Below are 144,179 nucleotides of genomic sequence, written 5' to 3'. Positions count from 1 at the left end.
AAAAAATACCAAGATTCAAGGTGCGGTAGTGGGAGCAACGAGGGGTCGCCAGGAGCACCCCTGAACCCACATTCTCAACTATGCCAAGAGACATGTTATCATGCACCCAGCGCCAAGGGTCAGAAAACCAGTGTTCACTTTGGAGACAACCTGCGCATTCTACCCTGTAACATCCCATGCTGTTTTTCCCCCCCACACTCTTTGCGTCTGGGTTGCCTCTCCACAAAAAGCAAAAGAATTTTACCTCTTTGGAATATCAGAGACCAAGGCAGCTGCGACAACCAGTCCAGTAGTCAGATCAGAGCAGTCGTCGTGGTCTCCCCCAGTGGCTTCAAGGAAAATGCTGCAACAATTGGATTCAGCCTGAGCAAAAAAAGACTAGAGGGTGCTCAGGCAGGGAGGCTCCATTTGCTCGCAGCGCATGGGGGGAACCCGGCTGCGAGGGGCTGGTCGAGTCTGCCAGTTGTCCCCCACGCCTGAGTGGCTGTTCCCAAGCTCAGGGATGAGGATGATGTGGCAGGGTGCCTTGGGCACCAGTCAGTTTTAGTGGACTTCCTAGTATTGACAGTTCCCAACATGGGATTGGGTCTGGGATAATTATACTTTAAACTTGAGGTGGTCCAAATTTCTTTTCGCTTAGTCCATTTTATAGAATGCTAATGAAAAAAATACAGCTAGCGTTTGGGGACCTGGTCTCATCCTGTTGGGCTACATACTGGTTGTAAGGACTTAAGCAAATAAACTTACTTTCCTTTTTAAAACATTCAGTTTCTTGGACTGGAGGAGGGGCTCAAGTGGTAAGAGTACCTGCCTAGCAATTGTGAGACCCTAAGTTCAAACCCCACTGTTGCCAAAAAAAAAAAAAAAAGGTTTATCTGCAAAATGGCGATAAAAGCATCTGTGCTTGAAGACTGAGTTATGCGTGTAAAAGGCATTTCAGAAATGTCAGGGCACAAAATTTCAACAGGTGTTGTTTGTGGAATAGGAATGGTCTACCATTTCCTTCAATGCTTGTCATCAGCCAATTATTTCTCTTGTAATTTTACATGTGTTAACTATAGGAAGCCTGCCTTATGTGGAATTAGTATACACAGTTTTAGCCAAGTGTGGTCAAATAAGGAAATAAAAAACAAATTTCAACAACAAAAATTTTATATTTCCACTGGTGCGTCCCAACGCACGGGAGCTCTCGGTGAGTCCCGCCTTATCATCAGTGGTGTTTACAGATCGGTGTTGCCTGCCCTTCATTTTGTGAATATCTGCCTCCCAAAAGCAGAGTAAAAGCTGTGGCAATCATCCAGAGCCTAAAAAGGCACATAATGTGCTAAATTGGAGTAATAAAGTGAAAATTTGAGATTTGTTGAAAAGCCACACGTCTTTAGCGGAAGTTGGGCAGCACAATGGTAAAACTGAGTCAACTGTTTCGGCAGCTCAGCCCTGCGCCCTTTGCGTACTGAGCATGCGCAGTTTTTACTCCAGGGCAGTCTTCTTGGAAGAGCAAACCTGTAGGTACCAAAGATCTACTGTACTTAGTTCTTACTGTGATTCCATGAGGTGAAACTGTGACAGTGTCCTTTACAAGTAAGAAGACTGGGCACTGAGAGGTAAGTAAATGGCAGAGGCCGGGGGTCTAGCTTGCTGCAGGACTTAGGTCTTCCACATCCCCATGCCTTCCTAGTTGAGATCTCTGGTGATGGTAGGCCTGCATAACTATAATTTTAGGAGGAGTCTCTTTTCTTTCCATTTCTTATTAGTTCTTCCTAACACCCCTCAGCCCTTTAAGCTCTGTAGAAAACTAATAGCAGTTGCTTTCCCCATCCTTCACAGGAGATAAGTATCTTCTCTACAGTTTTTGACTTCCAGGATTAGGGTTGTTTCTCTTGTCAGGTTCATGTTTCTTTCCCATTTCTACCACCTCTGTTCCCAACCTGTCTGCTTTTTCTTAGCACCCCCTGCTGCTAAAATAGCTCTCTGATCATAGAGATATCACCTCCCACTTCATAGAGAAATGATGTCACCAGATAAACTCACCAGCTCCTGGTCCCCCACCAGCACTTTCTCTTTCCTCCATCCACCGTTAATACGTCATTTGAGTCCCGGTTGTTTCTCAGCCTATGTCCTTAGATCACCTGTGTTGGAATCACCTGGGATGCTTGTTAAAAATACCCACCTTGCATCTACAAAATCAAAATCTGTGGGTAGGACTGAGGACTCTACAGTTTAACAAGGCCCTTCAGGTGAGCCTCATGCAAAGGAAAGCTTGAAACTGTCCCTTATAGCTTTGTTATTAGTCCTCCCCTCTCTAACCTATCACTTTGACCTCTCTCAGATTCTTTCTCAGTCCACAGATACACTTACTTGCCTCTTCTAATCTAATAAAAGATAGTACATGATGGAATCGTGGGTATGAATGTTGCTATTAAATGTAAAATACAACAGTATCAATATGTATAAAACGTGTTGGCTATGTTTTTTCTTATTTTTTTTAATTAACTGAAGTCCATCGTTTATTCAGATTTTCTAACCCCATCCTTATTACATTTAGCTGTTGTGTCTTCTTAGGCTCCTCTTGACTATGACAGTTTCTCAGACTTTCCTTGTTTTTAATGATTTTGAGAGTTTCTGAGAGTTGTAGTTAGATACATTGTATCTTCTATTGGAATGTTTCGGATTTTGTTTTTAAAAAATCACTGTGGGGGCAAGCAGTAGAGTGCTTGCCTAGCATTATGTTCCATCCCCAGCACTGAAAAAAAATGTATAGATATAATAAAAAATTAAGAATTACTATTAAATTGGGGTCATGAGTCTTTGAGGAAAAGATTGACTTTCTTAGTTCCATCATATCCAAGACATAGATTGTCAACACAATTTGTCACTATTAATGTTGGTCTTAACCACCTGGCTAAGGCATTTGTCAGGTTTCTCCACTTTAAAGTGAGTCTTTTTCCTGCTTCCTGTACTCTGTGGAAGGAGGTAGCTATGTTCAGCCAACTTAAAGAGTAGGGATTTATGCTCCACCTTTGAGGGCAGAATTTCATCATTTGTTTATACCAGAGTAGATGTATGGCTACTTACTTTATACTTTGGGTCACTACTTTTTATACTTTTATATTTTATTATTTTATAATACTTTTATACTTTAGGTCATACTTTACTGGATGGTAGCTACTTCTTCAGGGGGTTCCATCTTTCACCAATGGGAGCTGTTTCAGCTGGCTCCTGTGCTCCACTGCCATGCTGTCATTTATGGAATTGGTTTTTTGGTTTCTTTACTTCCTGGCACTACAAGATTCTCTAGGTTCATCTTGTATATTTCCTGCCTTTTTCTGAGTGCAATGATATTTTTTTAAGAAAAAGATTGACTATGACTCAGTGCTGCTGGGAAACCATTGCTGACAGGACACTTGGATACACAAACATCTATAAAAATGTCTGTTTCTAAACTGAGGTAAACCTGAATTCTTATTGATGTCTCCAGCTCTAACCCAATACTACATGGACCATTCTAGCCTCCTTCTTGCTGACTGGAAAATTTCCACCCCAACAGTGAGAAATCTGACTTCCACCTTCTGCCATACTCAATTTTCCAATCCCAGTACACATGTATAATTCATACAAAATTGATAACTGTGTACTCATGGCAAACATTCTTCTTTTTTTGTGTGTGTGGTACTGAGGTTTGAACTCAGGGCCTTGTGTTTTCTAGGCAGGCACTCAACTACTTGAACCATGCCCTTATCCCTTTTTGTTTTGGTTATTTTTGAGGTAAGATCTTGCTTTCTGCCTGAACAGGCTTAGATGGCAATTCTTCCAAGAACTGGATGGTGGGCACACACCACCATGCTCAGCTATTAATTGAGATGAGGTCTTTTAACTTTTTGTCTGTGTTGGCCTCAAGTGGAGATTCTCCCATTCTCTGCCTTCTGAGTGCTAGGATTACAGGCTTGAGCTACTGCACCTGGCTCTACAAAAGGGATTTTGACTTGTGACATTATTGACCAGATGACCTTGCTTTTCTCAAATTCATTCTTGAAAAGCCAGTTCTAAACCAAAAGAAGCATTAGTGAAAGAACTGGAGGTTTCACGGATGACAATTTAAGAACTTTATTACTTAAGGAATTTATGTGCACACGTGTCTGATTTCATTGTTATAACCTACATTCTTTCCTAGAATTCTCTACCCTCCTAAAACTTACATAAAGATTCCTTCATTTCGTTGTAAAATTCTGTCAGTTTTGAAAAAAACATAATGTCACATGTTCATTACAGTATCACACAATAATATCCCTGCCCTAAAAATCTTCTGGGCTTTGTAACACGACGAAACTCGACATATCTAGTTTTGCATATCTTCATTGGTTTTATTTGCAATTCGAGAGTTAGGCTGTACCAAAAAAGGTTCAGAATGCCCTGTGTCACCACTTTGGCCTTATAGTTATAGCCAGAGAAAGGAAAGTGACATACAGAAAACTGGATGTAGACAGACATACAGAGTTGTACAGAGACAGTACAACTGGTTACAGCTTGCATCTGTCTTATCTGAATGTAGTTTGAACGGTTGGCCATTTATGATTGTCTGAAACTAAGTTACTCCTGTTTACAAGAGCAGGTCACAGTGGTTTTTTAATCTGAGGACAGTTTCATAAAGGCGTGGTTTTCAAGAGTTTGGACAAAGGTTTAGGAAACTCCCAAAGGGAAATGGCAGTGTACGTAGGCTTAATAGCACATTCCTATCCCAGCCTGAAAGCAAGGAAAGAAAGAAAGAGTACAATTGCTAGAGAAGGTGGCCGCAGGGAGAGGGTTGCCTGACAGCAGCTTCCAGAAGGGGCTGCAGTCAAACCAGGGAATGAGGACTGGAAGATGAGGGCATCAATGTCTGGACTCACTCTTTTGCCTTCCTCTTCACTCCTTCCCACAAAGCCTCTCAGGGGCAGGAGCTCAGGTGCTGCCTCCGCAGGGATCTGCCTCCCGGGCCTCACAGAGGTGTGGGACACAGCTGCCTACCTTCAGGTCACAGTGTATTTATACTTAACTTAAAACATGTGTGGAGACAGCTTTAGGGCAAACAATTCAGTTCAACGTATTCAACCTGTTTATTCCTCCACTCTGCCCCCAAATCCCCTGACATATGCAGCCTTTTCATATGTGATTTTTTTTCTTTGGTGGTACTGGGGTTTGAACTCAGGGCCTCATGGTTGCTAGGCAGGTGCTGTACCACTTGAGCCACTCCACTAGCCCTATACAGCCTTTTTAGACAGGCTTTTTCACTTAGCAATAGACATTTAAGTTTTCTCATAGCATTCTGTGGATCAAGTCTTACTTCTTTTCATTGTGGAATATCATTCATTCTTAAAATGATTTTGTTTTAAAGAGTTTACCACCATTTGTTTATCTGTTCAGCTATTCATGGACTTCTTGGTTGCTTCGAGTTTGGGACAGTGATTAATAAGGCCACTATAAACACTCATATGCAGGTTTTATGTGGACATGTTTTCAACTCAGTTAGATAAATACCTAGGACTGTGATTGTGGCACTGTATGATAAGAATATGTTTAGTTTTTATAAGAACTGGCCTGTTCAGATTATTTATCATTGGATGAATTTTTTGTCTCTCAAGGAACTTACATATGAAATATAAGATTTATGGGCATAGAGTTGTTCAATGAAATCCTTTATTAATCCTTTGATATCTATCAGATCAGTAGTGGTAGCACCTGTTTCACTTTTGATATTGGTAATTTGTGTCTTCTCTTTTTTCTTGGTTTGCTGGCCTGAAGGCTTATCAATAATATTGATCTTTTCTAAGAGCCAGTTTGGAGTTTGCTAGTTTTCTCTATCAATTTCATTGATTTTTGTTGTTTCCTCTCTTCTCCTCACATTATGCTGAAATTACTCTCCTTCCTCTAGTTTCTTAAGGCAAAACCTTAGACGACTGATTTGATTTTTCCTCTCTTCCAATATGGGCATTCAATGCTATAAAATTCCCTCCAGCCATGGCCTTTGCTGCATCCAATTTTTTTTATAAGTTCTATTTCTGTTATCATTTAGTTCTATGTATTTTTAATTTTTCTTGAGACTTCTTTGTTTCATATGTTATTCAGAAGTACATTGATAAATGTCTAAATATTTGGAAATTTTCTATTATGTTATTGATTTCAAGTTTAATTCAGTTATCAGCAGTGAACATACTTTATATTACTTGTAGACTTTCAAATTTGTTTAGATATGGTTTAAAGCACAGAATGTGATTTGGTCTGCTACATGTTCCATGGGCGTTTGAGAAGAATGTGTGATCTGCTGTTGTTGATGAAGTATTTTATGTCAGTTAGAGTCAGTTGATTAATGATTGCTGTTCAGTTAAATTGGTTGGTGGGGGGCAGGGGTTAGGGATTGATCCCAGGGACTCACACATGCTAGGCAAGCACTCTGCCACTGAGTTCTACCCAACCCTGAACTATAATATTCTTACTGAGAGGGATATTTAAGTCTCCACTGTAATAAGGGATTTGCCTATTTCTCCTTGTGGTCCTATTAGTTTTTGCTTCATGTCTTTTGATGCTCTGTGCGTGCTTGCTAATGGTTGCTGTGTATCTTGGAGGATGGAACCCTTTATCACTCTGTAATGTCCCTGATAATTTATCTCTGATGATTTTTCTTGTTTTGAAGTGTTATTTGTCTAAAATTAATAAAGTTATTCCAACTTTCTCTTGCTTAGTGTTATTATGGTATACCTTTCTTCATTGCTTTACTTTTAATCTTTAAAAGATTTTATATATAAAATGGATTTCTTGTAAGCAATAAGCATTTGGGTCTTTTTTAACTTACTCTGATAGTCTCAGTCTTTTAATTGATGTAATAACATCATTCACATTTAATATGGCTATTGATATAGTTGATTAAATATCTACTATTACTATTTTCTTATTTATTGTGTCTTTTGTTTTTTATATTTTTTCCATCTTTTTCTGCCTTCTTTAGTTTTAAAACATTTTTTATCATTCTGTTTTTCTTTCTTCCCTCTTAGCATATCAATTGCACAATTAAAATTTGTAGTAGTTGCCCTAGAATTTGCAATATGCTTTTATTGCAAAAGTATAATTTAAGTCCACTTTCAAATGTCACTATAGCACTTCACATGCATTGCAATTACCTTATAATATCGGGCTTCCAATTCATGCCTTTTCTCTACCTTTGTTCAAGATTTTCTCTTAGTCTTTGTCTTTCTGCAGTTTTATTATGATATTCCTAGGTATATATTATTTGATATTTGTTTTCTCTGAGCTTCCTGGATCTGTGTCCAAAGCTAATTTAGGAAAAATCTCAACCATTTTTATTTCAAGTATTTCTTCTGCTATATTCTTTTTTTCTTCTGCTTCAGGTATACTATATATATTCTATCTATCTATCTATGTATATGTCACAATTTTCTATAATTGTCTCATGGCTCATGAATATTCTGTTATTTTATTTTTATTTACTCTTTTTCATTTTGGGATATTTTCTGTTGATGTAGCTTCAAGCTCACTGATTCTTTCCTCACCTATGTCCAGTCTCTTGGTGAGCCCATCTAAGCATTCCTCAATTCTGTTGTAGTATTTCTGATGTTTTTTTTTTCCTTAATGTCCTAATCTCCCTACTTAGCACACCCTTCTGTTCTTGGATGCTGTCTATTTTTCCATCAGTGCCCTTGACCTGCTAATCATATATATTTTAAATTCTGTATTTGATAATTCCCAAATCTGTGTCATATTTTAATCTGGTTCTGATGTTTGCTTTATTTCTTTAGACTGTTTTCGCTTGTTTTTCAGTATGCCTCGTATATTTCTGTTGACAGCTTGATATAATGTAGAACTAAGGTATTTAGTTTCGTATGAAATTGTGTGTCGATTGGGCTATGGGTTGGGCCATATTTAATGTTTGCTATAGCTAGAGGAGCCAGAAGGTTTCGTTTACTCTTGTGCCCTTGATTTCCTTTTTTCTTGTTTTCTTTGTGTTTCCTTGAGAAGTACTTTTAAAGTAATTCTTCAGATCTTTCATCTATAATACACTGTTATCAAATTGGTGACAAGGTGGAGGAGTTCTATAATCTTATATTTAAATCTCAGTTTTTATGTGGGCCTGAGTTCATGAGTTTTAGAATTTTCTTCTTAGCTTTTGTTTAATTTTTTTATCCAACTAGGTCAAGCAGGAATGTTACATACAGAGGGCTTTCCTTAGCTCATTGCCCTTCCCCAAGGTAGCTTCAACTCTGGTGATGTGGTTTCCTCACCTGAGCCACAAACATATTCTTTTTTTAATTAGCTTTTTTTTTTTTTTTTTTTGTGGTACTGGGGATCAAACCAGGGCTTTGTGCATGCTAGGCAAACACTTAACCATTGAGCTACATCCCCAGCCCTAGCTTTTGTTTTAACTTTCACAATTAAGTCCTTAACTTCATATGTAGTGTGCATTGATCCAGCTCTATTTTTCTTGTATAATAAAGAAGGCTTCCCATTGCTATCTACCAATCAGACATATATATATATGTAGTGGAAAATAAGTGTTGAGAAATTTCTTCCAGTTTGGGGGCGGGTGTTTGGAGGAACAAGGAAAAGGTTCATAGAGAACAAGCTACACCATCTGGAGATAACCTTGAAGGAAATAGAAGACATCAGGGAAAGATAGAAGAATGTTGCCAAATGGCACAGATCCAAGAAAACATGTATGAAACATCAGTTGAATTGGAATCTATCCTAGAAATCTCATCTGTGGTCTAATTACCTTATTTCCTAGGTGAATAATTTACCCAAGCTTACACAGCTAGAAATTGCAGAGCTGGGATTCAAACCCAGGAAGAACAACTCCAGCCAACCACAGATGGAGGTCAGGATCTGTGTGAGGTGGCTCCATCAAAGAGAGAACTGGGGCAAGGCTCCAGTCTCTGCCTCCCAGCTCCTCTGCCTTCCATTCTTCCACAGGTATACATCCTAAAATGTAAATCAGTGCTTAGAAATCCTGTGTGGGGGGGGTCTTAATGATGGACTTGGCAGACTCCTCTGTGGTGAAGGGTAAAATGGTTCTATGGGAATAAAAAGTAATGTATCCTCAGGAATAGAGTAGCTCTAATTACAGTTTTGAATAAATTGCCAGCATAGTCTTAATTAAATGAGCTGGAATCCTTCTTTTGAAACTTTTCTAAATGATCAGGTCTGTATAAGTGAATACGTATAGCCTACACTCAAGAGAAAACTCCAACCATGAAAGCCAGCTCTTCCCTTGTGAAGGGGTGTGGAGGGAGGAAAGGGTAAGGAGTACACTGGTAGAGGAGGGTCTTTCCAAGATGTTCACCTTGGAGCATTATCATTTAGCAATTAGAAGTAAAAGATTGGATGTTCACTTAACAATATGATGGGCATTAAAAACATAGTGCTTCCTGAAAGATAGTAAGGAAATGGGACCGGATACTATTTAAACAAATTAAAGATATAGGCCCACAAGATAGTATCACACGTTTTGTAGGAATTCATACATAGAACCTATACATGGGAGGAAGGGAAAGACCATAAGCTAAGAAGGATATACACATATCCTTATATAATTCATGCCTGTCTACATGGGTACACATGTTACAGTTGTGAACAAAAGTAATGACAGCATCTGTGAATGACATATTTTAGAAGCCCTCATCCTTCTTGGTGTATAGTAGACAAGTAATATTTGCTGAATGGATAGCTTCAACTTCATCCTTGCTAGCTGTGTACATGACCTGTCTGGTAGAGCAAAGACCTTTCTTCTCCACACTTCCCTTGCCCCTACTTCCACTTCTGTGTTAACCATGATGAATTATTAAAATGACAGGAGACAGCTGCTTAGAATATTGTTAAAGAATGAAAATAATTATTCCCATTAAAAACAAGAGGCAAGCGGGGGGAACGGGAGAGAAATGACCCAAACATTGTATGCACATATAAATAAAAGAAAAAAAACCAAAAACAAAATAAAAATAAATAAAAACAAGAGGCAAATTCCAGTTTCCTCTTAAGTAAGAGTGTAGTTTCCAAGCTTGCTCTCTTTTGACTCCATGAGCACAGTGTTTCCACTGTGAGCACTTGTTGGCGTTGGCATCGTGTCATTTTAGTAAGTCTCTGAGTGCTATTGTGGAATACAATGTTATGAGATCTTTGAGTCACTGTTTTAAAGCAAAATTCTATGTATACTAGTAAAACTAAACTCTGTAGGACTCCTTTTTAAATTTTTTGGTGGTACTGGGGTTTGAACTCAGAGCTTTGGGTTGCTAGGCAGGCACTGTACCACTTGAACCACACCTCCACCCCTTTTTGCTCTGGTTTCTTTGGAGGTAGGCTCTTGCTTTTTGCCCAGATCAGCCTGGACCATGATCCTCCTATTTTATGCTTCTGGCTGTCACTGGGATGACAGGCACATACCATGTTGTGCAACATTTTTTTCCATGGAGATGAGGTACACTCATAAGGTAGAAACAGGGGGATCACAAATTTGAGACCAGCCTGAGCTACATAGTGAGACTGTCTCAAAAGAAAAACAAAAAACAAAAACAACAAAACTATGAAAGTATAAGTAGAACTTGGACCTAATACTGTAGTAGAAATTGCCAGGATGCTCACCAAACCTGTATCCTCTTCTAGGCACAGAGCTGGACTACATTTCCCAGCTTCCTTTGTGTTAGGCAGGGCGGTGGGGCTGAGTTCCTGCAAGAGAGTTATGTATGCCAGTTCTCTTCTTGGCCTGTCTTCTGGTCTCTCTTTCTTGTCCTCCATCAGATTGGAATGAGAGAACTTCCAAGAGCAGCCTGAGAAGCGTGCACTGAAGACAGCATAACCACTGCTAGGAAGAGCTGGGGTTTCTGCATCACTGCTTGGAGAGTTGCCAGCCTGCACCAGACCTTGACACAGTGACAAGTCAAATGCTTTGCTGTTGAGTCATGACAGGCCTGGGTCTACCTGCAATCGCAACATGGCTTCAGCAGTCCTAGCCAGCCTAGATGTAGGGGCTCCCATAGCATAAACCAAAGTGTGTGACTGTTGCTTTGTGAGGAAACAAATAACGAAGACCAGAAAGGTTAGACATCTCTGTTCATTGAGTAAAACAATTGTCCAGACTATTTCCTTTGTAAAGCTCTAGAAGAAATTATTGTGAAGTTAGAGAGATAGTGTGTGATAGCTGTCATGGCTGCTTTTAGCAAGTACTACAAGAAGGAGATGTGCTTGGTAAGAACTGTCTGTGGTGAGAAGAAATGAAGTAGAAAAAAAAACTGGAAATGTCAAGCTTTGTGTAGGTGGAAGAGAAATGGCCTCTGGATCCCGAGTAGTCAGAAATGAGTGGGGAAAGCCAGGAAAGTCCTTTAGACACAGCTGTGGTAAAAAGATTATAGGTGTTGCCGTATCACAAGCCTGATAGCTGAACATCGGTGGGAAAGGTGCGGGGGGTATTATTAAAAAAGAACATATTTGCTGACTATGTCCAGGAAAGAACTTTGGGCACATCTAGTAACAAAGGAAACTGAATGGAAACAAATAGATCAAGGCCTAATATTTGTATATGTGTGTGTGTGTGCATGTGTGTGGTACTGGGGCTTGAACTCAGGGCCTTCACCTTGAGCCACTCCAGCCCTATTTTTATGAAGGGTTTTTCAAGATAGGATCTTGTGGAGCTATTTGCCCAGGTTGGCTTTGAACTGCAATCATCCTGATCTCTGCCTCCTCAGTAGCTGGAATTACAGACATGAGCCATGGGTGTCAACATCAGCACTGGCAAAAGCCTAATAATTTTTGAAGGAATTTTATTGTGGCAGAAACCCTAAGCCTGGTTTAGAAAAGTCTGTATTGTCAAGAGATTATTTGTAGTTCTGTGGTTTTGAACTCAGTGTCTCAAACTTGCAGGGCAGGCGCTGTACCACTGAAGCCATGCCTGCAGCCCTTTTGCTTTAGATGTATTTTTCAGATAGGGTGTTAAGTTTTTGTTCTGGCAGTCTGGACTATGATCTTTTTATTTACTCCTCCCACATAGTTGGTATTATAGATGTGCTCTACCTCTACCACATCCAGCTTGTTGGTTGAGATGAGGTTTCACAAACTTTCTGCCCTGCCTGGCCTCGAACTGTGATCCTCCTGATATCTACCTCCCAAGTAGCTGGGATTATAGGCATGAGCCACCATGTCTGGCTAGTTTAAAAACTTCTAAGCATGTGAGTATTTCAAAGTTGGCTTTATAAAAAAAAAATTGGCTGGGAGTGTGGTATAGTGGTAGAGCTCCTGCCTAGCAAGCACAAATCCTTCAGTTCAAACCCCAGTACTGCAAAAAAAATTAACTTTTAGCATATTTCTGTTGTGGTAAAAAATTGGTTGCTAGTCTCTTTGTAGAAGAGCATAAACCCAATGTATGTTCTCTAATTGTTGTAACAAACATCTCGTGTGCAGAAGAGAAAAAAAATATGTATATTGCAGTATGCTGCATTTGTAAATTGTAGTGTTCTATCATTAGCTTGAGTTTTTAAACTTTTGTTTCTAAAATTGTCTGTATACTAAATAACTATTTCTCAGGTACTGAGAGAAGCAAATTAAAATTTCCTCCTGTTATTATGAATTTCCCTATATGTTTTTTCAGTTCCTGCTTCATATTACTGAAGCCATGTTTGTAGGTGCATACTGACTTGGAATTGTGATCTTGGTTTGTGTCCTTGTTTGTTTGTTTATTTTAGTGGGACTGGGGTTTGAACTCAGGGCTTTGCACTTGCAAAGCATTTGAGCTATCCCTCCAGTCCATTTTGCTGTAGTTATTTTGGAGGTGGGGGTCTCACAAACTTTTTGCCCATCTGGGCTTGAGCCACAATCCTCCTGATCTCAGCCTCCCAAGCAGCTTGGATTACAAGTGTGAGCCAACAGTACCCAGCTGGAACTACTGTATCTTATTGGTGAGCTGACATCATTGTTATTCTGATATGTTCCCTTTTTATCTCTGCTAATGGCTTCTGTTTTAAAGTCGACTTTGATATTTATATAGCTTCCCAAACTATTTTTACTTAGTGTTTTTATGGTATATCTTTTTTAGCATTTTACTTTCAAATTTTCTATATCCTATATTTAAGGTGTGTTTCTTATACACTGCATACAGTTGGACTTTTAAATCTATTCTTTCATCTGCTGTGTTCTAATTAGACCCTTGGTCCACTTACAGTGGATTAAATAGCATATTATTAATAGCTGTAGCTATCTAACACATGATTTTTTTAAATGTCAATTTTTTGCTGTTTCTTTGAGGTAACCTTTCTTGGGCTGGTGGAATGACTCAGGTGGTGGAGCAACTGCCTAGCAAGCCTAAGCCTAGCAAGCATGAGGCCTGGAGTTCAAGCCCTAGTGCTGCCAAAAAAAAAAAAGAAACTTTTCTTTTGTACTCTGGCTGTTCTAAAGTTTGTCTTTGTAGCTGTTTTCAGCAGTTGTACAAGGTCTATATAAGTGTAGTTATTTGTATTTTGTAGTATTTCCTAAGCTTGTAAATTTATGTCAGTTGTGGAATTTTTGAGTTATCTTCCAGAAAGGATGTTTTGGTGAACTACAAAGAGATACTCAGACAGCAAAACAAATGCACAGGGGAAACAGGCAGGCAAAAGGAAACTGGGTGAACTGAGGACCTTTAACACAAACTCCCAGGGTTTAGACACTTGCTACCGGGGATTGTAACATGCTTGTCAAGTCCACCGTTTATGAAATAGAAATGGTTACTATCCAGGTCAGAGCATGGGCTCTGACTTCCTTCTCCTGAGTCTCGAAACCTCCAGTAAATAAATCACTGGGCAAGTCAGCTCCTTGCCTGTAACCAGGATAATAACAGTATCTATAACATTTACCACACAGGTTGATTGGGAGGATTAGATAAGTTGGTGTACATAAGTGCTTAGGACAGTACATAGTAGCTACTTGTAAGCATTACAGAAGTACTTGCCAATCCAACAAGCAAAAACTAAACAGAGAAGACAGCTTTTCCCAGCAGTTTCTCTCACTGAGTGTGGTGGGATTGAATTGTCCAGGTTAGGAGCACAGAGAAAACTTGACGTTCATCAGTTCTACCCTGCTCATGCTAGAGTGCAGGTCCAGTGGCCAGGCACACGTGGTTGTGAGTTGAGGTCCCCTGGCTCCTGTCTACTGTGCTTCTCTGTCCATCATGGGCAGAGCATGCCTGGTGGGGGAAAGAGGGGCAGTAGCCTCTTACCTCTGCAACCCAGAGTGTCCCCAGGCTCCAAATCTTCCTCCCCCCAGCTGTCCTGTCACACCCCAAACTCCTGTTTCTTCCTAAGTACAGAGAACAAAGAATAAAATAAACCAAGTGTAAGTGACCCATAAACTCAAATCCTTAAGGAATATGCAAACTGGAAGTAGATTTCCTTTAAATAAGCCTCTGATGTTGGCTAGAAAGAGTGATGGGTAGGGGAGGAGTAAAGGTTTTGGCAAGAATGTTAAGTTAAATTGTCTGAACCAGACAATTGTCCGGTTGTGAGACTGTTCACAAAGTCCCCAGCCTCAATCTACAACATGGTGATGATAATGATCACTGCCCAGTGGGTGGCCAGGAAGATGAAATGAAACAGTAGAAAGCATCTAGCACAGTTCCTGGCTCAGAGTCAGGGCCCAGAAGCACAGAACAGGGCCCCTTACTGTGTAGGTGAAAAGCCAAGGACTGTGTTCCCTTCTGGCTCACCCTCCAAGGTGCCACCCAGGTCCAGGCAGTACAGTAAACTGAGATGCCCACAGCCACTGGATTGTGTGGCTTGGCTTTGCTGTTTTAAGTACTGCCCATATCCTGCCCAGCCAAAGAAGCTGGGCCTGCATCCAGCTTCACTGTGCCTCAGCTTTGTCCAAGTAGACAGATGCCTTGCCTCTCTTGTTCTGTGCCTGTTGTTTTCACTCACTTAGAAATAGCTGCACCTATGTTTGAAGGAGTGTTAATCAACATACAAGAGAGATCCTTGCACACCCACATTAATTTATTGTAGCACTGTTAACAATAGCCAAGTTGTAGAACCAGTCTAGGTGCCCAACAACTGATGACTGGCTAAGGAAAATAATATGTAACGGAGTGTTGTTTAGCCATAAGGAAGAATGAAATTATGTCAGTTGCAGGAAAATGAATGGAACTGGAAATTAAATGAAGTAAGTCAAGCTAAAAGAGACAAATATCAAATGTTTTATGATAGAAATGCAGAATATAGATCTAAAAAATTATAATATGGCAAGATTGAAAAAGGGAGACTGTTTAGGGGTGGAACCAGATGGCAGGAGGAGAGGGAAAGGAGAGGATAATGGAGAGGTGAATATTATAAAAGGATACTATATGTGCATGAAAATGGCAAATTGAAACCCACCGAAAACTTTTAAAAACGGGGGGGAGGGTGATTAATAAAGATGGTGTGAATTTGATCAAAGTATGTCATATGCATATTGTAAATATCACAGTGAAACCCTTTGTAATATTAATCTATGATAATGTTTTTAAAGATGAAATAAATAGTGACTAAAAAAAGAAAAGAAAAAAGAAGTAGTTACATTTTCCTTTCCCTGGTGCTGCTCCAGTCCTTTCCTTACTGGGCACGGTCACTAGCCTCTTGGGCTGCATTCCTGCTCTGGATTGGACCTCAGGGGACAACCAGCACGTAGATCTGCTGCCTCCCTGCCCAGAGTTCTTTCTGCCCATACCGGGGCAGATACTCACTTGAGTTTCATGGTTGGACCTGTATAATGTCAGAGTCTGTTGAACAGAACAATACTTGTATCTCGTGTGGTGCAGAGATGGTTGCTAGGGAAGCCATTGGGGTTATGCTTAATTTGTAAATCCTGTGATTGTCTAAAATTAGCCACAAACTCATGATCTTGCTTCAAAAGTATTTGGACTGAGCCAACTGGGAAGCAGGTGAAGAGGGAAGGACAGTCACAGGTTGACTCCCACTGGGATACCTCACACTAGGCAGAAAGTGTTTCTACCACAAAGATACAGGATTAAAGAGAGAGCTGGAGGAAACACTGTGGAGCCATTCTCATGGAGTAGGAAAGCTGGAGCAACAAAGCAAGGCCGACCCCCTCTTCTTATGGATTCTGTGGCCACAGCTGAGTAATTAAGGGAGGGTCTGGTAGTGAAGAAGACAGAGAAATAAACATTTCATTTCAAAATGGGTTCAGAATCCTAAAATTGTAGTTGGTGGGGGGTGGGGAGGGTGCTATCTCCTGATTAGAAGAATCAAACTCATCATCCGAAAAACAAAAAACCAGGGTGGTCTGCAGGTAGGAGCAGAGTGCTGGGTTTGGAAGAAACCCAGCCTCGTGCCTGCCATGCCTTTCCCAATCCATGTGGCTTTCAGAGGGTCACTAGCCTTCACTCTGCCTGGATGTAGTCAGGATAAAGGGCCCACACCTTCCCAAGGCAGCCCATCTTGTTTTAAAACAGCTCTGATTATTAGGAAATCTGCCTTATATTGAGTAGAAAAATAGGATGCTGGGTATATGGGAGCACTCCCTTGATGTAGTTGACTGGCCATAAACACCCTCCCTCTGTCACAGTGCCATCACCGAGCAAGTCACATGGGTTTCAGGATCCAGTATTATGCAGACAGTTGAGGAGTCCCAGCTTCAGGCAGAGGAAAGAAGTAGGGAAAACTTGCACATTCCTTGATGTCATGTTCAATTAAGAATAGAGAGGACAGCCCCTGTCATGTTTCACTCATTGTGCTAAAAAATAAAGTCGGTGTGTGGGCTCTGTGCCTAGGGTAAATATCACATGAAATTCTCATTACACTATGGTTTGAAGGGTCATCATTATTGTCTATGGAGGATGACTCAGTTTTCGTAGCCAGGTGTGCAGGTCCCAGGGGAGGGTAGTCACGATGTTCTCTTTTGGAAACACCTGTTCTATTAATGCAGCCAAACATAACAGCAGCTCCTGGCAGGTGCATCCCACTGGTACCTGGTGTTGGACTCTGCACGCAGTAAAACGCCCTAGGCTCTTCATCCTTTGCTGATGTAATATCACGTGACCCTCCAGTCCAACTCATTTGGGACTGTGGTGTCCAGGGCACCTTGTAGCTCCTTGCTTCCTTTTGCTGTCAAGTTCATGAGTTCACCTTCAGCATTCTAAATTCAGGATTGCAGCTTTTCCTGTCTCCCGCTCTTTGGCACCTCCCCTGGTCTTTGAATTCCTGGAGGTCATTCCCTGAGGAAGGTGACCACACCTGCATGGCTTGGTTTTCTTCAGTTCTAGTTTATTCAGACTAGCATGTTTGAGGAAGTGAAATGTCTCCATTACCCTTTTCTCTCTTTTCCAATTCCTTGACAGAAAAGTTGGAGCAGAGGCTGCTCTCTCTGCTCTGTGGAAGCATCATAATTAGTTTACCTGATGGTGTAATACCCTCGTGAGAAGTCCCAGTTTACAATTTTGGAAAAAAGACTTTTAACCCATGTGTTTATATTTTTTATAGCACTTTTATGTTGTTTAGTAATTCTGGGCTTTTTGTTACTTGTTTTAACACTTAGTACCATGGGCACAATTTGCTAAATCCACATTCAGTTTAGTCACTCATGGGTAAAATCTAGTTTTATGTGTCACAAGTCCATGATCAAGTTCACCTCATGGCAGAAAATGAATCCTGGGAGAAATAAATGGTCCTGAGTGTCAGCTTTGCAGATTCCAAACTATGAAACAATGGAAGAGACCACTGGTAGGGTCCTACTCTCTGGAAGTCCAAATCCAGATGGAGAAGGGATCCAAGAAGGCAGGAATCTCTGAACCCTGCTCAAGATGTACTAGGAAGGTAGCTACCATGTAAAACTGGGAATGCACACCAGGTGTTTTCTTGTCAACGTCTTCAGTATTGGATTAAGGAAGTTGGAACAGGTCTGAAGTGGGAAGTAGGGGTGGAAAGACGGAGCTGGGTGCTGAGGGTGCGCTATGGAAAACACATCAGTGCTATTCACGCAATGTCAGATTGGGGATAAGGTATCTCAGTAGGAAAGAGGGAAAAGGAAGGAATGTTTCAAGTAGGAGAGGGCATGGACTTCGTATGAGGGTATGAGGGGAGAGAGAAAGGATGGTAATATATAATCATGTTTCTGTTTTATTTTTTTCAGAACAATGACCTTAAACTTAACACTGGTTACTACAGTCAAAGTTTTCATATGGAAAACCAAGAACATGGCTCTGAAATTCCACAATTCTGTGGTACAAATTTGTGGCTGGGAAGAATCACAGTTAAAAACTACTAATAAGTAACTCCCATGGGAATTTAAAATGTGGATACATCAATAACACACACCCTCTTGAGTGGTTTATTAAAAGGCACTTAGAGCCATTCTGAAAGAGATAAATGCTAGTTCAAGGCAGCCTGTCTTAATGGCCACAAGGGAATCAGCCATGAGTGTTCCTGGCACTAGGCTGAGTCTGGATGGGCAGGGGTGGCTGCAAGGGAAGCCAAAAGGAGCTCTGCAAGAGGACGTGGGAGACAGTGTCCTCTGGTTCTTGACTGTACCAAAAAGCAATCTGGAGGATAAAGCGCATCTCTGGACAGAAAATAAAACACCTGGTATAGTGACCTCTAAGTCTGGGATACCCAAAGGCAAGTGCTCAGAAAGCATACAGTGGCTGGATTTTGTCCAGGAAGCAAGCCAATCAAAACTGCATTCCATGGCTGTCTCTCTGTGACTTAGGAACTTGCCACTAGCTACTCAACAGTGTCAGAGGGTCAGGGCAGGAGGCTCAGCGTTCCTCATGCATGTGCAGGCTGCTTGTGTTGCCCACCTCCCCACCCAGGGCCTCCTGGAAACATGCGTGTGTCATGTGTGTGCTCAGAGGTGACCAGCAAGGTGTGCCAGGACCAGAGATGCTCATTGTCCTGCACTTCCAGGTCACTTCCTCACAACAAACAGTGAAATACGATAAAATACTGGATTAGGCCCTATCAAAAGGCAGATGCCTTTAAAAGAGGCTGACACATTTTAAGTTGGCTTTAGTAATTTATACTTTGAAATTATTGCATCCCATTGTTTTCTGCTTCTAAATTTAAAAAAAGACTTAAATTTAGGAAATTCAAGCTAGTTTAAACAAAATGATAAAATAATCCTGAATCACACTATTTAGATACAAATAATTATCAGTATTTTGTGCCTACCTTCCCATTCATTCATAAGGACACAGACAGTCCACTCAGCTGTGGAGCCAGAGCTGTCCTCCACACCTGGCTTCCTGGGGGATGAACAGAGTCAGAGGCTAGAGACAAACCTGAGACCAAATGACCAACGGTCTCCCCCTCACCTAGGTTCAAAAGGGCTTTTATCAGTCTTTGAAAATGGGTGCCATAACCCTTACAGCACACCTAACATGTGTGCATCTCAGAGCTCTGTCCTGCCCCTGCTCTCTTTTGTCCTGATGGTAGCTTTATGGTTTGGGTGAGTGAAGTAGGTCTCTCTTGGGAAGGAGTGGCTTGTCAAACATCACACTATATGTTGGACAGAGAAAACTGGAACTCTGGGTACCTGACCCTAAATCCTTTAAAAAAAGCTTTTCCTCAGCTTATTGGGAAAGGATCTGCTCCTAGAAGTGAAGACATGGCTTGAATCCTGGCTTTTCAACTTGATACCTGTATGGCTTTGGCTAACTTACTTCCCTTCTTGGATTCTCAGTTTCTTCATCTTTTCAAAGGGATCATAATCTGAGATTTCATAAGTCCCAGCATTGTCTGAGGCCATGGATAATATTGGTAATTCCCACCACTGTCTCCCTTCTCCATCACTACACTTCCCTATAGAGCTATATGCCCGCTGTGACCACCCAGCCCTGGGTCTACACAAGACTCCTGCTGTCACGTGGTTATAACAGTGGGTCTGTCTGAGGGGGCTACAGGGAGGTGGGAGAGGAAAAGAGAAAGACAGAAAATGAATCATATACATTGCATCTGTGTATGAAAATAGCATAAGGAAATGCCCTGAAAGCTGTGAATATCAAGGGAGCAGGGTGACAGAGAAAGAGTAAGCAACAGAGGGGGTTAATCTGAGTAACATACTATCTATACATGTGTGAAACACCAAGATGAAATCCCTTCAACTATCAGCGTGCACTGAAAAATGAAGGACAGGAAGGTAAAACATGTCTTGTCTGGGAGTGGGAGGGAGGGGATAAATGGACAGGGTGAAGGAGTGCGAATATGGAATATGGTCAATGTACTTTGTATATGTGTATGAAAATAGAACAACAGAAGGGAGGAGAGGGGCTAGGGAGAATGCTGGAGGGATGAATCTAATTAAGATATATTGTAAGCACATATGTAAGTGTCACAATGAAACTCCTCTACATAAATAATATATACTAATAAAAATGTCTTTTTAGGAAGATCCCTTCTTTCTTCTCACTACGGTTGACTGAAGTGGGCAATTTAACTCAAAGCTGACCTCATAAGAATCCATGAGATGCTGAGCTGAATCAGATCACTTGGATTCTTTTCTTTTTGAGATACTGGGGTTTGGACCCAGGATCTCATGCAGTGCTCTACCACTTGAGTCACTCCCTAGTCCTTTTGTATGAATTTTGAGATGGAGTCTTGCTGTATACCCAGCTAGCCTAGACCATGATCCATCCTCGCAGGGGATGACAGGCGTGCACCACTGTACCCAGCCGTTGGTTGAGATGGCATTTCAGGAAATTTTTCTCTGTCTGAAACCAGGATGTGATCTTTGCCTCATGAGCAGCTAGGATTACAGGCTTAAGCCACTGCATCTGGCCTAGATTTCTTGAGATTTTTTTTTTAATCACTGAGCCTGAGCTTTAAATTTTATTTAATTTATTTTTGTTTTGGTTTTATTTAAGGTAAGATCTCACTTTGTAGCCAGGCTGGCCTTGAATTTATAATTCTACTGCCTCAATCTCCCATGTGCTGGGATTACAGGTATATACCACCATGCCCACCTAGTTTTAATTAACTTACATTTAACTAGTCACATGGAGCCTGCTGCTGGTACACTGTACAGCTCAGGATATCGTTTATTCTCTGGAGAAGATAATAGAAATCAAAGAGCTAGGAAAATAATGGGGACTTTTTTATTGTGGGGAAAAAAATAGCACACCAAAGATGCTATGTATTCAGATGAAAGCCAAAGATGCAGTAAAACGTGATAAAATAGAGGCGAAAGGCAGTGTTATGGCTTGGGTGTGGTTTGTCCTAAGGCTTCAGGCGTGAGGCTTGGTGCTCAGTGGTGGTGCTGCGGTAGGGCCCAGGGGAGATCATTAGGGGACACTGCCCTCAGAGGGAGTAAGCAGCTCTCAAGTAGTTCCTGGGGGACCTTGATTAGTTCTCATGAGAGTGACCTGTTATAAAAGAGCAAGACTGGCCCTCCCTTCCCTTTCTTCCTGTCTTGCCCCACAACCTCTCCCACATGCGTGCTCCTGCCATGCTGAGATGTGGCCAGGAGGTCTTCACCAAAACTAAGCCTCTGTCGGTGCCGTGTCCTTGAATTTTCAGAACTGTGTGCTAACTCATCCTCTTTCTTTACGATGTACCCCACTTCAAGTATATTGGTATAGTAACAGACAATGAACTAATGTGGCAGGGTTGCTCTTCTGACAAATGCTGATATGAAACTTAGAATCAAAAGCTAAATAATAAGAGGGAGAGATGAAGCTTGGGACCCAAGAGGGGCTAAGATCTTACAAGTGGAAGCACCCTCTAGCTCTAAGCAAAAGCAAACGCAATTCCTCTTTAAGAACATTTTTCAGTTTGGAGTCCTAAGATTTCTCTATTAACAAAACAAGCGCTCTCAAGACGGAATAATGAAACATGCAGAAGGCACACCACCCTGAGAAGACACAGGGATGATAAAATATGCCAGATTTAGGCACTTGAGAACTTTACATGTTGCAACCATCATTTTTAAAGCGTGAGAGCATCCGTGTGAAACTCACATAGAAACAACGCTAAGTCACAGAAATGCACATCAAAAATGAAATGGTAGGTTAAGAGGATGGTGCAGAGATTCCTTAGCTATCTAGACAGAAAAAAAAAGATTTTTTTTCTCGTGTACGTAAAAGTTCTCAGGGATTAAAATATTAAATATGGAAGGCAAAGCTTTAAAACTTCTAGAAGAAATTTAAGATATCTTTAGCACCTTTGAATTTGAAAAGAACTTCTTTTAAAGACATGAAAATACTAACACAACAGAAAACATTAATAAATTATCTGCATTTGTATCACCAAAAGACACCATAAAAATAGAAATGAAAGCCCTCAAATTTGTAGAAGGGATTTCTGACAAACTTAACTGACCAGGAATTAATATCCAGGTTCTATTTTTGAAGTTCAGAATCAATTAGAGTAACCGAATGAGAAATAGGAGTAGGACACAGCAGATATTTAACAAAAGGGAAGCAAAATCGGCAAATAAGCATGTGAAAATATGCTTAATTTCATTAGCAATCCAGGAAATTTAAGATCAATGAGATACTACTTTAGAAACACTAGATTAGAAAAATTAAAATAATAGCAAGCGTTTATGAGATTGTGTACCAACAGGAAAATTTGTACACTAATCTTAGAGAAATCTGTATAATCACTTTGAAAAATGTGGTATACGGTGAAACTAAGTTTGCCCTATAACCCATCAACTGCTCTCTTAAACATGTACCTAAGAAACTCTTGTGCACAGACAGTGGGAACGTGCAAGAATGTGAAAATGGATCAGCACAGCTGTGAGCATCAGCCAAATGCACTTCACAAAATCACGTGAATTTTAAAATTGTAGATATAAAGTCTGATCTTTTCTAACCATCAAAATAAGCAAAGAGAAACTATATTATTTAAACATTCATAAGTAATGAACAAATGTAAAAATAAGGCAAAAGGACAGTAAAGAACCAAATGGAGAAAGGTATGACCTGGATCAGGTCAATAGTGTGGTATAGTGGAAGAGTATACAAACAGAAAAAAGCTACTTGGTAATATTTTAATTCTTAAGTTGGTCGACTTTTGTTATTTCATTCAATTACTTTATAAATATATGTATGTAGCATTTTTATATTAGCAAGTGTTTTTCTTTACTTTTAAGTTATTGGTTAGCATGTATTAATGGGGTTCTGTGTGATATTTCAACACATACATACAATGTACACTAATCAAATCCACCCTCCAGCCCTTTCCAACCTCTAGCAGTTGTTTTCCTGTATGTAGATTGACTATTTTTAACTTCCACATATGAGAAAGAATATGTGGTTCTTGTCTTTCTATGTCTTATTTTATGTCTGTGGCTTACCATAACGTCTTCTGTTCCATCTGTTTTGCTGCATACCACAGGATTTCATTATTCTGTGGTTGAATGATATCCCATCATGCATGTGTGACATTTTCTTTGTCATTCATTCACTGATGGGCTCTCAGACTGGTTCTTCATCCCAGCTGTTGTGAACAGTCCCGTGATAAACAAGGGTATGCAGGTATCTCTTTGGCATGCTTCTTCATTTTCTTTGTATATATCCCTAGAAGCAAAGCAGCTGATTTGAATAGCATAATTTTTTTTAGGTTTTTTTAAAGGAGCTTCACGGTATTCTCCAGAGGCTCTGTATTAACTTATATTCTCACAAACAGTACATATGAGTTCCTTTTCCTCCATATCCTTGCCATCAGTTTAAAATAATAGCCATTCTAACCGGAGTGAAGTGATACCTCATTTGAGTTTTGATTTCTACTTCCCTGATGATTAATGGTATTGGGATTTTTTTTTCACATACATGTCGGCCATTTGTATTTCTTCTCCTGCAAAGTGTCTGTGGAGATCATATGACCAGTTTTTAAATTGGATAACTTGTTTGGTTGTTAGGTTTTTTGAGTTCCTTCTATATTCTGAGTATTAATCTTTTATCAGATGACTGGTTTGCAAACATTGTCTCCCATTCCCTGGCTTATCTTTTCACTCTGTTAATTGTTTCTTTTGCTATACAGAGGCTTTTTAGTTTGATGTAATCCCATTTGTCTCTTTTTGGTTTTGTTTCCTGTACTTTGGAGGTCATGTGGAAAATATCATTGCCTATTCCACTGTCTTCAAGTGTCCCCCATGTTTTTTCTTCTAGAACTTTCAGTATCATGTGCTACATTTAGGTAGTTGGTGAGCCTGGAATTGGTTTGTGCAGGTTGAGAGACAGGAGTCAGGTTTCAATATTTTGCATATGCATATCTGGTTTTCCCAGCACCATTTATTGACAAGGCTGTCCTTTCTTCAGGGTGTATTCCTGGCACTTTTATCGAGGATCAGTTGGCTAGAGAGGCCTGGGCTCATTTCTGGAATCTGTATTCTGTTCTGTTGGCCTCCTTGTCTCTTTACACCACTCCCCTGCTGTTTGCTATGGCTCTGTAGTGTGACTTGAGACCCAGAGAATGTCATTAATATTCTATGCAGATCGCAGTGGATCTTTAAGTCACTTTGGGTACAGACATTTCAACAATGTTAATTCTTCCAATCCCTGAGCATGGCAAGTCTTTCCTATGTGTGTGTGTCTTCTTCATTTCTTTCATCTGTATTTTGCAATCTTTAATGGAGAGGCCTTTTACTTCTTTGGTTAAATTAATTTATAGGAACTTTATTTTATTTTGGAGCTGTTTTGAAAGGGATTATATTTATGTTTTTTTCTCAGCAATCTTGTTATTGGTGAATAAAATTGCTACTGATTTTTATATATTGATTTTGTGTCCTGCAACATTACTGAATTTGTTCATTAGTTCTAATAATATTTTGGTGGAGTCTTAGGCTTTCCTAGATATAGAATCATGTAGTCTATAAACGGCAATAATTTTACCTACCCCATTCCTATTTTATGCTTTTAAATTTTATTGCTTTTATCTAACTGCTTTGGCTAAAACTTCCAGTATTACCCTGCATAAGAGCAGTGAGAGCAGACAACCCGTGTCTTGTGCCAGACCTTGGAGAAAATGCTTTCGGCATTTCCCCATTCAGTGTAATGTTGTCTGTGGGCTTGTCAATATACAGCCTTTTTATTTTGAGGTACAGTCTTTCTATATCTACTGTTCAAATTTTTATCATAAAGGGATGTTGAATTTTGTCACTGCTTCTTCTGCGTCTATGAAATGATCACATGATTTTTATTCTTTCTGTTGATGGGATTTATTGATTTGTGTGTGTTTAACCACCCTTGCATCCCTGGGACAAATCCGGCTTTGACTGTGGTGCATGACTTTTTGATGTGCTGTTGGATTTCAGTTGCTGCTATTTTGTTGAGAAATTTTGCACCTATGTTTATCAGGGATGTTGGTCTCTAGTATTCTTTTTTTGTTAGGTTCTTGTTTGGTTTTGGTAGCAGAGCAATGCTGGGCTCATAGAATGAGTTTAGAAGAGTTTTTCTGCCCCCCATCCTGCTTCAATTCTTTGGAATAGTTTGAGAAGAAATAGTATTAGTTCTTAAAAAGCTTGTTATAATTCAACAGTGAAGACATCTGGTCCTGGTATTTTCTTTGTTGGGAGACTTTATTACTGACTCAATCTCAGCAGACATTATTAATCTGTTTAAGTTTTCTGACTTCATGGTTCAGTATTCATGTGCAGAAAATGCTTCTTCTAGATTTTCCAATTTGTTGCCAATTTGTTGGCATATGGTTGCTCATAATAGTCTCTAACAGATACTTCACATTTCTGGGGTATCAGTTGTAATATCTTTTCTTTCATATCTCATTTTGCTTAGCTGGGTCCCCTCTCTTTTTTTCTTAAATTCTCTAAAGATTTGGTGGCTTTGTCTTTTTAAAAATCCCCAATTCTTTGTTTCATTGATCTGGTATATTGTTTTTTAATCTATATTTCCTTTGTTTCTGCTCTGATCTTTGCTTTTTTCTTTCTTTCTACTAATGCTAGGGTTTGCTTGATCTTGCTTTTCTAGGTCCTTGAGGTACATTCTTAGGTTGTTTGCGTGAAATCTTTTTTTTTTTGTATAGTTATTATTACTATAAATTTCTCTCTTTGTACTGCTTTTGCTGTATCCCAGAAGTGTTGGCATGTAGTTTTTCCATTCTCATTTGTTTGAAGAAATTTTTTAAATTTCCCTTTTGATTTCTTCAGTGATTTGTTCATTCAATAGCATGTTGTTAAGTTTTCATGAATTTGTAGTTTCTGCACCCAGATATGGTGTGTGGGCAAATTGCCAATGGGAAGTACCTGGGTGCCTGCTTTTAGTCCTAGCATTAACCTGAATTCACATGTGGCTAACTGGCTGCACCCTTAGTCCCAAAGGACAAGGCCCTGTTCTCTCAATTCTTGAGGGCAATGCTCTCCATTTCCCTCTGTGCTGAAACACTTGTCTCTTCTAATGCAGAGTACCAAACAGGCTTAGATGCTGGGGTCACAGCTACTGTGCTGGGGTAAGTTGGGTTATAAGGCTGTAAGCCCCTGTGCTGTGTGAAGGAATGTCTGCGGGTCTCAGAGATGGGGATATGCAGGGGTTTCTAACCCCTAGAATGGTGTGAATTCAGACAAAGCTCCCTTCTCAAGTTGGCATCTAGTTGAGCAGCTTGAGATCTGGGTTGATGGGGAGATAATGAGAGATCCTTTTCCAAAGCAAAGCTATAGCACAAACTCCAGTTGCTTACCTAACTGGGCTTCAAGTCTGGATGACTGTGAAAGGTTCCAGTAGCTAGGATTGCTGGCATCTGTTCTGATGGAGCTAGCTGGGATTTTCCCATTTATCCTTCCCCCTTGCAAATGGGAGTCTCCCTCCACCCCCCGCTGGGGAGCTAGGGTGCCACTTTCCAGGGCTCTTTGTCCTGCTTTCTATGCTCTTGTCTCAGGTCTCCAAGTCTTACAAGGTCCTAGTCTCTTCCTTGTCAAATTCCAGCATTCTGCCACAATCATCCCACCTCAGAGTGCAACTAACCACCTGCTGCTCTAGATGAATATGGGGTATCTCTATTCAGTCATCTTGGAATCCTCAATTCATCTCAAATATTCAATAATAAAAAATGTAATACTAGGAAAATAATAATTATAATAAATGTCTTTTATTGAATATTATGTATTATTAGATATTACTGCAAGGGGGCCAGAACTTTATCAAAGGGGTTCTTCTGAGTTATATTTCTAGAGATCACAGTGCTATTGGAGCTCCATGACTGGCTGTGAGTCACATGACCTTCTGAGCATGGCTCCTGAATGTGGCAAGAGGAGGAACCACAGCATCCAGCCACTCACAGGTTCTCCCAAGGAGCACTGCCACTGGCACACTACTCTGCTACTTATTCACTGTACAGAGGAGACTTAACCAGGTAGGTGTCAGAAAGGTGAGCAAAGCAGTGAGTCACTATATATCTGAGAAGTTGTGTGGGAAGGGGTCTAGCCCAGTGGTGAGTGAGGGTACACAGGACCATGTGGACCTTGGAAGTCAGGTCAACCTCATTAGTCCATGCTCGTTTACCCTAAGCCCCACAAGGCAAGGCAGAGGGGTCACCAAAAGGAGTCTGTGACCTCACCATCTTTCTCTTTAACTTTTATTGCTTATCTTTTGCTGTGAACTGAATGTTCACATCTCTTCAGAATTCATATGTTGAAACTCTAATTCCCAATGTGACCAAATTAGGAGATGGGGCCTTTGCTCTTGAGGGTAGAACCCTGTTGATAGAATTAGATAGGATTAGTGCCCTTCAAAGAAGAAACACAAGAGCTTTCTCTCTCACTTTTACGCCCCCCTTCTTCACCCCCACCTTCTGCCTTGTGAGGAATCAGGAGTCAGGTCTCACAGGCACAGGCCTTTTGAGGCCCCTTGGTCTCCTAGAACTCTGAGGAATAAATGTCTGTTGCTGTGAACAGACCAGTCTGTGGTGTTCTTGTTACAGCAGGACAACCTGATGAATACAGCTTTTATGAGCATTTGGGGACCATGGATGAACTTGGCTCTGGAATGTTCTGTGTCTCATTTCAGAAATCCACAGAATGATTAAGGCTGAGACAGACTCCTCTGTGATGAGTGGGAGACGCTGGTAGAAGAGGTAATACTTGGGGTGACCTGGGTGCTGATTCTTGCTTTTCCCTTCCTAGCTGTGTGGCCCTGGACAAGATACTAGCACTGCCTTTTTTTTTATAAAGAGGGGCTCATTTGTTCTACTTTGGGGTGACTCAACCCTCTCAAGAAAGCATTTGAGAAGGCATGAAGAGGAAAGGTCTGGTTGTCACATGACTGGGACCCTGCTGGCCTTCAGTGGCAGAACAAAGGTACTAACAATGTAGGAGATAGTTGTGCCCAAAACACCAGAGGAGACTTTCACAGTCCTCGGGAAGATGCTGTTTTCCTTTCCCTAAATCTTCTGCATGCTCCCCACTGGCATCCCCCAAGCCTCTTGGTCCCCATGACTGCTAATCTGAACATTAGGATCTTTGGGGCTGCAGAGGCTCTGTTCTCACTGTGTCGCACTTGAGAGCTAAATTATCCTTGCAGGAAGAAGATTTGATTGAATTCAGTTGAAGTGGACAATTACAGACCATGTGTCCCTTCTTCTGTCAGCCAGGAGGGGAAAAACACCGGCTTGTTCCAGTTCAAACTGCTTTCTCAGGACAAGTGACACAGAGACTTCTCAGGACAAGTGAGATTTGTCATCCTGTGCGAAGCTGAACAGCGCCCTCCCTGGGACACTTGGGGATGCTGCTTTAGCAAATGCCTTGGCCACAGGAAGAAAATGCACTGGCTGTGGTCTGAAACTGCTGGGCCAGCGCCAGACCACCAGGTGCCCCTGTGAAGACCGGACAGTATAGCCCTCTGGGAGAAGGCAGCCCGCCAGGGCGCAGGGCTGGATGGGAGCAGCGAGGCATATTTCAGTCCTCACTCACGCTCTTGGCTAGACTCCCCTGCTCAGTGCACAAGCTGTACAACCTGGCAGAACACCCTCACTTTCTACCAATGGTAATGTACTCTTGGATCCACTAAGAACCTGTCTTCCCTGACCCCACCAGTACAATGTAAGGGTCCCACCTACTTCCTGGGCATCTCTCTCTCTCTCTCTCTCTCTTTTTGGCAGTACTGGGGATGAACTCATGGTCTTGTCCTTGCTAAGCAAGCACTCTATAACTTGAGTCACACCTCCCAGTCCTTTTGTTTATAGTTTGTTTTTCAGATAGGGGCTTGCACTTTTGCTGGGCCTGGCCTGTGACCACAATCCTCCTACCTCTACCTCCCAAATAGTTGGGATTACAGGCATGTAAGAACATGCTCGGTCCCTAGACTCTCTTCTAAGCAGGTACTACAGTCATGTCTCCTAAATACTTGTGAAATTTCATTTCCTTATCCTCATAGTTTATCTAACTACTTCATGGCTTGACTCATTTTCTTTCCTCTGGAAAGTCCCTCCGGATTGTCCCTGCTCAGAAATCACTGAAAAGTACCATTGTATTTTCCACTGGCCACTGGCTGTGTTAATGGCGCTGGTGCTGTCTGTGATCAGAAAACTTCCAAATTCTTTGTGCCTGGGAAGAATCCATGGCAGGACATGTGGGTGTAATGGGAGTTTATTAAAAGTTAGGGAAGGGAAATACAAAGGGGGCATGGTGGGCACAGATGGAATCTGGAGGTAGAGAGAGCATGCTTTACTTCCTCAGGTGTTTTTAAAACTTACACTAACCCATGCGAAGGGAGGAATCAGGAGATTCCCATCCAGTAATCAATGAGTGGGGCGGGGCATGGGCTGTTTCCAGGCCAGGTGAGGGTGGTCCTTGAGTGACAGCGTGGTCAATGTGTAATGCAATATCAAGTTTCTATGAGTCCCTAACTTTCCCTAATTTTAGGCTGCCTCAGCTGCACAGTTACTATTTGGGGAACCTTAATTTCTAAGGTTATAAATTCCTTGAAGGTAGGTAAAAATCTACTTTGGGAAGAACTGGCCCCCATGCTTCCCTAAAGACTCCTGCTAAGCAGTCACCATGGTAACAAATAGTTTCTCTTCCTATTCTCCTGGAGAAAAACAAACAAACACAGCATTAAATAACAAGGAATTGGGCTTCCTGCAGGGATTGGCAAAGAGAGATCCCCAAGGCTGAGGCAAATCTGTGAGCTTGGTTTACTTAGTTGGCCACTAACTAACTTGGCCTGGAATGCTTTGGCCCTATCTTAAAGAAAATGCTTCATTCTATGAACAGAGGCAGCCTGTGGCTCACACCCCTGAGTCCCACAGAGGGAAGCCCACTCTTTCCTGTCATGCAGAGATCACAGCCCTGAAGCTCTGTGCCCACTCCCATCCTCGAGTCACACAGCATCCCGGAGCTGAGCCACCTCCACGGTCTATAGGCTGTGTTCTATCGTCAGCTGAGTCAGGGTTATGAATTTAAGAAAGGGGTGTTTTTGATGTTTTTTTTTTTAATCTTTGGTGGGTTTGCAGACATCCTGGGCTGCTTGAGAACACAACTCCACCACAGAGAATGTTGCAGAAAGTACCTAGGACGGGCATCATGCTGAATTTCCCAGAAATGCACTTGTTCCAGGGAGGAGCCTCATGAACCAAGCGCAGCCTCTAGGAACCTCCACTGCAGGTCACAGCCCAGTCCACCTTTCCTATGTCCTTGCTGTGGGAGGATGTCATGGGAACTCCCAGAGCAAGGAAAATGGCAGGTGCTCCTTTCAGAAGTATGTCACTGTTCAAAGTGTGGTTTGTGGCCTGGCAGCACCAGTATCACTGGGAGGATGCAAGGAATATGTACCTTGAGCTGCTCCCAAGACCTTCTGACTTAAACACTGCCTCTCAGAAACTGTGTTGCACAGGTGAACCATGTGCAGATGAAGGTTTGCAAGTCCTCCAGGACACCAAGTGTCACAGCCTGTCCTGCAAGGAAAAGGGAGCAGAATGAGCAAGCACATTGCAGAAGAGCACACCCTGGACCTTCCTTGAAGGCTCTCAAAACTGGCAGGTTAAAGACTGAGATGTCCCGAGAAGAAGCCGAATTATATAATGCTTGCAAACACAATGTTCCTCAAACTTACTTCATGACCTGACAGTGACCTCCAAGGGCAGGTGACTCAGTGGAACCAGTGCCTTGTGACATGCCTTATGGAAGACTGGCATTCCAGTTATTTCAGATGATGCGAGTCCCTGGGATGGTAGCTGATGGCTTTGCAGAGACACAGATTCAAATCCTGCCCATGGCCAGGCTGGGCTCTGGACAAAGCCCCAGGCTGAGGTGGAGGGGAGGGCTGAAAAGAGGGAAGGAGGCGACTCAGGACCTGCTCCTTCATCTGGCTGGGTTAGTCTCTGCCTAGGACTGTCTGGGGCAATACTCATGAGGTCATAAAATCACTAACTGGTAATGAAAATCAGCTACCGATGTGACATAAATCTTCATTACCAGGTAAACTGCAGATTGCCTCATGGTGTGAGGATCTGCACAGGAAAGACTGAGTTCTGATGTAAAGTGTCATTGGGAGAAGTTTAGGAGTCAGTGTACACTGGGTTTTTTTTGTTATTGCTATTTTGGGAAATCAAGTAGGTCCTGGGCTGCATATACGCCACAGGTGTCAAGGATCAGTGGTGATGATGGCATCGAGATGATAATAGCTGACATTTTTGAGAGTTTATCATAGGTGACACACTGTCCTGAGGTGAGTAGCGTAGTCCTCACTGTTATGGGTGGGAAAACGGAGGCACTCAGTGGATTCCTCATTTCAACCCCTTTTATTCTGGAGTGAGTTCTGAGGTCTAGGTGCCTGGTGGAGCCCAAATCAGCCAGATGATGGTGGTCCCTGGGAACTCTCCATTCCCCAGCTGGCCCCCCGCCACGACCACAGAGTTGAGAGCCTTGCCAAGAGGCCCAGCCCAGCAGTGGATATGCGTTAAATTTGAGCCTCAGCAAAACGGTTGATCACCATGCTGTTTGTCCATTCCTTCTGGAATTGTGAGAGGCAAGAGAGTTGAATCTTCTTTGGAAGGATCTGCATCCTGTCCCCATTTTGGGCCATTTCATGAATACAGCAGCTCTAAATGTGTGGGTGCAGGCTGGACTGTCCTCAGTGGTGGGAGGACAGGGAGAGGACCCCTGGATTACTCTGGGGCAGTCGTGCAAGGCAGGGCTCCGTGTTGGGCTGCAGGATGAACTTAACTCTTGTGAGGCCTTGACTCTGGTCCCAGCTCTGGTCTAGAGCAGCTGTGTGGACTCAGTCCCTTCTCTTGTGTTGGAATGGTGATGCTTCCTCTGCTATTCCTACAGTTGTGTGCTGAGAGCTTCTTAGCTGCTGTGTAGCAGACTGCTGCCTCAGGTCCCAGCTTGCTGACTGCTGCTCAAGAGACTCCTCCAGAGTCCCTTGGGTCATGGCTGCTCCAGCCTGGCAAATCCAGATGATGTGAGAGCTGGCTTAATCTCCCTGCTCAGGGACACACAGACGATCTGCTTCTTCCAGGTCACATCACCTTCCCCACAGCCCCAAGGATGAGGGCTGGAACTCTTGTTTATGGTCAGACAGGACCCAGAGGAAAATGCCACTGCTTCTTGGGATGATGCTTATAACTCTGCTATTCCTAATCAAGCAATCTCTGGGGCCTGGAGGCGACTCACTCAGTTTACGCTTCCTTTCCTTTGAGATATGGGATAGGGTGGTAGTGATGGAGATAAGCACAGCCCTGAGTGTTGTGCCACCCAGGCCAAATGACTTAACCTCTCTGAGCTTAGCTAGCTCATCTGCAAGTGGTGTGAATAAAAGCACCTACATCACAGGACTACTGTGAGGTGCTGGGACATGGAGAGCAGTTACAGAGGGATTCTGGGTTATATTGTAATAAAATATGTTTAATACTTGCCTTTTTAAAGCATTAACACATAAAGGCATTCTTTTAAAAATGAAGGTAAAAATATGTCCTCTCCTTACAAAGTTAATATTTGTATGAGGTTGGGCACACACAATTTTTAAAATAATTAACAAACAGGAATTAAAAGACTAAAGGGCTCCCTCACTCTCTGTGGTTCCGCCCTCCTCCACTTCTGCACCCTCCCTCCTGGCAGTGGCCAACCCAGGTTGGTGTGGTCTGCAGGGGACCTCCCCTTCCCTGGACAGTAGTGGCCAGTCTCCCCTGGAGCTGGCTGAGGTCCTCTTGCTGAGTTGTGCCCCTTCACCTCAGAACTGTCACCAAACAGGGAAGTCAGGGCTTTCGGTTTTATCTCTGACTTCCAGGTCTCCCTGCCCTTTAGCTGAGCTGAAGCAGCTCAGCTAAACTTTCAGTCCATGATGGGGAGGTGGGTGGACAAAGGGGCCAGGGACAGCAACTAGCAGGCACAACAGACTTGTCACAGGGGTAAGGAATGGGCTGGGGGCCACAGGGCGGCTAACCCTAGAGAGCCCCGTTTTTGCCCTCCTGTCTGACTCTGCAGAAGAGAGATGTGTCTACAAGAACACGCAGGGAACTCAGTGGGTGAGAGCAGCCCTGGGGCCACCATCTGACCTAAGTCAGGCTCGGGTCCTTCCCAGCTGTGTGACCTTAGGGAAATCTTTCTGTCTCTCTGTGCCCAGTTGTACTCGAGGAATGAATGAGTTGACACACGTCAAGTGAAATCCATCTGGCATGGGATAGCAAGGATCTGTGTTGGACACACAATTGTTACAGAGTTAAGTTACACAAAGGCAAGAATCTTGTCTGTTTTGGTTACCAGTATGTTTTTGAATGGTGCTGGATATTTAATGGGCACTCTATAAATGTTCTTTGGATGAATGAGTAGTATTTCAACTGGGTAAAACTGGCTTTTGCAATGAAGCCATTATTAATTTTGGCCAGCAGAGAGCAGCAAATAGCTGTGACTGACACTACTTTTAGGCAAGAGTAACTTAAATATTAATTTGGTTTTTTTTTTTTTCTTATAAATAAGCCAAAAGGCAATTATAATTATTAAAAGTAATAGAAAAATTTTCTCAAAGGAATGTTCTCTTATAATATTGTGTGGTTTTAAAAAAATGTTTTATTAGTATTTATAGTAGTTATACAGGGGGTTTCGTTGTGACATTCAATGTTAATTTTAAAGACAAGACTGTTCCTCCCGAACAAGCTGGTGGGATGAAAGATTGCCATGCACCTGTCTGAGCAGCCCCACCTTTCTGCTCACCTTTATGCAGATTAGGATGGTTGGCAGAGATTTTACCTTGCAATCAAACCTTAGTTTGCTTTCTTCTCACAGGTCCAAGTTAATTTCAATTTCTTCCCTCCCTCCTTCCCCTCCCTCCCTCCTCCCTCCCTTCCTTTCCCAAACACCTGTATCTCTCCTCCCACCTCCCACATAGACTCATTCTTCAGAACCAAGCAACTATATGCACCCCCAAACACTGCAACTTCCAAGCTATGCAGTCAGTCTTCCCAATTGATTTAGTGGTGTGAAATATGGTATAATAAAATGAACATCTGATTTAATAAAACTAGAAGCACTGGGGCCTTTTAACTTGGCCAAGGAAAAGAAGCAATCAGTTGTCAGAGCACTAGTGGGGCTTTCAGCTCTGTCCATCATACCATGTCATCTCACTTCCTCTTTTGCCTACAGGGGAGGCCCACAAGGTCCCCTTCATCATCCAAACAATGCAAAATATAGTCATTTGCTTCTGCCCTCCCCCACCCTTTCCCCTGGGCTGTGGCACCAAGGAGCAGACTGCTTTGTAGGCAGGCCAGGGGTAGGTGGCCATTGCTGCCTTCTTGTTTCTTGGAGGCTCACTCAGCCCCTGCATGCAGCTGTCACATCTTGTGATGCAATGCAGGTCCACCTTCCTTGATGGTGCATTTTCTTGGCACTGACAGGCCACACTGTCACTGTTTAAGGTGAACTCCTTCCCAGAAGCCCTGAATGGCAGAGCCCAGTACTTTTCTTCTTCTTGGCAGCTTCTGGCACTTTCAGCACCTTTGTTATCATTTGTGGCTGGAAGCCTTTCCAGCCAATGCTTCAGCCTCGCTCACAGCTGCTCCAGAGGACACCTCCTGCCATGACCCCCCCTCAATTTGCTTAAAGTCTTGTCCCTTCTAATTATCCAAAAAGTCCTACTAAGATAATTATATGGAAAAAATATTCCCACTGAAAACCAAATTACATATTAATTGATGAGTTAAAAGAAGAGGAAAATGTAAAAACTAGAAAAAATATCTAACTATTCTTAGGAGGGATTTCCTTAATCATTGAAGCAGACAGAAACTATGAAAACACACATTTATAAATTTACTACATAAATTTTAAAAGTTCTGTCCCCAGGAATCATCAAAAACATTAAAAGCAAGCGACAAATTGGGAAAAGTTGTGGTTCCACTTATGTGAAAAGGTTACACATGTAACCAAAGGATGAATATCCTAAATCAAAATATAAGAGGAGAGCCAGGTGCTGGTGATTTATGCCTGTAATACTAGCTACTTAAGTGGCTGACATTGGGAGGATCACAGTTTGAGGACAGCCCAGGCAAAAAGTTCTTGAGACCCCCATCTCAACCAATAGCTGGGCACAGTGGCACATGCCTGTCATCCTAAGCTACATGGGAGGCTGAGATTGGAAGGATCACAGTTCCAGGCCAGCCCCAGCAAAAAAGGAAAAAAATTGCAAGACCCCATCTAAATGGGAAAAATTGGGCATGGTAGTGTCCACCTGTCATCCCAGTGACTGCAGGAAGCATAAACTAGAAGGATCATGGTATTCCACGCTGGCCTGTGCAAAAAGTGAGACCCTATCTTCAAAACAGCCAGAGCAAAAAGGGCTGCAGGAGTGGCTCAAGTGGTAGAGCACCTGCCTAGCAAGCATGAGACCCTGAGTTCAAACTCCAGTGCTGCCTATATATACATATACATAAATATGTAAATGTAATATATAATGTATAGGAAAATAAGTATATGTAACTCATATCTCAAAGAAAAACTGATAACACATCTGACTTGACAACCTAAAATTATAAACTCATAGGAATATGGAGCGTATTAGACAGTGGTAACGCAGCAATTGCAAAATTCAACACTTTTTGCCTCTTGAAGTTGCAAATTTCAAAACAGCATAGTGTCAGTGAGGATGCATAGCCACAGGCTAGAAGGTGACAATAATACACACTTTTCCCCACAGCCTTTATCTCTGTCACTGTATTTGTTTATCAACTATCACTCCCCCAAACCAGGTCAATATATTCCATAATGATGCTGACAATGCTTACGGGTCTACAATTGATCTTGAGTCCCAGGAACTCTGCTGCTAGGAACTGGACTTACAGCAACCATCAGAGATGTCCTAGAGAGTCTTGACTCCTAGGGTGTTCATTGCAACATATGCTGTAAGAGTGAAATGTTGCAAAGCATTTAAATGTCCAAGGATGGGGTACTAGTAATAAATGAATTATGGTCTATCTCTATGAGAGACTACAGTTAGTCATTAAAACCATGTTGTAGAAGACAGCCTGATAGCATGTGGCAATTTCCTAGACAGAGTATACCGTGCAAAGGGCAGGTGACAGGACACTGTCTGGAAATTAATTTTCTGTATATAATGCCATCTTAATTTATATATACCATATACACATATGAACATGGAAAAACATGTGTATTACACATGCAGGCCTGGAAAAACTTGTGTAAGAAAACAATCTAACATTTTATAGTGTCTATATCTCTGGGAGGTGTGGTTATGAAAAGTTAACTTTTTTTTTTCTTTACTCTTACATATTTTTGCAAAGCTTTTACAATGGCACTGCCTTTCTTTTGAGTGCAGATGAAAACAAAAGAGTTGAGGCCAATGGTGCCACACCCATGTTTCTTGAGCTAGCCATAGTTCTCCCAGTGGCTAAAGCCCTCTCCCTGCTTCCTCTGCACCGGAGGTGGAAGTCTACAACAGGTTCTGGAAACTTCTCAGAAGCTCCCCAGGAGCACAGGGTGGTGGACTTTCTTTGCCTTCCCCTCTTCTCAGCCTATATTCCCCATTGCTTGATGTTTCCTGGATGACCTTCCAAAGAAACTACCTTAGCTGCACACAAATCCTTGTCTCAGAGTCTACTTTCAGTTAGAATCCGGCTAGTAAAACTCCCACCCCTGCTCAGGAAAGACCAGCTTTGTCCAGGAGGCCTTCCACCTAGGAAGGCCCTTCAAACATGGCTTCTCACAGGGAGCTTTGGGAATTCTGTGCGTTTCCTACACAGCATCTCCATTTAGGCATGCGGAAGAACTGATCCTCCACTTCTGTCTGTAGTTCACATTCAGTCCCTTGGCATCTCTAAACTGGAGAGCTGGCCTGCTTCTCTGGGAAAGTAGCCCATCCCAAGCCTGGCTCAGCTGGATAGAAGGAATTTCTAGGAGCTACTGTGCCTCAGAAGAGGCAAGGACAGAAGCCACAAGGAGAGATCTGCAAAGCTGCAGAATAAACAAATGCGTGTGACCCATCACACCACCACCCTCTAGATGGAGACGCCAGCTGACCTGGAGCAAGTGCCCAATGCTGGCATAGGGTGTCACTAACACACAGTCTCCTTTATGGGGCTCAGAATCACACACAGTTTAGAAATCACCTAGTTCAAGTAAGGGCAGGGGAGAGGCAGAGGTCCTGAGGGCCCAGAGCAGGAGCTGGAGGCAGAGCCAGCACCAGAACTTGCTTTAAAAAAGCAGTAATTATGGAGCAACTACAAATTCCCCAGATTCCAAGGTCTGACTTTTGTCTTCAGAATTTGCTCAATGATAGCTGTCGTTCTCCCTTTGGCCAGAGGAGGGCAGACACTTGCCATGTCGGTAGTGAAGAGTGGGCAGATCGTTTTCTAGGTTGGAATAACATTTCCCAATAAGGTCATTTGGCTCTAATGGGAGTTGCAGCTGGAAAGAAAATCCCTAGTCGTGTGCTGCTGATATGCTACTGAAGTGACAGTGAGGTTTAGACACTGAAGAGCTCCTTGTAGTTTCATATATATATATATATATATATATATATATATATATATATATATATCTCCCTGGGTAATGTGCTCTGCTCACCCCTCTGACCTCCACACTTTAGGGGGAAATATGTAAATTATAAAATATTAACACATACCAGTGCTGCTAGCTGTATATTTTGTGTGTGTGTGTGTGTGTGTGTGTGTGTGTGTGTGTGTAGTGAGAGAGAGATGGACATGGGAAAAGTCCAGGGTAAGGGAGGTTTTTCTGGTCTTGAATGAATATATATACATATGCAAATTCTCCAGCAATCAAAACCATCTTGTATGTTCTTCACCTTGTTGAATCTGTGTGACAAGGACATAGGTGAAGCACTACCAATTAAGCCAAAAAATATTGCTGAATACACAGGAAAGGACTGATAATATTTATCTTACAATCTGTGTAAGATTGTATTCAGCGGTTAAAAGGTCATAAAAAGCAAAAAAATAAAAAGCACTTTAAGAATCCTATGCCATTAGTACTTTCACGCTAACCTTATGCCACCTGGAGCAATGTTGCATTCTGAGTATCACATTTTGGAACAATGAGAAGCAAGAATGCAGTTAAACAGGCAGGCAGTCATGGGGGCACTTTCTGGAAACCTTGTGTGGTGGTGGGGGCGGGGAAGAGAAAATGAGACATTAGCCTGGAGAAAAGAAGACCTGAGAGGACCTATAGGAAGGGATTTAGTCAACACAAAAGGGTCTGATATCAGTACTGAGGACTTTCTTAACCCTAAGAGCTAAGTGACTGTCACGGGAGACAGGAAGCACCTTACGAGACAAGCCTGGAAGACTCTGCAGAAAAGGTCTCAGAAACCAAGTAATCCCTACACGTTGAATCTAATCAGTCATGTCCCACAGTGATGGTGACAGCAAACTTGAGAGTCACAGTGAATCTCATAGCACAACAGGATAAAAAGGACTTTGGCATCAGGAAACAAAGTACACAGGCAGCTACACCCTGTCAACTGCACTAACTCTTGCATTCTGAGCAAAGTTGACCTGAACCAAGACTAGGGTCCCAATGAACATGGGCCCTGCAGCACTCAGGATCCTGGATTAGTACACCATGCTCTCTCGCTTCTAGCGTTGCTGGACTGAAGTCCCACACTATGCTAAGCACTTTGGAGCTGTGCATGTGATTTCTTTTCTCTCTCTTTCTCTCTTCCTTCATTTACTATTTTTTATCTGCATACATTAATAGTACAAGGGGGTTTCATTGTGATAATTCCATAAATGTATAGTGTACTTTGAACAAGTTCACCCCTCTAATATATTCCCTTACATCCCCATTCTCTTCCCCCATTTCTAAGTGTTTGATGTGTTTCATTATGCTATCTTCATATGTGTGGGGGGGGTGATGTAATGTACTTAAACCTTTTTCACCTTTCCCTTCCCCTCCTCCCCCTGCTGATTCTCCCACACAGTCCCCCTTTAATGCACATGTCCCATTGTTGTCATCATCATTTTTAGTCTAGATTCCACAAATGAGTGAAGCATGTGATATTTGGCTTTCTGAGCTCAACATGATGGTCTCCAGTTCCATCCCTTTATCTGCAAATGACATGTCATTCTTTGCTGCGTCTGAGTATTAGTCCACTGTGTATATGTATTGCATTTTCTTTATCCACTCATCAATTTTTGTGCACCTACACTGATTCCACAACTTGGCTATGGTTCCTTATTGAATGTTGATTTTCACTCTCTTGGATAGGTGCCCAGGAGAAGTATGGCAAGGGTCATGCTGTAGTTCTATTTTTTTGTGAAACTCCATACTGATTTCCATAGTGGTTGCACTAGCTTATATTCCCATCCACACTGTATGGGGGTATCCATTTCTCTGCAATTATTCCTTGTCTACCAAACACCTTCTACTTCCTCTCTTAGCCTTGATGGTTACCTGACAATAGGAAGGAAGATAGTGGCTGGGATGATGGAACCTCAAAACACATGCATGCCTCATCAGATAGTCTGCACAGAAATTGAGTTTACAGATCCCCCATTTTACTAGTCATCCTCTGAGAGTTCTATCCAATTTGAGTCAATAAAACCTATTTCCAGAACTGACAAGATAAAGCTGATACCAGAGACCATGGTAAGGCTACCATGTTAGCACAAGTGGGGTCATCCAACCTGAGGTCATCCAACCGCCCCGTCTCCCCTCTGACTTTTCTCTTTAACTCTCAATAGTACTTGCTGGGAAGCCAGGGGTGTGACTTCCAAGGGACTCCTCTGAGATCACAATTTGGCCACTCAAGCATCAGGAGTGCTTTATCTCAGTTCTGAGAAATGATTATAACCACCTAAGGGTCAGGCAAAGAACCTTCTGTTTTATTATTATGGACATTTTCTTCCCCTAAGGGGAAAATGGAGGAATAAGACGTGAAAACCCAATGGGATAACCAATGTAAAACTGCTTTTGCTTTCTCTTTGAAATAGCAACTGTATTTTACTTATTTGTTGAATGTACTGGTGACTTTTCTCAATTTTGAAAAGTAGATAGCTGAGAAATTTTATAGCTTTCTGTAATAGCCTTTAAAGCCACATGACATTTTAAAATAATGATGTGTATATAAAACTGGGGCATATCACTAATAACCACATTTTTCTGATGAATCTACTTCATTTCTTCCTCTCCTGTTGAATGTGGCTGTGTCTGGCTGGCCATTCTTGCTGATGATTATCTTTGAGGCTTTGATACTCTGCCCCAGGTGTACAATGGTAATGGCTTCCACATCTCCTGATATGAGTGGTCTATTTACATTTCCTCCAAGAGATGGCTGTTGAAACTGTCCAGGCAAATCCAAGCTCATTGTCTTGCCCGTGGTTCTAGATCTTTTCTGATTGTTTGCACAGCTCAATATGGATGTTTCATCCTATGGAGACTGGTTCCAACCCACAGGGTGGCCCCTAGCAGCCATTTTACCTTCCTCTGTGCAAGTGGAATGGGACAGAGACACCACTCCCAGTTCTGAAGTGGGAGAGACAAAGACTTGGATTAGTTGTACATGACACTACTCCAGGGGAATGCCCAGAATTCTTGGTGCTGGGGTCCCTTAGAGCTATACCTGGACCTACACTTTCTGAAAAATTCAGCTCTTCCATGCACCCTAGAGATACTGCAGCAGAGTTCTAGTAAAGTCCCTATTTGGGCTAAGCTTGCTGGAGTTGGCTTCTCTTACTTAGGAACTTACTGATATTTCTCATCCAGGAATCTTTACTCCTGTCCGGGGTTCTAACATTCCCTCACCCGTCAAGGGCCAGAAGTTTCCCTCCACTCTTTGTTTTCCATGGAGCCCACATTCAGAACATTCAAACCCGTTTTATCTCCAAAATAAACCTCTCCACATTCTCTACTGCTGCCTTTGTGATCTCTTTGGTGGGCTTGTCCAGTCTTGCCCTGCTCCAGTGGTTAATTCTGACATGTTACTTACCATTCGTTCTGGCTCACAGGAGCATGGGGCTATTGTACTCCTATGCGCCTGTTAGGCCTGATAACAAACCTTACCCAAACATTCCCCAGGTTTTGCTGCTTCTGTGACTTTTGTACTGCTGCTCCCTCTGCCCTTTGTGCCTGGGAGAATCTGACTTCTTTTTTAAGGCTCTCTCAGGCCTTGCCCCATCCCAGAGAACAAAGACATACTCCCTCTGTCCTCGGGGAAATCTGTCCTCCTTCTGTCCTGCTTTGAAGTCTGTCTTCCATGTCACGCTGGGAGGCATTGGGTGCACTTGATTTCTGGCACCAGGGTGGTTGATCAGTAACTGGATGTTGAGTGACTTTGACCATGCACCATCCATAACTCACTAGGTTATGAGCCAAAGTCAAAGTGTTTCTTACTGTCACTGCTTATTGACAATTAGGAACCAAACATTGGTGGTGCAAAGTGGATATATTAAACAGACTGCCCAATACCTCCAGGCAGTAGTGTCTGAAAAATGACACTACTCCAGGAAGAACCTATTCATATGGATTTATATTTGATAAAGCTTTTCCATATACATAAACAGATTTAATTTTCACTGTGACCCTGTCATACAGTTACACTTTATGAATCCAGTTTGTAGGGGAGGGAACAGTCAGTCAGGTGGCTTGAACAAGGTCACACAAGTAGTAAATGACAGACTTTCAACAGGAAACTCTACTTTCCTCTCTCTCTCTCTCTCTCTCTCTCTCTCTCTCTCTCTCTGCCTCTCTTTCTCTCTTTCTCTCTCTCTCTCTCTCTTTGGTGGGATGGGGGTTTGAACTCAGGGCATCATGCTTGCAAAGCAAGCACTCTACCCCTTGAGCCATGCCTTCAGCCTATTTTGCTCTGGTGGTTTTGGTGATGGGGTCTTAGAACTATTTGTCTGGGCTGGCTTGGAACCATGATCTTCCTAATTTCAGTCTCCCAAGTAGCTAGGATTACAGGCATGAGCCACTGCCAGTACCTGGAAGACACTGCTTTCTAACCTCAGGATTGGGTGTTCTCTCTGCTGTGCCATGTTGCCTCTCCCCTGATAGTGTTGAATACAATGACATAGGCTATTTGGGGAGGTGGGGATAAGGTGTGTGTGTGGGGTGTGGGGCTGTTTCTAAAGTGTATGACCTTTTCCCACCCTTGTCACCATACATATGAGCATTCCTTGTCATATTCCTTGCCTAGAAAGGCTAACATCAATACAGAAAATGTTACCTTATTTCCAGGAAGAGATACTTCCCCAAAACATATAGATGGCAAAATATTTTAATTTTCTCATAAAGCTATTTCCCCACCCCTAGATTCAACGTGGGACAGATGTGCATGCAAGAACACTGATTTGAGTAGGAGGAAGAGGGTGTACATAAACATATATGCAAATACATTCAGGTTTATTTAAATGATTGGGTCTACACTTTTGAAGGCTCTTTGAAATATCTTATCAAAAGAAAACACATTTTAAGCAAGAGGTTAAAAAAAGCTTTTAGGACCCAAAGGCCATTTAATACCATAAATCCTACTTGGGTAGTTTAGCAAACATTTTTCAAAACCCACATCCATCAGTCTGGTTAGTATTGGATACACAGATTTGGTTTTAAAGCTGAAATAAATGCCTCTGGTGCAATAGAACTTCTCATGAAATTCAGTTATTTTATATTAAGTCATAAAAAATAGGGACACATATCTATTGACAACTTAAATATTAACTCAGTAGGCTACTTGGTGATATAAATAGGAAAAAAAAAATGGTCATGATGAGGGTGAGGAGACTATGACACCAGCATACCTTGGACTGTAAAGAATGTTAACATCTATCCCAGAATCTACAACAGGAAAAAAAGAGTCATATTCCACTCTATATAGACCCCATCTGGCCCAAAGCATCCCCCCAAGGAGTACACCCCCAAACACATGAGGCTTACTAACTGCCTGCTACAGATGTTACTATGTCACTAATTAACAATGATCACAGAAAACGTGTCATACCAGAGTTTTTGTTATCATACACAATGCATTAGTGGCTGCAGGAGTCCTCTTCCAAAAGCTACTGTCAGAAAGCCATCTGACAAATGTGCTTGTCACTGGTCCAAGAAACCACAGCTAAGAGAGGAGGCATTCATTTGTACATGGAGCTCTCTGTGGTAGGCTCCCCACTCCAGTGGGACAGGTTGGGGGTGAAGAGTCCCATCCAGGCCCTGTGCCCCCTACTCCTGGGCCTCCTTTCGGGTCAACTTGTAGATCTCAGTGGGTCCATCCACATGGGTGATCGTGGTGGTGAGCTGTAGTTCTTCCCCGCTGTGGACACCCAGGTCATCTGAAACAGGGCGTTGGGAGTTAGATGTGTACAAGGAGGGAGGGGAGGCAAGCTGGAGAGTCAGCTCATGAACCAGGCATAAGCCAACTCCCAACCTTCCCACTTGGGATGCAGTGTTTTTCAATATCATTTTTGGCATTCAGGTCATTAATGACTTGTGAGTTTGCTCGTTGCTGATATTATTCGTAGTAATTATTAACATTTAATGAGTGCTTACTTTGTGCTTGATGCTATCTGAAATGTTTTATATGTGATCTTATTTAATCCTCACAAGGTGCGGGAACTATTGATCATGCCATCTTTACAGATGAGGAAACCATCCTAGGCAGAACAGCAGGCACATGACAGTGACAGCGTAATCAGCCAAGGTAGGACCATCTGAGGTCAAGGCCCATGCAATTGGCTAAGCCAGCACAACACGCCTCTGGACTGGTGGGCAGGGCAGGCAGGCATGTTGAGAATAATTTACTAATCAGCTTTTTCACACACAGGCCTACACCTGCCAAGAGATTGGACAAGTTACTGATCTGACACATTCAGGACCAATCTGGGGCATTCTTTAGGACAAATGTACCAAAAACTCGCTTCAAATTTTCTTCTGCTTCTCAGGATTCAATACAAAGCAGTGTCTTGAATTCATTACCAGTGGACAGAGGTGTTCTGCTAAAATGGAATAATGTGGTCTTTCCTCAATTAGCAGGAGAAAATGAGTTTCTGTAAATTAAACCCATAGTAGTCTCTGCCATCAGACCAGTATGTGAATGAAATCTAGCCAAAGAAAAATAGAAAACATTCAGAACCAGTTATCCATTCAGCCCTGTGTGGCGGTACACGTGTAATATGCATTTGTAGGTGGGGTGCTGGGGAGGGATAAAAGTTAAACTTTGTGTTTGTGGTTACAGTTTTTGTTTTGGCAGTACTGGGGTTTTAACTCAGGGCCTTGGGCTTGTTAGGCAAGAGATCCCCCTCCCACCTTTTTTATTGGCTTTAGATATTTTTTGGATAAGGTCTAAAGTTTTTTTCCTGGGCCAGCCTTGGACCACCATCCTGCCATCCTTCTACCCTTCTGATGTCTGCCTCCCTGAGTGGCTGAGGTGATAGGTGTTAAACCACTGTGTCCTGCCCAGTGTCTGTGATTGTTATACTGTGCACACATGGAACTTTCTCGTACTGAAATTTTTCCTAGTTCAAAGCAAATAAACAAACAGACAAATAAATACACAATAAATAAATAAGTAAATGCTATCTCCCACTGGCATTCCACTCCATAATGTGAAAGCTGCTGTGGCCTTTCCCTTAGGGCCACATGGTGCTAGGTTTTCATTGTAGACACATTTCTCAGCATTGTAAAATCTCTCCTATCACTAAGCACCAACCTACAGCTCTCAGAACCTGGACAGAGAAGGTCCTAAATAAAGAGGACTTAGCCCAGCCTCCAGCACATGCCAGTTCCAAGCTGGCAGAGGCTTGACTGTGGCTGCCTCAGGCCAAGTGAAACCTTACTTGCACAATGAGTAAATTCTCTCAGGTCACTAACCTGCCTTCTTGCAGCTACAACTTCTAGTCCTGTCAAGCAGGTGAAGTACCAGCCTCACACTCCCAGGTCAAAGAAGCAAGTCCTGTATTTGCATATGTGGGCCGAGCCATAAGAACTTCAAAGCCAGTTTGGTGATCTGCATGTCTGTGAGTCATCAGAGTTTCAAAGACAGTCCTGAGCACCCCAGTGGAATGTTTGCCTAAGGAATCCCTTCCCCAGGAGACTTGGAAACTCACTGGAATGGAATTCTACTCAAGATTTTGAACCACAGATGCCCGTTCTTTAAACCTAAAAAGGTGACTTCAATCTGCAAATTCTAGAAAATATAATATGTACCTTCCTGCAGGCCACTTGAAGAAACAGCTAAAGTTGTTTTGGCTTTTTTTTTTTTAATAACAGACACCTATGTTACAGTGCTTATCACGTGCCTCATACAATTTAAATTTCTTTCTCAACTTCACCCCCCGCCCCCGTATATCCCAGGCTGGCCTTGAGCTCTCAATCCTCCTGCCTCACCCTCCCCAGTGCCAGAATTACAGATGTGACTACCATTCCTGGCTCTGATGCAGTTTTAAGTGCTGTACAAATATTAATACACTACTTCTCATAGCAATCCTCTGGTAGAGGCACTATGACCATCACTCCTGTTCTGCTAATGAAGAAATGGAGGCACAGCAAGGGTAAGTAACTTTCTCAAAGCTCAGATGGATCAATAGTGATGAGATTCAAACTGGAGCAATGAGGCTCCAGGACCCAGGCTCTCCCTCTTTTGGTCCTAAAGTCTCTTCTCAAATACTCATTTCCAACAGCCAAGGAGACTGCCAGTGAAGTACAAAGTTTGCATAAGTGTGTCACATTTGTAAATATACACATACAATAATTTGGATGAGTGCTTAGCGTACTATTTCTGCTTTATAGTGGATGAATTTTCAGCACACAGGTGAGAGCACTGACAGGAGAGCTGGTAGGAATGGCCGTTTGGCATATGCACTGCTAGGGACCTAGCATGCCCTGTATTTCCTTGTACAATAGTTAGATGTTGAGGCATCCTTAATTTCTCTAATGTGCTGGATGAGGACCCAGACAATGGGGCTGTGTAGAAAAATTCATGACTTTTGTGTGGGCTCATTGTACCTTGAAGGACAATGTTTTCCTCTTTGGGAATGGATGTGGGAATATGGCAGTGGCATAGGAGGAGTGGGGATTCCTCCATTTGTCTCCAAGTCCCACCGTCTCCTGCTTCTGCCAAACTCTTGCTCCATCTGTTAGTCTTTCTGTCTTGGCTCCTGGTGCTCAGTGCTCAAAGTCTCTCTCGATCAAAGATAAAAAGAAATGCTCCCAAAAATGATATGCTTCTTATCGGAGGAATAAAGAAAAAAATAAGACAGAGAGAAAGGCAGTAACTTTCTTCTTGGTTATAACATCAGCTCAGCTCAGCTCATATCATAACAATGGAGGCTGGATCTTCCTGACTTTCATGAAATGACTCAATCTCTGGCACCCACTGAATCTCCAAGCGCTATGACAGTGAATGCACATCTGTGGTGTCACACGCACAGGTGTGTGGTGCTGCTTTGTTCTAACTGCCTGGAATGCCTCCTGAGGACCAAGAAAGTCACTCTCTGGCTGCAACTTGTTAAGACTGGCTGTCTTTTAATGACAACCATGTATCAGTGAAAAGAAGGAAAACTGCTGTACCTGTTCTGAGGTTGTTTCCCAGATTCTGGGAGAGAACAAAGGTCTTCTAATATTAAGGAGGACTCCCTAATTCCATCCTCACAACCAGAAAGGCAAGTTAACACTCAATTACTCAACCATGCAAGTCAGACAGCTGAGTTCACCCTTGGTTCTCAAGGTCAAACACAGACTGTGGTGGAACCAAGATCTAGGCCATCTGCACCTATCACCAAAGTTCATGTTCTTTCTTCTACATTCATAACTAACACACACATAAGATGATTACACATATATAAGCATCCCTTGGTCTCCATGGTGGATTGGTCCCAGGATCTCCTGATAATACCCAAATCCACAAAGCTCAAGTCCCTAATATAAAATGTTTTAATATTTGCATAGAACTATGCAATCCTCCTGTGTGCTTTACATCAGACCTAGGCGACTTATAATACCTAAATGCTATGCTGTATCATTACACTGTATTGTTCAGGGAGCAATGACAATAAAAAGACAAGTCTTTACATGTTCGGTGCAGATGCTTTTATTTTTTAGGGTACTTATGATCTGAAATTGATTGAACCTGGGGATGTGAAACCCAAGGAAACAGAACCATACATGAATATATATTTCAGTAAATAAACATATATTTGAGTAACGTGTATTTACTATATACATAGTATACATAATGGATGGACAGACAGATAGATAGAGATAGAGAGATTGATCGATCGATAGATAGATAGGTAGATAGATAGATATAGGATGATTCATGTGGCTGTCCCATCACTGCAGTTGTGGTAAATCAAGCAACAGGTAGGAACCCAGTGCTCCCCACTCTTACAGTGCCTGTCAGCAGAGAACATATTCTGGTTTGGAGCTATTCTGTTGGGTCCTGTGTTTCAGGAAGCAGATGAGAAAACACTGACCCCCAGACCATGCTAATGGCTCCCTGAGGACAAGGGCTGTTTCTGCCACTCTTTTGAGCCTCACTTCACTCAACCTAGTGCAGTGCTAAGCTCTGAGGTGCTCAGTGGTTGATTTGTCTGGGGTATTTTCTGATTTATACAGTGAAGAGAAACAGACATACATGGGAGAAATGCTCTTTTGGAAAATGACCCTCCATTGAACCTAGAGAATCTAGAGAACACTCTTCTCTATCCATTCTGTGACCCAAAGGAAGAGGCAAACAATGATGCTCAATTCTTTCCACCTTACTTCTGCCTCATGCAGCTTGGCATCTCTTTCCACCCACCTCCTAAGCAAAAGAATACTCTTCAATGCTTCTTTCCCTTTTTTATCCCCTCTGGGATTAGGAACTACTTGTCAAGTTCCTGGAAATAGGCTTTCCCAATAATCTACCCTGAATCCCTCTCACCAAGACAAGAAGCCCCCCACCCCCCCACACCTGGGATTCATTCTCCGTAGTAGGAGATCTGGATTTTTAACTCTGGACTTTAGAAGCTGGGGGCGGAAGAGCCCAAGTCAGCTTAAAAATAAAGCCACTCCACAGAAATGAGTGTTGAGAAGGCTAGGGGAGAGAAGAAATGCCATCCAGACACCCCAGGAATTTAAAAAGACAGTATAGCATCCTGAGAGCTCATTTTTAAGTTTCCATGGAATATTCCAAATTAGACATTTCTAAGGAGCTTCACAATCTTGGCTAATGCTCCATAATTCCTAGAACACATCCTCTGTTCTGCTGGTAAGTGAAGAGGTGAAAGGGAAAGAGAGTAAAGAAGGAAGGTGACCAGAGAGCCCAATGGGGAAGAGACTCTTTCCCATAGGTCATACAACCAAACAGGAATGTGCAGGACACAACAGGCGGCTGTGAAGTCATAGCTCATCACGTCATCATCAGAGAACTGCCAAATTGTATGGCTTCTGAGTTTATGATAAGCACAGGGTTCCAAAAGAGCCTGCCACTAAAATGTTGAAAGGCTGTTTGCAACAGGGGGGCTGCTGGCAGTAGAGGTGTGACAAGTCTTTATTATAAGAGGACATTTAGTGTCTTTAGAATCTGGGCACAAAATGCTAATGGTAAGTACACATCCCAGACAATCCAAATCAACCATGAATATTTCCAAGCAGTCCTTGGGAAAGGAATCAGGGGACATGGCCACCTACTGTGAACCAATTTTTGAGCTTCCTGTGAAATTACACATCAAGCTGTCTTCAACAAAAACATCTAATGAGGAAGAGATCAAGTTGATCCTCAATTGTGAGGTTTCAAGCCTAGTAGGGTGGCTGCTGTGCAGGGTAAGAAGTCCTGACAGGAGCTGCCTAGCACCTGACTCTGCAGAATTGGCTATGGCTCTCCACCTCCATTTGCTCAGCACTCCTGAGTTGGGCACAATCTTACTGAGATAGATGTCACCCGTGGGCTGCCACTCAGTGACAGGAGCTGCTCCAATACCACTTCCTTGCTAGCATGAGAAAAGATAACCACAGAATGTCACAGTTCAGAGGGACCCAGAGGGATCCCTTATAATTGGGAGAAGCCATGCACAGGTGTCACACAGTGAAAGCAACCAGAAGGGTTGTACATAGAGTGTGCAGCAAGTAGTCAGTGCTCAAAAACTTAGTTATTATTTTCACTACAACATCCCGGGGAGGCAGGGTTCCATGGTATTTCCCTGGACAACAAGAATTCCTGTGCTCAAGTCAAGGACAGGGCCATGTGGTTTCTGTCCAATTCCAACAGGATGACCATAAAATGAAATCAAGGTTCTGGTCCACAAGCCCAGAATCCCCTCCTGCTGGCATTGTGGAGGTCCACTGTTCAAGAGGCTGCCTGCCCATAGTGGACACATGAGGGTTAACACTGGAGGGGAAGCTGATGGCTGCCCAGCTCACAAGGCTTCTAGAAAGGTATCAGCCAAACCAATAGTTAGGTAGGGGTAGATAAGTCAAGTCTTTATTCTTACCCAGGATCCATGCCAGAGATGGACCTAAAATTGAGTGTGACAAGAAGTCTTTACTTCGAAGAGCTCAAGGTATAGGAGGGAAAAGCAGTCTGTGACCAGGATGCTCTTGCATGGAATTGGCCAGTACAGTGTAAAGACAGATGTTAGCGAGGCCACTCCACTACCCTTGACCCCAGCATAGATCCCTCCTCTCTCCACTCCCTATTGCCTGGCTTCTTCTTTCTTACTTTTATGATCATTGGCCCATCTGTGAAATATGAATGCTGATCTAGAGCTCTGATTTCTAAAGTACTCACTTCTAAAGCATCTTTAAGAACCACTCCTTAAGGAGTGAATCGGGGAGGAGAGCAAAGGCATGGGCAGGCTCTTGTATCACCAGTGAAAAGAGAAATCATGGTCTCCCAGGCCTGCTTCTTAGGATGGAGTTCCAAAAGACATACTGTCTAGGAAAAGGGCTCCAGGAACAAGTGATTTAATAACCTGGGGGGAATGCTATTATCCCCACCTCTTCTAAGAGACTTACAGTACAAATTAATTTTCTAAAGCTATCTTGAAGTGAAAATCTCACCTAACTCAAACTTATTTGACTACTAAAACCTATCAACATCCCAATGAAAACAACATTCCATTGAATGTCATCTTCTAGTGGCTGGAAATACTTTTAAGGAGCAGGCAGCATTTTGATTGGGCCCAAAGATGGGTAGGGTTTCATGAGGCCAAGATGAGGACAGATATGTCAACCAGTCATTCAAAACACACCGCTGAACACTTCCTAGAAGAGAGGCCAACCCTGGTGCTCAGGAGCTGCCACCACACTGGTCTCTGCACTAAGGCAGAGTGAGGCACACCTGGTTCTAATTTGAGAAAGTGTGCCCTCTGTTTGGGGAGCAGTAAGGCTATAGTGAGGGTAAAGCAGATGTAAAAAAAGAGAAGCAGTATATAAGCAACTTTAATAGCAAGAGGAGCTATTAAACCAGTTGTTCCCTGGGCCACCTACTATGTGTTGACTGCACTGGTTATGTCAGGAATAATCATTTCCTTCCGCCAAGACTAGTGGAAAAAAATCTCAGCAAGCTCTTCCTTTTGCTGGCCCTGAGTTTCCTCATCTTTAAGAGAACCAGACTGGCTAAATTCTCTGTGGTTCCTTCAGGCATCAACATCTCAGGGTTCTGTGATTATACGGTAAGACAGAACACCCTAAGACTAAAAGATAGGAATATTCAGGAGAAGACCTGTTGGTCTGGATATTTGTGAAAAACAAACAAGAAACCCACAACACTCTTGAAAGGCTGGGGATGCAGCATTTGCCCAGAGTATGTGAGGGACTGAATTTCATTCCCAGCACCAAAAAAACAAAAACCCTTGAAGAAAAATGAGAAGGGGGAAAATGGAGCACATTCTCTCTTCGTCTCTCAGGGTTCAGACTCCCACCACCTGATACTCAGGATCTCATTTCACAAATTGGAAGAATAAATGTAGCATACTCTACGAGCATCAATTTTGCTCAAAAAATTGAGGAAAGCAAATTTGATTTTTGTACTAAAAGGAGACATATTTTAGAATAGAATGAAATATTCTCAATGTGTTGGAATCGATAACCCTCCTGTGCCAAAAACAGACACACAAGAGACAGAAAATCTTGACAAGGCAATTTCTCTTGATCAAGAGGGTGCAAGCATGTGCTCACTCCAGCTAAGCAACACATAAGCACAAGATGGCTGACAGTGGCTCCTCCTTATATCCCTGACGCAGTCGTACCTGGGCCTCACCTGGGATTTGTCCAGGTCAAAGGTTCACAGTCTTTCCCGATTGGATAAAATTGGGTTAGGACATGCAGCTTGGTGGGCAATGGAGTTGAACAGGAATCCGGAAGGAGAAGCAAGGACCCTTTAAACATGCAAGTCACCTAAGATGGCGACCTGAGGAATTTTTAAGTAATCTAAGAGGGTAACAAATACTTCGATAGAAAAGATCATTTTTCTTACAAATGTACTTTAAAGATTAAAAAATGAGGACTTTAAGAGCTATCTGGCTGTGATGGCTTTTGTTCTATGGCTTCAGAGTACTTTGGGGGTGATTGTTCACTGTCTCTCAGCATTCGGAGGACACATGGAGGAAAGTAAGTGGTGAGCCCAAAGCTTTAGTCATTTAAATCTTGTAGAGAATTAATCTGTGCCAGAGGCAGAGACTTACCATTAGATTGGTCTTCCCCATAGTTCTTATGGGATGGTGCATACAAGAACATCAACGCAAAGACATACAGGTTCCACATCCCATAGATGCCTGTGAAAAAAGCACTGTTCACTTGGACAGTGACGCCACCCCATTTCCAATGGCCTTCTGTCACCTATAGAAAAAGAACAGTGACATCCAATTGGAGCAGAGAAGAAACATAATACCAATATAGAAACCAACCAACATGATAACCAGGGCTCTTCTATGGAAAGTCAAGGGCCATGTAAGACTCCATGTTTTAATCTGAATCATCCCAGTAAAAATTGGTCAACTGTGGAATTACCATGTGTGAGGCACAGAGTCAGGGTGTTTTCCTTGGCTACACATTAGCATCACCTGTGGAGTGTCTCTTCTCAAAAACAGCCATCCATCGTTATCCCTAAATTAGAGATTGTGTTTGAGCCTAACTCCTATCCACTATTGTTAATTCCTCCTCTGCTGGGGCTAGATGTAAACTCCCTGCAGGCAGGAGTTTTGCTTGCTACCATATCTCCAGTGGCTGACAGCCCATAGGTGTGCAGTGACATAGGTTAATTCAAATTTAGGCTCTACCACTCACTCTGTTTAATCAGACAAGTAAGGCTGAAGACTGTAAACTTCAGTTTACTTAGTGTAAAATTAAAGTTATGAAGGAGAATTAAATAAAATATTTTAAAACTGTGCTACACAATAAACAATAAATCTTATTTATAAAATGGCACTCAAGGTAAGTCACTCAAAGGTAATTATGAAGATTTCATATGCTCAGTAATTCTGTAAGAGATGTCTTGAAGGTGCTTTTGTCTGCGTTAATGACTTGGTAATTGTTTTAAGGGCTGCCTGAAGACATATGGATTACACTAAGAATTGTCAACAGAGCTGTTGAGCTCTGAGATCACTGAAATGACTTTGACCACTTCTGCTTGCTGCAAGAAACTTTAAATGGGAATAAAAGAAAGTACTGGATGAATGCTTCTGTGACAGTTTAATGAGGCTGGGTTATATAAACGCTCTCCAGGAGCCACTTCTAAATGGTAAGACAGCAAGCTGGAATCTAAATGTTAATGACTTTAACAAGCAAGCTGATGTCACCTCATGCTTATGATATAGAAGTCTGCATGCCTTCATGCACTCCTCTGTATTCTCCAAGACCTAGTAAGGTGTTAAGCACCGGTTTTTCCTTTTGGAAGACCTGGATTGTAAGTGAATGGGGTTATGAAGGTCTAGGATTACCAGTATTAGTTTGGCCTTAGTGATACATAACTGGTCATTTTCATAACTCATAAACTACCACCATGAACCCTTATTTTGGAAAATAATTAATTTTATATGAACTGTCCAGGAGTGTTTATTTAGCAAAGATGGATTTTATAACCATTAGTGACTTCAGGTCATGCTTCAACATTCAAGCTACCTATGACTTCATGGAAGTGTCTCCAAATGCTATTCTTCTTACTTTAAAGTACAGAATATCCTAACTTTATAAAAACTATAATACTTAGAGCATCTTATGACAATTTTTCCATGAGGATGATGGAAAGGGAAAGGAAGCTTTAGTAGTTTCTGGAAATTTATGTGCGTGCCCCAACACTTTTCTGCAGGGAGTAGATGTAGGAGAGGAGGCTAGGCTCAATGAGCTGTAAGCAAGACAGAATAGGATGATTTTTCTATTGTGTTAGGGCAGTGGGCCCTTCAGTTAGGGGAAAGGCCTATATCACATCCTGTGACATAAGCTGGGAAAACAATCGACAATTCTGGCTAACAGATTATTGCTAGGATTGGTATGACTGACCTATATAAGGAAACACCAGTTTGCAGACCTGGTACCCAATGGTCTCAACACGTCCGTTGAATGAATGTCAAAGTACAGAAATGTTGCAGGGACTCAGCATAAACACATGGAAATAGCACATAAGGAGAGAAACAGTCATTCTTAAGAAACTTCTGCCCAAGGCAAAGCTGGTAGGGCAGAGGGAGCACCAAGGTGTAATCTGCCTGAGGAGGAGTTTTGTAGGTTGGCTCGCAGTGGGAAAGACCATGGTGGGAGGGGTAGAGAGAGGTTGTGCCACTGGCTCTGAGGAATTGGTTGGGATGGACCTTGAGTCTAAGGGGTCAGTCTAAAAACAGGAAACTGAGGTTCTGAGTGGTGAGACATTGGACTCCTATCTATTTGGCTTTGGAAGGTTGGATTCTGAGGTTGGAGGACAGCATCCTTGAGTAGGTGATACCTTACCCAGACCTCAAAGGACAAGACCTTTTTTTGGCCCAAGGGCAGGGACACCATCAGTCGGTGGTGGTGGTGATGGGTATGGAAGGAAGGAACGCTTCACAGCAAAACCATTTTCGCATGCTGGTGGTGGAAACCTTTGAAAGGACAATACACTCAGCCAGTGGGAGGTGGAAAGTCTAGGGGAGGTACCACTATGCTGGGGACTGGGGAGAACTCCCAGATGTGTTCCTGGGACGTGGAGATCCTATGACAGGGGGAGGTTCAGAATCTTAATCAGGGTGGTACCACTAGGAATAGAAAAAAAGAAATATTACACCCTATAGTAAGTCACAATAATTGCACTTAACAGTGAGAAGAGATGGTAATATGTGACATGTGCTAGTTTAAATATTGATCTCTACTGGTTTCCTTTATTACCATTTAAAACAAATGGTAAGCACAGAAATGACCAAAGCTAATATTCTTCTGTAATAATAGCAAGAATAACCATAGTTAACACTTATTCAAAGTTCATAATATTCCATGATATTCCAGTCACTATGCTAAGCATCTTACATGAAAGATATGATGTAGTTTTAACACAACTCTGTGAGGCAGATAATATTTCCATTCAATACATGGGTAAACTGTGGTAGAGAGAGGTGTGGAATATCTTGTCCAAGGTTGTTCAGCTAGAAATCACCGCCATGGGTCTGACCCTAAAAGAAGGTGCTCTTAACCCTTATACAACACAAGGGTAGGAATATTATCTTAAACAGGGTCAGTCTCTGAAGGTAGCATATGAGGCAACCATTGTGTAAGATCAAATTTCCTTTGGAAATTTATTTCACTGACCATTTTTGTACAGTATATGTACATAGGTTTGTATGTACATCCAAGTCTGTACATGTGCACGACATATCCTAGATATAGTGATGTGTGATATATAAACTGGATATATGTACAAAATATAATTTTACAGAAGAACCACAGGACTAGCATACTCATACAAGACAGCCATGCAGAAGCTAAGCCTGACTGAGAAAATAGTATACTATATCTTCTTCTCATGTTTGCTCTGGGACATGCATGTTGTTTGGAATACAGTTGTAGAACTACCCATGTACTAAGTTTTAAATCTGTAAATACATTATTTCCTGCAGTGGACAAAGAGTCGAATTGCCTAAATAAACTGAATAGATACCCTAGTTTGGAGAGCGGATTTTGTTTTCCTATGTCTTCTCTCAATTACTCAGCCCTAAGACATCTTGAGCTCTGAACACGTTCCCACCAACATGAACCACAATTAGCAGCCTTAGCAGAGCAAGCCTTGTAGATCCAAAATCTACTGTCAAGGCACAAAGGTGAACTTCCCTGCCCCCTCTAACTTTCAGAGAGAAAAATCAGACAGCCCCACTCTAAAAGAAAAGAAAAAAATCATCTCACTCTCTGCATAAGTCTTTTTTCTAAAAGACACTCCTTTTCCTGGTTTTACATTGCAACAATTTACTTTTGTGTGAAACCACCCAATTATACCCCTGGAGCCAAGGGAAGGTCAAATCCCTTTACACCCAGTAGTCTTGACAACAGTATTCCACTTAATAATAAGATTTCCAAACCCTAGATGCAGGCTCTCTTACGGGAAATGTTTCCTCCGTAAGTCACAGAATGAAGTAATCACACACACACACACACACACACACACACAAGAGCTGGATACAGGTTCTCTGGGAGTTCACTGCATGTAGCTTGGCCTGAATGTCAGGCCCCTAGAGGTCCCCTTAGTGATGGTCAGTGACCCTCCCCTGCATGGCACCTCTGTCCCTGGTGCCACCACCTCTACATACAATACTTCTTTTTCCTCCAGAGGGAAGGGCTGAGAGACCAGACTAATATGCCATCTCTTGGTTGCTATGACTGAGGCCATTAAAATGGCAGGCATTAAAAGGCTGCACCTCAGTCCCCAGCTACAAAGCTTCAAGGTCACCACATTCCACAGCTTCCTGTGGGCCTTTCATTCCTGTCCTTAGAGCTTCAATATCCTGGCGAGATCCCTTCGCATTATATTTCATGGGGCTTAAATGCAAGCTCTCCCAGCAAGCCTGAGTATAATAGGGGTTTTAAAACATTCCTTTTACCTAAGGCTGGGATCCATTTCAAAAAGTCACCCAATAGGTTTTCATTCAGGTGAGCTCATTGCTCTGACATTCCAAAATGACATTAGAAAATAAATCCTCCAATGACTACATTAATACAGTACCTGGGACACAGACAGTTATGCTGGAAAACATCTTAGATGTCTATAAATAAACCTTAAAAAAAAAAAACCCAGCAGGAGGAACGTGATCTGCTAATGGAATTCAAAAGACCTCATGGCCACCCTCTAAGAATTGAAATCCACTCCAAGCCTATCAGGGCAGATAGATACAAAAAGTCAGCCATGGGCTGCAGCCAGATACTTGGGCAATGGAATATTCATTTTTTTCTCCAATAAAAAGCCACAAACTATGTTTCCTGGAAGACAGCTTCCATCGCTTTGAAAAATGCACTAATTAAACATGTACGAGGTTAAATTCTGGCAATGTGTAACCACCGTAAGGTTGTATCCCTTTGACTTCAGGCGGACAGAACTCTGCAGAGACAGTGAGAGATGGCTGTGGGGAGAACTCCAGCCTTGTAAAGTGGCAGAAGCACGCTTCTGACACTCTTGCTTGAATATGGATGTTTAAGCCTTAGTTGAATAAAAAACTCATTCAGGATTAGAAGTGGTTTTACTGCATTTAGAGTGGAGAGGGAAATTTCCAAGGTTTGATAAGTGAACATTCTGATGGAAACAGAGCACTGTTACAGGTCAAGCAGATGCGGGGAACAGAACTTATGAAGACATGTATATGGTAGTATTGTTTTATACTTTTTCAAATGCGCTTTGGTTTTCAGCAGAGCCAGCAACACCAACAAGGCACAGCCAACAGAGATCTACAGGCTCTTAACCTAAGGTTTCCTTGGATAGAATTCAAGGGGCCCATGAACTGGAATAGCAAAAGTATATCTTTATCTTTACCAGTCTCTGAAACTGCTTCCTTCAACTATAGGTGTAGAAAAAAAAAAATCTGTATAGTATTAGCACTAATTGTGATTTTTCATTCAATAGAAACCATATTTTCATATCAATTACATTTGCAGGAGATATACAGCATACAGTATATTAATACTCATAATACTAATATTTATAATTATAAATATGTCTAACGGTACACACATATGAGATTTCCTTTGAAACCCAAAATATTTAATTTTACTCATTTAGAAGAATTCTATGAAGAGACCCTTTGCCAAGTTGCTAAAGGAGTCCCTACAAAGCCCCTGTTCTGTAGCCAGGCACTGGTGGCTCAGTGTATAATCTTATCTACTCAGGAGTCAGAGAAAAGGAGGATCTCAGTTTGAAGCCAACTCAGGCAACTCAGGCATAGTTCATGAGACTCTATCTCGAAAATACCCAATATAAAAAGGGGCTGGCAGAATGGCTCAACTGGTAGAGTGCCTGCCTAGCAAATATAAGGCCCTGAGTTCAAACCCTAGTACTGCCAAACAAAACCAAACCCATATGCTAGAGGAAAAACTGCTAGCAGAATCTATTGGCTCTAACAAAATTTTCTACATGGCCCAAATATAAAGATGACAGAGGATCGACAAGAGACAAGTGGACAAAGTTCTGGTCTCCAACTTGTATGTATTTGGTCAGACTTCTTGCTATTTACATGAACACAGCTAGCCATGCTTAGGATGTGCCAGTGGCTCTGACAATCACTTTGCAATATTACTTTCCTTGATCCTTACGGCACCCTCTAAAGTTGGAATTTTTGTTTAACAAGAAAGATTAAACCCTAGTATTGTTAAGTAATCCATCCACATTCGGACTCAGCTGGAAAATACATAAATGGTAAATGTGTCTAAAGCCATTAGATTTCATATTCTGTGAAAGATTTTTATGAAGCTCAAATGAATGATATGCACAAAACATTAGATTTAAACAGTCCTTTCTACCTTCCATAGAAAGTTACCAATACTTTAAACTTATTACAGCTATCATTATTGAGGTTTCAAAGTACAGTGAAACTTTGAGTTTGGGAAATAACCAGTGGAATGGTAAGTTTCTATCAGAAGGATTTTTGAATTACATTTCATGTTTTAGTGGCAATATAATTACTACAAAGAATGGATGATGGACTGTTAGTGGATCTGTGTTAACACTAGATAAGGATCCAATCCAATTAATACTTGCTTATTAGTGTTTGTGCTACAGGGCTTGAAACACTTATTCTCAATGTGGCTGCAGGCTTTTAATTTATTCAACAATTTTACCTTCCACAAGGCTGTACTAAAAGGGGAAAAAGTCAGCCATGTGGCCAGGCATAACAAATCCCAGCTTACAGTGATCAAAAGGCTTGAACAGGTGTTCAACGTGAGAGACTCTCTGCTCCCTGCCTCAGCAGCTCTGTAGAGTTTGCTGTGCAGTGTAGAGGCACCCCTCCAGGGACATTCTCCTCTGACACTCCAGGATGCACTTACCTGACTAACGATGAAGAAGATAACAGTCATGGCAGCACAGGCCAAGGTGATAAGCATGAGGAACTTGAATCTGAAAATCAGTCCCTATTAGGAAAGTCAGGAAGAGTGGTTTAGCATTCCACCAATCTTTTTCTCGATATATAAATCTATGAACAGCTAATTTTAAAGAAATCTGCAAAACCAAATTCCTAAGAATAACAGTAAAATAATTCTCCGCATTAGAGGTGAATGTGGCTGAGAAATTTCTTGGGCCAAATATCTCCTTTGTTCTTATCACTTCTGAAATACTGATGCCAGAGCCTGGGAATTTATATTCGCAACACGTCGTAAGGCTGCTAATTTCTCTGCTAAGCTGGTTATGCTTCTCTGCAAGGGTTCAACGTTACCAAATCCAAGTTTTCTACAGTTGTAATAAAATTCTGCTCCAGTGAACAAAGAGAAATATGCATATTAATCAACATGATGTGGACTTGGTTGAATTTTCTCATGTGTCACCCCAGAACTGAAGACAGACAAGCTTCAGAAAGTGCTCGAAGCCTCCTGAGAGCAGAATTTAAGGGAATCTGTGTTTCTGGGTGGGATGCCTATTAATCAGAGGCTCTTCTGGGTGGATCGACTGCATAGAAAAACCCTGTGGTTGTGTAATTTCCCTTCTCTTTTCACGGGGGACTTAGGCCCATGTCTCCAAGCACAGCCACTTAGGCATGAACCAAGGGACTCTTGAAAAATCAATGTCTGCATTAGGGATTTGAGGGTGTTAAGTATTTCCCTTGAGTGAGGATATGATCTATAAACAGATTACTGAGCTCCAAATGAGCACTTGCTGGTTATTTTAGGAGAATGCAGACAGATAAGAGTCTGGGAAGTGATCACCTGGGCTGAAGCCATGTTAGGGCTGGTTCTGGGCAAGAGAACCTGGTGCAAACTTCACTCCAAGCCAATCCCCAATTCTATCATAGTCTACTCTCCCATTTAGCATCTTCCATCCAAATCTGTTCTTGAAGAACCAGCTGAACAAGTTTCCATCTCACTATGGCAGGCAGGCCTCTATACCACAGGTAGCTGGTTAGGTGAATCTTGGAGGAGGTCTTGGCCTCTACATTTGCCATTTGCCCAGGAGAATCTCTGAATGTGTGTTTGAAAGGACAGCTTTTCAACCTCCGGGGGGTGTTGTTTACACAGTGGAGCTGGAGGTAATAAGTACCTGTTCCACAATGAGCTAAGACAGCTGCTTACCTCGTAGTGTAGCCGTCTGACTTTGCTCATGGCTGGCAGGCTGGACTGCTTCCCACTGATGTTCCGAAACACCTGAAATACCATGAAACACAGGAACAAAAAGTAGAGGCAGAGGCAGATGCCAGCCACGACAATGAAAGCCATCTGAGAGTGTCCAGTAAAGGAAATGGCAGGTTCACCAAGGACACAAGCCAAGAGTGCATAAAACTTCTCCCAGCTTTGCTGGTGACACATATTTTGTCTTCAAGAATTTAGGAAATTTAGAAGGCAATGTAAATATTAAAACCTGGAATTCTAAGGCCAGAGATGGAGGAGGGAAGTCTGACTCACAACAGCTCCATAGAGGGGAGGAGCTTTCAAATTGCTTTCTAAGCCAAGTGAGATAAGAAACTGTGCTCTGCTTGTTAGAAATGCAGAAGGTGGGGTCCACCTTAGACCTAATGAATCAGAATCTGCCTTCCAACCAGGTGTCCAGGAGATTCAATGTGTCATAAGTTTGGAAAGCATTAATATAGTGGATACTGGTGGCTAGATATTGATCAGGTGAAAAGCTGCATGAGAATCACAGGCAGAGTTTAAACAAAGATGACCAGGTCCACTCTAGATGTAAGGAACCAGATTTCCAGGGACAGGAAACTAAGCATAAGCACGTTTAGAAACCCTGTTTGCTAAGAACAAGATGCCCTAGAAGAGTGAGGAGAGGATGGATGGGGGGGTAGGTGCAGCAGCAGCTCCCAGGGGCCCACCCAGGTGGAGAGCAGAAAGACACATGGTGGGGTTGGGTTGGGGGAGAGGGGCAATACACTTTGAGACTCATTGTAAACACTTTGAGACTTTCTATTAGAGCCCAGTCTGAGACCTAGCATGAACTGGCGTGGAAGTTGGGTGGCTTGACTTCCACTCTCTCTGCTATGACAATTCTCTCCTAATATATATATTTACCACTGTAACAATTGTGAACTCAGCATATATCTTTCATGAAGTAGTATATTTAATGCAGTTTTTCTTCCTTCCTGTGACCAATAGTACCCTGGAACAAAGGGAATGTGGTTATTTGTTTCCCTAGATCCTCATCCTATCTGTAAGATGAAAGGGCTAAAACTGATATGACATCATAAATGTGTTGTGCAGCTAAACATTTTTTGGGGGGAGTGACGCAACTCAACTCTCTCATCTTTAAGGGACTGACACTACTGTTTAATTTAATGCATAAAATTTGTGACACTAATAAATCAATATAAATATCACAGCCAGACAAAGCATGGCACATGGCAAGATATTAGCTGCTGGAATGCCAGCAGCTTCCTTCCCACTCCAGAGGAGAAGCTTTTTCTCTCAGAGCACTAAACATATTATTCAGGAGATAAAATATTTAAATCCAGCATCCTGAAAGGGATAAGCCAAAACTGTCACTTCTGCTTCGTGAAGGTGACACAGACAGAGTTTATGAGAGCCAACCAGAAGCCCTGGCGTTCCTCTGGAACTAATCACCTTAGCCTTATCTCCATTCATTCTCAGGAGGAAGAACCACTGCACGGTGTGCCAACACACGAAGGTCACTGTCAGAAGTCTCACACACAGGCGACCTCGGATGCCAGCTCTCTCCCAGGGGCCCAGAGATGAACCTCCATGGCCCTAGGGAAAAGCTGTCATGCTTCAGTCTGCAGTAAACAGTGTGAACAGACAACTCAGACAGGCTGTAGTTAAGACCAGCAACTCTGATCCCTCTGCTGGGGGACAAGCTTCAACCTCCTCATTTTGCCTCCTTTCACCCGAGCTTGAAAGCAAGCAGTAATTCTCCTCATTATTTGCCTTAATTGTGCTCTTATCATTGGTCTGAAGATCAAAGCTGTGGCTGAGCACATATGGACGGCACAGCGGAGCTTGGAAAGTGATCATGGGGATCAGGCAGCTATGAGAGGAAATAAAACCCTGTGCCTATCCATCAAAGAAGGATACAGCCAGTTCTGTTCCAACATCTGTAGTCCAGATACTGTAGAAGGGATTTGTGAGTTGTACTCCTCTACAAAAACAAAATAAAACAAAACAAAATAAAAAAAAAGAGATGAGAAGGCAAGACACAATCAACACAGAGGCACAGGCACAGTGGAGCTTCCCTTAGCGTTGCAGCTGGAGGGAAGGGTCTGATAAGGAACTTCACAGAGAAAAGGTTGTAGAATAGATCAGCCCAAGTGTTTTGCTACTATAAAGGACTATGCCTTTGACTTAACCCCAGTTTTTAGCTGAAGGTGTGACCGCATCCAGTGATTTCATTCCAAAGGCTCTGCTCACCATTTCCTTTTTAAAGCTCTTCCTAAAATGATAGGAGTGGATACAGTGAGGCATATTTCAGGTCAGAGTCCCACAGGCACTTGCTCACCTCTCACACATGTCAAATATGAACAGGCAAAAGGAGCCAACAGCCACTGGTCCGACTTGCTTCCAATAACCTGCAATGTGGTTCCGCTCATGCTGATCCTGAGGAAAACCAAATTGAGAAAGGAGATGAAGGTGGGAGAAAAGCAAAGCAATTATACAGGTGATCCAGTCTTTCAGACAATGCTTGCTGACCACCTGTTGTGCATTGAGCACTGAGCCGGACTCCAGCACGGGAGAATGAAGGAAACCAAAAGCTTTCATTCCTCAGTGGTTCACTTCTGCAGGGGAAGGCCTGCACATGAATAGTTTGTCACAAAGCCCATCCCTGGAGGCTCTGACAATCAGAAGAAAGAACAGGGTGTTACGAGAACCAAAGAGGCCTCTGACCCAGCCACGGGGGAATTTTTGTTACACAAAATAACTCGTTAGAATTAAATTTCTATGTAACTAATAATGTGTATTTGTAAAGATGAAATGATCCCAGAGGATAAAGACATTAAGGTGTTTAATTATGGCAGGTATAAGAAAAATAGACATTTTCTCCTTATCTTCATTAAAGCCAAAATGATTCCTTTTAACAAGGTTTCACTTTGTAGCTCAGCCTGGCCTTGAACTCTCAGATCCTGTCCCGGCCTCCCAGTGCTGGGATTGTAGGCATTAGCTGACACACACTGCATGAATGACTCCTCTTGACAGATATGCAAAGGCATTCAGAGTAAGAAAAGGGAGGAATGAAAGATAGGAAATGGGGAAAGTCAAAAAATGTATCTGAGCCTCCAGCCTGGGACATGGATGGAAAGGCCCACACCAGCTTGCTCTGGACAATCTGCCTAGCTGGCTGATCCCCTCCACTCCCAGGCCTATGTATCCATGGCTGCCTGCAGGTGAACCCCTCATATTGCAGGATGCCCTCACATGGAATCTGGCAGTGGACAAATCCTCCCTCTCCTCTCACACTGCTCTTCTGCAAGGCAACAGGCTTCAGAGGTCTGTCTGGCTTTCATGATCAAGTCATAATGGAAGGTAAAACAGCCCGTTCTACCATGAAACCTGTATGCCTGACATGAGGACCAAGTTCCAGCTGGTATATCTGTATCCACAACACAAGGACAGGACCATTCTTATTTTTAGTTATGGTGCCTCAGTCTCTCTTAAACTGGAATTTGATGTCTGTGCAAGGAGGTCAGTGTTCTAGGGTAATAAATAGTGTGTCACTAGGTCACTTGGTCAAGCTGCCAGTTGGGAAGGGCCAGGGCCACATTCTCTGGTGGTTAGCATGTTTCTGGGGACAGGACAAGCAGAAGCCAAAGGACAGAAATTAAAAGAACTTGTGTGTTTATTTTCTCCTAACTCACTAACATCTCTTTCAATTCTCACAAAAACCCTACACATGGTCTGGAATGGAGGCTCAGACCTATTATCCCAGCTACTCAGGAGGCAGAGGTCAGGAGAATGGTGGTTCAAGGCCAGCCCTGAGCAAAAACTTAAGACCCTTTCTGAAAGATAGCAAAAAAGAACAGGAGGGTAGGGCTCAAGTGGTAAAGCATCTGCCTAACAAGGTGAAGACCTGAATTTAAACCCCAGTACTGTCAAGAAAACAAAAAATCAAAAATCAAAAAAATCCCTTATATATTAGGCCTTTAAGTCCCATTTTATAGACGAAGAACTTGAGATTATGTAATTTGCCTATGACTACTCAGCAAGTTATAGGCAGGTGGGTGTCAGCACTGCAGCCCACAGAGCAGCTGCAGTGCAAGTCTGTGCTCTTTCCCCAGGGGCCTCTCACCATCATGTGCTCGCCACAGAAGATGATCCAGAAGGACAGAAGCATTGCGTAGAAGATACCTTGCCGGATGTCCCCAAACAACAGCATCCAGGTCCAGTCAAAGCCAATGGAAAACCATTCCACTGGGATATTGATAAAAGTCATGGAAATCCCAAGGGCAAAGATGACTCTGATGGTGAGAGAATGCCAGAAAAGCCAGGTTATTCATCTGGGAGGGAGAGTTCCAAAAACACGAAGCCAGCTTTGAGAACAGAGATGTTACTGATTGAGACCGGACCATTTAGCAGTTTCTTAGCTTTCATAACGAGTTTCTGCCCTGAGATGCCAAATGTCTTAGCTGAGGTCACTGCAGAATAAAGGAGAGTTTCACTGACCTTTCTATCTAGTTGAACCTAACCCCTTGAGAGACCCATACTTTATTCTGGTACCATCTCAGATAAGAGTTGCATACAGGGTTTTTGCCTCTCTTATCTTTCTTAAACAGACCAGATTGAGTATAATTGTCCTGTCCTATCATTCAGGATATCATTAACCTGATCACTAAAAACACTCATTATTATTGTGATAGCCTCAGCAACTATGAATTATGTAAGCATATTTGGTTCAATAATAAATGATACCAAACACACATCACATATAAAGTTTTTTGAGTACTTGTTTAGCTTTTATTTTGCTTTTCCCTCATCACACTGTTAACTACCACTTCTCTATTGAAATGTCATTCTTATGCCACTGATTCATCCACTGTTTTTGCATACCCACAAAATACATAGGTTCAGTAAGCACAGATCCCATGCTAGGCATGGCATTAGGGATGCAGACATCTAAATGAAGAGGACCTCATGGAGGTGCATTTAGTGAGGGAGCCAGATAAAGAGGTAATTGAAATACAGGATGGAAAGGAACACCATCCTGAAATACAGGATGGAAAGGAAGGTCAAAAGCATAGAAGGCTTGTATCCCGTGCTAATCACCTTGGCCTAATCTCTGCTTTGTCTCAGAAATGAAGAGCAGGAGCTAGAAGAGAGTTGAGGGGACGGAGGTGGAAAGAGTGTCCTAAGCACTGGGCAGAGCCTGGATGGGGGGCGCAGAGACCTGTAAGAGCCTAAAGTGTTTGTGGAGTTACACATAGTACATCTCAGGAAATAACAGGACATGACATCAGAGAGATAAAGAGGGCTGAGCTCATTACAGAATTTGAAATTTATCTTGAGCAAACTACAAATCTAATAAAAACTTTATGCAATGGAGCAGCACCATTCATTCGCTCACTCTGTCAACAGATGTTTGTTAACCTCCTGTGTTCCAATCTATTCTAGATGCTGAGGCATTAGTAGTGAAAACAAAAAACAAAACAAAACAAAAAGCAAGGATTCTGCCCTCATGATGCTTGCATTCAGACAGGGAGGAAGGTAGGAAGGACAGTAAATAAATGAAGACTGGGCATTCTGAAGAAAAGTAAAGGTGGGTAAGAGAATGGAGAGTATATATGGTGGACAGGAAAAAGCCTCTATGAGGAGAAACATCAGAGCTAGACTTGAAGGAAATGAGGAATTAAGCCACTAAGATACCTGGGAAGGAGTATTTCAGATAAAAAGAATTGCAAGTGCAAAGGCCCTGGGGTGAGAGCATACAAGGCATATTTGATGCAGGCATGTTTGATCAGCATCAAGGGGGCTGAAGAGCAAAGAAGATCAAAGGAAGAGAAGTCAGGGCATTATGGGGTTTATTAGCCAGGGCAAAGGAAATAAAAAGCCAGAGGAGAGCTCTGAGCAGAAGAGTGACAGATCTGGTTAACATTTAAGGGAGCTCTGAGCCGCTGCTGAACAGAATGTAGGAGGGAAATGGTGCAAAGACAGCAGTGGACAGGCTGCTGCTGTCATTCAGGGAGGAGTGACCGTGGGCTGGTGTAGAGATGGTGACACTTCACTTTCCAGGTGGGTTAGATAGAGAGAAGATAAGAGGATAGGATGAAAGAGAGAGAGAGAGAGAGAGAGAGAGAGAGAGAGAGAGAGAGAGAGAGAGAGAGAGACCAAGAGACTGAGGCTACCTTCCAGCATGAGCAGCTGCAAGAAAAGAGTTGCCACTTACTGAAATGGGGAGGCCTGGGAAAGAAACAGGTTGGAAGTAGGTGGAAATCATCATGGTATGTGTTCAGTGCAAGTAAAGAAGTTAAATAAGCAGCTGGAATATTTTAGTTCAGAGTTGGGTGAGGCTGCTGAGAGAGTAGGTGATTTTTAAGATCATGTGATGTAAAGAGGTCACCTGGGGAACAAGCAACAAGCACAGCTAGTAAAAAGGTTCAAAGGCTGTGCCCTGGCTCTGTGGTTTAAAAGGTTGGAAGGATGGGAGAAAGGAGAATAGCCAAGAAAGAGGTGGAGGAGGCTGTGCGAATTACGTCAAAGGCTGGCAGTGGGTCAAGGAGAGTAAGAACTGAATAATGACCTTGGATTTGGAAAGTCGAGGTCACTGTGATCCTGTGAAGAACAGATTTAGTGATGGTGGGGCTGAATCCACACTGGAATGGGCTCGAGAGAACTGAAGGAGATATTTGGCCTAGACTTGAAGAAGATTCTTGCTGTAGAGGGGAGAAAAATGGTATGGTGACTTGGCAGTGTTGAGTAAGAATGGGAGATGGCAGAGAATGTTTATATATATATATATATTAATGAATTAATTCAGCAGAAAGATCACAGTGTGAGAGAGAACAGGACATATCTGCAGGAGCCTCTTGTGGGGGTGAGAGCAGTTGGGCTCAGTTGGGAGCAACACAGTTCATCCACATAATAGAGACAAGCATCTGACCATGGTATGAACAGACAAGATGGAAGTGCGAGAGAGGGAGGACGCCTAGGATTTATTAATAATTTGCACATGAGATCTGAAGGAGAAAAAGGAGCCCAGTGCGACTGTAGGTGAACTAACGAGCCCAAGTCACATGCTGGCTGCTTGAGCCAGCCATCAGCAGGAAAGGACCACGGCAGATCATGGTAGGGGAATCGGGGTCTCTTAGGAGTGCTTGGGATCACACTTACTTTTCCAGAAGCACTGGGGGTCGGGACATCATGGTGATCCTCCTCCAATACCACACCATAACGATGAAGATGCTGGGAGTAAGAAAGGTCTTCATGGCAAACCACACCTTGGTGAAGCCTCCATTTTGGTGGATTCCCTAGACAGAGACCAATCAATTTTGAAGGTCAATATATCTTAGTATTATTATTTTTTTAACCATCAAATACATCTTGGGGACAGAGGAGCAGAAAGCTTATAGGCCGAATTTTCAAGATCAAAAGTGTTCATACTCAGACAGTGCATGTCTGACCCCTCAAGCACTATATACTAGAAATATACATTAAAATGAATAAAATAGGCCTATGCTATGATAAGAAAATGAAAACGAATATGATCAAAGATTTTTCTGTAAGGTTTGAAATGCTGAAGACAACCTATGTGCCCCATGTGCGGAGATAAGCCAAATACATTAAGGTAAGTCTATGCAATGCAATGCTAAGCAGTATTGAAAAGTATATTATGTGATATTCACAATATACCATTTAATGAAGGAAGAGCAAGGAACAAAACTCAGTTCAGGAGGTTATCTTACTTTTTATAAGAAAACGACTTGTGTGTGTGTGTGTGTGTGTGTGTGTGTGTGTGTGTGTGTACACAGAAGCAGCCTTGGGGAAAACAGATCAAAACCTCAACAGTGGTTATTTCTCTAGATGGTGGGCTATTACAGGTCATTCATTGTTAGGCTTCTCTATGTCTTTACCTGTACTTTCTAATTTTCTACAATAAATATGTATTTCTTGTGCAACTATTTTTAGATTCTAAAAAAATGTCCTTACTCCAGGCTCTAGTTTTCCCCCGATTGAACAAATAAAATGGAAAGAACCTTTACCATTTGTGCTTTGCAAGGTGAGACATGTGTTTAAAAATTTTACTTTATCTTGGTATTGCTTTCATTATGCAATCACAATTGTATTATGATCTTATAATCATTATAATGATCTTGAGTGATCTTAAGCCAATTGAAATCTTAAGTGGGGACAATAATGGCATTATTTCACATTTCTGTAATCTCTCACACAAATCAACTCACTTTATAATGTCCTCTGCCATGGGTGTGTTATGTCCCACTTCTCAGGTGTGTCAAGGGGAGCACAGAGATGCCAAAAGTGAGTTGGAGTTAGTTGCCTTCCAACACACAAGCCCAGGAACCAGTGTTCTTGGCCCATGTTCGGTGTAAGCCTGCTGAATCAATTACATTCACTTACCACCAACCGAATATCCTTTATCTCTCCGATCCCAACGTTGATTTTCTTCTTCTCGTTCACAGGCAGCCGAATATTTAGAAGGTAAAACTTATGAGCCACTGACCCGATTTCCATAAAAGGAAGGACGTCACACTCGTAGTAACGACCCTCATGCTCTTGGGTCTGGAGGAAGAGCAGAGGGCTTGAGTCCAGTCATTATTTCTGAAAGGCTCTGTCTGAATTTTCTCAGGTTGGCAGCATATCACCAATTTTATAAAGCTAATGCCTCAAGGTACACATTAGAGGTGCAGAATGACCGGGAACACTGGAGGCAGGGTGTCCACCCAGCCAGCCTACCCTCAAGAAAAAAAGTCAGCCACATTTGAGGTAAAACCATACAATTTAGGTAAAAAGGAACAGTCTCTTCACTAACCACACCTTAGTGAATCCTCCATATTGGTGGATTCCCTAGACAGAGACTGATCATAATTTGGAAGATGAAAATATCTTAGTACTTTTTTTTAGCATCAAATGCATTTTGGAGACAGAGGAGCAGAAAGCTCTTCTTGAATTTTCAAGATCAAAAGTGTTCACATTCACAGCAGGTACTGCTCCTAGACACCCTCTGTCCCCTCGTCACTTTTCATAAGAGAAGGATTTTATGTATGAGTGTTACAGTCTCATAGAAGACCACTTTGGTGGTCTGCTAAGAGGGCTTTTTATTTATAGCTTGTCATTGGAGAAGCCTAAGCTTCTGTGGATCAGTCATTTTCTTAAATGTTCAGGAGGAAGCCCTCGCTAAAGTCCATTATACTCTTTGATAATGGCTAATTTATTTCATGATGAAGTATAGAAGCTCAAAATACCTTCTTTCTATTGATCTGACAGGAAAAGGAGCAAACCAAAGAGCCCCTAGGATTTGGAGAAGACAGGAAGGGAAGAAAGGTAATAATAAGATAGTTTGCAGAGAGAGCCACTCAAAATTATGTGATACCCAAGCTTCCTAAAAAACCAAGAGGCAAGATGGCAGAAGGGAGCTAAAATATTAATTAAATAGAAATTTAGCCCAGTTTCTTGAACTAAAATCTCTTGGACTTCCTGACCAACAATTTAAGAGGGACTCCCTATGGTGGTAGGAGTTGAATAGGTGCACAGCTTGCTTTTGAAACTAAATTCTGCTCTCCAGGCATCCTTGCTGAGTGTCTATTGAGGAGTTGAGAACATGGGTATATTCAGGCATGAGCTTCAGCAGACAGGGACTTTTCCTGATACAGCAGAAAAGATCTCCCATTCATGGTGGGTTAAGACACCAGTTTCCATGTTTGCTTGCCACATTCTGATCCAGATAGGGGAGACCTATCATAACTCTTTCATAAGTCTGAATTAATTCATAAGATCTTCATAATTTATCATAAAATTTTAAAGCAAAAGATCTACTGGAGAGTCAGAAGGAAGAAGATGAGGAGGAGACTATAGTCTAGCATGGGAAGGGCAGATGTTGACTAGGTTTCTTCCCAGACAGTCAGAGCTACAGTGCAATAAATCTTTGGCCTTTGTCCAAACACAGAAGATACCAGTGGCAAGGAGGAGGGAGTGCAGGCATATGCCTAGTTTATGTGCTTCCACATATGGAACTAGACAGTCCCTTCCCAGCCTGGGCAGACATCACTAATCGGTCATGATGATTTATCCTCTAAGATATGAGGGCTCTTATGAGATACCATCAAGTGGTTAGAGTTGACAGGTCATATTTAAAGGATTAAAAATTCTGTGGAAAGAATTCTGCTCACCTTGGGTGCAGGTTAGATGATTCTTCCTATAAACATGGGCTTTCCGTACTCCCCCTCTATCCTTGCCCTTTCACTACTATACTTAGAATTAAGGCTCTACTGCAAATACACTGCAGTTCTGATGCAGCTTAGCTCAGGCTGCACTGTGAGGGCTGACTACCCTCTGTGGTAACAACAGAGGACAGCTTTTTGATGTGTTTCAATCAGAGTCTGGTTATAATTATAGAAATTGAAAATTTGAGGGGGAAAAGAACAAAACCTATTTAGTTTAACACCATTTGATGTGTCTCATCCAAGGTCCCTAAAGTAGTAGCAGAATGGGGATGAGAACCTGGGCCTTTCAACCACACTATATTGCTGCTGATGGGGAAGAAGACACTCAAGTATGGCAGAAAGAGAGCAATGGCTTCTCCAAGACATGTCCAAAGGTAGGCACTGTGCTGTGATGAAGACACTGCTGAGTGACAGGCCAGGAGACTCCTAGTCTAGTCCCAACTTTGTTCCCTGGTTGGGTACCTCGGGTCACCCCACATCATTTGGCCTCACTTTCCTCCTGATAAAACAAGAAGGTTAAATAAGATGATCTCTGGGATCTCTAATTCCCTGCCATGGATGTCTGGGTGTCTTACACTTCCTAGTTTCTAAGGAGAGGATAACAGTACCATGCACGAGAGAAACTTAGCTAAGCGCAATAAATGTAGAGAGACACACTGGCTTGTGCAATTCTGACTGGCTTACCTGCCTGTGTCAGGGACAAATTCACTGTACCCTGCTGGAAGCTTTTGTTTCTGCACTGAAGTTCTGCCTCTGCCAGTATTTAGGGCATTTAAGAAGAAAGATCCCCCTCTTTCTCTCTCTTAGCTTCCTTCCCCCACCCCCTCAGTCCTTTCCTAGCTCTAGCATGAGACTAGCTAATTAGGACAAATTACAGCAGGTGGCAACTTGACTTTTTTTTTTTTTAAACTTCACAATCCACCAGAGACTAAAAAGCTTTAAAGCAATTTCTCATTTAATCTTCAGACTCAAGACTAAATTTCACTGCAATCAAAAGCATAGATTTGATGATTCATTTCCTTCACACCTTTCAAGGTTTAATATCTTTCTTCAAGGGATCAACACATCCTAAAGATAATTAAGCAACTGTCATTAAGAAGCTGTCACAGGCATGCCCCCTCCTTCTCACTCTGCTTCCTGTGCCCTCCTAGTATGTAGGGAAGGTGACAAATGACTTTTTCTTTTCTGAGGATCAAATTCCATATCCAAAAGCCCTCTAGCTTATATTCAACCAATCTCTCCTCTGAAAGACATGATCAACTTGCAACACTGCTAGAGAGATTTTAATTTCTTCCACTGCACACCAAAATCTGAAAATGTTAGCTAATACTCTCTCCCTGCTTCCTCTAGCTTCTCTCTCCCTATATTTTTACCTATAGCTTGCCCCCACCCCTCCAGGGCTATCCCCAAAACAATTCCAAATGGCCATTTTCAAGGGAGCTCTATTTTTGGTAGAGGTCTACAGCAGGACTCTGAAACTTTTTCAACCTTAAGAGACTGAATTGAAGGTCTGTTAAAACACAGAGTCCTTGGTCCTCTGTCCTGAGATTTTAATTCAGAAGGTGCTGTGGCTGGAATGTTCCTTCTAACACTAGAGTTGACAGTGTTGAGAGGTGGGATGTTTAAGAGGTCACAAGGGTTCTGCCCTGAAGAATAGATTAGTGTTGTTATTGTGGGGAGGAGTATAAGGGTTTGCTGAAAGTTAGATCACTTCTTGTTCCCTCTCTCTGTCTCACATGTGCTAGTTTGCTCTTCTGCCATGCTTTCATGCTGCACAAAAAGAGTTTACAAGATGCTCTTATCATGCTTGGGGACTTCCCATCCTCTAGAACAGTGAGCCAAATAATTTTCTATGGTTTATACTTTACCCAGTATGTGGTATGCTGTTTTAGCAACAGAAAACACACGAAAACCACACTTTGTGGAGCTCTAGTGTAGGATATCTGAAGGGGGAGACTTCGTAAAGGGCAGACACTGTACCAATGCTTATGGGTAGGTATATGGTTTTCCCAAGAAAGACTTAGTTTACACCATTTGTCCAGGTGGCCCATCTTGTTAACATTCCCTTTCATTCTCAAACATGTTCCAGACAAGACTGTAAATTATAAGGCCAGCTTGCTTGTTCATTATCTCATCTGGACTTAGGAAGACTCCCAAGATAGGTATTATTATCCCATTTTGCAGAAGAGAAAATGAAGCTCAGACAGATTGCACAAGCTTGCCTTAGGTCACAAAGTAAAGGACACTGCCTGGATTGAAGCCAAGTATGCTTTGCTCCATATCTGCATTTTTAACTTTCATTAATACTGTGACAGTGGCCCACCCCATCTAACCCCTCTTTAGGATGATGAGGTGTGACACTCAGAGGCTTCCACTTGCCATTCTTACTACTTCATAGGAACTCTAACTTTACAGTCAGGCAAAAGCAAAGTAAGAAAGGCCAATGCTAGAGTGGAGAGGAGTTAAATTGCTCAAAGGAGCAGGTATTAGAAAGCTGTCTGAACCTTTCAGGAGCAAGTGATCTGAAGGAGTCAGATGAGACAAGACATAATCAGAGCTGGGTGCCGGTGGATCACACCTGTAATCCTAGCTACTCAGGAGGTAGCGATCCAGAAGATTGTGGTTTGAAGTCAAGCATGGGCTGACTTTTACGAGACCCTACCTCGAAAAAATCCATCACAGAAAAAGGGCTGGTGGAGTGGCTCAAGGTGTAGGCCCTGAATTCAAACCCCAGTACTGCACACATACAAAAAGGCATAATCGGAAAAGTGCTTCAGAAGAGAGTCTGGCCTCTTGTGTACTTCATACGAAGAACATGAGAATGCTTCTTCAGGAAGGGAAGAACCAGAGGTCACCTAGCTAGTTGGTGCTCCATGCCAATGCCCTTGAGAAATATGAGGAACCATGAGTGACAATAACTATAGTTCCATCTTATCTTCACAGAGACTTTCAAAAGTGGAGCAGGGGCAAAATATCAGGGAGGAATGTGTTAGAGCAGCTGCTGGCATATGAAAACCCACAGCTAATTCTGCTTCAGTTCCTATACCAACATATCCCACTACCCTCTAGGGGACACTGGATCGATTCATTATGACTAATCTTAGACTTCTGTCCACAAATAACATCTCCCTACTCTCCACAGAGGCGGATTCTCTCAGATTCCCTGAGAGAACTAGAGGAAAGAGAGTCCTAAAGATGGGACAGATGACAGGAGGTCTCAAGTGAAACTAGATGTCCTCTCTTTGGTCCTTTATTTGTCTTTGGTGTTCATTAGGATTGTCAGTCTTCATACCTGTATATTAACTGTGGCAGAACAGGATGTCTAAGACCAAGAAGCATATCCAAGTACTGATGGTACAAGGATTCTTGCCCCTTGAAATAACTTAGCAAAATTCAAACACTTTCAGCCATTTACCAAAGAACCAAGAGTTATTTTATGGAAGTATTTCAGGAAAACAACTAAAGCATTTCAAACAGACACTCCTGTTCTTTTCTCCTTTGCAGAGACACGAAATATCTACATTGCCCTTCTCTCTACTAAGACAAAGTATAATGAGCAACCATAGTGGGCCATGTATGCTAAGAAATAAGGGACACATCTTTCCACATACTTGGGGACCAAATACAAACTCCATCAACTTAGATATCAGGTGTCCTACCTTGGGGGATGTGAAGGTACATTTGAGTTTCCGTGGTACTCTTTCATGGGCCATTTCAGTCCATTCAGCAAGGGTATCATCACGGTAAGCCAGAGAGACATCCATTGAAACTTCTGCATTTTCTCCTGCAGGAGAGAACATGCATAATTCAGATGCCTTTTGGAAAGACACTTTAGAAACCATTAAAAAATCCTTACAGGCTCTGCTGTGGAAACCAAGAAGACAGATAGGTTAGTTCCTCCAAACTCCAAACATGAAGATTAAAAGTCAGGATTAAAGTTTAAGCTAGAGGTTGGGTCTCCTCCCATAACAACTCTGCTAGAGTCAAGAGCTTCCACTCAATCTCCTCTAGAGACAGATGCCTCACTCTCTCTGAGGCAACTCAAATGGTCAGATTCTGAATCTTGGTCAGAAATTATCCTTCTGTAACTTGTGCTTGTGCCACTGATCCAAGGTCTGCTCATAGGAGCCACATGGAGCTTCTTCAATTTCCACAAAAAGTGTCTTAGGCGCTTGAATATCATAACTTATTGTTCTGTGTTTTCTCTCTTCTCTGATAAACATGACAAAGTTTTTCAACACTGCTTATGACTTGAGTATGTCTCCCAAAGGTTCGTGTATTGGAGCTTGGTCCTCAGTATGGTGGTGTTGAGGAGGAGAGTTTTTAAGAGGTGGGGACTGATGGGAGGTGATTAAGTCATTGGGGGCTCCACCTTCATGAATGGATTAATGCTGGTCTTACAGAGTGGGTTAGGAGTAGTTTAGACCCCACAACAGTCAGTTAGTTCCCTCAGGAATGGATTGTTATAAGAGAGAGCCTGGTCCCTCCCTGGCCTCTGGCTTCCTGTTTCATCCTGAGTGCTCTCTCTTTCTCTCTCTCTCTCTCATGCATGCTCCCATCATGATGACATCCACAAGGTTATCATATAGCCAGAAAGCCCTCACTAGAGGTTGAACCGAAGGGGTCACCCCATCTTGGACTTTCAGCCTCCAAAACTGTGTGTTCAAAAAAACCTCTGAGATACACTTTTCACACATGACTTAAGTCCTTTCGGTATGTTCGTCTGAAGACACTCTGGTCTGAAAGCATCCTTCTTAAGGATGTAAGATCTGCTATATCTCCAAATCTGAAAACCCCTTATTCCATATTGTGAACAAAGTTAATGTAAAAGGCCAAGGGCTTTTCCAAAATTAAAGACTTACGCACAGATAGGAATGTAATAATCAGAACATAATTATACAGATGAATGTTCACACATACTTCCACATCAGTAGGGACCATGAATAGGTTTAACACACCACTACTTATTAAGATTAGAAAGAGTAATAAAAATTGCATCCATTCATTTTGTCTTGAACAAGTTCAAGAACAGAGAGTTCTTAATGAGGGGTGGAAATCACAAAACACGTTTCCAAAACAATTGGACAGCCAGCTACCACCCAGGTTATGAAACTAGGATCAGTTCTAGGCTCTGAGCATACAGCCTTGTCAAGTCTCAATGTCCAGGCACCCAAGTTACTCAACTGTAAAGTAAAACCCACTTCAGGGTTGTGATAAGTACTAAAAGAGATCATATTAGAGGAAGCACTGCAAGCATGCAGTAGGTGCTTGCTTAATAAATGTTTGCTGAACTTGAACACATAGAAATTACAAGGGTAAGAGAGAAGAATGGAAAATTAGGGCTTTTTAATGCACTGGTTCAGTAAGGCTTGAAGCTAACTCATTTCAACAGTTTTTTATAGATGAAGTAGGGAATAGCCATAGCCTAAACTCCCACAAAGAGAATATTCTGGAAAAGGGAGCCAATGTGTACAACAGAGCTCCAAATCACTCAGAATCTGAAAGCACCAGAAGGTGGAGTGAAGCTGACACCAGGATGACTGGGTGAAACCTGAATATAGAATGGTTGGACCCTTGGTTCTCCTGCATCTTTCCATATCCACTTAGTGTGAGCAGAGGTTGGACTTGGACACCAGTCATTGTACAGACCTATGGCTGAACCTCGGGAAGAAGAAGAAATCATGTGACATTTCTCCCCCCAACTCAGCAAAAGCAATGTTCAAGAGTTTGCATATCCACTTGGCTCGGGACCAGGCTGGTTCTAACTACTCCCTGCTTAGCAGCCTCAGTGGTCAATAGGAGGAACTGGGCAGAATTCTGATCTGTGAGTCAAGTATTAGGCATTAGGGTACGTCGTTCTCACCTCTAACACTAGGATTAGGAGGTGGGATTTTCAACGAGGTTAACAGGGCACTCAGAGAACCATCGGATTCAAGAACACAGATCTAAAGTCTAAAAAGCAAAAGTTGTCAGCTTACACAGGCTATGGCAGCCTGTGCTCCTTGGAATTCAGGGGTTTATTAAGAACACCACTGGTCTTAGACACAGGCAGGACAGGGCTTTAATCTGGGCCTTGCCCTTTAAAGAGTCCCTGAAGTGAGGGAGACATGAGCACCCGGAGGCTACCCATCCCACTCCCCATTTCTAGCCCATCCCTCCAGGAATTTACTCTGACCAGACACCTCTGACCCTACTTCCAAGGTCTGTGGCACCTTTTGCCTAGATCTGGCCTCAAGGAGGAAATAAATAACCACTTGTGTATAACCTGGGGTGGTGAGGAGTGATCAAAAGGCTGAAGTTTATAGGAAGACATGAACACAGGGAACAGAGCATGAACTTGGAGGCTGGGCTGTCCATGCACAAGCAAGAAGACTCATTTCTGTATGGGATGGAACCAGGGGTGGGAAGAAAAAGGAGAGTAGGACTCACTCTTACTCATCAGTCACATTTCGGCATAGAATTCCAAGCAGTCCAAGAATCCTAAATTCAAACCTTATCTTCTAGTTTATCATGAAGGCAAATTTGTCAGAATCAGAGAACGGAACACATTTGGCTTAACAGTTTATTGATCTGCCTATCACTTTGAAATACTTAAGACATATGGTAAGCATGTCTTCATTGATACTCTTGCCCTGTACCCCACAAGTGTGTGCCAGGCTGGTATGAGCAGGTACCTCAGTGGGGAAGAAGGTCACGTCTGACCTGTTCCCACCTTCAACTGTTATTCCAATCTGTTGAAAGGCCTCAAAGGAAACACAAACAAAAAATTTAAACACTATTTCAATTACTCCATATTAAGCAACTGTGACTTCTGAGATTCCATTGAAATTACCTCATTAATGTTCCAAACAATTCTTTGAAGTAGACATGGATTTGTCCTTTTAATCAGTAAGTAAACCAAGGTTCTCAGATACTAAATACCTTGTGTAAAGTAATCTTGATGACTATTCTGAAATTGCCTTAAAAGACTAGTAGCCACTGTCTCATAGTTGCTGATTTCTTTTTACTTTTTTATGGCAAGAATAGCTACAATAATTAATTTTCCTCAGAATAGCAATCTTTTTACTATCTTCATGTACCCTAAGATAGCATGTCATATATATTAAATATACAACATTAAAAGACAATCATTTTTTGTATTTGCTTTTTAAAAGACTGGTAACTTGAAGCCCCTCAAGCCAGTCAGAAAATATGAATATTTTTAAGTTCTTAAGAACAATGCCTTCTGTTTTCAAGTGCTAATGTGTTTTTTGTCCTCTCCTTCAGTCTTCACCCTCCTTTGAGGAAGAGGTAATATAAATTGTCCCAATACATGGATACTGTATAGTAGATGGGCTTAAACTCCCATCTGGATCACCCCAGAGCCCCACTGCCCTCTACTACCTTTGTTGGTACAAAACAGAAGAATCCAAAAGAAACCAAATAGCTAAATCATGAATATTTTGTGGAAGAGCCACTCAATTCCAAACTAATACCTTTCTCAGCTTTCTATTAGGGGGGAAATATAAGGTGTTCTTGGAGGCTGCAGGGATGGCTCAAAAATCAAGTCTGGAACCCTCTAACCTGAGCTGTGAGGGGAGGAGCTGCTACCAACTCAGTACCTTTCCATAAAGGACTAAAGTGTTGTGATAAGATCAAACAGTGCTGAGCTAGAGGCCTGGGAACTCCGGGGTATGTGTTGTGGTTCTGCCCCTAATTGCATGTGCAGTCATGGGCAGACTGGGTTCTGGTCAGGAAGTGAGCTAAAAACAGGAGCCAGCTGCTTTCAGCTCCAGTTAATAGCTGCCATGAGGTGATACAGGTCAGTCTAAAAGAGAAGCCAGAAATTCAGGTTTTTAATGAACTGTCTTCCAATTTTTAAATATCAGTAACTAATTCAGTAAAAACAAAACAAAACAAAATATCTGCGCAAGTCAGTGAAGCATCAGGTGACCTCTGAGGAGGAGACATCGAATCTCTTCACACTGGCCACCACATCACCTTTTTTTTGCCTTTGCATTTCACCATCGGGTCAAGTTCCCTCGAAAGCTGTCTATGATTGTATGTTGAATATTCAGCATGCTTTGTCCAGTCCTCACTCATCATGTATCTACTTCCTGTGCATGAGGTGCACAGTCAGAACTGAGAAAGCCTAAGCCATGGAAACACCCCATCCCAGCTGTTCCAGCATCCTGGTGTATGCAAAAGGCAGAAAGAACATATTTCATGGTGTATGAAAAAGCAGAAAGAAGAAGAATAGAAGAATGGCTCATTCCAGCTACTCTCCTGCCTCCCTTTAGACTATGAAATCTCATACTCTGGTCGGATGTTTGGGTTTCTCACCTGTAGGACTAGGATGTTGTGTTCATGAAACTAGTTCCTGTGTGGAAAATTGCTTAAAACAGGGCAGAAAGCATCAAAGGTTGGCCACTGTTGGTGGTGGTGTTTTATTAGGGAAGTGAAACTCTCATATCTTCCTTTCATTCAAAATAATTGCCAGGTTTCAAGAACATGGAACTTCCCACTATGAATGCCTAATTCAAACCTGGAGCATACAACCCAGAAACAGGAAAGTGCAAGTCAGAGGAAGCCCACAAAGCTGTGCAGTTCACCGCCTGCATCATTTTTTCTTCTGCCTCCAATGGACTCGGAAATACAGTTCATCTTTAATGACTACATTGCATGTAATAAAACAGGGGTTTCATGGCTCTTGGGATACTGCGTGGGCAATCCTAGGCCAAGAATCCAATTTGAACTCCCTGGGATAATAGCAGGAAGGCCAGGGCTACATCTGGCACCTGGAGAACTTTTCTTATAAAATGAGGACACTGGTTACACCAGTTCCAGGGGATAAAGCTATAAGGTATGAGCATATGGCATTTACAGCTATGAAATCCGTGGTTTTCCCCATGTATTCCAGACCAGCAGTTCTTATGTGGAAGCCATAGGACCCATGGCTGGGCAAGCTTCATGTTTCTCAAATGGCTTTACAGACTGAAAAGTCATTCAGAATACAGTGAAGGGAGATGTGGAAAGGCACTGTGGCTCACTGCAGTTTCTATTTCCATCCTGTTATGGGGGCGGTTCTCTGACAGGAGAAAAACTGCTCTCCAGGATTCTGTAGGAGCCAACCCATGCTGCCAGGTCATTACAGGCAGAAAGATCTATGTCTTTCCATATTGGGAAGCATGGACTACTCACATCCTTAGGAAGTCTTTATTCTAGTTATGCTGCCCTGCCATGCCTGACCAACTGGAAAGTGAAAGAGGACAGCATGACTCTCTTGTAAGCCCAAATGGTGGTGGGGCGGGGGGAGGGTCAAAGAACTAGGAAAGAGATTGAGCATCTCCAAGAAATCTAAGGCAGCAACTTAATGTAAGCATGGCCCCTGGGGTGGGGGTTAAAGTGAGGAAAGGTGACTGGCAGCTTCTCACACTTTACACTCGCTGTGTGTTTATAATAGGTATTAGGCGGCCGGGACAATCAGACAGCAAGAGCACAAGATGGAGGACAAGCAGAGCTAGTTTTGAATCCTATCTTTATGTCTTTTTGGTTTCCACCTTGGCGAAATGGAAATAGCAAAACCTACTTCCTGAGCTACTGACCACCTAGCACACAGCAGGCATTCAAAGTGTAAGTTACCCTTTCCATCCAGTCCTAGGATGGTTAGGTTATATCATTGATTAATGAAATGGGAATTAATGGAGGGCAGAGAGAATGAACTTCATTAGAGGATATAAAGAATAATTTCATGGTGTCAAACTTTTGGGTTCCTAGAGAAACCTTGATTTTCCTGGGCCCTTGTCCTGGGAATATATTAAAGAGATTTCAAAATGCTCCTGTGCACTCCAATGTTACACAGGGGCTGCCAGTCCCAAGAGTTTGTTTGGGTAACCTCAGAAGGAGGCCGCTCAGACCAGCTTGATCCCAGCCTCTGGCAGACATATAATCTGGGGTTATTTCTGCCAGCATTCCTTCCCCAATCAAAAACTCTCTGATCTGACCTATATTTTCTTGACGCTTTCAATTAAGGAAATAACTAAACCAACCCTGTCCTATATCCATGCTTATGTCTGGCAAAAATGGACTCAGCTAATTATAAATTTGGCTGTTTTCTTAGATGCTCTACAGGCTTGGGTGTGAGCAGTTATACAAATGCATGAGCACAAGTATTTCACAAACCAGCCGACCAGTTTAGTTCACACGACCCCTTGTCTTTCTCCAGCCTGTCAACATTTGCATGTGAAGAAATAGTTTCCATGTGTAAGAAGACATTTCTAAACATTGTCAGAATGGCCCCTTGCTGTATTCTGATGCATCATCTCCTAGTTGAAGTCAGATGTCTGTCTAGAAACATGACTAAAACAAGGGAAAACATTGTTCACATGGGCTCCTCTGCAAAGAGACACCTTCTCAGTTAGAAAATATCCACTTACCCTCAATGTAGCAAAGGCCATTGCTGCATAAAGCTTTACAACTGGGTAACCAGAGTATCATCTGTTTTGTAAATAAATGGACCCGAAGTACCATGGGATATGAGTTCATTGGCGTTGGATTGTAGGTAGTGCTTTTCCCTTCTGACTCAACACACTTACCCTGAGGGATTTCTTTCATCTGCTTCTGGGATTCAAGTCTCCTTCTTCAGTCTAGATTTCCCTCTGAGCTTTAAATTTACATGTTCACATCCCACTGATGTCTCCTTTCCCATGGTTCTCAGAGCTAAACTTCCCAACTTGGTCAATTCTCTCTGCCAGCAATCTTTCAGATTTGTCCCCTCTCTTCACAACAATCCCACTTTTCAGATTGCCACCATCGTTGGCCTTAATGACTGGAATATTTATCCATTCCTGTCTAATTTTCACACTGAAGCCAGAGAGATTATTTCAAAAATACTTTCCATGTTTTTACATTATCCTCAGTCTAAAGAAGAAACTCTTTGAATAGCATAATAAGCTAAGATCTGGCTTCTGTTTAGCATTCCAGAATCATCATCTACAGGTCTTTCACTCCTTCCACCCAGGCTGGCCAGCTCAAATACAGTCCCCTGCAGTGGACTGGTGACCTTGATGGATGGCTAGAGTTCAGCACTGGAGACAGTCAGCCAGCCTGGGATCATACCCACCTTACTCACTTGATACCCATGGGTGTGATGGCAATTCTCGTCTCTGAAGGTTGTGAGAAGTAAATGATCTAATGCATGCCAGGCATGTAGCATAGGCCTGGTGTACAGTAAACAGTCAATACTGGCTGCTATGTCAAGGCTACCACTTGAGATTACTACACTTGGTGAACTCAGAGCCCTCACTACCACACCAAAATTTACAAAGATGTTCCCCTTGAGAGGGTGAACTACAAAAGGCTTCCTTATGTTGGGGTTGTAGATAGAACTTGGCATCCTCACTCATCCCAGACTAACTCCTATCATCTTCTAGAATTCCATCTGGATTCACTCCTGCCTCTCTGCTCTTGCCCACCAAAACTGAAGAGTGCCACTACTCCTCTTGCTCCCACAGGACACTAATAGCCTAGTACCGTACCACTCACCCTAGTGCAGCACACCTATCTGACTTTGTTTCTCTCTTTCACCTATCTCCTATTTAGACTGAAGGATCCCGAATGCCAGTGCCTGCTTCATTCCTGTTTACAGTTTATAGCACCCGTGTCTTTACACAAAAGATATTCATTGAATATTTACCAAATTAATGGAAATCATCTCTTTTTTCAATTATTCTTACACTCTCCAAATTTCTTGTCACTCCATCACCTCTATACCAAAGAAGTGGTTTTTTCCAGTTTGGTAACATTTACACCTTGTTTCCCCACAGCATGCTCTTCTACTCCTGCCTCCACTTTTACACACACACACACACACTTACATGCACACACATCTCATAAAAAGGATGTTCTCTAAATTTGGCCCTTGGGTGGCCAATGTACCTGTTCCCCCAGGTCTTGAAGAAACGAGAATTTCTAAGGGAGGTGCTATCTCCATTCTGGATTATAATATGAGGATGCATCAGTGTTCTGCTGGAGAGGGGAAGTAGGTCAAAGGAGGAGATGAGATGTAATTCTGGAGGCTAGAACCAACAAGTTCTCTGACCTAATGTGGTCTAGAGTTTAAGGCTATGCAAAACAATGAGAGGGGCTGTATCATGTCCCTTCCGCCCGTAGGGATAAGAGAGTAGATGGGACCTCTTGCAAAAGACTAAACAAAAGAAAAAGTTTGCAGTGCTTATTTGGGTACCATAAGCCCTGGATCACCTCCACTAAATCCTTTTAAGGATCTGCCAGTTTGCAAGCACATAGTGAGGATAAAAATACCTATCAGGCAAAATCATTGCCTTCAAATTGTTCACAGTAAAGTGGGAAAGGCAAGGATATACATAAATAAGTATAATTCCATGTGTTTAGTACTGTGTTAGAAGCACATATAAATATATACAGTTGGCAGAAAGAGGGCAAGGATTCTGGGTAGGGGGGTCAAGGAGTGTAGCACAGAAGATATGAGCCTCTGGGTCATCTCATCCAGAAGAGGTGGTGTTTACCTGTGAATCACAGAGCAAGAGTTCACTAGGCAGTGAGAAGGAGAAGGAACTGTGGACAGGGGAAGGTATGTGTATGAACACAGTGTTATAAACACAAAATAGCATGGTGTCATCAGAGAGAAGCAACTCATTCAATATGGTAGGGAGTGCAAGAGGGATCAGAGAGAATGGGAAGGCTGGAGAGAAGAAAGGATCTGATGACAAAGGGACGAAGCTTATGCTGAACACTGCAGTGTTTTGTTTAGAAGGATGTTTAAGCAAGATTCTGGCAGCTATGTGAGAAGCAGACCAGGACTGGGGGGTGTGTGAGGAAGGTGATTAGAGAGTCACGTGGAGAAAACTGAGGCCTGCTGCATTACACAGTTTCTTAATACCATAGAAAATATCACCAGAAGGACATTTTCTAAGGAATTTGTTTTCAAGGAATTTGAACTCAGCAATGAATCAATCTTTTCCTAACAAAGCCAGAGAAATCAGAGCCATCTAAGCCGGTAAGTATTAAAACACTGGAGAGCAAATGTGGCTGCAGAGCTTCCCTATTTGACCATAATCAACATAAGTGTGGGAGAAAACAAACGAGACAGCTGAAGGAGGAAAACGCACAGTGGGCGTCTTTGCTTTCTCCCCAGGACATATTCAGTACACAGAGCATTTAGAATAGCTGATTTGATGGTTGTGGAAATCTACCTTTCTCTCTCTCTCTCTGACTGCAATTAGAGAAGAGAGCTTCATTTTCATTCACACTGAATCTAAAAATAGATTGATGGCAGAGTTCACAAACTGACAGCTGCGTTCTCATACTGTAACCAGGAAAGGAAAGGGATGGCCAATTTAACTTAACAACTTCCAAAACAAACAGTGCAGAAGGAGCCCAGGATAAAGAAAAAACACAAAGGTCAGCTCCTCAAAGGGCTGGAAGAGGAATGGGGTCACGCTGTGGCAGGTTATTAGTCCTCCCAAAATTCTGACAAGACCAGCTAAGTATTTTGCCCAGATCTGCCCAGAGTCCCTCAGACAGGAGTTCTGACATATGCAGCTGCTACAGGGGTTCAGGCAAGATTGGGCAGAAGGGCTAGGCCTTCTCTCCTAACTTTTTCATACATCACCTGGACACCCAAAGCTAAGAAGAATTACTCCATTTTTCTTAGAAGATAAATGCAAGCTGCCCCCCACCACTTCACCATATCTAAGTTACACTATGCCTAGCCTAGGGCATGAAAAAAAAATAGCAAAAAAAATAATAATAATAAACCTGATCCAGGAATTAAACATGGATCATTAAGGAGAAGCTAGGTGTCTAAAAAGAGTGAGTCATTTTTCCTCCCATCAGTCCTAAAATGTTTTCAGTTGTCCCCCTTGGTCTGCCTTACACAGGGAGGGGATTATGGTCAGGCTTCAAAAGAAACAAGGGAATTCTTGTGGACTGGAAGCCGCTTCTCTCTCAGCTCTCCCACAGATCTGATCTGGCTTTCAGGGCTGCCGCCAGCCAGCTAAATGTCAGTCACTGCACCCCAGCATTCCCTCGTCACACTGCCTCCATTGCCCTGGTGACTAAGCTGTTTCAACAGCTGTGTTATTGCTGGAGCCCGGCCAGTGTTGTTCACACAAGGTATTTGTTTCATACGGTGTATGCGGAGAATTATTGCACTCAGGATTTGGGGTTCGAATGCAGATAAGGTCCTCCCTTTGGCCAATCAGCCACAGCTTTCCCTAAAGTTGAGCTCTGGTGGAATGGAACAATATTCCACTGCCACCCAGGTTTCCAGGAGATGGACAGATTGGTAACATCACAAAGAGGGTGGAGGAGACCCGTGTGTTTTGATGAGGGTAAGAAAGACACAAAATAGAAAATTGACCCCAGGCTAGCCCTGGAAGATGTGTACTGTCCCCTCTCCATGAAAGCTCTTGTCTGCTCCCTCAGTCTGACTCTTGACACCATTTCTCTCTCCTTGCAGGTGATGGCAGCTCCTGTGCCTTGGCCAGAGGCCTCTCCATGCATCTCTCTACACTGCTGCCCTCAACACTGTGGGGCAGGGTCCTCCTGAGCACTTTCTCCCTGTTCTGGGCTTCTCCTCTCTCATCCCTCTCACTGCTCCCAATCACATCACTTCTGAAGCAAGTGGGGCCTGGTGGCTAGTTCATCTCCTCCACTTTCTCATGTCCCCACATTCCCTATGCTAAGGGATGAAAGGCAGTTCCTGTGTGCTGGTCCAGGCTGAATCTCCTTTCAAGAGCATTATTAAGTCTGGTGTGGTGGTGTACACCTGAGATCTCAGCACTCAGGGCAGTGAGACAATCAAGTCAGAGGCCAGCCTTGGGACCCTGTCTCAAAAAAACAAAAAAATAAAACAAGTAAACAAAAGCTGTATTAGATGGCGCTCCCTCCTAAGTTCTCACCAATAGCGATCAGGCACCAGGTTTTGATATTAAAGAGATCTAAGCAATGTGTTTTCTTACCAAAGCAGTATGGTATTTGAAAAAAAAAAAAGAAATCCAACTGTGATTTTCAAAAGCTGTCAGTTTTGAGTTCCTACCTTGTACAGCAGACATATTCAACTACACAGATGCTGGCCAGATATAAACAATCACCGCAATCTCAATGTGGTGAAACTGAGGCTCATGACCTGTGGCATGTTGTGTTGCTAGTGTGTGGGGGAGGGGGAAGAGGGAGGACAGAATATGAACCCAGGCTTGCCCAACTCCACAGTGTAAGCTTTCCCCCACTGTGACACCAAGTCACATGCTGGGAGAGTTAGGTGACTGTTCCTTGCACTATGAAGGTCACTATTTCCAGTACAAGTTGAGTAAGTGTATTTTCTCACTGGATACTGAAGTTTGGTCACATGGTCACATGGTGCCTCCTTGTTCTAATACTTCATGAATGTAAAGATCTGAACCACCACCAGCTGCTTAACTATCTCTAGCCCTCAGGGCACTTATAATGGCGTTGGAGTGACAAGGGATAAAAACTTGAGTATGACTAATACAAGAGTTTAACAGTTAACAAATACAAAAATACCCGAGTACCACATACTAGGCAGAACCATAAAAGGAAAAAGTGGATTTCAACACCCCTCCACCCCAACCTCCAGAACAGTTTTGTGCTGCTGGCAAAAAGAGGACAGATGAGATGGAAAGTTCATGCCGAACAGCCACCTACTAGAAGGGATCCCGTCTGTTTCAAAGAAAAGCTTTGTTTCTGACAAGTTTCGTAAAGGAAAAAGTAGGCTACAGCAAGCTTTTTATTTCCAGCCCACCTTTTCTTCATTCCCATGAATGAGGAGGGGAGACAAAATGAGAGCAGGCGGCCAAGGAGAAAAATAACATGGCTGGTGGTTTCTGACCTTTTGGACTCCTGCCAACAGAGAAGCCCGAGAGGCAACATTTAATTGTGGAAAAACCAGCCTGGCTCTCCTCTTATCTTTTTCCTCTGTGACTTAAACCCACAATTACTGGCAACCCCTGGATTCCGAGTCACTCAGCTGGTGGTGTCTATAGCTGAAAAGCAAAAGAGAGTGGGATTTTACCTGCCTCCAAAGCCAGCCCAGTACAAACCAAGCTCCAAGCCAGCTTTCTGAGTTCTTCCATTAAAAAGTTCACAGATGCCCTCCCGTCAGGAATACCACCAACTGAGAAGTCCAGATGGAAAAAAATAAAGAAATGCTATTTCCAGCTGCTGTTATAATTCAAAGGACAATGAGTCTCAAATCCTGAATTCCACATTTCATTTCAACACTAACTGTGATTTTTCAATTCCTTTTCTTAAGAATCAAACTTCAAATTTTTTAGCCTGGTCATCAAGGCAACTAACTCACTGACAAGCCCTACTATCTTTCAGGAGTTTACTTTTTCTCCCCAGTATGGACATTCGTCTGTTGGCCTAACAAATGGGTTTACTGTGTTTTGCAGATTCTGTGCTATTTTGCAACATTTCATGGTGGGTAAATATGGATCTCAGTTCCGACTTTCTTGCCTATAAATTGGAGACCTTGGAAAACTCATATGACTTCCATAATTTCTTCCATCAACCTGAATGCCTCTGCTTCAGTTTTCATCTTCATCAGGAAAATGTTCCTATTTCAAAATCATGTCCTATTCTTCCTCGAAGATCCTTCCACTTCGAGAGTTTGACTCTCCTATACCTCTTCTACCACTGAAATTATTACTCTATTTCAAAACATCTTCATTTACATGTTGATATGTTTAGAGTCAAATATAATTAAAACATGACCTGTGGACACATTCTTCTAAGAATGCTGAGAGTTTCCCTTATCTTATGTTTTAAGGTGTTCTCTAATTCCATAATTTATGCTGCACTTTGGTACTCACAGGGCATACCTATATTATGAACTTGAGGCTCCTACCTTGATAAACCTCTAATTTCTGTGGGTACACTTTGAGGCTTATGTTGAAATATTAAGTGTGAACAAACTCCGTACACATTTTTCTTCTGAGGTTAGTGTCCCTGACATGAAATTAGCAGTCACTGTCCTGAAGTCCTGTGGCCAGCACCCACCTGGTCCTTGCTCTGTACACTGGGCTCTGCCACCTGCTTCTGGGCGTCTATGCTCTCTTCAGAACTCGCATTCCTCCTCTTGATTCAAGTCCGAGACTAATGACAAATGTCTTTCGTTAAGCATTTAATATGTGCCAGACATTAGGTAAAAGCTTCATATATACTATTCTGGTTTAATTCTTCCAAAAACCCTATAGAGGTAATGTTACTACTATCTATTTTATAGATGAGGAAAATGAAAGCCAAGAAAGTTTTAAGAACTTACTTGACAAAAGTCATATCATCTGTAAGTAGCAGGTCAGGGAGTCAACCCAAACTCTAGCCTGGAAGTATTTAACCCAGTGCTGTAGTTTTTTCTCCAAGTTCTGTCACTTCCCAGAACAAAATCAGGCTGCCCTTGATGGACTCTTTGCCTTTGCACAGTATCATAATTTCTAACATCTTGAAAACACCATGCATCAAACTCAATTAAAACTTTACCTTTTCAATGATACTTTACCTCTTCTGTTTTTAATCATTTCTGTTTCTGTGTTCATCGAATACTTTGAGCACTTAAGGAAATTAATACACATTGGTGTAACTTTTTTGTTTTATTCTTCCTGATCTAGACTGTGGGCTCCTAACTATTTTGAGTATATCTCAAATGTTACTGTGCCAGGGACAATGGTAAGTATGGGGACACAAAGATGAGCACGTAGTCCCTGCATTCAAAGAATTCAGTCTCACATGATACAGAGAACTAAAGAAAAAGGGCAAAGACATTTCCTGAAATTGCATTATGAAGGAAAAGGGCTTCTTTTTTATTTTCTTAAACCCTAAGCAAAATGTTTGCACACAGAAATACAATAAATAACTATTGAATGAGTGAATGAAGGTGTGAAAGAGGTTTCAGATGTTGGACTGTTAAATTAAAGCTCTACCCACCCATCATGAAAACGCTTTGAGATTATTTATACACTGACTCACCTAAACACTGCTTCCTGTGTTGGTGTCTATGATACATTTTTTAATGTCAGACTAAAAATACACTTCCAGTACACCAACCCTGTCTGCCTACCCAAGAACTAGAAATGAACACAAGGTAACATGTGACAAAATAAAAATATAAGAAAAGTCACTCTTTTTAACACTAAACTCATCCCACAAAGACACATCTATCCCTACTGAGCAGTGTCTTCTGAACTGGTTCACATTTGAGGATCTCTAAAGTCACCTATTCACACTATTGAAAGGATATGTATAGCTTTTTATAAAGACAAAGAATCTTGCGCAAGCTCTGAACTCTTCAGCATCAGATCAGAGAAGATGGGACTTTAGGGGTACCTCGTATAATTTCCCATGCCAACAGGAAGCCACTCCATGGCACTATCAACAGAGTCATGGTGGAATCAGAATACTGGAGTTCTAACATCACATACACTTATAACCCTTCTACTTCCCAGATGGGAGTCTTTGGACAAATCTTTTAACCTCTCTTATCTTTAGTTTCCTCATTCTTCCAGAGAGAATTATTAAGATGATCAAAGGGAATAAAAGCAAAGTTTTAATCAGAGATCATTTGGTTTTAAGTCACAGGATTTCACCCACACTAGCCTTAGCAGAAATTAGCAGGAAGGATACAGGAGTACCTCAGGAAAATCGAAGTCACAAAGTGCTGACAAGCTAGAGGAACTGGAACCAGGAACAGAAAGATGTTGGGAGTAAAGTAATCTCTTGTAGTCTATCAAAATTATACCACACAGTCCTCCATCACCACTTTCCTCTTTGCATCTTGTTCTCCCACTCTGCCAGCCAACTTTCACTGCTATTCTGTGGATAAGATGAATTATGGCTTCCCGGGTGGCCATCAGGACTTTCCAGATTAAATGCTAGAAATGTTTGAATTAAGGAATCCCAATTTCCCGCAAGAGATAATGCAATTGATTCTCCTTGGGTCAAGGGCCCTTCCCTAACCCAAATCAACTGCCGCTGGAGACTGGTCATGTGACCAGTGGTCTACTCGGTAGACCACTCAGGATGGTGGAGCACTCAGGGAGAGGCATTAGTTACATCCTGCAAGAAAAGGGTATGAACCCAAAGCCAATGACTGACAACAAAGACAACCTCCAGCTACTGTGGTATTTTATAAAGAAAGCACTACTCAGTGCAAGCTATCATTGCACTCATCTTACGATCCTCATCAACCACCTTCTGCTTGATCACCATCAGTGACAGGCTGCTCATTCAATACTTGCAGAGGCAAGTTTTCATTGCCAAACAACTCCCACTATTAGAACTCTTTTCCATGTGACAACTTTTGTTAAGATCTAAATTTAAGTATTTGCAATCTTCCCCCAAACCTTATCTTTAATGAAGGCATAATCTTGCTTGGTAGGTTAGGCCTGGGTTTTCTTTTGAATCCATAGTATGAATAATGGGCAAAGTGCCAGGCATAGTGGTGCACAGCTATAACCCCAGCACTTGGGAGGCTGAGGCAGGAGGATCATGAGTTTGAGGTTAATCTGGATTACACAGTAAGACACTGTTTCAAAAAACCCAAACAACAATAAAAAAGAACAATGGACAAAGCAAGAATGGTAAACTCATTGGACAATGAGTTGAATAAACAACTTAGATCTAAACAATTTAAAAAACAGAACCTCTTTTTTCCTTTAAAGAATTACTAGTACCCATCTTACTAATACCACCACCACTAACTTACTAAAGCAAAGGAGGAAAAAAAAATAACTAAATAAGAAACAAAAAGGAGGAACTGGAACTATTTCTAGCTCCAGTGTGTAGACAGTAAGTGTAGATAGTAAGTAAATGTTGGGGAAATGGTTTTTCCAAAGTACAGTGCCCAGCACTTTTGCAGGTAGAATTCTGTCTTGCTCACCAAGGATTTTCCTAATCCTATCTTACTTCCTTTGGCTTTGAAAAGCATAATTTAAACATGATCTTACTGCATTTTTTTCTTGTTACCAAAAATAAAAGGTGTGATTTCTCTGTAAAAGAATGCCACGTTAACTATGTTATGTGAAGGGCTGGCATTTAGACACTGAGGAGAGGACCCAAAGTTAGAAGGAGAAAGAGGAGCACAAACACACCTGCTGCACATTGGATCACCTTCACTCAGTCTGCTTCTGTCGGCTGCTCTGCTGTTCACATTATTCACTGACATCACTAGACTTCTGTTTTAGTAACCAGGATATACTTGTAATGGATGCAAAGAGAATCTCCTCATTTATATTCTAAACTCAGAGCAGGAAATGAGACACATGGGTGATCTGCGGCTGTAGCGCTATAAACAGGACCAGCCTGCTACCTAGTCTAGATTCTAGGCTACACTTTGTCCCTTGAACTACAAATCGGGAGATTTTAAAACATTGAAAACATGCCATTTTAGAAAGACCAGTGCAACTTCTGTCCAAGAATATTAGACACTGCTATTTGACAGAAGACTCAGTAACTTGTAGTGTACTTGTTATTATCACCAACCTATACTGTTGAAATTCAACCAGGAGCTCCTGCTCTGTCCCCAGCCAGTATACCACAGTGGGCAGGTATCACTGTATTAAAGGTTTTTTTCTCTGGTAAAGAGACTAGTCCCTTAGCTTGGGTTGAGCACTTATCTGCAAACTTGACAAAAGTCACAAACTCTTACTCCAAAAATGCATATAAGAAAATATGACCACCCAGCTGCAGGTGGCTCACGCCTGTAATCTTAGATACTTGGGAGGCTGAGATCAGGAGGATCATGGTTGGAGGCCAGCATAGACAAATAGTTCATGAGATGCCCCCATCTCCAAACTAACCAGAGGAAAATAGACTGCTAGTAAATTCCAGGTGCTAGCTTTACTTTGGAGTGGGCACAGAATTCTATACAAATAAAGGAGACTGGCCATGGAAACCCATCCTCAATACTCAGCCTCCCTACATTTTACCCAATACTGCAAACCCTAATCCACTTAAGTCTCTGAGATCTTTCGGGTGTATTTTGAACTCTTTCAGCTTACTGGGGTGGGGGAGGGGAGAGGAGGAGCACACAGACAGAATGCCTGATTTGCACACAGAAATTCCTGAGTTCAAACCCCTGAATTAGGAAGGGAGGGAGGGAGAGAAGAAGGGAGAAAAGGAAGGGAAATATGACTATATATGAGCAAAATTTTGTATAGACTATCAGGGAGTTCACTTCACCCTTGAACTCTACCCACACAGTGCCTGGTTAAAGATTTGTAGACCAACAGCCCTAATACTGTTCCTGCCAGTGCTCCAAGTCTGCAGGAAGATGGTTATGTTTAGTAACTAGTTTTCCAAACCACTTAAGTACCATAGATGAGTGTTTTGTTAAGACCAAAGACCAACCTAATACAATCTACTTCCCAACTTACAATCAACCAGTAAGCCAATGAGTGACTGGAAGGAAGTGAGAGAGAGGATATACCAAAGTATAAACAATACAAGTTAAGGAAGTTACCCAAAATGCTTGGGACCAAAAGTGTTTTGAATTTCAAGTGTTTTCAGATTTGGATGTTTGCATGTATGTAATGAGGGATTTGGGGGATGGGACCCAAGTGTAAGCATGACCTTCACTTACATTTCCTGTATACCTCATACACATTAAACTGAAAGTAATGTCGTGCCATGATTTTACCGCTACTGCATTTTGACTGCAACCTGTCATAAGAGGTCAGGTGTAGAATTTTCTACTTTGGCATCCTGTTGGCACCTTAACAAAGTCTTAGAAGCCAGGTGCTAGTGGCTCACAGCAGTAATCCTAGCTACTTGGCAGGCTGAGATTGAGAGTGATCACAGAGAGGCCAGCCCAGGCAAACAAAACAAAAAAACAACTTCTTGAGACCCCCCCCCCCGCCATCTCAACCAACAGCTGGGCACGATGGCACAAGCCTGTCATTCCAGGCTACAAGGGAGGCCGAGACATCAGAAAGAAGGATAGGTTCCAGGCCAGCCTGGACAAAAACATTTGTGAGACTGCATCTCAACAGGGTAAACAGCTGGGCTTGGCAGTGTGTGTGTGTGTGTGTGTGTGTGACCCCAGCCATGGTGGGAAGCATCAATTGGAGGATTGAGGACTTCAGCCAGCATGGGCAAAAAATGAGACCGCATCTCCAAAATAACTGGGCCAAAAAGGGCTGGAGTGGCTCAAGCTGTAGAGCACCTGCCTAGCAAGCATGAGGCCCTGAACTTAAACCCCAATACCACCAAAAGAAAAAAAAATTTTTGGATTTTGGAGTATTTTGGGATTTCAGATTGTTGAAGGGATACTCAATCTGTAATAATAATAAAAACAAATCTTGGAAATATTTTAGAGGAGTCCTACTCTGTTTTTGGATTGAATTTCTTCATTTTTAAATGCATTACACAAAAACACTGGGCCAGAGAAAAGATTTATAGCGATGTTAAGCAGACGAACAGAAAGCTTTCTAGAGAAGCTGTCCAAGTGGTGTTCTCACCAATAATCACTCCCAAACAGAAGAAAGCCAAGGTTTCCCAAGCTCCTGCCAATGTAAACATGTCCACAATGGTTAACTCCAAAGGAAGAGCGGGACACATGTGTCTGCAGATTCCCTTAAGTGAAACAGAGTCCACAAACTAAGAGCGTGTCCCCAACCTTGAATACTAGGTTAAACATCAAAACACAGTTTGCTCCAGTGATTTTAGTTTCTTTCTATCTCAAGTCCGTAAAATGGATTCCTGCTAGTAAATTCCAGGTGCTAGCTTTATTTTGGAGAGGGCACAGAATTCTATATAAATAAAGGAAACTGGCCATGGAAACCCGTCTTAAATACTCTCAACCTCCTTACTTTTTACACAACACAGCAAACCCTAATTCACTTAGGGTTTTGCACAATACAGCAAACCCTAATTCACTTAGATCTTTTGAACTTTTTCAGCTTATTTGGGTGGGGGAGGGGAGGAGGGAGCAGAGAAAGAACTTGAAGTTTTTACTTTTGGTTACATTGTCTCTGGTTGTGGTAGGCAGAGAAATTTAAAATATAATCTTGTAAATCTTTTTAATGCTAATACTTGGATAATAAAAACTACAATTAGAAATGTTTCCTACTAATAGAGACTATAACATAGTCACCAATCAAAGAAGCTTTCTTTTTGGAAAGAGCAGAAGTGCAGGTTGGGAAGGGTGACATCCCACGTTGTTTCTTAATGATTGCTGAAGTATGGAAATCCATTTGTGTGAGTGTCACAGGACCAATGGCCTATTCCATCATGGCAGTTACAGTTTCTATGGTGTTGGAATCCTCTGCCCCACTGAGACTTCTTTATGAAAGCATCAGAAAACATAAAATTAAGAACCACAAAGCCAGGTGTGCTAGAGCACAACTATAATACTAATTATTTGGGTGGTGGAGGTAAGAAGATCATGAGTTCAAGACCACGCCAGCAAAACTGGTGAGAGACCTAATGTAGCAAAATACAAAACAAAAGGGCGGAGGCTGGGGCTCAAGAGTAGAGCACCTGCTTGCACACTTGAGATCCTGGGTTTAATTCCCAGTGCCACGAAAGAAAAAGAAATGAACCATTACTCTTGCTGATGGCCAAAAAATTAGTTCACAGAAAGATTCCCAGACTTTCCTCTTCTACAAATTCACTCTCTATGATTTTAATAATGTGAGCTGATTTTTAATAGCCAATCTGTCTTCATTGGTGTCTGACTAACATTGTATATAGATACACAGACACTTCATAAAAAGTGAGACAATTTTCTCCCAGGACACTCAGGTATCTTACTTGAAAACTGGTTAATGGTATCATTCTAACTGCTTTTTCACAAGAAGTTTGGAGGAAGAAAAGCTACTTGCCACTTACAGAAAGAATTCTAGCACTTTATTTAATCATTCACAATAATGAAGTGAGCAAGTCTGATTTAACTCTGGATGATAGTGTACAGTTCAGGACTCAAGACACAATGAGTGCTTTCACTACCTAACAGCAGAACGCATGTCCTAGCTTTCCCCCACCACACATCATTTACCAGTATTTCTTCAGCCTAAGGGATTCTTAGACCTCTGAAAATCCTACATTTGCTTTTTGCCAAGAGAGAGCACTCCATCTTAAGTCTCTTCCTCGTTCCCTTCATGCTTCTATTTCTGTCTCCATGGAGATGGCCAAGACCTTCTACTCAGCTGGACAAATTTGCTAGAGCAGGTCCCAGAACTCAAGGAAGCACTGTACTTAAGGTGACCAGTTTATTATAAAGGGTATCTAGAAGGATACAGATGAACAGCCAGATAGAAGAGATGCTGACAGCAAGGGCAAGAGATGTGGAGAGGGGTGTAGAGCTTTCACATCCTCTTTTGGCAAGCCACCCTCCAGGGACCTTCTATGTACTTGGCTACCAGGAAGTTCCAGAAGCCAGTCCTTTTGGGTTTTTACAAAGGCTTCATTCTATAGATGTGATTGATTACTTTGTTGGCCAATGAACATCAATTCAACCTTTAGCTCTTCTCCTCTCTCCGAGGATGGGGGACAGGGCAGGCTTAAAGTCCCAATCATCTAGTCATGCTTTGGTTTTTCCAAGAACAGCCTCCATTCTGAAGCTGCTAACCACCCCCAACACACAGCTATGGTCTCATTACCATAAGACATTCTATGGCCCAAGAGGTTAAAGGATTTTAGGGGCCAGATGTCACAACATCACATTCCACACTACTGCCTTTCATATGTACCAATTAATGGCAATTAAAGATTTTAAAAATGCGTCTAAAAGATGCGAAGTAAGGGGCTCTATTTAAAATAATTTCCTTCAAGTGGGGAATACTTTCTTGGATGATATGCATCATTCAAGTTAAATATAATATTCACATTCCCTAACCATTTTTATTACTACACATTACCCTAGAATGTCACTGTTTTCTTCCCAAAGGTGCCGGCCTGATTAAGTTTTGGAATTGATGAAGCCATAGTGTAAGTGAACACTTCCTTAGTTTTCTGATATTTGTTAAGATCTCAAATCCTAGCTAAACCTGGATCACCTTAAAATTGAAAGATTTAAAAGGAATAAACATTTAGCCCCAAATGACTAGAAGTCATTTAAAATATGTAGTCCTTAGATTACCTAACCTGCTCAGTGATCCTTCCCAGGCAAGTGAAAAACGCTGGCACACTGCCCACAGTGGAAATCCCAGCTTTAAGTGCATAGACCAAACATGAAATCTCTCATTGTTTGAAATCTGAAACTCATTTCATACACTGTCTGGACAAGCATTTCTTGTTTTTTAATAAATAGGATTGGTCCATAAGGCACTGGTGGCTCATGCCTGTAATCCTAGCTACTCAGGAGGCAGAGATCAGGAAGATTTTGATCCCAGAGAAAATGAAAGCAAGACCCTATCTCAAAAATACCCAACACAAAAAAGGGTTGGCAGAGTGGCTGAAGTGGTAGAGCACCTACCTAGCTAGGATGAGGTCCTGAGTTCAAACCCAGTGCTGCCAAAAAAAAAAAAAGAAAACAAAACCGCCCTAACTTTTCCTTACATTTCAGATGACACCAAAATGTCAAATGTTTGATTCACAGGAAGCTACCTAAAGATTTTTCTTTTGGAAGGGGATGTCCAGGAAATTGAACCCAACGTCTCACACTTGCTAGGCAAGCACTCCATCACTTGAGTTATGCCCCCATTCCTTCCACTCCCTTCATTTAAAATTTTTTTTTAGAGAGGGTCTCACTAACTTTTACCCAGGCTGGCTTCAAATCTCCATTTCCTGCCTCTGCTTCCCAAGTAGCTGGGATTATAGATGTGAGCCACCATGCCTGGCTTCACATATAAGAGCTTGTTTACTTATATGTCCAACCTTTTTTATTGTGTCCAATTTAGTGCTGTCAGGAAGGAATTCAAAGTAATGATAAAAAATATATATATAAAATGTAGACAGTATTAGGTACTTTTATTCCCCCTGTACTGGGGAGTGAACCCAGGACCTCACATATGTTAGACAAGCACTCTGCCACTTAAGCCACATCCCAACATTTTTGTTTCTATTTTGTTTTTGAGACAGTCTTGCTAACTATGCCTGGGCTGTCCTTGAACTTGTGATCCTCCTGCCTCTGCTTCCCAAGTAGCTGGGATTAAAGGCATGCACCACCATACTTGGCTTCTCATGGACTGTTAACACTAGAATCTGAAAAACCGAGGTTGTTGTGCTTGGCACGTATTATTATAAACAAAATATCTGCATTTATACATACACCTATCAACGAATAAAGGAAATGTTACTCTTTAACCAATGCCTTCTCAGTGTATATAAACAAACAAAAAGAGGATAAATTCAAGGAAAACAGTATCCCACAGACCTAACATGTAAATTCTCATGCTAAAGTCAGCTGCTGCCAGTCAACCACTGCTACTGCTGAGAGTATATTCTGATCTGTTTTTCTTGGTGTGTCTATGGTCTCAGTTAATTTTTATACATTTATTGAAGGAACTGATAGTTGTATAGTTTGTTAACTTTTAGTATGATTTTATTAAGTGCAGGCCCTCATATTACAAGAAAATTAAGGGTGATTTTTAACACAAGAAACAGGAGCTTATTCCTGTAATCCTAGCTACTTGTGAGGCTGGGATTGGGAAGATCGTGTTCTTTGCCAACCTGGGCAAAAAAGTTTGTGAGACCCCATCTCAATGAAAAAAAGCTGGGTGTGGTGGTGTGCATTGCCATCCCTGCTACAGTGGGAAGTATAAAATAGGAGGACCCAGATCCAGGCTATCCTGGGCAAAAAGAGACTCTAGCTCCAAAATAAGAGCAAAAAGGACGGGAGTCGTGGCTCAACTAGAAGAGAGCCTGCTTGACAAGCAGGAAGTCCTGAGTTTAAACCCCAGTCCCATCAAAAAAAAAAAAAAAAAATCATTTTACATCTCAAATGAGTTTGGAGAATTCTGAAATATTCAATCCACTTCTAATGAACATAAAACATCATTTGGAACGTAAAAGTGAAGAAGCTAAAGGTGTGTACTACGTCACATGTCAGGAATGCTTCTCTAAAACACAAAACATTCACTAAACATGTGCAAAATTATTTTTCTACATTTGGTGGTGAAATAAAATTTTAGAAATGTGTCATCAACTTCTAAAATTTCACATGAGCTCACCACGGCTCTGAATTATTTACTAAATAATTTTGATGCCAAGTTCTAAACCTGAATTTTAGGCCAGTCACTTTCAGCAATGCAAAAGGCAGAGTGACAAAATGACCCAGGATTTTCTGCACAAAAACAGAGCCATACTGCAAACTACCTGCCCAAGTGTTAAACTACACTCTGAACAACAGCCTGTGTCAACAGACTTCCAGAAACCAGAAACTCATTACCTTACAGTCCGCTCTGAACATCTGAACCACAACTTATCAATACAAGCAAAACACGAACATCAGGACCAGAATTAGTGTGAGTGTCAGGCTGGTGGGACTCAAATGGTAGAGTGCTTGCCTAGCAAGCATGAGGCCCTGAGTTCAAACCCCAGTACTGTCAGGAAAAAAAACCAAAAGCACCAGAATTAATCTTAGTGTTATTGGTTATTGACTGAAGTGTTACCTAAATGTACTTAAACAACAAAATGTTATTTTGCAGTGAGAAAAGACAAACATCTCAATCAGTCACTTCATGTTCCTTTTGGGACACAATTCAAGAAATATTTTTATCCACACAAAACCGTGAATAACACGCTGCCCAATGGGTGCCTACAATCTAGAAATCAGAGAAAATAATTCAACTGTGCAGCCTGCAAGGCTGGTAAAGTAGACATCACAAGGCCAATAGTGAAAGCGAGTCAAGGAGGATAAATTATATCCAGGAGAGAAAGCAGGAAGGAAATACATGTCTGGGAAGGCTCCAGAGACATGTGACAATTGGGGTGTCTGGAAGGATGAATAGGTTCTCCATAAGCCCTCTGTCTATGGGAAAGAGGATTTTAAAAAACAAAACAAAATAGTGAGGGCTGAGGGCTCAGCAGTAGAGACCCTGGGTTCAACTCTCAGCATTGGGAAAAAAGGAAAAAAGAAGAAGCAGGTAGGATCACTGTAATACAAGCAAAGGTACAGAAGGAGACATCTCTGCACATCTGGAGAGTGGGAAGTTATCCCTATGTCAGCTCAGCTCAGCTGTGAGAAATAAGGCTACTATGCTACCTTGGGCCAGAATGAAGAGGACTCTGAATGCTAAGCCTTATTTCTTAGTCATCAAAGATGTTTTATACAAGGGAATGATAAAATTAAAGCCATGCTTCTTTTACAAAGACTAATTCCACTAACCAAGTTATAGAAATAAGAATTAGAAAAAGGGCTGACTTTCAGGAATAAGACTGAAAGCATATTAGCAGCTACTTTTATTTTTATTTTTTAATTTTTAAATAATACTTGTCCTAAGGGTAGTACATGAACTAATTGACTTAGAGTGGTTTAGTTAATGAGGAATTATTATCCATGCTTAACAGATGAGGAAATTGTGGCTCAAAGACGGTCTGCAACTTGCTTAATATGGCAGAGCTTTTAAGAAGTGGAGCAGGTTGTTAAAACTATCTCTGTAGGACCCCAAGGCTCATTCTCTTGGATATTCTACTACCCCACTTTCTAACCTGGACATAAATAGGGAAATATTTAAATGAAACTCTGGCTCCTTTGAAAAGTACATTCACAGTAGCCAGACTCAAAGATGGTCTTCAATGATCCGGTGTCCTGGAGTTCATGCCCTTAGGTAATCTCCTCGAGTATGGGTTGGACTTACAGGTTCACCTGTAACCAACAGAACACAGCAGAAAAAAAAGTGATGGAATGTCACTTCCAAGTTTGAATGGCCTCTCTTGGCATATGTTTCTCATACTTTCTCTTGGATAACTACCCCTGAAGGAAGACAGCAGCCATCCTATCAGGCAGCCATAAAGAGGCCCACATAGAAGAGATGGAAGCCTGCCAACAGCCACATGAATGAGCTTGGAAGCAGATCTCTGATGTCCAACAGAGCCTTCATGCCTGTTGAGACTGTGGACCTGGCCAACAGCTTCACTGCAGCCTCAAGAGGAAGGTGGAGCCAGAGACTCCTGGTCCACAGAAATGGAGAGATAATAAATGTTTATTGATTTAAGCAACTAAGTTTTGGGGTGATTACAGCATGAATACAGCCATTATTAAAATTATTACAGAGCATATCTTTTCCTTTATACTTGGAGCTAGGAAGTAGGACTCTGTCAAAGAGAGACTATACCTAAAATAAACCACAAACAGCCAGCCCAGATAAGAGAACCCTGTATCCTTGAACTTTTCGCTCCAATACAGACAAATCAGGCAATCTACCAAGTTCATCGTCCTATGCCTCCTCTTACTGTCTTTGTCCTTTTCTGACTACATTCTTGGGTCTTGGGAATGCTAAAACCTAAACCTCAAGATTGGTAATATAGGTTCAAACTCATTTCATGGCAAACTCTTTCCTTCCCAAAGGTCATATGTTGGATTAGATATTCCTCTTATTAAAAGCACTTATAGGATTCCTGATCATTGGTAGCTTTAAGTATCCATTTTCCAGGCAATTCCCCTGCCAATCTCATGTAAGAACCATGTCTTATATATCCAATCTAATATCCTTGGAACCTAATTCTTAATATATTGGTGGGACTTAACAAGATTTGAATGAATGGATAAATAAATTTATTGTGTAACCAATGAATGAGGATGTCAACAGGCAAGAGATTGGGGCCATGGTAAACACCCCTTGAATGCTATAGGCTATTGTGCAAATCTGAGCTTCATGTCAGTTACTCCTTCTGACTACAATGCTCTTCCATTTGCTTGCACACTCACCTCCAACTTTTTTGCCAAGCTTTTCTCTCACACTCACCTCAAGTTCAAGGGTCTGTGTGCTCACCTCTCTATAACCCACCTCATGCACCTACTTACCTTCCAGCACACTCTGGCCTCCTCCCACAGTAAACCCTTTGCCTGTGCCAAAACCTCCTGTGCATACCTTGGTGCCAGCACCCAGCATGGTTATTTGTCTGTTATTTCCACTTGACCATAAGGACAAATGTCCTCTGAAGGACAACTGTCTCCTTCTGTGCCTGCTCTTCCAGCTATCAGGGCAGTGCTTGGCCACAAGCACTCACACAGTTTAAAATCATAAGTGATGGAATGAATGAGAAAAAGACTGCATTCTAAAAAATAACATAGCACAATAACTTGTTAGCATATCTATTTGATCCTATTTTAGTAAAAAATACTTTCTTCTTTCTCAACCCAAGATTCCCCAGAGTGTCTCTTGTGTCTCTGCCTCTTAGAAATCACCTTATATTCTCTTCCCCACAAAAATATTTACATGTGCCCTTAGAGAATTGAACTGGAACTTAGTAGGCTAAAAAAAAATAAATAACCTGGTTTAGTGGGAAAATGGGTTGCTTGTGAGCTGGCATCCCCATTTTGATAAGGATTCTTTTTTCCTAAGGCCACAGCTTGGCTCAAAGCCTATTGGGAAAAACACACTTAAAAATAAGAGACCTTTCCAAAGCCCCAAGTCACCCTACTCTTTCCTGACACTCACTTGGTGGCAAAGGCACCTGTCAGCCACTCTCTCATCTTCTGATCTCAGGCAAGTGATCTATCTGTAAAATGTAATAATGCTAAGATCTACCCCTAGGTATTTCTGGGAAGATTAAATGGGTTAATATAGGTGGAATCCTCAGAAAGTGAATCATTTTTACTGTTATGAGGGAAATTCCCAGAGGTAGTGAGGGAGAGAGGAGGGTACACTTACTGATTTGGTTGTTCAACTTGAAGGCGATGTCCAGCTGCAGGATAAACAACATGAACTGGAACCAAGGACTCATCTCCATGGGGGGGAGGGGAATGTGGACAGAAAACACAATGTCATTGGCTTCGATTTCCCTTGGGATTGCTTCCTCGATGTCTCGGATCTTGTCACAGTGATTGGGTCCCCAAGGCATTAGCCATTTTGTCTTGTGATGGTTCTTACGGGTATCCACACATTTCACTGACAAGTAGGATACTGCTGTTGTGGGCCCTGGAGCTGAAAAGAGAATGGTTTCTGTTTTAGAAAAAGAAATATACTGAAGTGGTCACTTCTAGTTAGTGTTCCTTCTACTACTGTCTTCTCTCCAGTTTGTGTATTGCCTTCAACAGCGGGCGATCAATAATTCCTAAGAATCTTGCAAATCCAAGTGAGGATCCTCTGTGACCTCCAAAGCAGTCATGAAAATATCCCTGAAAGCCTTCTCATTGTGTTTTCATCACTTACATTTGTAATCAGTTTAGTTCTGTTACTTCCTCATTCCAAACCTATGTTATAAAAATCTACTGTACTCCAACATCTCACCTGCCTGAGTCTGGGGGACTTTGGCATTTCATACGCCAGTGTCTGAAATCAGAAGACTGGGTTGGAAGCTGGGTTAGACAACTTACTGTCAGTCAATCCTGGTTATAAGTCAGTTACGTCTATACTAGTTTCTGAGAAGCAAGATGGTTGGCTTGTAAGACTCCTCCTAGCTCTAAGAGTCCACAACACTGAACTGAACTCAATTGACCTCAGGACTCCACTTAGTATGGTACCTGTCAGAGGATGGGAATGCAAACATTGACACTTCAAAGTTGTACTAAAATATAATCCACGAATATCAAGAGAACAAATCAAATGTGAAATATCTAATATTAAAAATACTATTTTGTGATTCTAAAAGAGTTACATGATTATAAAAGAAAATTTGCAAAGCGTAGAAATTTTAAGTTGAAAACATTTACCTAAAATCCTACCAGAGGAAAGTAACTACCATTAGAAAAATATCCAAATATTATGTCTTTATTGAGTTTGTAATCAGATAAAAATTTATACTATGATTAAATTATATAACCTTAATATAATTATATAACATAAAATAAAGTCATACCATACACAGCTGTGGAGCCTTGTTTTTTGGTTCACTTGGAGAAGCAGGGTAGCATGTAGCAACTAACCCCAACTCTGCAGTCAACCTGTCTGGTGTCTAATCCTGGCTCCCATTTCTATTTCTGTCATCACTAACTTCACATAGGAAAGTTGTGGGCAAATTAGTCAGCCTATCTATGTATTAGTTCTGTTTTGGGCGATTTTTTGTTGTTGTTTTTGTTGAAACAGGGTATCACTATTTAAGCCAAACTGGCAGCAAACTCTCAATCTACCTGCCTCAGTCTCCTGACTACTGGGATCACAGGCATTCAACACCATACCGGGCCCTTAATTATGTTTTGGTTTTTAGACTTCATTCTGAGCTCGTGGTGTTTTACATAGATGGGGTTTTGCTACATTGCTCAGGTTGGCCTTGAGTTCCTGGCCTCAATTCTCTTGCTCCAGCCTTCTGAGTAGCTCAGAAAATAGATATGCACCACCATATCCTGTTAATTTTGCCATCTCTTAAATGACAATCACGATGGTATCTATCTCTTCAAGTCACTGCATACATTAAACAATTTAACATATGAAAAGCACCCAGAACAATTTTTGAGCCCACAAAAAGTTATAAAATTAATATTCATTATTATATTTTCCATAACTGAAATTTTTCAATTGGTGGTTGCAAAATAATCAGTCACATGCTATCCCAAAATAAACTACTCCATCAGTTTGTGAAAGTTGTCAGAAATAAGAATTATTCTGGGGTGGGGGTGTGGCTCGTTGGCAGAGCACTTGCTTGCCATGTGCAAGGCCCTGGGTTTGATCCCCAGCACTACACAAATAGGAAAATTCTATTTTTTTTTCTAATTTCTCCTAACTTCTCCATCTGCGATCTAAATTTGTTTATAACATACTTTAATATAGAAAAATTCCAGATTTTACATAGGATCTGTTTTACTTTGTGTTTTTTCTTTTGTTTGTGGTTTTGCACTTAGAGACTGGCCTATATTGATTTCTAGTTACTTTTTACAATTTGGGTTTTTAAAATATTTAAGTAGTTGACCCATATGGAATTTGCTTTGGCATAAGATATAATTCGAGGTATGCTCTTTTCCACGTAGTGGGCCAGCCTGGTATTTTTGTTTGTTTTTTTCTACTCTATAGGGATTAAAGGTATGTGTCACCACACCTGGCCAAAAACTTTTGAATCCAATATCTGATAGAGTAACAGCCTCTGCTAATCCATTTCAAATTTACATCTTCTTGCTGAGATTTCTCCTGTGGTTTACATTAAATCTATAAATTAATGTGGACAGAATCAGTATCTTCTCTCCACAGTTAGCTTCCCCATGTAAACAACACATACTTTGACATTATCTTGAGTTTCCAGATTTCTTTGAGAACTTTCATTGTTTTCTTCAAATGGTCCTGCTAGTACATCACTTGAAAATACATCCATAAAACTTTTCTCTGAAAGTTAAGAGTGAAAGAAAAACAACAAAGCATGACTTCTGTGTGTGGTTTAAATATCTAGTTCTGGCCATCTGATACTTGATGTACTATGTTTGTAGACCTTTTCCTAGCAGAAATGGCCTCTTATTTAATAGAACTCAGACAACAACTGCTGGTCAAGATGTGCACACCTGTAATTCCAGCACCCAGGAGGCTGAGACCAGAGGATCATTTGTTCGAGGCCAGCCTTGGCTACTTAAGAGTTTGAAGCTAGAATGAGCTACACAGCAAGACTCTGTATCAAAAATAAATTTAAAAAATCAAAAAAGGAAAAAAAGGAAGGGAAGAAGAGAAGAAAGAAGGGAGGGAGGAAAGGAAGACAGGAGGGAAGGAGGCAGGAAAACACAGAAAATAATCAATCAAGTACCTAAAGCAAGGGAAAGTCATATAAGAGGCAAAAGTGTGTACATTGCTATTCTGCTTCTCATGCTCAATTTTTCTAACCCTACATATCTATTCTAATGATAAATTTTGAGTAGTAAAATGTTACCTTTGTGGAAAGGTAGGTTAATGGCAGTTCAATCGTATAGGAAAACAGCACGACCAAACTAAAGCTGAAAAGTCCTTCGATGTAGTGTGCTTGCTGACCACTGCAACACACAGTCACCACTAACCCCTGCTGGGGAAGCTTTTTGTTAAAACTCAAAACTGTACCACGATGATTTTATACACTAATCCACTTAAACTCAGCCATCTGGTTTATTATTAGCAATATGAGTCAATCAGACTTTGGTTATCCTGACTCAGCCAAATAGCCCCCTGACATTAGAAAGACCAAATGGCAGATTTAACTGAACCCCCTTTAATGTGGTCAGAGAAATAAACAGTGAGACAAAAGTCACGAATTCTATTTTTGGTTAGCATACTCAAACCGACTATTTGTTGCAGAAAATAGTTACGACATTTAAAAACTTCTATTCTTTCAAAATGACCCTAACTTTTTTTTCATGTCTTTAGTTTTTCCCCTTTTGAAAAACAAGTCTCTCTCACTCCTCAGACAAAAATGAAAAATAACCAGCTGAGTTCCTCAGCTAAGCTCCAAAACCACATTCCACACTGAACAACAGAGGCGCTGAACCCTTGGGTACAGAGGCTGTGTTTGTAATGGCCACCACGAACGCCTGCCTGTAACAGTCTGCATTATTTTCATTCTTTCGTTAGTCTAGTGTTTTGTCCATAAAGAAAAATATCCCAGAAATACTAATATTTTCATAGAGATCATGGCAGTGAGCTTGGAGAAGCCTCAATTACATCTTAAGCATAGACTGTGAGAATGACAAATATTTTTATTTACTTGAATAAATTAGTCCTCTAGTCTCAGAAACTTTTGGCATAATTTTAAAACCTGAAGATAACTCAACATTTTCAATTTTTCTAATAACACTCACAAGGAAAAAAAATGCATTATTTGAAAAAAGTAAACAGGCACTCTGATATTCAAACACGGACAGTTAGTGTTTCCCCAGTAATATCTGTACAGCTCAGGACAACTTCCTACTGCAGCTAAAGTGAACGCCCAGGTGTTCTTTACATAAAAATTCTATCAAGTGAACTAAAATCAAAGCTGATAGATAGTATTTAGCTGCCTACTGTATAAGGGGTTTTCATTAACTGCAAGCCAACATTGTAACTGCATGAATTATGAAAGTGTCTAGAATCAAAGGAAGTTTGAACTCCTTCAATTTTTTAAGTGATTTTACTGTAAAGAGAAAAGAGCTAAATGAGGAAATTGAAATTATCTGCAATCTTTGAACAAACCCGAATCCACTAATGGGTATTGGTAACGAAGGTCTTATTTAGTCTGTGGTTCTAGGGATTAATAGACTTTGTGTGTTTAAGAAGGGGCTGGATGGACTCAGGTCAACAAACTGTCATGTTTGCTCAGGTGAAAGCTAAAAATAACTAGTCCTCAGTATGCCTGGAGTAGTAATGCAATCTCACCCAGCTGCCTCAGCGTGCACCATAAACGTCCCTTCTTCCCACCCATAACACACAACTTAATTGGAACTATGTGGGCAAAAAGCCACTTCTACATCAATACTATTTAGCAGACAAAGCAATATAGCCAAAAATGAGTATGTCCAGTCACTGTGAATTGGTTAACTTACATTGTGAAGTAGGCTAAGATAGCAATGAGGGTCTGCACAGAAATCATAAAACCACAAGTAGTCACTGGAAAAGCTGGCCCATTCTCAGCTCAGTTCTCATTATTCCATCAAACACAGGCCAGCTTTCTTTCCTTATCTGTATTCCAACACGATATTTTTGGCCTCCATTTCTCCACTACGGTACTCAAACCGTAAAATGTGATTCTATGCAACATTTAACTTTAAGATGATACGAAATCAATATGGCTTCTAACAAATTCAAAATTGTGAAGACGTATTTTTGAAAATTCAGTCGTCCCTTAATTAAACACGCCATGACATTAACTACGTCTTGAGTCCCTACCATGTGCTACAGACACTGTGAGGTGCTGGAGTGACCCTAATAGATGAGACACCAGTCATGTGAAATATAAGAGTAATGAAAAAAAACAAAACAAAAACAAAAACAAAAAAAACCCACAGACAATAAATAGTTATAGGAAAAAATAATTATAATTGTGGTGAATGCTGTATTTAACCTGACCTTACCTGAGAAAGAAGCGTAGTTGGCTATTTGGGATGTAGGAGAAATGAATACACTACAATGAGACAAAAATTCCAGCTATCATTACAACATAGGTCTGAATAAAAATGTAAGACAACAATGACTAAACCTGTACTTCTTTTGGAGACTATTCATTGACCCCAGCCAGCTTCCTGTTATCTCTTCTCAAATGGCTGTCCACTTTACAAATTCCTATCCAGCCAGCCACTACCATTTTTCATGCTCAAAGGTTGAGTCAACATTAAATCATTAGCCCCTATTCCCTCCAGACCTGCAATTACAAAGTTGGACAAAGAGAGAGATACAAGACTTAGTCGCCTCCTAGAAAAGTTAAAATAAAACTAAAACAACATACTGACATGACACATGGTCTCCGCTTAAGCCAACAGAGACTATTTATTTCTTTGCTTTATTACAAGTAACAAAGATTCCCTTGGCACGTTACCTAGGAGTATTGCTACAGTGCAGGCACTGTGCTAACTAAAGATGGAGAGAAATGTCCAACTTAGAGTCCTAGACTCTAAGTTGCTCAAAGCCTAGTGAAAGAGGCTGAGAAATGCACAGAGAATCACATCCTGCTTGAAAATTGCTCCGACAGGTGTTTGCACAGAATGCTCTGATTGTAAAAGGAGTTGGGGGTGGCTGCTTGCAGGACCTACTCTTGAAATAGAACAAGAGTCAAACAAGGAAGAAGGGGGGCACCACGTAGGGAAGGCTCTAAGGAGGCCATGTGCCCAGGCACAGGAATCACATTTTCTGTACACGTCCATGTTTGAGTATAGAAAATTATAAAGAGACCACTTAATAAGTGCAAAAGGCAACACCAATCCTATCTTTATTTCACCCTCTTGCTGTCTTTAGTCAGTGGCATACTTCTAACTTGGTATGTTGGTTTCCACTCCCAATAGTCCCTACACCAGCTCAACAGACAACTATATAGAAGAAAGAATAAGAGACCCACACGTAACAAAGAGTCTTTATTTTGAGGGGATGTTTCTTTTCAAGACACCTCTCCCTGACTTATAGCTACCCTCAAGGCCAGACAGGAGATCTGCTGAAAGAAGGGGAAGCTCTCCAGAGGATGGTCTGGATGAAATGGACAAACTCTACCCCCTAATCCCACAACAGGGCCCCAAAGAGCCTTACAAGTCTCAATCATCAGGTAATAATAGCCTTCCCCTAAATTAGACAAAGAATGTCTGCTTTGCAACCAAGATGATATTTAAAGATTAATCTGCTTTGGGCTACGAGGCAGGGAACGAATGTGGCTAACAGACTAGTTTGTAAGGGTAATCATGTTTATAAGCATTACTAAGCAGAACCTCAGAATTTGAAAGCAGGATGGACTCTAAGACTAGCCAAGGACCTTAGAAACATTTTAGAGAATTTTATGTTTACAATAGCATTCAGATAACCAAAATGACAATAAATCAATACAATATTATTGCAGATACTTTCTTCTTCTGATTGAAGAGTGAGTTTCATTTAACCCCTGAACTGAGTCTCAGTTAAAAATCTACTATCACCATCCCTGTACCTGTAAAAGTGTGACTATTTGATTACCCTATCTATGCTTTATAATTTCATTTTATTTATGCTCTACCTTGTTCTATAAAAAAAATTGAGGCTTCTAGAAATATTAGCCTTGATTAAGGAAATAATAATTGAAGCTGATTCTAAAAGAATAGAAATAATGGAGGGGGGGGTCAATAAGAATTACTAGGCCTATGTCTGCATTCTCAAAAGTAGAGAACAGAAACCACAGCTAGAATATGAAAGCCCCAAATTTTCACGTGAGCTATCAAGTTAAGAGGCTCAATATACATTTGATTCGGGAATGCACAGAAACCCTCCACTGCTCAGCTATGAATAGTATTCATAAGAACTTAATTTTTAAAAAGTACATGCCCAAGTTAGTTCTAAGCTTTGCCTATTTGAATATCTGTGCTTGTCTTAATGAGCACTTACATGAAATGCATTGGGATTTGTCTTTGGACAATTCCAGAGTTTGCTTAGGATGTTTTGATGTGCATCAATGTGGGAAAGGGGGAGAATATGGGGAAAGGGTAGGATTAAAGCAGTCTAACTCGACATGTGCTATATGGGCAGCTATGATTTTTATTCAAATGTCTACAAGCACTCATTTAACGTAAGAGAATCTTCAGCTAAATTTAGAAATGAGCTTTTACCTGTGTTCCACTAAGTTCCCTCAAACATTCCTCATGCCTTTCTCAAGATCAAGAGCCTTAATTCTGGCTAAAAGGAAACACGTGGAATAGATTGCACAATTTAAGGAGCCAGATCACAGTAGCTGGTTGAGTTTTGAGGTCTTAGACAGCTAACCATTCCTAGAGCCAATCCTGTGCGCCGTTCACAAGATGAATTCCTGAAAAGATTCCCTCGTATCCTCCACAGCACATGTCTAAATTTTAGAATGTCTCATTAGAGTGACAGCACAAAAATTTCAGCTAAAGAAAGTACAAACATTTGTGCTAAATTGACTTAGGACTTAGGAATGAACTGATTCAGTCTGTTAATTCATTGCTATGAGCTTATAATGGTCAGACTTGTACTTTACCTCTACCTCTTACTTTGAGGATGAGATTCTCCTACATTTCAACCATCCCAATTAAATCTTACCAGATTGTTAAATGAAACATTACTGCAGAACTGTAAGTGTATTTGCAGAGACTTGAAGAAGTGAGTTTTGGAGTTATGAAGCTATGTCCTTGACTATGAGATGGATTACACCCAAGGAGATGCCACACATTCATACCAGCCATTTTCAGTTAAGTAGTTAATTATGCTAACATCTGTTCTAGGAAAGCTAATTTTTTTCAATAAAGCAAAACATTCCTCTACAATAAACTACTACCACCAAAACACACACAGACAGACACGCACATACCCCACACACGGCACAGTTGAAAGCAAAATAATTTGTATGATACACACAAATTCAAGCACTTATACCTAAAAATAGTTCCCTGTGACATAAACTCATGAATAAATGACATAGACATTTTGACAGCAAAGTTTCAGGAACTGCAACCAACACTTGTGTGGGGTGTAATTCATTCAGACTCAAAAAATATGGAACAATATATGTTTACATCAAGTTTCAGGAACTGCAACCAACACTTGTGTGGGGGTGTAATTCATTCAGACTCAAAAAATATGGAACAATATATGTTTACATCATAAGCACATAAGGATTTTAAGTAGTTAGCCTGAAACCTCAATTGTTATGGAGTCAAAGACATAACAGCTTTGAAGAATAGAAGAATTACTCTAGATTTGTCAGATTCTATGCATCAAACAAGAAGTGCCACTTGGCTTACATTATTTGCCTGGCTTGGAACCCACGGAATTGAGGAGAACTGAAACCAAGAGGAAAAAAATTAGAGTACTTTTGAATACTGAGCCAAACTCTTCCATAGTATTTGAAATGCTGTGGTAAACATGAAATTATTTTAGGCTGAAGATTGGTGCCAGTTTTTTTTTTAAATAATAAAATGCACATAAAGGGCCCTGCCAGCTCCAGCACATAAAATCTGCCAACCACTAGATGTGCTCATTGGAGTACCAATCCAGCGGTCTGAATTTGGATTGAAAAACTGACCCTCACCATTGATGTCCAGCTGCAAAGAAAGGCTAAATCAAGAAGCCTGACACAAGTACATCAGATTTCTAATTCTAACCTCAATCCCTGAAAAGTGCCTCCAATTATCATTTTCCCATTACTCTTGAAATACTCAAAACAGTAGAAATCAAACACACAAAGAGCCTCCACAGAAAGACCAACTGGCTCATCTGTTGAAGCGATTGCTGGGCAAACCAGTCCCCTGGGCTACATTTTTGACTTTGTGCCAGTACTTCAAAAAATCAGCCACCTTTCAGCCAAAGGGCCATGTGGAATGCAGCCAAGACCACCTATGGAAAGGGAATTATAGCATCTCATAATTTACTACCTTGGGGTATGATCTCATAAACCCAGCATGGAGGGCATACCAGTCCTTGTGTGGGAATCTCTCAATGTCCCCTGTAGAGGCCCTTAAAGCTGCTCTGGCAGAGCTATGTGTGCAGGGGATGACAAAAAAAATACTAGACAACTAGCTCTACTTCTTGAGCAAGATTATTGCAGGCACACTTTTGTATTAGAATTTTAGGGTTAAGGAAACCCAAAATTAATCTTCTAAAGAGCTGCTTTGTTCTCAAGTTCAATTTTCCAGCATTTGTTACATATAATTTATTATTTGGCATCTATTATTTATAAATTATGGGTCTACTGTTATAAACATTATCATTGTTAATAATAAAGAGGAAAACTATGTGACTGCAAGCACTTTACATGTACATCTTACTAAACCTACTAAACCAGTCGTCCTACTAAACCAGTCGTTGCAATCATCCACATTGAACATTCAGATTAGTGGAGGATTTTTTCCCACAGTGAATGGCAGAGCTAAGACTAGAACCCCAGTGAGACTTCATAGCTACTGCCCCTCCCAATTCACAATGCTGCCTCTCCATTATCAATTAACTTATCAGTTCTCACTGTTAGCTCTTCCAGCTTACCTGAGTGGCAATGTGTAGAGCAGAGGGGTGGGTGAAGACTGCACTCGCAGGAGCTTGCTGAAGCACTGAAACTAGCCCTGGGCCACACAAGGGACACAGCAGGCAGATAATCTGGGAGGCAGACAGGGGCACAGTGCTCTGTGGAGGGAGGGCTCCTGACAGGGCACTGAACTCATCGGAATCTAACGGACACTCATCCATGCCTTATTGGGGTCTTGGTTGTAATATCATATTCCCAGGCAGGCAGTCTTGCGACAGACTTTGTAGGCACAATACGGGACAGAGTTATAAGTTAGAAACAGGCAGACTTTAAAATAACCCAAGAAGAATTTACTGATAATTCAGGTGAGCAAACAATGGTATAATTTGACTAAGGAAAGGGCGAGTTCCCCATCCATGGAAACTTCAGGAAGTAACTGAATAGATAAGAGCCTGAACTAAATATAAGTTTCTCTCAGTCGTACCAAAGTGATAAAGTCTCCTATCTTTATGTACATATGCGCTGGTACGTACACAGTATTTAAGACCCAATAAAGAACTGCACCGCTTGTTGATCTGCTTTTCTCTATTTTCTGATCTGTTTCAGATAAACAGATAAAAGCTGGAAAAGAAACTGAAGTACAGAGCACTCTGAAAGGTCAAAAATGTGGTGTAAGTTGAGGCGCAGGTCAAGCAGGCCCTGTTAATGACCTTCTCTGGAATTTCAAGATAATATTTTCCCTCCCTGACGTTCAAAGGAAAGGCAGGCGTTACAATTTGTGAATTCTCTAGAATTGAGGGAAGAGGCAAATTTTAAGGGTGATCTGCAGTTTTAACACTGACAATCTTAGAATATGGCTTTTTTTTTTAATGAAGTGACAAAATTAAAATCACTACATAAGTGTTAAATGTTTTAACATTCTTATCAGTTCTAGATTCTGGCTCAGAAGCCATTGCTTTCCTTCGGTATGTTAAATGCCTGTAATCAGGCCTTCAGGCCTTCTCTGATTTCCCTTCAGGAATAAGCGATATTTTCTTTCTCCGGTATCATTATTACCTGGTTTGTTTTTTGTTGTTTTTTTTTTTTATCTACTTTATTTGCAAGCATAGTTTTTGAACACTGCAAAATGAAAAGTTCTGAAAGGGAAGGAGCACCTCTTCCTTTTTAGTAAGCATGGATGCTTAAAAATGGAAGTTCTCCAAACCTGAATGGAGCTATTTATACTATAAAGTCTTGTCATAATAAATATGTTGTTAAGCTTGATTTATCTGACAAGCTTTTTCAAACACATATTAAGCATCATCACAAAGAAGCCATAGTGGATTAGATCTACTGCCTACCTGATCAGTGTACATTTAAGACTGACACTCAGAAGCAGCTTGGAAGAAGCCATAGCTGCCTTTCCTGTTCCAATATCCTAATGATAACGCGTGTCCCACCGAGGCTCACTTCCTACAAACACTTATGATGGCTTTTGCAGACATATGTCAATGCATAAAATGAATATTGAAATTTGAAGATCAAAATTAACTTTTCCTAAACCATCACCCCAGTCCAATGGAAGAAAAGTAATTTACATATCAAAAGAAATGAGAAAGACATCAGGAAACAAAAAATGGTAATTTTTGAAAAACTGTTCCCAAAGGGTTTGCAGCCAACATTAATATTATGGCAGCATGTTTAGAAAACTTCCCTTTAGCATAGTTCCTGGTAAATGAGGGTCTCAAATCTCAGGATTTATAGTTTCTTTTTCCCGCACTGCTCTGAGGGTTGTATGGGCTGCATGGATGGAAGGCAAACTGGAGATAAAATGAGATAAAATGTCCACATTTCAACCTTAAATGTGTATAATAAATGACTGCATACTTGAAGATTTTTATGATGAAATCCATAATTTTAGGACACAGTCAGAAAATATTGTTCATTTCTTTAATATCCTATTAATAAGCCCTACTAGAGAAAAAAGCAAACGCCTCCCTCTAAAAGTTATCTATATCCTACTAAACAGGCCCAGGCAGAAATGTGAGCAAAAAAAACACTCGATACATGTATGCACTACTTACCCAGCAGCTCCAAATGAGTTTTTCCTCCCTGCCCCAAAGAATTACATAGGGAAGTTCTCAGAGAATTAATGAAGAAAAGCAGTGAAAGATTTCTGGTTTTGAAGGAGCTATGGAGTGTATAGGAAGAGTATCAAAAGTCTTAAGATGACATGGAGCCTCAGAATGGGGACAGTCACTCTTCCCTGTGACTGGAAGCAAGAGAGCTACTTAGGAGGAAATTTTTGCAGGCCCAATGGATTCACGTGAAAGCAAGAAAGAAAAAATCAAGATGTCTCCAAATTTCTTGCCTGAGCAGAATGGTAAGTCATTCGCTGAGAGAAATTACAGGAAAATGAGGAATTGTCATATCACAGGCAGAATTGTAGACGGTGGAGTGTACAGCATGTTTTTGTTTTTAAAGGAGCTCAGAATGTAGGGGTTACAGATAAAAGGTCAAGTACATGAGTGACTAAGGTGTGAGAGAGGATTTAGATTTCTTTTAGCTAGTCCTACTATTTCAAATTTTAAGAAAGGAGAGATAGGCAGTCAGAAAAATGAGACTAGGCCAAGCATGGTGGTGAACACCTATAATCTCAGCTCTTTGGGTGGTAGAGATGGGAAGATTGTGGTTCAAAGTGAACCTAGGCAAAAAGTTAGTGAGACTGTATTAAAAACAAAACAGATGTGGTAGTACAATCCCAGCTATTTGGGAGGTAGAGGTAGAAAGATCCCAGTCCAAGGCTAGCCAGGCAAAAGCTCAAGACCCTGCCTGAAAAACAAACAATAGGCAAAAGATTTAGGGACATGGCTCAATTCATGAGGCCCTGAATTCAATCTCCAGTACTGCCAAAACAAAACAAAACAAAACAAAAAACACTGGTCCGAAATTAACCAGACTAGTTGAAGAAAAGGAACTGCTCCTGCCTGTGTAAGCAAGAAACAGTTGGTAAACACAACAATGCAGAGGGCCTTTGAGCATAGGATGGGGAAGAAAGATGACCTGGAGGTCCTTTACCACCAGGAACATTCTATTCGCACTCTTCATTTATCTGGAGCTTCAATTCTGCACCACAAATAGGGTTGCTACCCTGAACATCAGCAAATTTGGGGGTATTGAGGGGGTGGGGGGGAGAGGGAGGGGGCGGAGTGGGTGGTAAGGGAGGGGGTGGGGGCAGGGGGGAGAAATGAACCAAGCCTTGTATGCACATATGAATAATAAAAGAAAACGAAGGGAAAAAAAATCAGCAAATTTGGGATAAGAATCTTGGCTGAAAGAATCATCCCAGGAATCAGAATCACTGAATCCTTTATCACTAACCAGGCAAAATTTTCAGTCAATCTTATAGCTTCATTTTTTCAAATATAAAGGGCAGTATTTTAACTGTTACATATTTCTAACCTGCTAATTCTGTTTTATATGACAAGTACTGGCTGCCAAGTGGTTCCCATCTAGTCACTTTCTCCCCTTGCTGTCCTTACATTTTTTGCATTTTCACATCTATTAAAGGAACAAGTCTCTCTCTCTCTCTCTCTCTCTCTCTCTCTCTCTCTCCTTGTATCTGGGTTTGAACTCAGGGCCTTGCACTTACTAGGCTTGAGTCATGCCTCCAGCCGAAGAAGAACAAATTGTAATAGTCTTGTCCCACTTGTTTGTTACTGTTTGGGGTCTGAATAGATTCTGAGTGTTTTCTCTCTTAAAACAACTGGTGAGACCAAAGAAGTATTCCAGTGAGCAGGGCAAGCTACAGTCAACTGTACACAAAAAAACTTCATATTGCTATGTTCAGCAAAGTGAAATAAGTCCCTACAATATTTGCTATGGGAAAGTGGATCTAATCAAATCACAATGAAACCTTTAGGGAAAAATAGCAACAAAAAACTTCATTTCAGCTTCCAACCAGTGGCCCTTATACTCAAAGACTAATATGACACAAAGACATTTCAATACAATGAAATAATTTGGATCATGTCCAACTTCTATTTTTTAGGATGACAGAAATAAACTCAGTAGAGCTAAGACTATTATTCAGAAGAAATGAAAGTCATAGAACTCACTGCCTTACACCAAGTTCACTGACAAAATTTGCTGAGGCATTAATTCATAACATTTGTTAGGATTTTCATTTATACTGCTGAGTTCCTCATGTATTTCAAAATTTACCTAGATTACCCTCTGTTCAAAAACATAAATAAATAAACATGTCATAAGAGAAAACATTTACAGTACAGCAAGGGAATTACTTTTGCAGGAATGGTTCTTTATGTTACTGAAGACATCTATAAAACTAGAGTAAGAAAGTTAAAAACAAGAACTCTAGACTCAGAAAAACTTGGGTTCAAATCCCAACTCTATTACTTACTAGCAATTTATTGGGCAACTTACTTTATGTAGAATCAGTGTTCCTTTCATAAAGTTGTGCTGAAACCATTCACATCAGAATTGTGAGGATAAAATAATTATGAATATTTTGCTCATATGAAGGCCTTACTAAACTACTGATAAGAGCAATGCTGTCAGCAGCAGATGGAGAATAATAACCTGATGGGAAATGAGGAAATATTCCATTCTCGGTCTTATCTTCTTCCCCTGAGGGATCTGTTAATCAGCATTCAATAAACTAGAAGGTGTGGATCTTGGATGTGAAAAACAGGGACTCTCCACACTTCTAAGTGAATGGCACTGACAATCAGAGATGGTGCTATGAAATTTTTAACTTGAAGATCTAAGACATTTAAAAAAAATCCCATTGGTATCTTGAGCAGCTGGCCTTTGGGGGAACACAGATTTGTCCTTGGTTTCCTCCTCAATGAAATGGGATTCTAACAGCTTTTTTTCACAGTCATCTTCACAATTTTAAAATAATTATGACAGAGCAAACAACTAGCATAGTATCCAGTGCCTCTTCCCCTCCTCTCTGGAGAAGAACAGAATTCTGCCCTTGCCTATTCATTGCAATGCCTTACCTCTCCCCAATGAGGGATCAACTATTGCTATATGGATTATTTGGATTTTTTTTTTGGTGTTGAAAATTGAACCCAGGACCTCATGCATGCTATGCAGGCATTCCACCACTGAGCAACACCCCCAATCCCAGAGGGATTCTTTGAGTCTTCATGATATACAATCAAAAGAAAGGAGACAGGTAGAAAACATTTAGACTAAGGGAAGGAGTTCTATCAAAGGAGGTGCTGGTGAGATTTTAGAAAAGATGTTAGAAGCAACAAAATGCATCGGAACAAAAAAGGAGGATTACTAGAAATATTGCTTTTATATATTCCCTTCACTGTGTTTTGACATTGCAAATAGATAATAAACATTTGCCCATTGTAAAATCACTTTAGTTGATTATTTTGTTCAAAGACTGAGTCCATCACAACCAGAGAACTCTTCTGGCTGATTCCCTCCTAATACTCTTGGCTGCCCTACACCCAATCTTCTACCCCATGATTTCTCAGCCCTGATATTCAGGCTGTATTACTGTTGTGTGGCCTATGGTACGAGCATCCCTGGTTTCTACTCACTAGTTACCATCTTCATCTTCCTCCTTTCTGTGGCAAGTTCTGATAGCCAACAGTGTCTCCACTGCCAAATATCTCTTGAGGGCTAAAGTCACTCTTGGCAACTTCTGCTTTGCCCCAACCACCTGGTCTTATAAGAAAAACTCTTACTTCCATTCAGCCATTATGCAATGACATTCTTTTTCATGGAACAACTACAAGGATTCTCAACAATCCATACCACTGTACTTTGCCTACATGCTGGGCTGACTTTATCACCTTGTCTTCTACAAATTATAAATGATAAAAAGAGCTACCATTTGTTGGCGATTTCTTGTGTGTATGCATTGTGCTGGGATTTAACTGGATTGATTTTCATTCTCAGTTACAGAAGTAACTGGTAGATCATACTCTCTCCATGTAAAGATGGAAAAATGGGTCTCTGAAAAAGAAAAACAACTATCCACGGTCATACCCAGTAAGTGACTAAACTGGGGGTGGGGGGGTTGAACCTAAATCCATCTTAGTCTTTGTCCTCAGTCACACTATTTCTCCTTAAGAGAAAAACTAATGCAGAGATACATGAGAAATTCATTTGCCATAATAAGTTACATGAATTAAAATGGGGTTTGGTGTTCTCAGTTTGAAACTGACCAGCAGTATGGATGTCTTTACTGTAAGAACATCAATACACTGATTTCTGAATTACGGATTGTTTTTTACTGAAAACAGGAAAATGGTGGTTTTCTCTAAGTAGAAATAACAAGCAGTAGCTGGTTGCCATGGTAGCAGAGGTAAACTTAACCTTGACTGGAGTCTAAACTAGACAAAGGGCATATCACTCAGAGGAGAGAAAGTCAAAGGAGGGGAATGATAGTTATCTTCAATTATTTGAAAAGGCACCATCTGATAGAAGGGAATCACATGTTGCAGAATAGTCCAAAAGGAAAAAAATTCCAGGACTCATGAGTGCACATTAGAATGTGGCAATGGAAGTCATTTTTCCACTGAATGATAAGCTCTTTCATCCATCATAGTTTCAACTGGATTGAAAGGGCAACACGGCCCTGGAATAAAAGGCACTGGGAGACCCCAACGTGGGTGAGACTGAACTAGATAAATTCCCAAGACCTTCCAAAACAAAAATCTCTGCTTCCCCCCAAAAATTAGTAAAATGTGGGATTTCCTGTTGAAAACAGGCAAATGGAAGATAGGGGTGATAGAGTCTCCTCTGGACAGAAAACACCAGCAGGAGCTCATCACTGTAACAGGAAAGGTGAGCTCCAGTATTGCCTGGGAAGAAAACGTCATTAGGTAAGAACAGGCACAAGAGAGAAAGAAACTTGTGGAAGATTTTCCCCCCTCTGTTCTGAAGAGACAGATGATAGAGGGATATGGCAGTAAGGGTTTAAAAAGAAAAAAACAAAAAAATAGGAATCAAGCAATTCTTTCCTCTGTCATCCACACTTAAAACACTGTTATCCTTCTCTTTTGGAATGTACAGCCATCTCACTATTTTGGCTTGAAAACCCCATTTCATTTTTCAAAGAAAATAGATAACTATTCAGCTAGGTGATAATTAGGTAACAGTTGACTAACTCTGTTCAAAACACTAATGTTGCCTTTGGTTTTATTATTTTTTACTTGCCCTGTCCCAACAATAAACATCTCACCAATAAATTCAGTGAATGGATAGGACAGGGATAAACTCAAATTTCTTCTCAGAAAATAAACCACATTTAAATTTGCAAGCCTGTTGTTGAAAATTAAATTGTTACAAAGTCAACCTCTAGCAAAGTGCAAAACCACCCTGGTAAAACAGAAGTACTGAAAGAATAACAGATTTTCCTTAAAAAAAAAAAAAAAACCTCAAAAAACAAACAAACAAAAAAAAACGGTAACAAAAAAACTGCACACTGATTCATCTTCATCGTTCTATGTTAAAGTGAGCGATACTTAAGAGAGTTTACCTTATCTTTTCATCTCTAGAGTACTCAAAGCATTTACAGTCTCATTATTTTAAACAACACCCACTAAGTGGGCACCAAAGATTATTATCCTCCTTTGATTTCTAAGAAAGCAACGAAAGATCAAACGGCTTGGCAAAGGTTGCCCAGTAAGTCAAAAGGCTTGGATTTTCCATTCAGCACTTGTTTGAGGGACTTAGTATAAAATGACTAAAAGCTGGTAAATTCACCAACTCTCCCAAGTCTTGTGGATCTCTTTCCTATTTCTCACCACCCATTACATTTCATCATTGAAGTATAAATTGGCCACCACGTACTTTGGACAAGAGGATCCTACCAGACTAAAGCCATCACTGTGAACCAACTCCTTTTCAAGTAAAGTTGGTTCTGCCTGGCTGCTCTGGGAAATTTTCAACCTCTCGATTAGCTATTGCACAGTTGGTTTAACTCAGACGAGACAGTGGACCAAATAGCAGTGGTTTAAAAGAGTGCCTCCCCCATTCTGATTACAAAGGGGGCATGATTAACGAAGTTCCCTTTGTGTCTAAGCTCCATTCTGAGAGAGAGAGAAAAAGCTTTCCTCCCTCTTTTTTGATTGCTGAGTCTTTTCCTACTTGTCTCATCACCCACACAATCTGTTCTCAGCCCAAACAGACAATCCAGCCAGTCTGTGGAGAGTTCCTAAAACATTTATGTTGTGAAAGCAGACAGGACGAGCAGGACCTCATCTCCACAAAGGATGATGGGACATTCGGCAGAAGAGTTCACAAAGGGAAATACAGACAGAAGCTCTAAGCTGAATGGATTTGCCCACAATGGCTAACACAATGCCAGTCCTTATAGGGACTTGTCAACTTTCTGGTCAATTTACAGCCACCTCCATTTTTTGGTCCCTAATTTCCCTTGCTTTTAGAACAGAGGGTTTTTACAGGAAAATACAATGAACAAGTTAAGTCTAAATCAGTGTTTTAAGGATCTCTCTGTTTCTCTAGTACAAAACAAAATAGCAAATAGACAGAGTCTAGGTCCAACTCAACTAGCTCAGGGTGTAGAGAGAGTGCACATAAACCATTGCCTGGTGCATACTAAGTTCTCAGACAATATTACTAAATGCTTTCACCAGATGCTGCTTTGTTTTATTGATAAAACAGAGTATTTTTATACATGTCCTGCCCATCTACTCACCTAAAATAGTTTCAAATTATCTGTCTTTAGTGTATACAAAACATAGGTGCTCCACACACACTATCTTCTATAAGCCTACAGATCTATAGCTGGTTCTAGACAGTGAAAGCAAGCTTTGGTCTCATAGCACAAGTGGGAGACTCCTGACTGAAATCTCATCTGAATGATTTCACAGAGCTTTCTTTCCATAACACCACAGATGAGCAGATTATCATGCGTTATGCCTCTTCATATTCTCCAGAATTTACAACGGCAGTAAAATACACATTTTTGTTGTTGCTTGTTTGTTTTTGGTTTTTGGAGACGTGGTCTCACTGTGTAGCTGGAACTAGTTACGTAGCCTGTTCTGGCTCCTAACTCAGGATCCTCCTGCTTCCACCTTCCAAGTGCTGGGATTACAGATATGCAGCACCATGCCTAGCAAGCTATATCTTAATCACCACCCAAAATAAATTTCTAATCTGTAGATAACCAAAAGACTCTGAGGATTTATGCTGGTGCCTTTAGCAAAAACAAAAAGAAATGGGTGAGTAGGACCAACATATTTGGCTTTGAGGAAAGATGTGCCTGCTTTTATTTGTCAAAGGAAAGCACTGTCAGGTCCACTAGCAAAGAGTAAAGACAAGAAGAAGCATGGGGGATTAGATGATATGTCTAAGAATGCGAATAGCAGCAGAACCACTTTTCTTCATGCTCTGCACATGGCTTTTTCAGTTAAGTTCATTATTAATCAAATATCCTGAATGAGGTGAATCTTGTGTTAGCTAATGCATATCAAGTTGGGTTTCACCCCATATTTTCAAGGTCTGTGTCAAACCCCGATTATTCAGAAATACCTTTTGATTCATCTAAAGCATGCCTAGAACTCCTGGTCTACTGCACCTACCTCAGCCTTAAGGTCTGTCTCATTTATTTTGTCTTTCCAATAAAACTTATGTTGCTTGAAGGCAAGATCCATGTGTGCAGGCCTTCTGCCCCCAGCCACCCCACTTCAGGAACTGTAGAAACATGTTCTGTGCCTCCTGGATATCCTAAGGAAACCTCCTAAGAGTCATCATAACATCTAATAAAATTTCCTAACCATCCCCAGAAATACTGCTTTGCTTGGGCAGTCACTGACGTTTCTCTTCTACCTTCAGAAGCTCATTTCAGCTGTGGGACATCGTGTTGCCAGCTGTTTCCCACAGACAGACAGCCCAGCAGGGGCGTGTGTTACAATGAGCCTTCCTTCAAAGTCAGCAGCCTGACCAAGTGCCAGGAATTGTCAACGATCATCTATCAGTCATTTGGTGCTTGACGGTGGTCACTGAATACATGTGCACATGCACACATGTATGCATTTCAAATACTGCTCTAATTAGAAAAGCGGTTCCATAACTGACTCTATTTTTAACAGTTACAAAACACTTATCCTTACCCAAATATATTTGGTGTGTTGCAATGGTTTCCATCAACTTATCTTTCAATCAAAGACATAGTGAGTACATCAGACTCACGGTTGTAAGAGACAGGAAACTGTTCAAAGATGCTGAGTTCATTCCTATAATCCTAGCTACTTGGAAAAGCTGAGATAGAGAAGATTGCGGTTTTCAACTTAAAAAAACCTGGACATGGTGGCATGTGACTGCCATCCTGGGAAACTTGAAATAAGAGGATCACAAAGTAGGCTGGTCCAAGCAAAAATCGAGACCCTATCTCCAAAATAACCAGAGCAAAGAGTGTTGGAGACATGGGTCAAGTGGTAAAGCACCTGCCTTGTAAGCACAAAGCCCTGAGCTCAAACTCCAGTACCACCAAAAAAATTTAAAAATTTAATCAGCTGGGTGTGGTACTGCATACCTGTAATTTCAGCAATTGGGCGGCTGAGGCAAGAAGATTGTGAGTTCCAGGCCAATATGGGCTATATAGTGAGACCCTACCTTAAGCAAACAAACAATGACCCAAAAAAAAAACCAACTTGAATTAATCGGTCAGTCAAGTAATAAAGTGAAACTAGAAAATATCCAGTCTGAGCTGGTTGCTTTGAGAAATCAAATTATGTCAACAGATCTCACTTCTGTTATTGAATTCTACCTTCTATTTTACTACTTTATCCTAAAGCTTCATTGGAAAGAATCCAGCAATTCCACTCTCATGTGAAGAATCTAGCAATTCCACTCTCATGTGCTCTGAGTTCAAATTCAGTAAGAAAAAGAGATAGCCTCTACACAAGTCTCAGAATTCATTATGATCAGATAAACTTGAGCCCAGTGTCCACCATGGCTAGACTTGGCTTAGTTTCTTGCCTAGAATCAGAGGGAAAGACTGTAAAGCCATGTGGACTAGAAATTAAGTTCCATAAAGAGATTCAAGGTCCTGCTACCAAAACAAATAGGCTGGACAACTGGGCAGCCAAACAAATAAACTAAAAAAGAAAACAGAAACCTTCCTCCCCAGTAAATGCTCCCATTTTTCCTAATCTCCAAAAGATTGTACTTCTAGGATGATCAACTCTGAAAACTGGACATCAAAGGAAAGAAACAACCAGGAAACTCCCTAAATAAAGGAGGTCCGCCTTTTCAATTAATCAAAGAAATGGAAATGGAAAGACTATGATATTCTTGGCATAATGGCAAAAATTGTTTTGTCTTTTTAATTACTTATTTGTTTTTGTTTCAGTAGTACTGGGGTTTGGACTCATTGTCTCATGCAGCTTAAGCCACTCCCCCCATATTGGCAAAAACTGTAAAAATTAAAGAAATGCCCAGTGCTGACCGAGATGCAGGGAGGTCTATAATCCAAGACTTGGCTAGTGATTGTCACTGGTCATCAAAGTCTTTTAAAGTTAAATTCACAGAAGTGAAATTGCTAACAAAATAAACTAAAGATATGAATGAATCTAAGTGCAAGAAAGGTTTACCCAATATTTTTTATAATAACCCCCAAATTGGAAATATTATAAAAATCTAATTAAAAGAGATTGAATGATTTAATTCCAATCTCTTTTCTATGTGATATCAAACCAACACCAATGGCCTTTCAATGCATATCTATTGCAATGGCTTAATTATGACAGAAAAGCACACCACTGAAGAATGAACACAGTAGGTAATAGGTAACCATGCCACAGCATCACTCACTAGCAAACCTAGCAAATTAGTTTTACCCTTATCTCCTAGGGGTTCTCTGGCTCTCCTTCAAGATCTACCACGGTTTCTAAATACCCAGATTCTGCCCAGGGAAAGAGGAAAACATCTCAACATTCTCAACAGGCTATGATTTATGAAACAAATATCTAAAGAAATATTTAATAATTGTGTAAGCAGCTGAATGTAACATGGAGGAAAGTGAAGAAAAATGGACCACAGATGGCATTACATCACAGAAGATAGCTCAAAAAGTAATATTTGGTTAATATACAGTGATTTCTACAACACATAATTCTGTATTTTACAGGTGTGGTGGTACACAACTGTAATTCCATCACTCAGGAGGCAGAGGCAGGAGGACTGAGTTCAAGGCCAGTCCTGGGCTGCAGAGTGAGTTCTAGGCCAACCTGAGTTACACATTGAGACCCTATTTCAAAAACAAATGAAAAAAACCACCACCCACAAAACCCACTATGCTTTCTTCCTGTCCTTTAGCCTGTCACTATGCAGTAATCACGCTCTCAAATCTCTCAAGTTCTTCCCCATCACAAACTTACTGCCTTCTCAAATGGAGTTAGTCTCCATCTCAGTTTCCCTAACTTTAAAATATGAATATCCCTGGTGAAGTGTTGTTTGGTAAGTTCAAATGAAATGACTTCTACAAAAGTGCTTTGAAGAAGGATAAAAGCATTACACAAATGTGCGGTATCAGGAATATTAGATGTTTCACCTAGATTGAACATGCCCTCCTCAAAGCATCAGAGAGTTCATGGCAAGCCTTTAGCTCCTCCACAACCTCAATATTCTTTTCCTGTGGCCACTTCTGAAAACAGATGTTTGCTTGCCAAGTTTCCCTGCAGCCACAGGGCAGGCCCTCTCTAACTTTCATGTTGGCTAAAGAGTAATTATAAAAGCATGGTGTTTCTAGATGTTGAAATTTAGGGAATTAAATAATGGGGGGTGCAAGGGAGGTGCTGGAATGCCAAAAGTAATCCAAACAGAAATGGTATAGACTGCAACCCTAAAGTAGAAAAGAGCTGCACCATGAACAAAATACAGGATTACATCCAAGCCAGAGCAATTAAAAATCCTAGAAGATGTAAATTTCTGAAAGTGAGCATTCTTTAGAATTAGTACACATTACTTCTATTAGCAATATTTTATAGCACCCAAAACCTATCTAATGGGAATCACTTCTAAAAAGCAAACAAATAAAAAAATTGTTTCTTGGTAGGGCTGTGCCTCCATTCGATGGATTTATATACTGCTACTTGCACAGTCAGCTCGTTTTCAAGAATGTGAAAATTTTAAGTAAAACATGATGGGTCAATAATAAGTACACCAACATTCCTAAATGCCCTTCTTTTTAAATCCCACCCCAATTACATCCCTCCCTTGAGGATATTTACAATCCTCCATGACACATGCCCTGCACCTTCTTGGTTCAAGGAAAACACACCTACAGCATTTCAAATTAACTACTGACCCTTACTCTCACACTATAAACAAACCCCTTTCAAAATCTCAATTGCATTGTGTCCACATTGATTAAAGCTTGAAGCCTGGTGACCTCATGTGGTGTTAACTTCTCCCATGCACCAACAGCATTCCGCCTTTCTACTCAATTACCCCCTTTGGTGCCAGAGGATCCCTACCCAATGAACACACACAATGGACTTCCGCTTCATTACACTAACCAACAGCAGGATAGAAATAAGCAGAAGAGGAATAAACAAGCTAATTTATCATGAAGACAGAGCAAGCTTTCACCAGTCTCGCCATGGAAAACTTCAGTGGTTAAGGGGACTCTCAATAGTCTAGGGGTGATGTTTATGATCCTACAGATTACAGACAAAGCCACAACAGAACCTCACTGATTAAAGAATTCTGCAGATTAGCAGGTGTGAACACACGCACACAAAAACCCCTGCCTTAAAACTCTAAGGTCCTACATAAAATCGACTGAATGATTCTTTGGGGAAGCACAACCCTGGACTTGGGATAATACGGACTGACACCCTGGTAATTTGCCCCAACCTAACTGTGGGGCCTCTCTCTTATTCATCTTTGAAGAGGTGGTCAGGAGGGACCCAGCCTCTTTGTGAGAAAGATCTGGTTACCCCCTTCATTAGGCATGGCAAGGGCACAGCAGTTGATTAAATTAACAACTTTGGAGGGCTTTGGTCCCAGTTCCCAGACATTAGCACCATCATCCAGAACAAATTAAAAGTCTCACAGCAATTAAGCAGATTTTGAAAATGAATTTCCCATGGTTCAATGGCTCAACAGCAATCTTGAGTTAAGTAGTAGAGAAGAGCTGAGAAGGGAGAGAGGAGAAATTGACTGCAGTTTCCAAAGTAAACACACAGCTGGCAGAAGAAGCATCCACGACAAACTTCTGAACCTCTACTAAGAAAGGGTTTTGCATTTCTTTTACATAAAATCACAAATATTCAGTCATAGACGGTGAAGGAATAAAATTGAACAGAATTGGTGGATTTCAGAAAGTTGTTTTTTTTTTTTTTTTTTTTTCTGTTTTCAATTCCTTTCACATCATTATACCACAGGCCAGGCTGGCCTTGAACTCACGCTCCTCCTGCCTCAGTCTCCTGAGTGCTAGGATTACAGATATGCACCACCAGACCAGTCTCAAAAATAAAAATAGATATTAAGAGGGGACAAAATACTTTTTGTAGTCATTGGATTTTAAACTCAAATAAGTTTTCCTCTAACTCTGGCACTGGGGTCGTTCACATCTGTTGACCCAGGGTGGCCAGGGTCTGAGCACTTGGGGACCTTTTACACCAGCCTCCAAATGACCCAATGTAACTATCTCCTTGAATCCATTCCTAGGTGAAAAAAAAGTAAGGTTAATTAAAAAAAAAAATCCCCATCGTAGTCTAAGTTTACTATTTGACAGACACTGTACTGAGGTCTTTCTACACATTACCTCATTTGACCCCACAGCAAAGTGGTAAGATAAGCATTATGGCTCTTACACTCTACCCTCCTTTTTTTGGCAGCACTGGTGTTCCAACTCAGGTTCTCACACTTGCTAGGCAGGTGCACTACCACTTCAGCCACTCCACCAACCTTTATTGTGTTATTTTCCAATCAGGTCTCACAAACTATTTGCCTTGGATGGCTCTTAACCTCCATTCTCCTGATCTCTGCCTCCTGAGTATCTAGGATTGCAGGCATGAGCCACCAGCACCAGGCTGTTCTATCCTCTTGAGAAATGAGGACATTCCAGCTCTGAGATTAAGAAATGTTCAAGGCTGCACAGCCAGCAAGTGGTGGAGCCAAGACTTGAACTCAGACTCCAAAGCTCTTGCTTACAATTGTAGTAATGAATGCCCATTTCCAGTGGGTCTTACCACTGGCAACGACAGTGCCATAGCAGAGGACAAAAAAGAAGTACTGTTACTTTAAAGGGAGGAAACCTACGATGACATGGTGACCCACTTGAGGAAATGCTGCTGGGTCTTTTTCTTTCAAGTCTGTTTTTTTCACTATCTCCACCAGCCTGTCCCTCATTTTGAGCCAGCTCTGTGCCCCATCCTCGCTGGAGGTCTGACTAGGAAGTCCAGCTTGGATGTGGCTTTCTCCTTCACTTTTTTGCTTTCTCCTCTTTCAGCTTACACATGTGTTTCTTAGCATCTCTGCCTAGCTCTTCCTGCCTTGCATCTCTGCCTGGCTCTACTTGCCCTGCAGGCACACGTTTAGCACAGTGGGTTTCAGTACCATTTAGGAACCTGGAGGAATGTGTGGATGAATTCATTCCCACCCGCCAGATCTGCAAGCTGAACACAGTGGAACGCAGGTGGTTATTTGCATGAATTACATCTTCTTGTCAAGGGCATTTGTAAAAGCTGACATCATAACTGCATTATTGGTCTCTAAGAACAACTGTAAAGAAATCCTCAAAATTCTTGGAAGGGAAACTTAGGAAGGTGAGTTTTCCATCTTTAAGGGCTTATAGTAGAAGCACAGGATCTTCTGAAATAAGTTCCTTCAAAATAAATCTCATGCAGCAGGAGAAAAATGTTCACTTCTTAAATACAATACATCGAATTTCATTCGACTTTTCCATTTGAACCTTCAAAATTTGCAAATACATACCCCGGTGAATATTCCCTTTCTTCCACTAAACGTTATCAACCAGTATGGACAAGCGGCCATGGTCAATTCTCTGCCTTACGGCCAAGTAAAGATCAAAACATGTAGACCAGATATAGTAAAAATCAGCACAACAGGAGGCAGTAGGAGAGGTCAGGAAGCTTTCTTCAAATCACATTCTGTCACTCAACTTTCTCCGGTACTCAATTTTCACAACACAAAATAGAAGAAGGTCCTTTTCCAACTCCATGAAGATGACACAACTGTTTATGTTCAAGAGCCCTTTCTTCATTTAAATATTTAAAGAGCAAGGCTTTGGTGGCTCATACTTATAATCCTACCTACTTGGGAGGCAGAGATCAGGAGGATCATGGTTTGAGGCCAGTCTAGGCAAATATTTAGCCAGGCCCTATCTCAAAAACACCCAGCACAAAAAAAGGGCTGGCAGAGTAGCTCAAGTGGGAGAGCACCTGCATAGTAAGTGTGAGGCCCTGACTTCAAACCCCAGTGTCTTAAAAAAAAAAAAAAAAAGTTAAAGAATATCCTGGAATATAACATGGCAAAGTTTAGGGCAGATCTTAAAAGTTGAAACATTTTAGCTACTCTACAATTTTTTTTTGTTTAGAATTTCTAATAATGCAGCACTATAATTCAGCTAATGTTGTAACAGTCAATATTTTATAAACAAAAGATCATCATTTTCTCCTCAAAATTTAACTTTGAAAAGTCTTTGTCATGATTTTCTATCTAGATGGGAAAAAATGTCCCAGTGGATGATCACTCCAATTTTATAATGTAAAATAGAACAACTGGGATTCACTTTACAGCAAGCAGAGATGAAATACAGCTCTTGTGCATAATGACTGGTGCATAATGACTGATACCTATTTAAATGTCTTATTACCCGGTCTTAAAGAGCTGTGATTACTGGCCCAGAAATTAAAAGGCAAAAATTTAAGGTTCAAATGAAACATTGTGAAAACTACTAATAACTAATCCAACAAATAAATTAATCACTATAATTTACCTACATGAAGGACATGCTTCTTGGACTGCTGGTTGGAGTAGACTCTAACAGGAAGGCCATCTAGGAGAATTGCTAGGTTTTTAATTTTATTTAATCCATTAAGAGGCAGAAATAACCTGCCACAGGTCTAACAAGACACAGGACGACTCCAAAAAATACATGCACGTATTAAAGTAAGTTATGTTCTCTCAATTAAATCCCACCACCTTCCTGTGAAACAGAACTTTTTAGATTAAAAATAAAAAACCAAAAAACTAAGGTTTGCAGCATATAAATGGTTTGTCTAGGTTACAAAGCAAGTTTGATGGCAAAAAAATAAATCATTGATAGCATGACATTCCTGCAGTTAGACATCTGGTCGCTTTGAATGGAAGGATTAGTAAGTTTTCCATTGAACAAAACCCATCACATGGCAAGCCTTCAGCACACACTCTGCTGTTTGATGGAGTACCCATTTCTCAGGAATCCTCTAATGAGCCCAAGTTATCAACAAGTACCTTTCAAAATTGCTGCAGTAGTTCTGCTTAGTGAGAAGAGTTAATAATTCCTCTAGACAGAACTGGGGTGGGTACCTCTCCGGAGTCCTAACCCAGAAAGATTACTATAGTAAGATAAATTAACTCAGGCTTTGTTAAAAATCCCAGTCATATGCATCATTCACCTAAACTACATGTCTATCAGCAAATGAGAAGGGAAAGGAAAGAGTAGAGGAGGAATTCTTTTGATACCTCTAAAAACACAAACAAATATTAATTAAAAGATGACCTTAGTGCCCTTTTTAAAAGTCTACAAATGACCATGGTTTTGTTGTGTTTTGCTTTGTTTTTCCCTTCCCTTTCATCAGCAATTTTCCAAAAATACCATGTTCTCATAGAGTGAAACTCTGCTCTGTTTGGGCATGTCCAAAGAACAGAGCCAGAGATTCAACATTGACAAGCTCTTGGACCTGCAAATTCTGTAAAACCCAGGGGAGCCATGAATACAGGTGCCTGTCTCAACCAAGCCTAATCACCCAACTACTCTGAAGAAGCTGATCATTTCTTGGTAGAGGCTGTTCCATAATAAAAGCAAGACCTTAGGTGCAGTCTGTATCTGTACAAAGCTTTAGCAAAAATCTTATCTATAACTTTTTAGCCCAGGCACGCAGGAGCAAAGGCAAGAAGGAGCTTAGTTCACACAAGCCAGAACTAGCACGAGAGAACAGAGGAAAGAAAGGAATGTAGGGCCGTGTCTTTTCCACATTGGAGACATTCCACTCTGGGGCGAGTTACAGCCTAAATGAGAGCAGATAAAATATATAAGAACCGGAGTAAAAGAAACCAGACCTCAAAAATGCCCAATCTGCCTTGAGAGAGGCTGGATTTAATAAAATATGGAACCCAACATTTTTGGTTGTGATTACCTGAAGGCAGTCAAGCTAAACAGAGACTTAAAAGTCATGATCCATTTCAGCTAAATTAAATGATACAGAAAAGCACAGTGCTTTGTGACAACCTGGTCTCAACAAAAAGAAAGACAGGAAGAATTTACAGTGTAATACTTATACCTCTCAAATTACAAAAATATGCTGTCAGTCACCAAAGCTGGAACCCTCAACATTTTAAATTCTACTTTGGTAACAGAATTTTCTTTAGTGAAGAAATGGCAGAGACAAAAGTGAGGAATTCTGTGGCTTCTTCTACATATAAATCAGACCCCCAAAACACGGGGCTGTGTGAATTTCCCCCAAGACCTCTACAATTTCATAATTATGCCTGCCACAGACATTCTTCATAAGCACAAAAGTTATAGATTTTTAGTCAAGAACATCTCAGATTGATCTTAAAACCATTCCCAAGGACTACGCTTTGGGTTGAGTAAGTAGGGATCATACTCTATGTTTGTTTGGTTTGGTTTTTTAAACAGTTTTAAATTTGTAACATTTCCTCAAACAGGAGGAAGGGAATGCAACACACCCTCAGCAAGCAAGGAAGGAATTCAGGGTTTGCCTTATTTTTTTTTTTTTAATTCCATAGTACTCTTTAAACTCCACGTAGGACAGATTTATGCTGTATATTATTCGGCTATCTAGATTAGCTAAGCATATAGTAAGCATACAAAGGTAAGAGGGAGAAGACATAACTATTGTTGCATAACAGAAAAGTCCACCAAACTATAAGAAGAACATGTTGGGGACTTGCCGCACACTGGTTCTGTGGCAGCACGATGGAAATCAAATGATCTTCTTCACTGGCATTGGAATCTCAGTCTAGCCATGACCCTGACACTAATTGTATTAATAAATAACTTCCCTTTCTTAGCACTCTGACTCCTACTAAAATGAGAGTAACGAGTAACAAAACACACACTTTACCGTGGAACCAACTATCCTATTAGCCTATGATGTATTGCTAGTGAAGTGGGAATAACTTTCTACATTCCAGAGACCCCAGAATCCTGGGTGTTCTTATTCTACATAGATGAAAAATCTTAATAGATTTTTCATCCCTTTGTCTTCATGGAATAACACTCTTACGTCCATAGGCTGCCAGTGATTTGCCAATGGCAAATTGTACCAAATGAGAAATATGGACGTAGAAAATGGCATAACTAGCACTGTTTAAGAATAAAGCCAAAGTAACAAATCCCAAGTAAAAGCGTGTGGAATTCTCTTGGGAGTAACACGTGCATGCTTCAGATGAATGATGTGGACTTACTTACCAGTTCTCTGCAACAACATTAATGTCTACCATTTTGGAAGGCTCATAACAATATGTTCAGGTATAACATCTTGAGATGAGGAATTAAGGAATTGGTATGAGAAATTAGGATGACCTCCCATGATTTTCAACCAAAACTTAGTAAAGCATTGGGCCTTTTCCAATTCTTCTGCCTGCACAGATTCACAAATCTGGAGGTATCTGGCAAAGTGGTAGTGACTCAAAGAAGAAGAATGGATAATAAACAATGCCATGATCCAAGAGCAGAGAGAGACTGGGAAAGAAAAGTAGGAGAAGGAAATGGGGTTAAGTAGGTAGTATGGCTAAATAGTCCTTCAGATATCATCTTTGGTAGGCCTGGCTCAATGAGACACTCCAACAGGTACCAAGTTCTCAAAATAGTGGTTGCTAAGGATATTTAATCCTCCATGAGATAGAAGGGCTCTGTCCCTCATCACAGATGGAAGAAGCCAAGGAGCTTCTGTGACTTCTTTGAGACCTCTGGGTCCACATCTTGCCTGCAGAATCCCCATCAAGTTTCTCTTTTCTATTTGATTCTGTTTTTAAATCAGGACTTCTCTCAGAGGAAGATTTTAGCTGGGATTAAGGTAGCACTTTACTAGTCTCCAATCAGTTTTCATGAGCTTGGCCTTATTAATTGAGGGCTTGAAAAAAAAGTGAGTCAAACATTTTCAGACCAATTACCTTCTAAAGAAATATAATAATCCCTTGCCAAAATAAATGTAATAGCTTGGACTTTTCTTTCAGTTCCCTCTGCATTCTTGGAATGCTTTATCTGTGGATAAAGCCTCTGAGCTAACCCAGTGAATTAACCAGAAGTTTAAGAAGGCCCTATGATTTGTGTGGACTAGTGTAAAAAGGAACACTCCTTTGCAAGGGAATATTAAGAGAATAGAGCAGGAAGGAGAACAAGGGAGCAGGAAATTGTACTTGAAGGCCCAGGATTTAAACAGGCATAGCAGATAGAAATAGCAAAAGGCTCAGTGTAGGGGGAGAAGGTGGCATCAGAAGTACATTTTAGAAATCCAGGCACCCGCTGTGTCCTAAAGAGATAGTCTCATATGTTTTTACAAAGGCCTTATTTTTCCTTTGCTGAATCCACATTCTGCTACCCTCTCCATCTACCTCCACAGTGCCCTCTGTTCTTCACCAGCACATTAGGATCTATGGTGTATGCTAAAACCAAGAGGCATGCTGGGGGTCTGCCATTTTCAAGTTTTCTACCACAACACTCAGTCACCCTTTGCTGTGTGTAATACTTTCTTTTAGGGTAGTCAGCATGCAGTTTTCACAGGTTCAGGCCTCCCCTGCATGGCCTGCAAGCACTTAGTTAATACTAACAAAGGATGGTGTGCTGGGTTATTATGTGTTAGGAGTTGGGATTGTTTGTTTAGGAAGTAACTAGGTCAATGATGAGTAATCATGTAGTAATGGTGGTTTGGGGAAGAGTAGAGCAGAAAAGGGGGACTGAGCTTCCATCTCCTATTTAATCTGTGTAGAATCAGTTTCATCACCCTCGCTCCTTTGTTTCCCATAGAAAAAGAAGGGACAATGGGAGGAGAGCAGCATTAGGCATTAAAAGCATGGCTTAAGATTCAATCAAGGATCAGGAGTTTGGGTCTTACTATTTCTGTCAGCTCAGAAAAGTGACTTAAATGAGCCTGAGGTTCATCTGAAAATTGGAGAAAGTAACCATGACTTCTCTAAGTCGTTATGAGCATTGACTGAACCAACAATGTGAAACGTTTTCCATCGTCAAAAATTGCAACAATAAACCCACAAAAAGCAGCAGTCATAGTAAGCCAAATATCTTAGTTAGATATCAACTTGATTATTGCTTTTGCTCCCCTACAAGCTCTAATTAGGAATGGAATGTGGTGGATGAGAGGAGGGGCTGGAAGGCAGTGGTAAAATGTCAAAGAACCTCCATATATTTTTTAATTCTAAAACATACATGACCCTCTTTTCTTTACGAATCTTTTTAGTTTAGTCCTTTATGAAAAGGTAAACTGAAAAAACATTTTCCCGCTTTTAATGCACTTGGTTCAAATTCGCCCTTTGACTTTTTTCCTACCCCCTCCCCCACTTTTTGAGCTAATTAACGGGCTTCATTGTTCTTTTTTCATACATGCACATGAAGTATTTCCATTATACAGAAAACAGTTTTTGATATTCAAGTTTGAGAATTTCAAACTCTGCCTGGTTTGTCTATTTCCACCATCAACCAAACCTCAGAGAAGAAATGAAACTGTATGGAGTAGATGTGGTCATTTCATGCCTCAATTGAGCCCTATCTCCCACTTTCTTACAATTTCTAGCAAAATTGAGAGCTGCAAATCTTTCTTAGGGGAAAATCTATCAGCATTTTTTCCAAAGATGGAAGCCACTGGTTTGAAATGCCTTCATTACTGTGCATGGGTGTAGACAAAACCAAAAATTGTCCTTTATGGAAGGGAATTTTCACCTTTTGGCAAAGGCACTTTCCTCAACAATCCACATCCATGGAAAACCCTCTTCAGCCTCAGTTGATTCCTTCTCTCTCTTCTTCTAAAAGAGTTCAGACTTATTATAGAACTACATAAATATGTGAAACCACTAGCCAGAAAAACAAAGTAGAGAAATCTTCCTTAAAACAGCAGAATCTAAAAGGCTTTCTGGTTAATGAATTTGGCTGCTCAGACAACTGTATGATTCATTCAGTTATGGGACTGGTTAGAACCTGTAAGAAATGAGTTGGGAATCTGCAAACCTCTCAAAGTTATCCTCTCTCAGTCTTGGCAAAGCTCTGCTTTGGTAGTTACAACTGGACTTTCTTAACCATCATATGGGTATTTTTCCTTTTGGTAGGCTACCCAATGATTAACAATGACAAATGGGTTACATTTTTAGTGTTCCCCACTATGTCTCTCTGCATTGAAACCATTTCTATTCAGACCTAAAAGTCAAGGTTTAGGGAGATGTGGGCAGGACCACCTAATGGTTGATATTTCTGGCTATGAAGTCAGACTGACTCGTTTAGTCCCATGTTTGGCCCTGACTACACTAGGTTATTGAGTCGTTTTACTAGATCTTTCCACATCTTTACTTACATAGTAAAATGGGTACCAAAATGTCAATGTGAAAAAGCTTTTTGTGGATTAAATTAGACAAGGTCCAACACATCGTGCACATTCAATACAAATTCAACATTGTTTACCTTATTTTATTCATGTTTATTTCAAGACAAATATGAGCATAATGGTTTGGTGGTTAGTGGGACTTCAAATCTCACGTGCTGTCAAATTCCCAATAAGTAAATGAAGATTATCCTGATGCTAGGAAATCTCATCATGGGAAATTGGATTAGGAGTGGATCTTTTCTACCTATTTCTCCCTTAATTTGCTTGGATGCCAAGTCGCCTCTTTCCTAACCCTCCAACAGCATGCAGCCATTTCCTGAGCACACAGTAAGCCCTAATAAATACTTTGAAAGTTAGACCAGTGGTATACATGAGCTTTAAGATAAGAACAAATTCTAAATCTCCACAGAAACATCTTAATGTGGAAGATAAGGCAAGAATCTTTCCCTATTCTACATGGCTTTAAAAAAATTACAGGTTGTTTTACTGTAAAATGTCAATTAGGTAGTGAAGGCTTTAAGTCCAGAGTTGGGTTGCAGGCAGGGGACTTGAAAGCCTCACAAAGCTACACATAATATTGTTACTGCAAGGAAACATTTCTCACTCTTATTAGGGAATGGAAAGTTCAAATAGAAGCCTAGACAGAACAGTCAGATGAAAGAGTGACTAGAGATTGTTAGCACAAGCATTATTTCATTGTAATAATCAAGAAGTTTAGCTTTTAATCGTCAAAAAATGTTATTTCAATTACTACAAAATATGTGCCACTTTTTAAAAGATGAATTTGTAAGGCTGCACAGTGCTACAAATCACAATAGACACCTCTGACATAGTTGAGAATGAAATTGCATGGTTTAATAGGAAATTTTGCAAAAGAAAAAGCAGCATCAAATACAGAAAAATGTGGACTAACATCAACCAAGAAGCAACCAGTGCTTTTCAAGATTCTTAACAGATACTCAACTTCTGCATGATTGCAACTATCCCATCATCAATGCTAAATTGCATTGTATTAACACCAAAATGCAATACATGCATCAAACTTCAAATCCAATACATTGGGAAGCAAATACTTATATATGCTTCACCAACTATAATTTTAATTTCTTAAAATTCTGCAACTTTTAAATAAACAGTAGCAGCAGAGATAAAAGCTTACATGAATAGACCTCAGTCAAGACCATCATTAGTTTCCCTTAATAACACAGTACAATAGCAAATGCTATGTCACTTTCAGAGCAGATAAATCCACATACCATTTAAGAAGATTGATTACACATGTGCGTATACATGTCGGAAATACATTATATTCTCAGCACTCATGTAAAGAAAGAAAAAGGGATCATTCCTAAAGAAATAATAACTTGTGATTTGCTAATAGTTATTTGTAATTTTATTTTACAATAGTCTTACTTATCAGTTTACTTAAAACAATGCAACAATTTTCCTTTCATCCAGTCCAATCTTCATACTTTTAACAGTTTTACAATAGGTCGGAAACATGACCTGCTTTTTCAACCATTATATCCCCCAGACATGACTAATTTGAAGCTGGGAAAATTGCACATAATGGGCCAGGGATTCAAGTTCATGATTTTTAGTCAGTTGCACTCTTGTTTTAGGGCACATGTTCTCCTTCCCCTCTCCTCTCCCACCACCCCTAAGCTCCCTCTCCATGAACTAAATTCACCAAACATGAAAGCAAAAGAAACTTATTTTTAAAATTTCTGCAGGCTTATTTTTGAGGAGGATAAAGATTAAGCTACATTTTTAAACATATTTTATTTTCCTTCAGGGGTTCTTAAATTTTTTAATGAATTTCAAACACTAAAGAAGCTAACCACTGAATAAGCCTTCAAATACATAAGAAAACAATCAAATGCCTAATTTTACCAAAGCCTGATATGAATCACTGAATTTATTCATACCCCAAGTTTGATCATATGAAATATTGTTTTCCAAGCCTTTTTGCAAAATCCCATTGAAGGTTTCTCAGTGTATAGACACTAGCACAAGAAAAATAAGCACATAAAGCAAGCAACAAACTTGGTAGAAGGCCAGTGGCATAAGAAAGTATTTGAGTTGACTAAACCAAAACTCAGTCTCTCCTACTTGTTTTTATGGCTAATGCTTAAAATTTCCCTATTAATTCTATAAGGCTGCAGACAAACATCAGTCCAAATGTCTGAGTACTCTTTCAGTACTGAAACAGAAAGAGATCCTAAACTCTTTCATCTACCAGTGAGGAGATTGGTGTGTGGTTAACTAACTTGCCTGGTCACTTTGAGGCTCCTGGGTTATCACTGTTGCTTGGGATGGGGTGGGAGGTGTTTAATTTTGCCCTGTGTACATGTTTGGGGTACTTCTACTATTTCAGTAAGGAGCTTGCCATTTACATCCTCCCTTCCCAAGCTGGCATGTTTCCGTTCATCAGGAAAAACACTGACAGAAAAGAAACATATTGTGGTCATTTCAAAATGAAATTTTCCTTTTCTCACTTTGGCCTACCGGGGATGTGTTAGAAAGACAGTTCTCACCCAGGACACCAAACTTCTTGTAAATAGAGTGACATTGAGCAGCAGAGTTCTTTCTCACTGGAGAGGGCAATGGAGGTGGCTTCTCTGAACGTTACCATGACTTTCCAGCCTACAAACAGTTTAGACTTCTAATTCTTGCCTATTTTCCTTAAATTCTATTATTTGATCAGTTTCTTCTACTTTCCAGTTTAGGGAAGTTGGGTGGGGAAGCCCAACTTACCTTTTGTTAATATTGGGAATCTTATAGCATGAGCAGGTACTGACATTTGTTTGCTAAGAGCAAAGAAATTACTCTTCAAGTGGAAGAGGTAAAAACTAAGGGACAGTCATTGTGGGCTGGACCTAATTTCTTCAGTCTTGGGACTGGAACTGGGGACAGTCTTTGCAGCAAACTTATAAAACCAAGAAGTGTTATCCATGGATGTTTTTCTATTTCAAGAAAAGTTGGAGCTAAACCAGTTTATTGATTGAGGGGAATCTAGTTAGTTAGGACCTGCCACTGACTTTCTGAGTTGTCCAATATGGTCACCAGCTAAATCCAATAGAGAAAACAACAGTTGGTACTATTTAGTCCCATAAACCTTGCTTCAAACCAACAACTGCTTTGACCTTATGGCAATGTTAATGTCCAGCAACTCCTGCTAGATACACTTGGACCTTCTCTACAGTTGTAAGATTCCAGAACTCACACTTGCAGAAGTGCCCTAGGAAGCCTACAGCATGAATAAAGAGTTGTCCAAGTCCAGGAGATCAGCTTTAGAAAAAGAAAAAGAGACACACACCAACAAACACCAGGAAACCATGTGTAATGTTCGCTGCTTGTGCAAAAACCTCAAAGAGGATGAAGGTCAGACAGGGATAATAGGCCAATTTAATTCTGAAAGCACAAGGTGCAAGAAATTTTAATTATGGTCCGCCACTGAAATCACACAAGATCCGATGGCATCTAACTGCAACTGCTCATCAAGGGATACAGAGGTGTAATTGTAACCGCTGCATAATCACCGCGAGGGCACAGAGAGGCTGCTTCAGCTCCCAGCAGAGAAGGTATTAAGAGCCTCGAAAAATCCAATACAGGGAAAATGGAGTGAAACAGGAGCTCAGAACACAAAAGCCAAACCCGTGTGTGTGTGTGTGTGTGTGTGTGTGTGTGTCCCACACCGAGGACAGCAGGTGGAAAACTCTGATTCCTCTGCTTTGTGGATACACGCACACAGAAAAGCCCATCTCCTCCAAAAACTCCCCTCTTAGAAGAACCTTCGCCCTTTCTCCTTTGTTTAAAACAATTAGCTTCGATATTGCAGTGACTTACAGCACTAGAATCCCGGTAATTTGTTCCTATCCAAGCCCAGGTCTGGAGACAAAACGCCCAGCGCGGGACTCGAGGTGCCCAAGTCAGGGCTGCTTTGCCTGCGGTGCCGCCCGCGCCCGGAGCGGTTCTTCAGCAGCCGATGCCGCGCGGGTTGCCTGCAGAGGGACGCGCAGAGAAAACCCCTGCGTGGACTCTCCCCACTCCGCAAAGTTTAACAAAGCCCCAAAGTAAGGGAGCCGAACCTCCCATCTGCTCCAGCTGCAAAGTTGGCACAGAAGTTTGTGCCGGGATGTCCCAAATCGGGAGGGGGAAGGGGCCAAGAGTTTGCGGCGGGGGTGGGGGGGGGGTGGGGAATCATCAGAGACAGTGAGAGGAATTGAGTTTTTCCAAGTAGCCGGTGCGTGAAGCCAAAGCCAGAGTGGCTCGGAAAGGTCGGGGAGGTGCACACCACGGGAGGTCTCCCAAGGCGAGCGCCGTCGCCGGGGGACATGAGAGCTGTCACCTGCGGGGAGCGGTGGCGGGAGCAGGGGACGCCCTCCTCGGCGCCAGGGGAGGAACACAGGCTCCAGTCTCACCGGCTTTAAGGGATCTAAGAAGTGGGGGAGGGGAGATTCCCGAGGGTGCCGGAGGCCCAAAGCTACACCTTTCGGATACGCTTTTCCCTGGCGACCTCTCCAACTTCCCGCAGGGCAGGCCAAGACTCTGTCCCAACCCACCCATCCCATCCTACCTCCCAGCCCACGGCTCGGACCTGTCCACCCCGGAAGGTGGGTGGGGGTACGGCGAGAAAGCCAAGGGCACAAAGGTTGGGACCCCCTCCCGCCAAATACAAGCCCTCACCCCTTAACCGACACAACCAAATGCATTTCCACATGCAACGCCCATAGCCTTGTAACAGAGCTCTGGGTTTGCGCTGGGCGCAGCTCCCCGACTCTTCTGTTGTTCCTAATAAAGTCGATTACGTGCCTCCCGGAGCTGATTGGAAGGGAACGGAGAGGAAAAGGGGGGAACGCGGGAAAAAGCTGGGTGGGGGGGAAGCAATCAAGTTTGTAACCCAGCGCTTCCTCGCGCGATCCGTCGCCATGCTTAAGATTCCCACCCCCGCCACCCCCCTCCTGCCTTTCAAGTGGAAACTGAAACTAGGCCAAAACTTTTTCCCCTCCTTTTCTCCTAGCCACTAGACTGGATTGTGCCCCACGGAGCCCCATGGAGCTCTGCTTTCTTAAGCACAATAGCCGGACTAATTAGATCATAGAAGCAAGGCAGTGATACTGTAACAAGTAGCCCAAGAGGCAAAGAGGGAAGGGGCCCGAAAAGAGAGAAAGGGGGGGAAAGTTTGCAGCTTTCGCACTTACCAATCAAGCCTCCCACCAGAAAGGCGATGATTTGGAACACCAACAGAATCGCACCAACAATGCACAGCTTCTTGGTACTCATGTTTTCTATAATTGCCCCAGCCATTTTTGCGCGCCCCCCCCCCCTCTTTTTCTTTTCTCCTAGAAATAAATGTTTTAGGGTGTGCTTTTTGCTCCCTCCCCTCTCACACTTCCTCCTCCTTTGCCTTCTTTCTGGGCGCTGCAAAACTTCAGGGGTGCGGGAGCGCAGCGAGGATGGGACCCGGACCGAAGGCGCCGGCACGGATTCCCCCGGCGCAGCCGGCTCGGGCTCCCCCAATGCCCGGAGCTGTGACTGTGGCCGCTCCGCCGCCTGTGGACGCTTAAAGGAGAAGGGAAGCGGATCACATGACGCCGCCTCCCTCCCTTTCTTCCTCCCTCCCTCTCGCGCTTCCTCCCTCCCTCCCTACCTCCCTCTCTTCCTCTACCCCTTGCCCGCCAGTTTGGAGATCGGAGCTCCAGCCAGCTCTGGCGACCTGCTCCCACGTCTGGCCTGCAGCCTGTCCCGCCAGAAGCTGGTATCGTTGGGTGAAATTGTCGTTGTTGATAGATGAGTTCCCAATACTCAGCCTCTCACACATTTCCTTTGCTGACGCCTGAAGTGTGGGATTTAAATCATCCCTAGACTGCTTTGCAAACCTGTAACTTACGCGTTGACTTCAGGGAATGATTCCCACTCCCAACTGCTAGAGCTCTCTTTAGGAAAGAGGAAAAGATTTTTTTTTTTAATTAAAGGAATCCAACAGACGTTAAGTCAAAGTACAAAGATGCGAGAAAAAGTCTCAGTTGAGCTTCCTTCTGCCTGGTTCCAGTCTCAGTTTGGGACATTTCCCAGCTAAATCCCTCACAGAGCCCCTGGAGCAACCGTGCGCTCCAGCCAAATCCAACCAGTGTTCCTTACTCCACCCCGTGGGCCTCCAGAGCTCGGTTCTGGTTATTGCCTTAAAGAAAACACTCTATCACTCTACCTATTAAGGTTGATTCAAAACCAATTCATCTTTAAAAAAAAAAAAAAACTTTAAAATTTTCAAAAACCATCTCCATGTATCTTCTTTGGGAGGTCCTACAATCCTGTGTTTACATGTCCACCTCCTTTTATAAGGACTTGTACACATTTATTTCCACCACTGAGCTGTAAATTCCTGGGAAATATCTTTATACCCCACCATGGTGCCTAACAAAATTCTAACTCTCCTACATCATCGTGTGGGGAATGGACTGAGTTCAAGCTCACAGTTTGCATTTCAAAAGACTAAAGGATCTTAGTTGACTTAGAAGGTACACAAATTAAGTTGCAATGTTTGTTGTCTCTTTGTGAAGATGTATTTGTATTTATTCATGGGGGTGAAGGGTAGTCTTAAGAGATTTCTTGTTCTATCAAGCCTAAATTCCTGGGCCTGGTTTTTCCATGTTTCATAAACTGTCCTCTTGGCCAATACAACTCCCTACCCAGTAGTCCCAACTCAGAGTTTCCACTACTACCCACTCACCTGATTTTTAGCCCTCCATTCCATCCAATCCCTCTGTGACTGTTTCAAGTATGCTCTCTTCCTCTACTCTGCTCCTGAACTTTCATTCTCCTTATAAAGAGTGCCGTGCAGGTCACATTTCTAAGACATGATCCTTTCCATTTCCCAACTAGACTAGACACTCCTTAAGACAAGTACCAAATTGCCTGTGATAAAGAACTTTATCTCCTTGGTCTTTAGCCGGTCCTAACAGTTCTGGAGCTATAGCTTTTAACTCATTCTTTCACTCAACACCTTATCCAACAGTCACTTATTGAGTCCTTAATATGTTCCAGGCTTTCTTTCCTAAGTACTTGAAGACATCGAAGTGCCAAGACCCTGTCCTGAAGAAGCCCCAGACTACTTGGTATCCTCTGTATAGGGCTTAGTTGCCTGTGCTTTGGCCAGTACGGGAACTTCAGAAGAGAAGAACCAGGCAGAATTGTCAAACAACAGTGGGTAGAAGTGTTTAGTTGCTCCCCAAACAGAAATTGACCTTTGCAGATCATTTTACCTATTCAGAAGCTTATGACATGTATGTGTGTGTGTGTGTGTGTGTGTCCATGTGTACTGACAGAGGTAGGTTACAGGGCACATTAAACAGAAATGCAATGTGCTCTTACCTATGAGGCTGGTTAACTCTGCACTCTGTGTTCTTATTTCACCAAGCTGCTGGTTTTCACATAGTTGAATAATAATGAAGCCTTTGGGTTAGAACTTGTTTTCACTACACTGGATTTTATTGTAAGGTTGAAGGGCTGAGGTTCTAGCTCAGTGGGGAGCTTGGGCTTTGGTATGCATGAGGCCTTGGGTTTGATCCCCAGCATGAGGGGATCAATGTCAAGATTTGCTCTCCATTTCACACCACAGTTCATGATTTAAGAAGAGATAGTGTCTTGCACAGTTCAAGCAAGAATTGAATCCACAAGAAATGTCTTAGGTAGTTGAATTTTATTTTTCAAAAATTGTTTTATTGGCATATATTAATTGTACAAAACAACAGGCGTCATTACATTTTCATACCTGTATTTGATGTGCTTTGATCATATTCTTCCCCCTCACTCTCTTTAGTCCCCTTCCTCCTGCAGCTCCCCCTCCCCTTAAATGTGTCCTTCTTAGTAGTTTAATTTGTTTAAGATTAGTGAACACCTCACAACTAATTTTTTTTCTTTTTCTTTCTTGGCAGCACTGAGGGCTTGAACTCAGGGTCTCGCACTTGCTAGGCAAGTTTTCTACCAGTTGAGCCATGTCTCCAACCCTCAACTGATTTTTCTGTCAACTGCTAAAACACATCCACCCTCTCTGCTCCTAAATGCATCTCTGTGAAGGAACTGGCCTGGCCTCATAAAGTCTAGCTTTCTTATCCATAAATAAGAGGCTTGGAACAAAATACTGGTTCCCCAACAAGATGATCCCTTACTTTAAAAGGGCAATATTCTGTTTAATATTTTACTAAACAGTTATTTCTAGTTGTTAATTGGTGCTCTGACTTTCATAAGATCATCAATATTGCCAAAATAAGTAGGGTGCAGAAACCTCAGAAAATGACACCCTAAAGTTTGGCACTTTGGCATGCTGAGAACTTTGAACTAAGGAACATTGGAAGGTTCAGAAGCAGCCGCAAAGCCCTGTGCTCTCAGAACCTCTTCTGCCCTCTTGTCTTATCTCCTTCATTCTCCCCCAAAGCAACAGAAACCTAAATTCCTCTTCCCCAAAATGGGTTATAGAAACTGAAACCCTTCTTCCCCAAAGTCAACCATGAAGCCTAAAAATATTACTGAGGCTTTCTCCTGCCTTTCTGTGTAGCAGTGGGGCAAAGTAATTCCAGAGGAGCCTTGCTCCATGGGTGGGAGGTGGTTGTTACAACTGAGGAACCACCCCATCTCTTTCCATTATCTCATTATGTCTTTTTGCCCAATCACCTTTCTATATAGATGTCCCTGCTTCATCAAACCTCAGCATAAAATTAGGTAGCTTCTCCTGTATCTTTGGTCTTACATCTGAAGGATCCCGTCATGTACAACTTTGATTAAATAACTTTGTTATGCTTTTCTCTTGTTGACTTGTCTTTTGTTTTAGGGGTGTCAGCCATGACCCTTGATGATGGGCAAGGAAAGATAGCACGTTTTCCCACCCCTACAATCACCTTGGGATGTTTTAAAAAATTGCAATTTCTGTTATATTTTTGTAAATATTAAAAGAGACTGTTAAATCTTCATTTCCCAGGAGGACAACACCAATGAATAGCAAAGACCCAGTATTTGGATCTTGGATGGGGTCCAAACCCTTGTCCCTTGCTTTGCATGACCATGGTCCATTACACAGTAACTTGCCCACTCTGAGGTTCAGTGTTCTCATCTATAAAAGGGAAATGATAATACTACCTACCTCATAGTATTCCTGCAAGATATGAATGTTTAGCATTTTTATTAGATTTGCAAAGCATCAAGAAAATCAATGTGTTAGAAATGGGTAAAATTGATCACTGATTAGTTCTTTCTCAACTCTAAAATTTTATCATGTTATAAATACTTTTTGAAGCATGTTTTATCTTGGGGGGGTTAACTCTACTTGACAAGGGTAATAATATAGAGAACTATGAACAATACTTGTAAATTTTGACCTAAAAACATCCTGTTCTAAAAAACTGCCCTCAATAACCAAGGAAATGCCTATATTGAGTCATCAGATAGGTTATTCCTGAGATAAAACGACCCAAGGGTAAAATCCAATTCAGTCATCAGAAACTGATTATCTAATTCCATTTCACTAGACTGCAAATTGATATCCTTATTTATTCACCATTTTCTTCTTCTAAGTGGCATACGGAAAGTCATAATGATGTTCAAGGAATGAATGGATTCATACCCACTTAAAGAGAATTCCTCCCTCACCTCCCAGGTCCTGTATGGAATTGACTGCCTATTTTCTTATCCGTATACTAGGCTGAATTTTGCCATATATCTGTATTAGTGGTGTGTTGTCATCCCAACTGGCTTGCAAGTTCTTTAGTTCTTTAACACAGGGAGAGTGTCACCTGAGCCATTGTGTCTCTCACAGCTCCAGCATAGCACCTTGCAAAGAGGAGGGCTCAGGTCCTGGAACTGAGAAAGCCTCTATTAGGAGTCAAGAGCAATGTATTATTATTGTAATCACAGTAAATGTAATGCAGAGATCTAAAAAAATTGAATACACCTTCTTAAAACACCTAATTTACTTCCCAGAGCGACCTAGCAAGAGCAGTAATCCCACTCTGAGGCTTCTTATTCTCATAAATAGCTTTTATCCATAAATGGCATCCCCGTGGCTCTGTGGTTGTTGGTATTTTCTGTTAGTGCTTGTGAATATGTCAGCTCACACTCTATTATTCAGTGTCATTTCCCACTACATACATGTGCATGTGTGTTTTCATTCCACCTCCTCCCCTTCTTTCTTTCTGGGTTTCACTGTCTTATTTTGTATGAAAATACAAGACTTTTCCTAGTACCTTCTTTCACACACTAACTAACCTTAGATAGGAACTAGTCAAATCCCAGGACTGGGACAACCAATACTTCAACCTGATCTTTAGATGAAATTATTTAATAAATATCTCAGTACCTCTTCCTTTTTAGACATCATCTTACCCTGAAGATCTCCATTTCACTTTTTCTGTCTCATTCCACACATTTCAAA

General features: G+C 41.4%; 2 protein-coding genes across 4 annotated transcripts in view; both read right to left on the bottom strand.

Annotated features, from left to right (window-relative positions):
• The window catches only part of Diras3 (DIRAS family GTPase 3), a 2,874-nt gene extending 2,396 nt beyond the window's left edge, over positions 1-478 (bottom strand). Inside the window, exon 1 of one of the 2 annotated variants that reach the window (XM_074079791.1) lies at positions 245-478. The gene's annotated coding sequence lies outside the window, so the exon portion shown is untranslated. Of the gene's footprint in view, positions 115-244 lie in introns of those variants that run through there. The other variant, XM_074079792.1, reaches the window with a different exon arrangement.
• A 42,248-nt stretch (positions 479-42,726) lies between these two features.
• Wls (Wnt ligand secretion mediator) lies at positions 42,727-139,334 on the bottom strand. Of its 2 annotated transcripts, XM_020183087.2 has the most exons (12): positions 138,958-139,334; positions 101,096-101,368; positions 73,964-74,088; positions 68,482-68,643; positions 67,237-67,373; positions 64,202-64,370; positions 62,417-62,514; positions 61,996-62,059; positions 60,037-60,180; positions 58,801-58,884; positions 52,002-52,155; positions 42,727-43,670 (listed from the first exon to the last, which is right to left on the bottom strand). In XM_020183087.2, exons 1-12 carry the CDS (start codon positions 139,061-139,063, stop codon positions 43,561-43,563), a joined length of 1,626 nt encoding a protein of 541 aa, XP_020038676.1. In that variant the 5' UTR covers positions 139,064-139,334; the 3' UTR covers positions 42,727-43,560. The 2 variants fall into 2 exon arrangements, with proteins under 2 accessions (XP_020038676.1, XP_073935891.1); XM_074079790.1 differs by lacking the exon at positions 68,482-68,643.
• Between the last annotated feature and the right edge of the window lie 4,845 nt (positions 139,335-144,179).

This window comes from Castor canadensis, chromosome 7 (assembly GCF_047511655.1).
Source record: "Castor canadensis chromosome 7, mCasCan1.hap1v2, whole genome shotgun sequence".
NCBI classification, from domain to species: Eukaryota; Metazoa; Chordata; class Mammalia; order Rodentia; family Castoridae; genus Castor; species Castor canadensis.
Note: the sequence above shows the minus strand (reverse complement) of the source record. Positions and strands in the feature narration are given on the sequence as shown.

Bases quoted from the DNA above. Each gene is read 5' to 3' on its own strand.
- Wls (XM_020183087.2), bottom strand. From the start codon at position 139,063: ATGGCTGGGGCAATTATAGAAAACATGAGTACCAAGAAGCTGTGCATT. The intron at 60,181-61,995 runs GTATCCTTCTTT...GGACACTCTCAG, and splicing joins ATGTTGGAACAGAACTGGCT to ATGGCTTTCATTGTCGTGGC. The intron at 58,885-60,036 runs GTAAGCAGCTGT...CTTTCCTAATAG, and splicing joins TCAGACGGCTACACTACGAG to GGACTGATTTTCAGATTCAA.